A 144179-nucleotide genomic window follows, 5' to 3' on the forward strand; every position below is an offset into this window, starting at 1 on the left:
CACAGACTCCGTGGACAGACTCACATTCATAAAGATGAATGAGTCCTGGATCGGCGGTGACTTTCTGGCACCCGTCGTCGGTTCAGGGCGCTGAAGGGTCCCTTGCCATGCATTCCCTGATGAAGCCCCGGACCTGATGTATTTACAGTGCTGAATATAACTATTTCAACATCAGAGAAAATCAATGTTAATATTTGGTACAGTAGGCTTTCTTTGCAATTACAGCGGTCAAACATTTCTTGTAGTTTTACACCAGCTTTGCACACACTGGAGGAGGGATTTTGGCCCACTCCTCCACACAGATCTTCTCTACATCAGTCATGTTTCTGGGCTATCGCTGAGAAACACGGAGTTTGAGCTCCCTCCAAAGATTCTCTATTGGGTTTAGGTCTGGAGACTGGCTAGGCCACGCCAGAACCTTGATATGCTCCTTACAGAGCCAATCCTTGGTTATCCTGGCTGTGTGCTTTGGGTCATTCTCATGTTGGAAGACCCAGCCTCGACCCATCTTCAAAGCTCTAACTCAGGGAAGGAGGTTGTTGCCCAAAATCTTGCAATACATGGCCCCGGTCATCCTCTCCTTAATACAGTGCAGTCACCCTGTCCCATGTGCAGAAAAACACCACCAAAGCATGATGCTACCACCCCCATGCTTCACATTAGGGATGGCGTTCTTGGCATGGTACTCATCATTATTCTTCCTCCGAACACGGTTAGTGAAATTATGATCAAAAAATTATATTATAGTCTCATCTGACCACATGATTTTCTCCCATGACTCCTTTGGATCAGTCAAGACAATTATGTCAGCAGTTATTTCACACCCTATATACTCTTATTAAGACTGCTGTACATCATGGCAACTCCTGCCCATGTGATATGACTCTGTATCAACTACTACTGTTAATACTACTACTGCTGCTTCAGCTGCTGCTGCCGCCCAGTCAATACACCTATGTCAGCAGTTGTTTAACACTCTATATACTCTTATTCCTACTGCTGTTCATCATGGCACCTCCTGCCCATGTGATATGACTCTGTATCAACTACTACTGTTAATACTACTACTACTGCTGCTTCTGCTGCTGCTGCTGCTGCCGCCCAGTCAATACACCTATGTCAGCAGTTATTTCACACTCTATATACTCTTATTAAGACTGCTGTACATCATGGCAACTCCTGCCCATGTGATATGACTCTTTATCAACTACTACTGTTAATACTACTACTGCTGCTTCTGCTGCTGCTGCCGCCCAGTCAATACACCTATGTCAGCAGTTATTTCACACTCTATATACTCTTATTAAGACTGCTGTACATCATGGCAACTCCTGCCCATGTGATATGACTCTGTATCAACTACTACTGTTAATACTACTACTGCTGCTTCAGCTGCTGCTGCCGCCCAGTCAATACACCTATGTCAGCAGTTGTTTAACACTCTATATACTCTTATTCCTACTGCTGTTCATCATGGCACCTCCTGCCCATGTGATATGACTCTGTATCAACTACTACTGTTAATACTACTACTACTGCTGCTTCTGCTGCTGCTGCTGCCGCCCAGTCAATACACCTATGTCAGCAGTTATTTCACACTCTATATACTCTTATTAAGACTGCTGTACATCATGGCAACTCCTGCCCATGTGATATGACTCTGTATCAACTACTACTGTTAATACTACTACTGCTGCTTCTGCTGCTGCTGCCCAGTCAAGACACCTATGTCAGCAGTTATTTGACACTCTATATACTCCTATTCCTACTGCTGTTCATGATGGCACCTCCTGCCCATGTGATATGACTCTGTATCAACTACTACTGTTAATACTACTGCTGCTTCTGCTGCTGCTGCCCAGTCAAGACACCTATGTCAGCAGTTATTTGACACTCTATATACTCCTATTCCTACTGCTGTTCATGATGGCACCTCCTGCCCATGTGATATGACTCTGTATCAACTACTACTGTTAATACTACTGCTGCTGCTTCTGCTGCTGCTGCTGCCCAGTCAAGACACCTATGTCAGCAGTTATTTGACACTCTATATACTCCTATTCCTACTGCTGTTCATCATGGCACCTCCTGCCCATGTGATATGACTCTGTATCAACTACTACTGTTAATACTACTGCTGCTTCTGCTGCTGCTGCCCAGTCAAGACACCTATGTCAGCAGTTATTTGACACTCTATATACTCCTATTCCTACTGCTGTTCATCATGGCACCTCCTGCCCATGTGATATGACTCTGTATCAACTACTACTGTTAATACTACTACTGCTGCTTCTGCTGCCCAGTCAAGACACCTATGTCAGCAGTTATTTCACACCCTATATACTCTTATTAAGACTGCTGTTCATCATGGCACCTCTTGCCCGAGTGATTTGACACTGTATTGTCAATGTCTACTACTACTATTACAGCTCAGTCAAGACACCTGTGTCCCAATTTTTTGGTACACTATTGACTACTATGACCACTACTGATGCTGTAAAGTATTCCCCAAGTGTTTTTATGCTATGTATTACTATTACCACTACTGCTTGTAAATCATGCCTGTGTGATACTTAGTGGGAATGCTTTAATAAGCATTCCTAGTATGGATACCCGTAAATGTATTAATCTTAATTAGTGTGAATGCTTTAATAAACATTTCCAGTATTGATATCCGTAAATTTAGTAATCTTATTATTCCTTACGTTTTTTGGTTCTGCGTAACTTCGGCATACTTTCAGCTATTGAGACCATTCAACTGTAAAAATGTTCGTCTCGTTCAGCTAATGATGGGACTTCTTCAAGTTTTTTTCTACTTTTTACACTTTTATAAATTTTAAGCTTTTAGACCCTTTTTTTAAACATTGAAGTCAATGAGAACATCCTTTTCCCCTTTGAATTCACATGCCATGCCAAAAGTTTCAGCTACTTCATACTTTCACTTACAGACACTGAAAAAACTTTAAAGCGGTCACAAAATATTTAGCTATCCGGCTATGACTTTTCAGATCGTTATCGTTTACAATTTTTTGGTGAAAACGCAATTTACGTTTTGCGAATTTTTCACAAAAATGCAATAGGTTATAATGTAATCCTATGGAGGGGATTTAGAGTCTGTCATGTGACCTTAACATTGGAGATCTTTGTAATTAAAAATATCTTTACAAAAAGGGGAAACAAATTGGTCTCACGCCCACAAGATCTACTTTTCATACACAATTTTTATATCAAAACGTAGCTATGCTTGTCTGGTTTATGGCAATGTGACCAATTCTGCGATACGTATTTTAGTTTTAATTATTGGAGCAACAGCCAGAAATTATGTCTCATAGACTCTCATGTGAAATTATCTAAAAAATGTTGCTGCAGAACTCACAAAGACGCTCTTTTCTAAATCGCAGACATGGCCACATTTTTAAGTTTATCTACATAAATTTCATATCGATGCGTTTACAAGGGCCGTGTATTTCAAACGGTGTAGTCGTTGTATCAATTGCATGTACGTTTGAGGATTTATTAAGCTTTGTTTGGAGGCTTAAATCATGTATTAGATCTGTGAATTAAAAGCGTTTGTAATGTTATTTCTTTCCATAAATAACTTTCCTGACCTCAGTGCAATATTCCTCCTCACTGACCTGGGGGGGAGGGGAAACCTATTGAGGGGGGAGGGGCGACCAGGAAGTCAGCATACTCTATACTTTGCAGATAGAGAAAGAAGCTGTGTGTCCTAAAGATAGTGTAGTGGTTATGGTGAATGTCTTTGGCAAGGGGCTCACCAATTAAGCTATTCAGCATTCCCACTCGCATTTTCCTCAGGAAATGCATTGTCTAGTTATATTATATTTTAATACTCCTGCTGCTGCCTCCATGCTGAGTAAAGCTTCATGACCTTTCTGGCACAGCGGATCCACCAACAGCCTCCGCTACAAGCTACCAGACCGGACTACCAGACCGGATCTAAACAGCAAGTGTAACTATAACAATGAACCTTATGTTAAACCCTGTTTTGCGGCATTTATACTGCAACCATTGGGCTGACTGCAAGAGCTCATCTGCATTCTCTCTCTTTCTTGCTCTCCCTCTCTCTCTCTTTGTATATATATATATATATTGTTGCTTTTGTTATGTTCATTTTTCAACAGTTTATTTTGTGTTCGTCGTGTCTGTGTCGTGTGCTTTAGTTTGTCCTAGGTTAATGTTAAATAAAATAATAGTATAAAATGTTTTTGCTTATTATGAAGTTAAATGTGTTGATGTTGATTTGTTTGATGTGAAGTTAGATGTGTTGAAAAACCTACAACTCTATCTCAAAAAGAAATGAAACATTTCCAAAAAATAAGTTTTTTTAATACAAAAATAAATTTAAATATAGCTCTCAATCCGTTTCTGAATGCGGTGCATTTCCGCAATCTGACCCGATAGCTGCTGCTCTAGCAGAGCATTTTGTTGGGTGAGGTAGCTCATCTTCCGCTGGTTCTGAAGGATCTTCTGGTGCGTCTTTTCGATGAGTCTATTTTGCCTCCTCATATCTCTTGATGCTTTTAGGATATAATAAAAAAACATTTGGATTTCAAATAACGTTACCAAATAAATAAATATTTTTTTTTGCTTATTAATCAATCATTATCATGTGTATACACTTGTTATGTGTCTAACACATCCCGGGAGTGCAGAATTATTAGGCAAATGAGTATTTGGACCACATCATCCTCTTTATGCATGTTGTCTTACTCCAAGCTGTATAGGCTCGAAAGCCTACTACAGATTAGGCATATTAGGTAATGTACATCTCTGTAATGAGAAGGTGTGTGGTCTAATGACATCAACACTCTATATCAGGTGTGCATAATTATTAGTCAATTTCCTTTTCTTTGGCAAAATTGGCCAAAAGAAGGATTTGACAGACTCTGAAAAGTCCAAAATAGAGAGATATCTAGCAGAGGGATGCAGCACTCTTAAAGTTGCAAAGCTTCTGAAGCGTGATCATCAAACAAAAGAAGCGTGTGGAAAAACAAAGGTGCAAAATAACTGCCCATGAACTGAGAAAAGTTAAGCGTGCAGCTGCCAAGATGCCACTTGCCACAAGATTGGCCATATTTCAGAGCTGCAACATCACTGGGGTGCCCAAAAGCACAAGGTGTGCAATACCCAGAGACATGGCCAAGGTAAGAAAGGCTGAAAGACGATGACCACTGAACAAGACACACAAGCTGCAACGTCAAGACTGTGCCAATAAATATCTCAAGAAAGATTTTTCTAAGGTTTTATGGACTGCTGAAATGAGAGTGAGTCTTGATGGGCCAGATGGAAGAGCCCGTGGCTGGATTGGTAAAGGGCAGGGAGCTCCAGTCCAACTCAGACGCCAGCAAGGTGGTGGTGGAGTACTGGTTTGGGCTGGTATCATCAAAGATGAGCTTGTGGGGCCTTTTCGGATTAAGGATGGAGTCAAGCTCAACTCCCAGTCCTACTGCCAGATTATGGAAGAGACCTTCTTCAAGCAGTGGTACAGGAAAAAGTCACCATCCTTCAAGAAAAACATGATTTTCATGCAGGACAATGCTCCATCACACGTGTCAAAGTACTCCACAGCGTGGCTGGCAAGAAAGGGTATTAAATAAAAAAAAGTAATGACATGGCCTCCTTGTTCACCTGATCTGAACCCCATTGAGAACCTGTGGTCCATCATCAAATGTGGGATTTACAAGGAGGGAAAACAGTACACCTCTCTGAACAGTGTCTGGGAGGCTGTGGTTGCTGCTGCACGCAATGTTGATGGTGAACAGATCAAAACACTGACAGAATCCATGGATGTCAGGCTTTTGAGTGTCCTTGCAAAGAAAGGTGGCTATATTGGTCACTGATTTGTTTTTGTTTTGTTTTTAAATGTCAGAAATGTGTATTTGTGAATGTTGAGATGTTATATTGGTTTCACTGTTAAAAATAAATCATTGAAATGGCTATCTATTTATTTTTTGGTTAAGTTGCCTAATAATTCTGCACAGTAATAGTAGTCACCTGCACACACAGATATCCCCCGAAAATAACTAACACTAAAAACAAACTAAAAACTACTTCCAAAAAAATTCAGCTTTGATATTAATGAGTTTTTGGGGTTCATTGAGAACATGGTTGTTGTTCAATAATAAAATGAATGCTCAAAAAATACAACTTGCCTAATAATTATGCACTACCTGTATACTTCTAGCATCAATACCATATTATGGTTCTACAATCTGACAGGTGCGCTTTATATGTTGTCCATTTTTATATCTACATTTTGTTGTTGAAATGTTATTAATCATTGTGCACATATTTACCTTCCTGAATGAGGCTCACAGGACCGCTCTCTTCCTCCTGCTCTTCTGCTTGAGAAGTTGGGGTGGTGGGGGGGGGAAGCTCCTCAGCTTGCTCCTCAACAGGAGCTGGGGTTGGGGAGTGGGAGGGCCCTGGCTGCTCCTCCTCATGCATCTCCTCCTCTGCCGCATCCTCCTCTGCCGCATCCTCCTCCTCCTCCTCATCGGCCTGGCGCCTTCTGCGCTTGGCGCGGACAACTGGCATTGGAGCTCCTATAATAACACAATGTTCATATATTATAAAAATGTTTTCTAATGACGTATGCAAATTCTGTGTACTCTGCTGTATTGTATATGAATACAAATTGATTTATATAGACAGTTAACCAATGGGACAATGTTATATTAAAGGGTCTTGTGGGCACTACAGGGGACTGAGCGTGAGCTGGGATGCAACCATGTTAAAATGAGCTGTTTTTGTCTACTTTGTTTTGTTCAGACCATCTCATGTTAAAAAAAGGGCCTGATGGAGCACACGGGATTACTATAACAACCCCACTCCTAACACAGGAATTTAGTGGTAATCTATATATATAAAACTCAACGTGTGTGTTTGTGCATAAATGTATGTATGTATGTATGTATGTATGTATGTATGTATGTATGTTCCAGCATCACGTACAAACGGCTAAAGATATTTATATGAAACTTGGCACACAGGTTACTTATATGTCAGCCACAAACATAGGATAGGTGGTTTAAACCTTACCCACCCCCACTTGCCATGGTCGGGGTTTTTCTTTAAAGTCCCATGCAAAGCAATGGGAAAATTATGTTCCCACATAACTTCTGTGTTCCTGTCTGCTGTCCCATGTCTTTTTTCAACAGTACTATGAATACCTTGGCTGGTGGTGATATATGTTAGCACAACATGGCATCTTGGTTAACAACATCTGACCTTACATGAATTACATATGACCTTACATAACTGTCACCAAAGGAGCTGCGGTGGCTCCACACGATTGCCACTGCACTGACAAGTGATTCACCTCTGCAGCTAGGGGTTCGGATCCCGCTCTCGGCTACCTGTGAATTGAGTTTGGTGGTCTCAGCCCCGCCCCTGGTGGGTGTGCTATGCGAGGTTGGGTTGGGAGGACCCCCTCACACCCGCCATTGCCAACCGGGGCATGGAGAAAGGTGGCAGATTGCCTCTGGGGGAGGCCTCCCAACTCCTGCAGGCCGGCTCCTCTCTCTTTCGAGTTCACGCACAAAATACACTTTTTAAAAAAAAAACATAACTGTCAACAATAACTTACCTGGATGATATTTAGCCCGAAGACGTCTGACCTCATCCATTTGGCGCCTCTTCAGGTCAGACCACTTCTTCACAATTACATTGTGGTCGTGTTGGCCGCCAAAGTCAGCGATTAGGGCGCTGACCACAGCCCTTTTCTCTGGCTGCCTCCGCAGCTTATCGTATCCTGTTTCCAGGAACTTCTGCAAGATGAAGAACAAAGTATATTGTAATACTTCTGTTGACAGCCTTATGGATATATGACGTAAATGTATGCTATTCAACAATTGGAAGCATTCTCGCCTTATTAATCAATGACAGGGGTAACATGACAGATTTTATATCCTGCCATTTCGGTCGCCACCTTTTTTGCATAAATATAGCAGCCATTATCATTTGCATAATTATGAATATATTATTAACAACACAGGATACACGTATAGAGGAGATATGCGTTGCTAACTCTTTTCCCTGTCAGGAGCCTAACGCCCCGGGGGTCAGAGACGGGACCTTTTCGGAGGGCCACTGACGTATGTACCCGTCGCAGTTTTTTGTGATGTCACTCTTTAGGTGTGTGCACATTTTTCACTGCATCCGGGTGGAGTTTTTGGGTTGTGTTTTGCACGCCACAGGCTTTTCAACAGGAAAAAAACAGCTGGAGGCAGAATGGTTGCAAAACACTACGGGTTTGTTACCTAACTCTGGGTTTCAAGACCAGTCCACCTCCAGCTGTTGCAAAACTACTACTCCCATCAGCCACGGTCTGTCAGTGCATGCTAAGAATTTTACTTTTGCTGCATCTAGGGTGCCACAGTTTAGAGACCCGTGCATAAAGGCCTGAAAAACGGGGGCCTGCAGAACTTACAATACTAGAAGTGCCAGCATTCCCAGGCATGCTGGAAGTTGTAGTTCTGCAACATCTAAAGGGCAATATGTATTCGAACGTCCTTGGGCCTTGAGGACACTGAAGTCAGGACGTTCGCATACGTCCTATGTCCAAAAAAATGTTAAATTCATTATGCTAAATAACAAGGAAAAGTGCCTAAATACACATTTGCCAACCAGGGTGTCTGCAGCTGTCCAGGCATGCTGGGACTTGTAGTTTTGGAAAAGCAGGAGACACATTTTTTGTGAAATACTAATATCTGATCATATATACTAACTTTTAAACTAGACTGAAATGCAGTTGAAGATAATGAAATAACAGTGGTCGAAATACTTACACAAATCAGCAAATTTTCCTCAGATACAGTGAAATTACTTCCAACCATCTTGCTCTGCGATTGCGTTGCGATCAAAAAGTTGGAAACTGGCAAGGGTCCAGGAAATGGTCGCGTGTTGTTCGCGTGTTGATTGCGCTGCTTGGACCGAGATGGGTCCATATGGCTTCGGCTGTATGGACCACAGTAACTCTTTTCCCTGTCAGGAGCCTAACGCCCCGGGGGGTCAGAGACGGGACCTTTTCGGAGGATCACTGACGTATGCAACCGCCGCAGTTTTTTGTGATGTCAGTCTTTAGGTGTGTGCAAATTTTTTCTTGCACCGGGTGGAGTTTTTGGGTTGTGTTTTGCACGCCACAGGCTTTTCAACAGGAAAAAAACAGCTGGAGGCAGGATGGTTGCAAAACACTACGGGTTTGTTACCTAACTCTGGGTTTCAAGACCAGTCCACCTCCAGCTGTTGCAAAACTACTACTCCCATCAGCCACGGTCTGTCAGTGCATGCTAAGAATTTTACTTTTGCTGCATCTAGGGTGCCACAGTTTAGAGACCCGTGCATAAAGGCCTGAAAAACGGGGGCCTGCAGAACTTACAATACTAGAAGTGCCAGCATTCCCAGGCATGCTGGAAGTTGTAGTTCTGCAACATCTAAAGGGCAATATGTATTCGAACGTCCTTGGGCCTTGAGGACACTGAAGTCAGGACGTTCGCATACGTCCTATGTCCAAAAAAATGTTAAATTCATTATGCTAAATAACAAGGAAAAGTGCCTAAATACACATTTGCCAACCAGGGTGTCTGCAGCTGTCCAGGCATGCTGGGACTTGTAGTTTTGGAAAAGCAGGAGACACATTTTTTGTGAAATACTAATATCTGATCATATATACTAACTTTTAAACTAGACTGAAATGCAGTTGAAGATGATGAAATAACAGTGGTCAAAATACTTACACAAATCAGCAACTTTTCCTCAGACTTAGTGAAATTGCTTCCAACCATGTTGCTGTGTGATTGCGCTGCGATCATAAGTTGGAAACTGGCAAGGCTCCAGGAAATGGTCGCGTGTTGTTCGCGCAATTGCGCATGCGCGATCGAAAAATCGCAATCGCAATATGTTTTTTGGTTAAAATATCATACATATTCGATTTCAGAGTGCTGCTACAGCAGTTTTCGAAATATCTGCAATCAATTTCGCATTCGCATGTTGCGATATTTCGATAAAATATCAGGAATATTCTGAGCCAATCAGAGCGCTCCTCCAGCATATCTCGAAATTGCGCAATAAATATCGCATTCGCATGTTGCGATATTTCGATAAAATATCACGAATATTCTGAGCCAATCAGAGCGCTCCTCCAGCATATCTCGAAATTCCGCAATAAATATCGCATTCGCATGTTGCGATATTTCGATAAAATATCACGAATATTCTAAGCCAATCAGAGCGCTCCTACCGCAGTTATTAAAAAATCGCAATTATTTTCGCATTCGCAATAGCGAAAAATCGCAATCAATTAATTTCGATAAAATATCACGAATATTCGAATTTAGCGAATATATCTCGAATATTCGAATATATATTCGAGATATATCGCGAAATCGAATATGGCATATTCTGCTCAACACTACTTATGTATTGACTGGAAATGCAGCTTTTATCATTCTGTAACACATGTATACAGTTCACTAATACATTATTGGAAGTGACATATGTTTACTGATTTTTGTATGGCATTTATGTTATTGAAAGCTTGGTGGGCGGTGAGATGGATGGTTGCTCCCTGGGGCTTTTCTGTCTTTGCGGAAGAGAAGACTTTCTTTATTTCTCAGTATGTTCATCGGACTGTCTAAAGGAAAAAAATTGCAGTAAAGCGAAAGACTTATATGTAAAAAAATAAGTCATTAGTAACATAGATAGCCCTGTGGACAACAATATAACCTACCATATTGTAATGTACACAGTGCATTCTTAAAGAGGAACTGCAGTCTGCTCACATCATTTGTAATAAAAAAACATCTTTGCCATTCTAAAGAGTCCCTCCAACCACTTTGCATATTATTTTATATATACTGTGACTCTGTACTTGCCAAATATGCTGCAGAAATTTCCTTTCACTGAGTCTGGCTGCAGCCATTTTAACTGTGGGCAGGTGAAGCTGCTGCCTGTTTGCTTCCTGGATTTACACAGAGGCACACCTCCAGCTCTGCAGCTCTCATTGGTCCTCTTATGACTCATCCCCCCTCCCTTCCTGGCAAACTCTCACAAGAGTGAGAGAGAGAGATGTGCATGATGTCAAGCCTAGGCTAATGACCAGACAAGAAACATGACGTGGGCTGTAAAAGGTATTTACTGGCAGAAAATGTAATAGATGGAAAGTTGAAAAAATTACTGAAGTTCCGCTTTAAGTAAATAAAGCTGTAAGTAGAATTTAAATTAATTACATAAGGGAGACCCATTTACAGTTGCCATAAAAAGTATGTGAATCCTTTTGGAATGATATGGATTTGGGTTTGGAAGAAACACACAACATTATGTGTGGAGAAAAAGAGAAAAAGAGGCACAGCACACCAACATCAAAACCTCATCCCAACTGTGAAGTATGGTGGTGGGGCATCGTGGTTTGGGGCTGCTTTGCTGCGTCAGGGCCTGGACGGATTGCTATCATCGAAGGAAAAATGAATTCCCAAGTTTATCAAGACATTTTTGCAGGAGAACCTAACCACCCTGGCGGTATTCCCAAGTCTGGATCGGGGTGGAATTTCAGAACCAAAAGTGGTAACCCCCGAGCCAGACTTGGGATCGCCTCGCAGCATTCACAGGCAGGGAATTACTTACCTTGTTCCTGGATCCTGCAATGCCTCCCCGCTGTGTGATCGAGCTGTGTCCTCGCTCGATTCACACAGTGCCTGTGTGCTGCCGAGCTCCGTTCCCTGCGACGTTACGACGCATGGGGGCGGAGATCGGCGCCAAATTCAAAAAAGTAAATAAACACATTACATAGAGTATACTGTAATCTTATAGATTACAGTACTGTATGAAAAAAATACACACCCCCCTTGTCCCTAGTGGTCTGTCCAGTGTCCTTCATGCACTTTTATATAATAAAAACTGTTCTTTCTGCCTGGAAACTGGAGATTGTCCATAGCAACCAAAAGTGTCCCTTTATGTCAAAAGTGGTTTTAGACCAGCCAGAAAACAGCGATAATAAATTATAATCACTTGCAGAATTGAGCGATAGCGATTTGTGGGGAAATTCATCATCAAAAAATAAACGTAATGACAGGGACAATTCTGCAACTGAGCAAATTTCAGTGTTTTTGATTTGATTACATTATGGAATAATTTTTATTATGATTATATTATTTTTTGTTATAATGATTTATTTTATTATAATTTATGATTTTGTTTTTCAAACTTTATCATACCCGAGATGTCTACTAGACTCTTGTTTGGACAGATTTAAGTGAGTTATTCCTAAGAATTACAGGCCTACAATGTAAAACACCAAATTTCCATGCAAAATAATGGTACCGCTTTCAGCACCTAAAATCTGAAATAATCATACCGCCAGGGAGGTTAAGGCCATCTGTCCACCAGCTGAAGCTCAACAGAAGATGGGTGTTGCAACAGGACAACAACCCAAAGCATAGAAGTAAATCAACAACTGAATTGCTTAAACAGAAGAAAATACGCCTTCTGGAGTGGCCCAGTCCTCAACCCGATTGAGATGCTGTGGCATGACCTCAAGAAAACGATTCACACCAGACATCCCAAGAATATTGCTGAACTGAAACAGTTCTGTAAAGAGGAATGGTCAAGAATTACTCCTGACCGTTGTGCACGTCTGATCTGCAACTTCAGGAAACATTTGGTTGAAGTTATTGCTGCCAAATGAGGTTCAACCAGTTATTAAATCCAAGGGTTCACATACTTTTTCCACATGCAATGTGAATGTTTACATGGGGTGTTCGATAAAAACATTGTAACATTTAATTCTTTGTGTGTTATTACAGTAGTTTAAGCCGACTGTGATTGTCTATTGTTGTGACTCAGGCCTCGTACACATGACTGAGTTTCTCGGCAAAAACCAGCAAGAAACTTGCTGGGAGATATTTTTTTGCTGAGGAAACTGGTCGTGTGTACATTTTCGTCGAGGAAACTGTCGAGAAACTCGACGAGCCAAAAAGAGAGCAAGTTCTCTATTTCCACGACGGGAATGGAGAAAATTGGCTTGTCGAGTTCCTCGACAGCCTAACAAGGAACTCGACAAGGAAAACGATGTGTTTCGCCCGCCGAGTTCCTCGGTCGTGTGTACGAGGCTTCAGATGAAGATCAGATCACATTTTATGACCAATTGTGCAGAAATCCATATCATTCCACATACTTTTTATGGCAACTGTAATATAGTTTTCTGTAGCTTTGAAGTCATATTTACTGTCCATCAACATAAGATACACAAAAGCTATAAACGTTACACATGATCTAGCTGTAATAACTTAAATCGGAACTAAACCCTCCTATCTTTTACAGCCAAGGAAGCTGCTTCTGATTGGTGCTGCAAATGTGATCAGTAATGACTCCAGCCATTTGATGGTTCGACAGTTTGATTGATGACACAAGAAAATGTGACAATTAGCAATTCCGCTATTCCAGGAATGTAATTGTATTTTAAAATTGTTAAATCGATAGCTTTAGTCCTACTTTATGATTTACTGCTGTTCAGGGGCTCTGTGCTTCAGTAAAATGGCAGCCTCCAGCAAGAAGAAAAAGGAGGCAGTTTACAGCACACATTCATTTTGGTAGTAATAATTATTAATGTGGAAGTTCCACTTTAAATCAATGGGTTTAGTTCCTCTTTAAATGTAGCTTTGAGAGACAATATCATGCTCAGTGGGGTGTTTCGGCTTCTAAACTTTTAGGGAAGGAACAAAAACATCACATGCTCCGTCTAGAGGAAAAGGAATTTATAGCTGGATTCAGGTAAGGGCGCGCATCTTTGCGGCGGCGTATTTACACTACGCCGCCGTAAGTCAGAGAGGCAAGTACTGTATTCACAAAGTACTTGCCTCCTAAGTTACGGCGGCGTAGCGTGAATAGGCTGGCGTAAGCGCGCCTAATTCAAATGAGGATGTGGGGGGCGTGCTTTATGCATATTAACTGTGACCCGACGCATGCGCCGTCCGTGTACATATCCCAGTGTGCATTGCTCCAAAGTACGCCGCAAGGACGTATTGGTTTCGACGTGAACGTAAATTACGTCCAGCCCTATTCACGGACGACTTACGCAAACGACGTAAAATTTTCAAATTTCGACGTGGGAACGACGGCCATACTTAACATTGACTAGTCCTGCTATTTGATGGAATAACTTTACGCCTGAAAATGCCTTACGTAAACGGCGTATCTTTACTGCGACGGGCGCATGTACGTTCGTGAATAGGCGTATCTAGTGATTTCCATATTCTACGCCAAACTCAATGGAAGCGCCACCTAGCGGCCAGCCTAAATATTGCACCCTAAGATACGACGGCGCAGGCTGTCGTATCTTAGCTAGGTTTAAGTGTATCTCAGTTTGAGAATACACTTAAACTTAGGACGGTGCAGATTTAGGTCGGCGTATCTACTGATACGCCGGCCTAACTCTTCTGAATCCACCTATTAGCCTCCAAATTTGGAAAGGCTTCTTCATAATAAGAGCTGTGAATTGTGGAATAGGCTCTCTCTGGGACTTAATTTGACCAGCTCAGTAGATTGTGTTAAAAAGAGCTGGATGCATTCATAATTGCACAAAATATAAATGAACATTAACGTTTATAGATAATAACACCAGAGATTGTTGATCTAGGTAATATCTGATTGCCTCCTGGGGAATAAGGAAGGATTCCCCCCCCCCCCCACTATAGTAAATTGTTATTTTTCCTTCCTCTGGGTGAACTGTGGATATAGGATTCTGTAAAAGGGAGAGCTTATATTTATTTATTTATTTGTTTCTATTTGTTGAACTAAATTAAAGTACTCAGTTACCTGAAAAGCTATTGAGCAAGTTGTGGTACTATCTATTAATCACTTCCTGACCACCTGAAGAGCTGAAGAACGGGGAGAGGTGAGTGTAAACCAGGGGTGGGGAACCTGCGGCCCGCGGGCCGCTTGCGGCCCGCGAAATCATTCCATGCGGCCCCCCATGCGATCAGAAAAAAAGCGCCGCCGATTGTCACTATGGCGCGGAGTAAATGTATTGCTAAACACACTGACAATGAATGAATGATCATGGCGATCATTCATTCATTGTCCGTGTGTTTAGCAATACATTTACTCCGCTCCTGCGGCCCGCCCCTGTTAGCTGGCACCAGCCTCCAGCCAATAGCATTTACTCCGCCCGCCCCTGTTAGCCGGCGCCAGCCTCCAGCCATTGCACTGCAGCTGATGAGCTGCTCTCCTAGGCTTACAACCCCGCCCGTCGGCGGCGGCGTGACGTCACTCACGGCGGGCGGGGATTACATTCATGGCTTGCTGGAATGGCACTAGCTAGCGCCACCGACGAGGAACCATTTCCAGCAACAAGTAAGGCAGCCATAAATATGCTGACAGCATTAATGAAATACGGCGTATTTTTTTAATATGCAGCATAAAGGCGGGGGGAGGGGGGTAAATGTCCTGCACAGTGCACATGACATTAATACATAAGTTACCATGACCAGTGCAGGACATTTACCCCCCCCCCCACATGCTGCATATTAAAAAGATCATATTCACCATATTTACATTTAATAATTTTCAAATTGCATCAATGATATGATTCAATTTGAAAATTATTAAATGTAAATATGATGAATATAATCTTTTTAATATGCATCATGTCGGGGGGGGGGGGGGGGTAAATGTCCTGCACTGGTCATGGTAACTTATGTATTAATGTTCTGTGCACTGTGCAGGACATTTACCCCCTCCCCCCGCCGCTATGCTGCATATTAAAAAAATCACAGACAGTCATCAAAGTTAATAATCTTCAGACTGCATCATTCTGTATGCATTCTGAAGATTATTAACTGTGATGACGGTCTGTGATTTTTTTAATATGCAGCATAGCGGCGGGGGGAGGGGGTAAATGTCCTACCTACACAGTTGCACTGGTCATAGTAACTCATGTATTAATGTCCTGCACTGTGAGTTACCATGACCAGTGCAGGACATTTACTCCCTCCCCCCATGCTGCATATTAAAAAAAAAATCACAATGTCATTAGGGGAAAGTTCTTATCTTTATTCAGCAGTTCTGAGTCCCGACAATCTAATCTCCCCACCTCCTCTTCTATACAGATACCCTGGCTGAGTAATGTAATTGCCGAGAACCTCTGCACAAGGATTACTCCGCCTGAGCCCGAAAATCATCAAATAGTCCCTGCAGAGTAATCCTTGTGCTGCTGATCCCGGCAATTACATTACTCAGTGTATCTGTATAGAAGAGGACATTGGGGCTCAGATTAAATTGTCCGAACTGCTGTATAAGGATAAGAACTTTCCCCTATCAACTTTAACTACTAGTGTTCCTCCGCCAGCTAAGCCACAGTACAGTTTGAATCATGTGTCCGGGTAGAAGGCGGAAGGAGACCCGGACACATGATTCAAACCCCGTACTGTCCGGGTCAATCCCGTACAGGTGGCAACCCTAGGTAAATGTCCTGCACTGGTCAATGGTCATGGTAACTCATGTATTAATGTCCTGCACAGTGCAGGGTGCTGTGTAATGTAAAGGGGGCCAGTGATGCAGGGTGCTGTGTAATGTAAAGGGGTCCAGTGATGCAGGGTGCTGTGTAGTGTAAAGGGTCCAGTGATGCAGGGTGCTGTGTAATGTAAAGGGTCCAGAGGTACAGGGTGCTGTGTAATGTAAAGGGGTCCAGTGATACAGGGTGCTGTGTAATATAAAGGGGTGCAGTGATGCAGGGTGCTGTGTAATGTAAAGGGGTCCAGTGATGCATGGTGCTGTGTAATGTAAAGGGGTCCAGAGGTGCAAGGTGCTGTGTAATGTAAAGGGGTCCAGTGATACAGGGTGCTGTGTAATGTAAAGGGGTCCAGTGATGCAGGGTGCTGTGTAATGTAAAGGGGTCCAATGATGCAGGGTGCTGTGTAATGTAAAGGGGTCCAGAGGTGCAAGGTGCTGTGTAATGTAAAGGGGTCCAGTGTTGCAGGGTGCTGTGTAATGTAAAGGGGTCCAGAGGTGCAAGGTGCTGTGTAATGTAAAGGGGTCCAGTGATGCAGGGTGCTGTGTAATGTAAAGGGGTCCAGTGATGCAGGGTGCTGTGTAATGTAAAGGGGTCCAGTGATGCAGGGGGGGGGACACGTTTAATCCCCACTATAACAGGCTAATTTTTAAGTTGATCATTTTGTACGGCCCCCCAATGATGTTACAAAAATCCAAATGGCCCTTGGCAGAAAAAAGGTTCCCCACCCCTGGTGTAAACAAACCTTCCCCGTTCTTCTCTGTGGCTTGTCACTGATAATCTGTTCCCTGTCATAGGGAATGACGATCAGTGACATCACACATCCAGCCACACCCCCATACAGTAACATTTGCCCCCCCTTAAAATCTGAAGGACAGTAAACTGGCCCTTTCTTTAGAAAGTTTGGAGACCCCTGATCTAAACCAAAGAATAAATATTTGATAAAAATAAATAAATAAAATTATGCTCACCAGTACTTAGATGATGTGGGCCCATTTGTTTTATTTTTATACAGACTTATTGGACTCCACTTGCAGTCAGATCGCATGTGGTATTTAAGTGTCCAGACAAATTTTTCCTAAATATCGTGTGCAATCCTGCAACTGTCAATACACTATACAGATTTGCAGTATTTATCACAAAACGATGAAAACTGTCAGTAAATAAATGAAAAAGGGGTTAAAGTCAATTCACAGAAGGAAATAATTAAATGCATGCGGTAATGAAGTAGTGGTCCAGGCATGCGGTATTTACAGAATATAAAATTCTAATAAACAAAAAATGTAGCGCTAACAAACTATGACTTCAAAGATATATGATACCATGTGAGGCAACAACATTCATCTAGATGTGCATTTGGATGAACTACTGGTGTAGGTAGCTCAAATAATGCTAAATGTAAAAAGAAAAGTTAAAAGTCTGTATTTTGAAATTGAGTGAACATGGATTAGATAATTGGTGCAGGAAAACAGGTGTGCTGCTGTCCAGTGATTGGGATACAACAGGTGTACAAGTTGTCTGTAGAACTCTATGAAGATCTCAGTCACATCAAGGTATGGAGTGAATAAAACACACTTACCGGATGGGTTGGACTCTAGTACTGTACAGCAAAAGAGTCAGCCAGACTTTGTGGTCTTTGGGAACTGGGACCACTAAAACCAGGATGAGACCATAAGCGGGACTGGAACTCCAAATGACATGGACGACAGGAACCAGCTGTGCTTGAATGGTGTATTGGATCAATGCCAAAAGCTCTGAATACAATCCTTAGGCCATCAGTCAAGAGGTGCAGGTAAAGATGTTGCTCAGGCTCTCAAGAAATCATAGAGTGGATGATATAAAATGGAAAAAGGAACTCCAATAGTGCAGGTCAATTAAAACCAAAAAAGGTTTATTGATAAAAGTCATAAACAGAATATGACATGAGTAAAAGTGATCACGTACAAAAATAGCAATGTGGGGTGCTCAATACAGACTTTTAACTTTTCTTTTTACATTTAGCATTATTTGAGCTACCTACACCAGTAGTTCATCCAAATGCACATCTAGATGAATGTTGTTGCCTCACATGGTATCATATATCTTTGAAGTCATAGTTTGTTAGCGCTACATTTTTTGTTTATCATTTTCACTGGCTTTGTTTGTTTGTATGTAGCAGCTAGGCATTTTTCTTTTTTTTTAATTAGCGCAGTTTTTTCCTTTATTTTATAAAATTCTAATAGACAATTCTGAGTAGTTTCTACCTTTTTGAATCAGTTCTCTTAACAGTAATGCATAGAAACCTAGATATGGAAATATGGGGCCAGATCCACATAGAAATGGATAGACGCAGCGTATCAGAGATACGCTACGCCGCTGTAACTTTTCCGGCTTTGGTTAGAATCCTGAAAGATTGCGCCCTGAAAGTTACGGCGGCGTAGTGTATTTCTGGCAGCGGAATTCAAATCGGCGATTAGGGGGCGTGATTCATTTAAATGAAGCGCGTCCCCGCACCGATTGAACTGAGCATGCTCCGTAAAATTAGAAATTAGACGTGAGTTACGTCCATCCCTATTCACGGAACGACTTACGCAAAAAAAATAATTCAAATTTCGAAGCGGGAACGACGGCCATACTTAACATGGCAAGTCTATGTATACGGCGCAAAATACCAGCTTTAACTATACGCCGGAAAAAGTCGACTACAGACGACGTTAGAAAATGCGACGGCCGTGGATCGTCGTAAATCACTAATTTGCATACCCGATGCGAAAACGACGCAAACTCCACCCAGCGGGTGCCAAAGTATTGCACCTACGATCCGAAGGCGTACAAAGCCGTACGCCTGTCGGATCAAACCCAGAAGCCGTCGTATCTTGGTTTGAAGATTCAAACTAAAGATACGACGCAGGAAATTTTAAACTACGCCAGCGTATCAGTAGATACGCCGGCGTACTTGCTCTATGAATCTGGCCCATGGAAATCATTGGGGTTGATTTACTTAACCACTTCCATACAGGGCACTTACGTACCTTCCCGCCCAAGCCAATTTTCAGCTTTCAGCACTGTCGCACTTTGAATGGCAATTGCGCGGTCATGCTACAAATAATAAATAGAGCTTTCTTTTGGTGGTATTTGATCACCTCTGCGATTTTTTTTTTTTGCGCAACAACTAAAAAAAGACAAAAAATTTTGAAAAAAAAATACGTTTTTATTTTTTTCTGTTAATTTTTTTGTAAATAAGTAAGTTTTCTCTTTCAATTACGGGCACTGATATGGCGGCACTGATGAGATGGCACTGATGGACATCGATGAGGTAGTACTGACGGGCACAGATAAGGTGGCACTGATTGGCGGCGCTGGTATGCGGCACTGATGGGCACACATAGGCGGCACTGATGGGCACACATGGGCGGCACTGATGGGCACACATAGGCGGCACTGATGGGCACACATGGGCGGCACTGATGGGCACACATGGACGGCACTGATGGGCACACATGGGCGGCACTGGGCACTCATAGGCGGCACAGATGGGCACTCATGGGTGGCACTGATGGATACTTATGGGTGGCACAGATGGGCACTGAAAGGTGGGCACTGGGCATGGATGGGCACTGTGGGGTGGCACTGATGGACACTGTGGGGTGGCACTGATGGACACTGTGGGGCGGCACCTATGTTGCCAGTCAGTGCCCATTTGTGGGCACTGATTGGCATCTTTTATTTTTTTTATGGTTTTTTTTTTCCAGACTTTTTTTTTTAGCATTTTTTTTTTTGGGGCATTTTTTTCAGTTTGCCCTTCCCTGGTGGTCCAGGGTGCGCTTCCCTGGTGGTTCAGCGCGAACCCCCCCTGTCAGGAAAGCAGCCGTTCGACTCTCCTCTACTCGCGTCTGTCAGACGCGAGTGAGGAGTGTCAGACTGACACCCTGCAACAACGATCGCCGCGATGCGCGCCCCCGGGGGCGCGCAGCGGCTCAGAATCCTGAGGACGTCATATGACGTCCAGTCAGGATTCTACAACCACTTTGTCATTGGCGGGCGGCAAGTGTAAGGATTTTTTTCCCCGTTTTGGATAGAGTGGAGATAAATTAGAACACCTGTCAGGTTTTTATTGTTGTCTGTGCCTCCATTAGGTAGATTCACACTCTCTACATTTATACGGTTTACCTTTATCATTGAAGTAAAAGAAAATCCCAAATTTTTGGTTGTCCCCAGAAATGTATTACAGGGGAAATCTTCCATTGGGACACAGATGGCAAAAAAAAAAAAACTGACAGGGTTATAAGGTTGTTATGAAGTTGTTCCTATAGTTCTACTTTAAAGCAAATAGACTGTGAAATATGCAAGTTGTTCCATAGCTTAGTAAATTAGGTGAAGCTTCACTTTACAAAGAATATCCAATAACTTGCAAGAAAAAAAAAAAAAACATTTGCTTGCACATGATTGGATGATGGAAGTCAGCAGAGATCCCCGTCTTTTACTAAACTCTGGAGCAACTGCACTTGTAAAGTCATTGGTCTACTGTATGTGCCTTTAGTAAATCCACCCCGTCCCCATTACATGTAATGAATCTATTTTCTACAGTAATTTCACCATGTTTCTGGAGACTTTAAATACTGCATATTTCTATGCTATGAGCTATGTTATTGCAAATTTTAAAGTGGAAAATACCGCTTTGGTAATGCCCATTGTCCTTTATTTTCACTCGGTGATCATGCCAGTAACATTCTTTCTGTCCTGGGGTGACAACACATACTCACTGTACTGTATCTATAGAAGGGCAGTATTGTCACAGTTGGTTGCTTGCACCTAATTCATACTAGAGATTTTTTCACAAAAAAATAAATAAATGAAAATGCATTAAATGTTCCTCGCAGGAGGAAAACGGCAATAAAATTGCAACAAAATGTCTAAATTATTCTTGCTCTATCCATAACTAAAACAACAAGTTTTGGCTGAATTTGGACTATAGTAACATTCCCAATTTACATTTTTTTTATTAAAAATCTGAATTTGTTTCTGCTTTCTGATTTTCAATGCTTTTGAGAACTGTCTGATTTTCATTGCCAAATCTATTTTTATAATTTTTTTGTTCTATGTACAAAGGGATTCAAATACAATTTTGACTTTTTTACAAGGTAAATTTTTGGGTATTTTTAAGATTCCTTTTTTTCAATGGTGGAACGCTGTAGAAGTAATTTTTTTATAAATATTGCACCACATTTAGGCAGCATTATCCTACTGGACATCCTTTTTTTTTTTTTTAATCAAATATTCTTTATTTATTTTTTTCTAACATAATAAAACCATACATTCATTTTCTTTTTTATATGCAACAATTCATTTATCAAATATCAAACAAATTGAAAATTCTACTATTTTTTAGCAGACACGCTAGGGAATAACATGGCGGTCATTGCAACTTTTTTTCTCGCACGGTATTTGCGCAATAATTTTTCAAACACCTTTTTTTTCATGAATTTCATGAATTAAAAAATAACAAAACAGTAAAGTTAGCCCAAATTTTGTATAGTGTGAAAGATGATGTTACGCCGAGTAAATAGATACCTAACATGTCACGCTTTAAAATTGCGCACACTCATGGAATGGCGCCAAACATTTTTTACAGGTTACGATTTGAGTTACAGAGGAGGTCTAGTGCTAGAATTGTTGCACATGCTCTAACGCACGCGACGATACCTCACATGTGGGGTTTGAAAGGCTTACAAGCATGAAATTGGTGAAAAAAAATCACTGATCACATGTCGACAGCTGCGATTGCGGCTTTGTTTACTTCCGGGTACCGAGCGTGACGTCATAACGTCGCGCCCGGGCCTCCGATGGTAATAGAGATGACTGGTGACCATCTGGTCACCAGTCATCTCTATGCTTTCCAGGCAGCGCCGACCGATTCGCTCTCCGGGCCCCCGATGGCACGGGAGAGCCCAGAGAAGCACCGGATGGCGGCGGGAGGGGGGGACGTCCCCTCCCGCTGCCTATAAGAACGATCAAGCGGTGGAACCGCCGCTTTGATCATTCTTATCGTGCACAGAATCGGCGACTGCAGGCATCATTCAGATATCACCGCACAAAGTCGAGGACATCATATGATGTCCTCCGGTGGACAAGTGGTTAAAGTAACGTTTGTTAAGATTCCTCAATGTTTAAATGGAGACACTGTAATTATAAATACACCAGTTGTATAAGCTTTTGGGAACTTTCACAAAAAATTCTTCACAAGTGATACTTCACCCCCACCCACATTGCCAAATTTTCCCCCTCTGCAAGGAATTTATGCTGGAGGTAGTTCACAGGAGGAAACACTATATCACATTGTATGGAATTGCCCGCATATTAAAAGCTATTGAAATTCGATTTTTGGATGAACTTTATTGCTAACAGGTTTCATTTTAAGGCCTAGTGCCGCTATTAAACATAGATATGCCCAACCTACCCCCTGTGCTCAGATCTCTGGCCATGCATATCTTCTTTGTTGGAAGATTGATCATTCTTAGGAAGTGGAGAGGCAATATAGCCCCAAATGTTTCTGACGTTATAAAGCAACTCGATTTGACCGAACAGTATGAGCAACATCTGGCATATCGTATGAAGAGACAGACTGCTGAATGGGAAATCTGGTTAAAACATTGAGACCCTCCTTATATCACTTAGTAACTTATGTGTGATAATTTAATCCCTGAGGTTGTAATCATCCTACCTCAACAGATCTGTTAGTTTTTGTTTCTTTCTAGGCATACAGTATCTGAATTTTTGTATCACTGTGATTTGTTGTTTTCCTGTGAAGCTTTGGATGCCCTACTGACTGCCTACTCGTTAACTCACTGGTTGGATATAAATGACCTTATACTGAGAGCTGGCATTTACTTAAAGGGTTTGTAAAGGATTTTTTTTTTTATCTTAATAGCTTCCTTTACCTTAATGCAGTGCTGTTTTCATGTCCTCATTGTTCGTTTTTGCTCTCAAGTTGCTGTAATTCTTCTCTGATCTCCACACTTCCTGGTTGTCTGTTTCCTGATAACCACAGTACTGGGAGGTTTCTCTCTGTGGTCACTAATCAAGGAGGTGTGATTACTGTGTGTCTAAAACCCCTCAGCACCAATCCAGTTTCGTTTTCCAAACCATCACTGCCCTGTATTGGCTCTGTGGCTTTGTACAGCAGAGAAGCAGGAAATATGCAAAAATGAAACTAGAAACTACAGGTACATTATATGATTGATTTTTATCTATTTTTAGTAGTTTTTAAAAGGAATCAGTTAACTGTTATGTCTCTATACCCTGTAAACAGTCATTTCAGCAAAAACAAAAATGTTTATTTACAACTCTTTTAAATCAGAGCTGAAGTTTGATACTGTGTTATAAATTAATGGCTTTTGGTTATGAAACAGTTTATGATACTTTTTTGCATATAAAGGTGCTTCCTAATTTTCAATGTGTTTTTTTTTTTAAACTCAATAAAAATGTATGCTTTAAAAAATGACCACAGTTATGGTAATCTAGCAATTCTTTGTTATAAAATGTTGTTAATCTTTTTTAGTCTGTGGACCAGTTTAACACCAGTTAACAATCATTAACTTTCACCATAGTGCTTTTAAAATAACATAAATGTTTGCCTTAAAAAACGAGAATGTTTGAAAAAAAGCAAACTGTGTAAATGTGTGAAATCAGAATTTTTCTTTCCTTTTTGTTTTTAATAGAACCATTGGCATAGGCATAGTTGCAACACTTTCAGCCTCAATTTTGGCAATCTAAATACTTTTAAGTGCAAAGGAAGATTTGGGGTCACCACCTATTACTATCACAAGGGATGTTTACATTCCTTGTGACAGCAATAAAAGTGATCAGAATTATTATTTATTTTTTAAAGGGACAATGTAAAAAAAAATGTAAGCGTCCCTGTCCCCGCGCGCTCCACAGCAAAGTAAACGCATACGTAAGTCAGGCTCGCAAATGTAAACAGTGTTCAAATCACACATGTGAGGTATCGCCATGATTGTCAGAGTGAGAACAATATTTCTAGCAAAGGACGTCTTCTGTGACTCTAACCTGGTAACTGTTAATTTTTTTTTAGAAAATTTTCTATGGAGATTTTTAGGTACCGTAGCTTGTTGCCATTCCACAAGTGTGCGAAATTTCAAAGTATGACATGTTAGGTATCTATTTACTGTTAGCGTAACATCATCTTTCACATTATGCAAAAAATTGGGCAAACTTTACTGTTTAGTTTTCTTTTTAATTCATGAGTGTCTTTTTTTCCCCCCAAAATTACGTTTTGAAAGACTGCTGCGCAAATACCATGTGACATAAAATATTACAATGATCGCCATTTTATTTTTTAGGGTCCTTGTTAAAAAAATATATATAATGTTGGAGCGATCTAAGTAATTTTCAAGCAAATAATATATATATATATTTCAACTTGTAAGCAACAAATGTCAGAAATAGGCTTAGCCATTAAAGTGTTAACCACTTCTCACCGACCTGGTGCATATATGAGTCCCTAGGTAAAGACTTTTCCGTGCTGAGAGTGAGGTCCCAGCACAGTGACAAACAGGTACCGGAAAGCTCCCGATGCATACTTGTGATAGTGAGCTTTCCAATTATGTGACCACTGTGACTGCCAATCACAATGGTCACATGATGGGAAGGCCGCCTCTGCCTCCTGGCATTTAGATCTGTTTAAAGGTCCAAAGGCGGTGGAGGGAAGGGGGTTAACAGTTGTTGACATAAGCTGCCAGCAGCCACATAGGTACTGCATTGTTTTCAATGAGTCAGCTGGCTCGTGTGTAGATACCGCGTACACACGATCGTAATTTCCCATGAAAAAAGTCAGATAGACTTTTTTCATCGGAATTCCGATCATGTGTGGGCCCCATCAGACTTTTTTCCGTCTGTGTTTAGAAATAGAACATGTTTTATTTGTTTCTGATAGAAAAAAATGATAGGAAATTGCTATCGTCTGTGTGCAACTCCGACGGAGAAAAAACCCACGCATGCTCAGAATCAAGTTGACGCATGCTCGAAGCATTGAACTTCATTTTTCTCGGTTCGTCGTAGTGTTTTACATTACCGTGTTTTGGACAGTTGGAATTTAGTCTGACATTGTGTATTCAAGACTGATGGAAGTCAGCTTCATCGGAATTCCGACGGAAAAATCCATCGGAAATTCCGATCATGTGTACGCGGCATTAGATGCATTGTGAGAAGGAGAAGCACAGTACAACCAAAGTGTAGCACTGCAAAGCAGGAAAAAGGGCCTGTTTATCTAACGCATTTGGCATGTTATGCTTGATGAAGGGTCCTTGGGGGGCCCTGAAACATTTTCTTTCTTTGTGATCATACAATATAGAAGAGCTTTGAACTCTGAAACAAACCTATCAGCATGCTGATGACATATCTTGTCTATGGTATACATCGTGACCAGCCAGGAGTTGCACCCTCTTAAAGGGTAACTCCACTTTTGGGTGGAAAAAAATAGCAAATAAAGAAAAAATAATATAGCACATATAATTGTGACACTAATCATATTGTAATTGAATTTTATTAAAAATCACCTTTCCTTTTCAATCTGCAAATTTTCTGAGAATACATTGCAATATGGCTACCTGAAGTTGTTCTGTACACAGAATGTGTACTGACCACTCCCCAGGAACATAATTTCCTGCTTGTGTGATTGGCTCACCAATTTTCCCAGAAGTCTGCCTAAAATACAAGTCAGATATCAGGCATTCCCTGCAGCAAAAATGTCATTTTTGGAGAGATACTTTTAATAGTCTAAAGTCTAAAGGAATAGTCTAATAGTCTAAAGGGATAGTCTAAAGCAGGAATATGCAATTAGCGGACCTCCAGCTGTTGCAAAACTACAAGTCCCATCATGCTTCTGCCTCTGGGTGTCATGCTTGTGGCTGTCAGAGTCTTGCTAAGCCTCATGGGACTTGTAGTTCTGCAACAGCTGGAGGTCCGCTAATTGCATATCCCTGGTCTAAAGGGATAGTCTAAAGGGATAGTCTAATAGTCTAAAGGGATAGTCTAATAGGATAGTCTAATAGTCTAAAGGGATGCAGACCCAGCAGTTTTCCTCATCAGTGCTCTGCAGCTGCACAACTAACAGTTAATTATGAAACCACTCCCATTAGACCCTCTCAGTACAGAGGCACAGAGAAACGCACACGTATTTCTTCAGAATAACAAAAAGGTAGGAATCTGCAACAAAGGTTGTTATAATCTTTGCAATGTACATACAGCAGATCACCCAGAGGGAAATAATTTTTTCTCAACAAAAGTGGAGTTACGCTTTAACTATATGGTTGATTCCACTATGGTGTGCGAAAGCAATACACTCCATGTTTTCCCTTCTATGTTGTACTGTGAGTACAGGGCATTGTTTTCCCAACCCCCAGAGGCAGGCCCATGTAAAGGAAATGGGTGGAATGAGGATGGGTATTATTTAACTGAGAAGAGACCTACTACCGGATCTCGAAATGTAGAGTCTGCAAGGGACAACGCTGGACTGGCAGAAAATATTGCAGTGTGAGACGCTTTTTTTTTAAATTGCTGTGACACTAATAAAAAAATTTAATTGGACTTTAAAACAAAAACGCATGTTGGCAAAGTCTTTTACAGCAGACTGGTCCCATTTACGTTTATACCTAAAAAATTGTAACTACTACACGTTCCCTTTAATCAGTAAAAGGTGTATAATACATACATTTTTGGGCTTTACTCTTTTTATGGTTTACTTATTAATTCTTACTTATTATTTATTTACTTATTATTTACTTATTAATCCAACCTGGAGGCTAGATTCACTTTTAAAGAGAAGACAGGAACACAACATGCACTTTGACTTAAATAATTGCGGTATAAGGACATGGAAAAGGTACGCACAGTGGTCAAAAACCGATATTTTATTCTGCACAAATGAACTAACACATTAATTCACTCTTTAAATTGAATCTGAACCTCAAATAAGCTTCATAATTCTTAATTCCCTGGCATTGTTATGTAAAGTAACCCTTTAAAAAAATTACACCATATGAACCCACCTGCTGAATCTCTATATATTATATATGATAAACTATTATTGGGCTAAGTAATTGGCTAAGGGGAAGATTAGAGCTGGGCTGCCTACAGCAAAGAACGTTCCCTATGTGTAAGTGGCAGTGCATCTAATTATAGTAATCTGGAAATGGTACCAGTAATGTTGTTTGAATGAATTTTAACTTCTCATGAAGGATAAAAAGTCTGCCAGTTCTTAAGCAGCTATGCATTACGTGTGTCGCGGTACATTTTTCTTGTACCCCTCTGAGGATTTTTATCTTCTTTTATCCATTGTTACTTATCCTTTTCATCTGGTTCACACAGTTTAATCTTCGGCAATCTTCTGTTCTCTGGGATGTAGTAAAGTGTTTAACTGATCTACTTGTAACTGTGACATCCAGTAGAATATAAGAATCCACAACTCTCCCTGAGATGCCTCTGGCTTTCATGCTGTATTCACTTCACAGCTCAGAAAATACATTCTCGTAATAAAGAAGCACTTTTAATTAAAGTGGAACTATCATTAAAAGCCACGCATTTCATGAATAAGTAGACACATGCATTTGTTTCCAAATTGCATTATTATTTTGGGAAAAAAAAAATCTTTTGTGCAATGGAAAAAAGATGCAGTACCTAAGCTCCCTGTTGTAATCCAAACCCTAGGCTAACATCACATGGCTTTTGCATTTCAGAAGCACTGGTAGTGTTTCAAATGATTAGAGAGCTCATATAATCTATTGCTATTAGATAAGAGAATAAATAAGGCGCACACATGGTGCAGCACTACTAAACATGAAGAAGATACTGCAAATTTAATCTGCAAATTGCTTCCCCGTGTACAAATTTAAAGCAGAGTTCCACCCAAGCTCCGCTTGTCTGCCTCCCCCCCATCTGCCTCCCTCCATCTCTTCCCCATTTGGCACCTTTCGGGGGGAAGAGGGGAGCCGGTACCTGGTTTTGACAGGTACCCGCTCCTAGTTCCTTCTCAGTTTGCTGTGGTGAACTTAGCCAAAAGTTCCACTCCCCTTCCCTTGCAGCCTTCTGAAACACTTCACAGGTCACAGAAGACTGCGGCCCATTCACAAAGCACAGCAGGAAACCCACTGTGAAGCAGCAAGACTTCAGTGCTGGTTTGTAGGAAAGATGATCCGCACTCTGGTTGTTGCTCTTAAAAAATCTTCATTTTATTTAAAGCCACAGTGTAAACGCAGATAAGATCAGTTGTCGCGTTTCAACCTATAAGGTCTTAGTCATATGATTGAGGCTTAAGTAAAAAGTGAAATTATGTGCAGCGCTCAAAACATGGAAAGACATATGTATACAAACTAATGTACACTTTGCAATGACCACAAAAACTAATAATAATGAAAATAAGAAGTGAAATTCATACCCAAACTAAAGTCCATGTGCTATTATACAAAGTTGTTTTAAAACATAAACATAGCAGTCTTTAAATAAACGGTGAAAACAAATTATGTGACTAGAAGTGGGATTCATCAATGTGACATCAATGTTGAGGTGAGGCTTACCGGAGTGAGAGGACTCAAATGGGCATATGCTCAGTGAGTCAACAAGGCTTATGTTGCAACCACCAAAATATGGGACCTCCACGTTTGGGTTCCAGATCAAGTTGTAAGGCAATCCAATTGGTCACCAAGAAATGGTCTTCAGAAGCAGCAAACTTGTCAGACAGAATCCACTCAAGTGTTCAAAATAGCATGACCAAAAAAGAAAATACTCCACATAGTGTGAATCCATATAAACGTAAAATTTATTAAAATTTAAGAAAATGAAAAAAACACTTACATTTAGAAAGTGAATCAAGCGCCTAAAATTGAAGTTTGTGGGTAACGCAATGACATCAGCAGGGCTCGTCCCCACACATTTTGTCTAAAGAGACATCATCCTATGATTAAGGCTTTATAGGCTGAAACGCATCAACTGATCTTATTTGCATTTACACCGTGGCTTTTCACTAAAATGAAGATTTTTTTAAGAGCAGCGGATCATCTCTCCTACATTAGGCTGCATTCACACCTGAGCGTCGGTCGTTTTTTCCGGCGTTTTTTTCCGCCGTTTTGTCGCGCGTATTCATGCTTATTTGCGAGTTTGCATACAGCGTTGTCCGACGTTTTTGTACTTCGACGTTTTTTTTTTTAGCCAATAGGAAAAATGATCATCTTTTCATCACTTGTTGCTATGTTGGTAGATTTTTTTAATCTTCTGCCTGGGTGAAAAGTTCTATTGATTAAAGCGACGAAACGCCCGTAGCAAACGCTCGTTGTCGCGCTAGTCGCTTGAATCTAGCGTTTCCATTACTTTCTATGGGAAATGGAAACGCTCAAAAACGACCAAACCGCCCAATACGGGCGACAAAAAAGGGTCCGGCACTTGTTTGAGCTTCAGTCGTTCGGCGTCAGGCGTCTTGGCGTGGAGATGTGAACCATCTCCATAGGGAATAATGTATTTTTTCCCCTCTAGCGCATTTGAGCGTCGCGCTTCAGGCGACAAAACGCTCAGGTGTGAATGCAGCCTTACTCTACTCAGCCCGCAACTTTGGATCGAGCACCGGGAGCTCTGCTATCTATGTGTCATATGGAGAGTAGCACTGATTTTTCTGTTTTCACTTCAGTGCTGGTTTCCTTAAGTCAAGATGGTGGTGCCAGCACCCGATAGCCTATTGAAGAATTGAAGATGAGGACACCACTGGATCCCTGGACAGGTAAGTGCCCTAAAATTAAAAGTCAACAGTTACAGTATTTGTAGCAACTGACTTTTATTTTTTTCTGAAGGAGCCTGAACAGTATATTTTTAAAGGCATTATAAACCTCCTTACTTGTATCTTGTGTTTTTTAACTGCATAAGATATGCATTGATCATGTAGGTTCATGATGTCATTTTTGCCCTTTACACACAGCCTAAATTACAATAAATCTTCACATTCCTTTGTCAGCAATTTCTGTTTGTGTTCAAATAAGAGGCAGGCTATATGGCACTGCAAAGGTTAATGCATGCCTGTAGTCTAAGAACTGATAGTTCCTGTGAAGAAACTATATATCCCACAATCCCTGGGTCTATCAGGCTAGTGCTCTGCAGGTGGAAGCCTAACAGTAATTCAATCTTACAGAACCACAAGCAGGCAGAGCAATGAAGGGAAGAGATGTCTGCAATCACATTTCCTAAAAACCACAGAGGAAATTTGCTCCGTGTATGGCCGGCCTTACTCTGGATCATGTGGTGTTGCCTTGTGGGTATTTAACATTGTTAGAAACTACAGATAGTCTATTGTTTTCAATCAGACAGGCATTTTCTGTAATAAGATGATCAGCAGGAAGCAAAGCTACTTTATGTAATGAGTGAACATGGCTAAACCCATGGACAAATATATTTACAAACTGTACAAGGAGAAAATGTAGCCAAATTAGCCAGTAAAGGGTATCACTTCACGCCAACACTCTACTACAAACTTAACATAAAAACAGGGTTTTTAAAATGTTAACACACAAAAAAAAAAACACACACACCGGTGACATGTCTTTTAAGGTTATGTCAGGGAGCTACCATCCTTATTTTAATATTTTTTTAGGTTTTATTCCAGGACAAGCATACAGCCAAATGGCTCTGGTCAGTGACTTACCATTAAGGAACAGTGGAGTGATTATATTGGGGAGTGTATTTATTATTATTACAGGAATTTATATAGCGTCTTTGGAGTGTCTAAGGAAAATAGAATATCTGGAGGAAACCCACAGGGAGTGTCGTGGGTGGGATTCAAACCAGCAACCCTAGTGAAGATGGGCAGAAGTGCTAACCACATAGCTGCTGTGCTGTCCGTTTATGGCTGTTTGGGCAATTTCATGTGTTGTTCTTGGTATTTGATTTTTGCATTTGGAAATATTTTGTTAAAAAACTTGCCATGTACATTGATCACCCAAAGAGAATTTCTTTCAGTTCAAATCAACCATAAAGCAATCATATATGTGTTTTTCAGTTTAATGCGTGACAATTCTTTTAACAATAAAAGCACCAAACTCCGAACTGGCTAAAAACATATTTGCGAAAAATGTAAATGTAAATGTAAATGTATAGAAACTGACATTTAATAAAGTGGATGTTTTCTAAGACATATGGAAATCACATACTGCCTGCCATTTTGGGAAGCCCCCTCATACATCTTCTAGACTAGAGTACACATCACAATACAAGCACTGCAGATCAAAATATTAAGGCCCCCTTCAGACTATGCTGTTCTGTTGCGGTACGCTATTGCATACAAGTTAACGTGTGTTATATTGCATTAAGTATGGGCTGCCAAAGTATGGCAATGAAAAAAAAACAGACTTGCTTGGATTTGTGCTGGTAAACAACTAAAACGAATGGAAAATCCTAAATCCAAAATATAACACGTCACCAGAACAAAAGCCGAAGAAAATCTTTCAGTGAGGACTATTGTTCTGGTGATAACTGTCTTATGCCGCGTACACAAGACCGTTTTTCATGACGAGAAAAATGCAATTTTTTAAATTGGTCATTAAAAACGATCGTGTGTAGGCTCCAGAGCATTTTCTCGACGAGAAAAATGGGCATTAAAAATTTAGAACATGCTCTATTTTTTCTTGTCGTTTTTCATGGCGTTGTTTTTCTCGTCGTGAAAAATGGACGTGTGTATGCTTTAACGACGGGAAAAAAAAGGGAAATTTGCATAATCAGCCCAAAGGGTGCCGCCATTTGAATGGAACTTCTCCTTTATAGTGCGTGTTGTACGTCACCGCGCTTTGCTTGAGCATTTTTTTTTATGATCGTGTGTATGTAAGGCAGGCTTGAAAAGAATCACGCTGAGAAAAACGTAGTTTTTTTCCATGACTTTAAAAACGGTCGTGTATACACGGCATTAGAAGGGAAATATACTCACTTTTTAAAAATGTACTCTCATTCTTTTGTATCCCCAGGACAGGAAGTAAAAGAGATCTCTCCAATTCGGACAAAAACAGCTAAATAAATTCAACTAAATGAATGAAAAAAGCACTGGCTTATACAGTTGTACTCATAAGTTTACATACCCTGGCAGACTTTATGATTTCTTGGCCATTTTTCAGAGAATATAAATGATAACACACAAACATTTATTTTAGTCATAATTAGTGTTTGGCTGAAGCTATTTATTATGAATTAATTGTGTTAACTCTTTTCAAATCATAATCACAACAGAAACTACCCAGATGACCCTGATCAAAAGTTTACATACCCTTGTGATTTTGGCCTGATAACATGCACACAAGTTGAATCAAAGGGGTTTGAATGGCTATTAAAGGTAACCATCCTCACCTGTGATATGTTTGCTTGTAATTAGTGTATGTGTATAAAAGTCAATAAGTTCCTGTACTCCTGATAGACCCTTGCATCTTTCATCCAGTGCTGCACTGACGTTTCTGGATTCTGAGTCATGGGGAAAGCAAAAGAATTGTCAAAGGATCTGCGGGAAAATGTAGTTTACCGGTATAAAACTGAAAAGGGATATAACAAGATATCCAAGGAATTGAGAATGCCATTCAGCAGTGTTCAAACTCTAATCAAGAAGTGGAAAATGAGGGGTTCTGTTAAAAAAAAAACCACGGTCAGGTAGACCAACTAAAATTTCAGCCACAACTGCCAGGAAATTTGTTTGGGATTAAAAGAAAAACCCACAAATAACTTCAGGTGAAATACAGGACTCTTTGAAAACATGTGGTGTGACTGTTTCAAGATGCACAATAAGGAGGCACTTGAAGAAAGATGGGCTGCATGGTCGAGTCACCAGAAGAAAGCAATTACTACGCAAATGCCACAAAGTATCCCACTTACAACACGCCAAACAGCACAGAGACAAGCCTCAAACCTTCTGGCACAAAGTCATTTGGAGGTATTAGACCAAAATTGAGCTTTTTGGCCACAACCATAAATACAACATTTGGAGAGGATGTCAACAAGGCCTATGATGAAAGGTACACCATTCCTACTGTGAAACACGGAGGTGGATTGATGATGTTTTGGGGATGTGTGAGCTACAAAGGCGCAGGAAAGATGAATACAGTATGTTACCAAAAAATACTGGAGGAACATTTGCATTCATCAGCCAGGAAGCTGCGGATGGGATGTACTTGGACATTCCAACATGACAATGATCAAAAAAAGGCCAAGTCGACCTGTCATTGGCTACAGCAGAATAAAGTGAAGGTTCTGGAGTGGTCATCCCAGTCTCCTGACCTCAATATCATTGAGCCACTCTGGGGAGATCTCCAATGTGCAATTCATGCGAGACAGCCCAAGAATTTACAGGAACTGGAGGCTTTTTGCTAAGAGGAATGGGCAGCTTTACCATCTGAGAAGATAAAGAGCGACATCCACAAATACCACAAAAGACTTCAAACTGTCATTCATGTTAAAGGGGGCAATACATGGTATTAAGGACTGGGGTGTATAAACTTTTGATCAGGGTCATTTGGGTAGTTTCTGTTGCCATTATGATTTAAAAAAGTGTAAACACAGTTGATTGATAATAAATGGCGTCAGTCAAACACTAACCATGAGTGAAAGAAACGTTTTTGTGTTATCATTTATATTCTCTGAAAAATTGCCAAGAAATCATAAATTCTGCCAGGGTATGTAAACTTATGAGCACAACTGTATGTTACTGCATTAAAAAAATAATAATAAACGATAGATAGTTTGGTCAAAGGTAACAATATACTCTTGGTCTAGCTAGAGTTAACGTCCCTAAGTAAACATATTGTTTCATACCCTAGCAGAAATTCTATTTTTATGCACAGCTGAACTTTACTAAGTTAGCACAGTGCTATTTAATCAATATGATCAAACATTTCAACTTTTTTAAATGATAACAAATCTATCTTCGTACAAAAAGGTTACATGCAAAATAAATATTAAAAACAAAAACAGGAAAAAACATATTTATTTCCAGTAGAAGCGAAGTGCCACTAAGCAGCCTTGCTATCATTTAAAATGTTGGTTACAAGCCAAATTCAACTTTGTATTCTCATTGTTTTGCTCCCTCATTAACATATGTATTAATTAAACTCTGCAGGCAACAGTTTAAATTACTATTAAACATAAATATTTCACCAATGGGATGTTACATTATCCTAATTTATGTGCTTTAGCAATCTAGAGATATTAGTCTGGTCTTGAGCGAAATGTTTTTTAATTAAAATATGTTTTAAGCAAAGCAGGAATTGTAATTCTGGCAAAATGAGTCTACCTATACACTGAAGAAAATCACACAGGGCAAATTTGTTTTTTGGGGACACAATGTCATGTGTAATACTTTGCGGGGAAAAAAAAATAGAGAAAAAATGTCCTGTCTATTTTCTCTTGGGCGCAGTCTTTAGACGAGTATACTTAATCCCAGCGTTCTCTCCATTTTACCCCTTCTGCCAGTCACCATTTCTAATTAGCTCTCCCTATGGAAGAAGAAGAAGATGGATTATATTTTAATATACAGAGACTAAAATTAGTTTATATTTTAGCGAGTTAGCAATTCTGCGCCGCTGATTTACTTGGGAGGCTACAAATTCTGCAAGCTTGCAATTAATCACGCCGCGGTCATTTTCGTAAAGAAAAAAAGTGTTTCGGTTTGGCTGTCGGAATGATAATAGGCAAAAACATGAAATTTATGTAGTTTAGAAATTAAGACTCGATGTTTAACAATGTCATAATATATTTTTAGTCATTTCTCTTTTTTTTTTAAACAGAGTTTAATTTCAAAGGAATTTATTTAAGCAGACTTCAAGTTGCTTTAAAATCAAGGTCTCATTCACGAACTGAAATAATGCATTGTTCTAATGCAGCCTTTTGTATCAACTTTGATCATGAAGTGTATACTTCCTTCATGGCTTTTGTAGATTATTGCAGAACGGTATCATAGACCAAGGGAAATGTATCATTTTCATGTGAAAATTGTACATTGAAGAACAGTAGCAGAGAGGTTAGAATTGCTGCCCTGCAGAACTCCCGATGTTGCCATGGCTAGACTGGCAATGTGCTAAATATGACATTGCCTAGAATGGCTGGCTGTCTTAGAGTATTTGGGGCAGATTCACATACCTCGGCGCATATTTGCGTTGGGCGTAGCGTATCTAAGATACACTATGCCGCCGTAACTTACTTTTTTTTTCGAATCCTCAAAGAAATTGCGCCGTAAGTTACGGCGGCGTAGTGTATCTTTGGCGGCGTAAGGGTTGCGGAATACAAATGGATGTAATGGGGGCGTGTTTTATGTAAATACGTCGTGACCCGACGTAAACACATTTTTTTTTTTTAACGGCGCATGCGCCGTCCGTGGGGGTATCCCAGTGAGCATGCTCGAAATGAAACCGGAACAAGCCAATGTTTAAGACGGTGACGTCATTCTACGCAAATCCCTCTTCGCGAACGACTTACGCAAATGACGTAAAAATGAAAAATTCAAAAGGCGATGCGGGAACGACGGCCATACTTAACATTGAGTACGCCTCATAATAGCAGGGGTAACTATACGCCGGAAAAAGCCGAACGCAAACGACGTAAAAAAATGCCCCGGCCGGACGTACGTTCGTGGATCGCCGTAACTAGCTAATTTGCATACTCGACGCGGGATTCAACGGAAACGCCACCTAGCGGCCGCCGAAAAAATGCACCTAAGATCCGACGGTGTACTAAGACGTACGCCTGTCGGATCGATCCCAGAGGCAGTGGTATCTTGTTTTGTGGATACAAAACAAAGATACGACGCGGGAAATTTTAAATTGCGCGGCGTATCAATAGATACACCGGTGTAATTCTTTTGTGGATCTACCCCTTTATCTTTAAACCTGAAGTTTCCTTTAAAATACTGTAATATCTGATGACTGCCATGTAGCTTATTACTGAGGCTACAAGTGACTTTTACAACACCCATTTCAAAGGTATGGGTCAGCGTTCTTACTATCAACAGCAAAGAGATGTAGGGGGACCTTTGAAGGGGGCTGTGTGCTATTTTGTTTAAGTTGCCAATAAAATGTAATTTACTGGCAATTTAAACTGTATAATTTTTCTCATTTTTCCTTTGAGTCTGGTATGGATTGTAAGGGGACACTAATGCAAAAAAAAAAAAAGATACGGGGAGAAAATGTGTGAAAGCCCACTAAAAATCCATACCAGATCTTTAATCTAAGCATGCCACCTGGCTTGGCAGAAAAGGGGAAAGGGAGAGTGATGAGCATCAATTGACCTCAACATGGGGGGTCGCCATGCCAGGGGGGATTTTTGTGTATTGCCATCTGTGAGAACTCCCTTCACTTCCTGTCCCAGAATCACTTCCTGTCCCAGAAACACAACAGGAAGTTGGGGAAATCGCTCACTTCTTAGGCAGTTGTCACCAGAACAGGTGTCCCTTTTTGCCCCCCTTTTTATTTTTGGGGGGACAACTCTAAATGATGAGTTGATAATGACTACCAGGACAAAAATAGGGAATGAATCTGCCCGCCTAGATACCTTTTTAAAGTTAGAGGGAGCCATGGGATCCTGCTGCTGTCGTCACAGACAGTGAGCCAATGAGGACAGAGAGAGGGGGGGGGGCGAGCCACAGCTCTGTGTGTGAATGGATATTCAGATCAGCTGTTGGGGAGTAAGCTGCTTGCTGTGGGGGCACTGGTAGGTGGGAGGGGCCTGGAGCACCAGTGGGGGACTTGAGAAGATTAGGATTGTGGCTGCTCTGTGCAAAACTATATATATTACCAAAAGTATTGGGACGACTGCTTTTACGCGCACATGAACTTTAATGGCATCCCAGTCTTGGTTCGTAGGGTTCAGTATTGAGTTGGCCCACACTTTGCAGCTATAACAGCTTAAACTCTTTTGGGAAGGCTGTCCACAAGGTCTAGGAGTGTGTCTATGGGAATATTTGACCATTCTTCCGGAAGTATATTTGTGAGGTGAGGCACTGATATGGATGAGAAGACTGCAAGTCTCTGCTCTAATTAATCCCAAACGTGTTCTATCAAGTTGAGGTCAGGACAAGTTCCTCCACCCCAAACTCACTCATCCATGTCTTTATGGACCTTGCTTTGTGCACTAGTCCAGATCATTTGGTGGAGAAGGTATTATGGTGTGGGGTTGTTTTTCAGGGGTTGGGCTTGGCCCCTTAGTTCCATTTTTTTAAAATAATAAATTCTTTATTGTTTTCATCCATATAAAAAATCTATTTGGAATACATGCATTTCTATAAAAAAATACACATTACATAAAAATATTTAAAGTGCACATTGTACCCCCTTCATCCTCTTATTTGTGCCTCACACACAGACTACTACAGTATAAACTTTTTTCTTCCAAGTGGATTTATTCCTTTTATCTTTAATATTCGGCTCTCACTCTCTATCTACTCCTTTCCTCTGTCATCTTGCTAATCTCCGTCTTCCGTCTAGCTTCTTCTCCCCTCACTAGGGTGGACACCCCATTTTACTCAATCAAGGCTCCCACAGTGTCTTAAATTTGTTGAAGTTTCCACGCCTAGTTAATACTACTTTTTCTTTCCACATTGTCGTGTTTATGGCCCCTTAGTTCCAGTAAAGAGAACTCTTAGGGCGTCAGCATACTAAGACATTTTAAATAATTTCATGCTCCCAACTTTGTGGGAACAGTTTGGGGATGGCTCCTTCCTGTTCCAACATGACTGCGCACCAGTGCACAAAGCAAGGTCCATAAAGACATGGATGAGAGAGTTTGGGGTGGAGGAACTTGACTGGCCTGCATAGAGTCCTGGCCTCAACCCAATAAAACAACTTTGGGATGAATTAGAGTGGAGACTGAGAGCCAGGCCTTCTCGTCCAACATCAGTTCCTGACCTCACAAATGCGCTTCTGGAAAAATGGTCAAAAATTCCTATAGACACTCCTAAACCTTGTGGACGGCCTTCCCAGCAAAGACTTTAAGCTGTTATAGCTGCAAAGGGTGGGCCAACTCAATATTGTACCCTACAGACTATAATATATATATATATATATATATATATATATATATATATATATATATATATATATATATATATATATATATATATATACACAGAGCTCTTTTTCTCAGAAAATAGGTGCAGGAACTCAACCACGACCCCGTTCAGATTTCACAAACAGTAAAAGGGTATTAAAGGGGCATTAAATACCAGGATTGCATTACATACAGGGTGCAGAGTTCAGGGGGGTTACACACAGAGTGCAGAGCTGTTACTTGTAAACACAGAAACCAGACTTCTGTGTTTACAAGTGATTGTGGTGAGCAGGCACCAAAGGGTCTGAGCCAAAGGTGGTGGAACCGAGTTCCCCCAAGTTCCCCCTGAAAAAAAGCCCTGTATATATATATACACACAGACACACACACAGTATCTCGCAAAAGTGAGTACACCCCTCACACTTTTGTAAATATTCTATTATATCTTTTCATGTGATAACAATGAAGAAATGACACTTTGCTACAATGTAAAATAGTGAGTGTCCAGCTTGTATAACAGTGTAAATTTTCTGTTCCCTCAAAATAACTCAACACACAGCCATTAATGTCTAAACTGCTGGCAACAAAAGTGAGTATACCCCTAAGTGAAAATGTCCAAATTGGGCCCAAAGTATTTTGTGTTGCCACCATTATTTTCCAGCACTGCTTTAACTGTTTTGGGCATGGAGTTCACCAGAGCTTCACAGGTTGCCACAGGAGTCCTCTTCCTCTCCTCCATGACGACATCATGGAGTTGGTGGATGTTAGAGACCTTGCGCTCCTCCACCTTCTGGTTGAGGATGCCCCACAGATGCTCAATAGGGTTTAGGTCTGGAGACATGCTTGGCCAGTCCATCCCCTTTACCCTCAGCTTCTTTAGCAAGACAGTGGTCATCTTGGAGGCGTGTTTGGGGTTGTTACCATGTTGGAATACTCCTAAGGGAGGGGATCATGCTCTGCTTCAGTATGTCACAGTACATGTTGGCATTCATGGTTCCCTCAATGAACTGTAGCTCACAGGGGCGGACTGACCATTGAGTCACTCGGGCACTGCCCGAGGGCCCCATGCCACTAGGGGGCCCCATCAGGGTTGCCAGGCTCAGTAAAACCAGGGACAGTATGTAAAAATGTGTGTGTTTTTTTAGATCTGTCCCTGATATGTCCGAAACTGACATGCTTTTAATGTGAATATCCCAAGATTTTAGCTGCCCTGCCTCTGCACTGCCTCCTGGCGTGGTGGCCATCTGTAAGCCAGAGGGGCCCCATAATCTTCTATTGCCCGGGGGCCCCATGAGTTGTCAGTCCGCCCCTGGTAGCTCACCAGTGCCGGCAGCACTCATGTAGCCCCAGATCATGACACTCCCACCACCATGCTTGACTGTAGGCAAGACACACTTGTCTTTGTACTCCTCACCTGGTTGCCCCCACACACACACTTGACACCATCTGAACCAAATTTATTTAAGAGTTTATCTTGGTCTCATCAGAGCACAGGACATGGTTCCAGTAATCCATGTCCTTAGTCTGCTTGTTTTCAGCAAACTGTTTGCAGGCTTTCTTGTGCATCATATTTAGAAGAGGCTTCCTTCTGGGATGACAGCCATTCAGACCAATTTGTTGCAGTGTGCGGCGTATGCTCTGAGCACTGACATGCTGACCCCCCACCCCTTCAACCTCTGAAGCAATGTTGGCAGCACTCATACATCTATTTCCCGAAGACAACCTCTGGATATGACACTGAGCACGTGCACTCAGCTTTTTTGGTCAAAAATGGCGAAGTCTGTTCTGTGTGGAGCCTGTCCTGTTAAACCACTGTATGGTCTTGGCCAACGTGCTGCAGCTCAGTTTCAGGGTCCTGGCAATGTTCTTATATTCTAGGCCATCTTTATGTAGAGCAACAATTATATTTTTCAGATCCTCAGAGAGTTCTTTGCCACCAGGTGCCTTGTTGAACTTCCAGTGACCAGAATGAGAGAGTTAGAGCAATAACACCAAATTTAGCACACCTGCTCCCCATTCACACCTGAGACCTTGTAGCACTAACGATTCACATAAAGTTAGGGATGGAAAATTTCACTTAGGGGTGTACTCACTTTTGTTGCCAGCGGTTTAGACATTAATGGCTGTGTGTTGAGCTATTTTGAGAGGACAGCAAATTGACACTGTTAAACAAGCTGTACACTCACTACTTTACATTGTAGCAAAGTGTAATTTCGTAAAAGTATAATAAAATATTTACAGAAAATGTGAGGGGTGTACTCACTTTTGTGAGATTTTTTTTTTTTTTTCACAATCAAAAGAGATTTTTTTTTTTAACAAAACGACTTATATACATTTCAGCCAATTGATAGAGGGATCAGCCTCTAATGCTGCGTACACATGCTCGGAATTTCCGACAACAAATGTTCGATGGGAGCCTTTGATCAGAAATTCCGACCATGTGTAGTGCCCATCGAACATTTTCTGTCAAAATTTCCGACAACAAAAATTTGAGAGCTGGTTCTCAAATTTTCCGACAACAAAATCCGTTAGTTGTAAATTCTGATCATTTGTAGACAATTCCGATGCACAAAATTCCACGCATGCTTTGAATCACACTGTGAAGATTCACGCCTCTATTCATCTACGCTGTGAAGATTCGCCCCTCTATTCATCCTTGGCGATTACTGTCACCAAGACAAAAAGTGGTGGAAAATCTGGAATCTCCGATTTGTCACCAGAGCAAGAGATAAGGGTAAATCATCCAATGAGGACAAGTGTTTTTGTGACCAATGTCTAATGCCCTGTACACGCGATCGGTCCATCCGATGAAAATGGTCTAATGGACACTTTTCATTAGTTAACCGATGAAGCTGACTGATTGTCAGTCGTGCCTACACACCATCAGTTAAAAAAACGATCGTGTCAGAACGCGGTGACGTAAAAACACAACGACGTGCTGAAAAAAGCGAAGTTCAATGCTTCCAAGCATGCGTCGACTTGATTCTGAGCATGCATGGATTTTAAACCGATGGACGTGCCTACAAACGATCGTTTTTTTTTTTTCCTATATGTTAGGTATCCATCGGTTAAATTTAAAACAAGATTGAATTTTTTTACCGATGGATAAATAACCGATGGGGCCCACACACGATCGGTCTGGTCTGATGAAAACGGTCCATCAGATCGTTCTCATCGGTTTGACCGATCGTGTGTACACGGCATAAGGCAGGCCATAAATGATACTTTTTTTATGTTCAACCAGTGGGTTAAACAAAAAAATTAACAGACTCCCCCATCCACACATTCAATGTGGATGGGGAATCACTCCCGCCGATCTATTGTATTCTGCTGATGAGGAGCCTTTCCCACTGGCAGAATACAGTGATCAGTGTTGCCAACTATAGCTCTGATCATATGGGCTAATTTTTTCACAAATTGATTTATATATCGACCAGTGTACAACAAGCCAGCCCATGCATGGATCGAAAATTCAACCGGTCCCTTTTGAACTGGCTGAATTTCAATCCATGTATGGCCATCTTAACAGGGGTTTTCCTTTTATTTCTTGTAGTTTATGCAGGACAGGAAGTAAAGGGAATTTAATTTAAAGCGGGGGTTCACCCTATATAAAAAAAAAAAAAAAAAAAAAATTTCCCTCTAGCATTAAATTCGGCATAGTAGCGCGAGCTACAGTATGCCTGTCTGTATTTTTTTATCGCCGTACTCACTGTTATATCGTACATAGAAGATTCCGGGGAATGGGCGTTCCTATGGAGAGGGAAGGTGATTGACGGACGGCCCTGGCACGTCACGCTTCTCCGGAAATAGCCGAAATAGGCTTGGCTCTTCACGGCGCCTGCGCATAGCCTGTGCGCAGGCGCCGTGAAGAGCCGAGACCTACTCCGGCTGTCTTCGGGGAGCGTGACGTGCCAGAGCCGGCCGTCAATCACCCTCCCTCTTGCTAGGAACGCCCATTCCCCGCGGCAGACGGAATCGTCTATGTACGATATAACAGTGAGTACGGGGATAACAAATTTAAGACCGGCATACTGTAGCTCGCGCTACTATGCCGGATTTTATGCTGAAATGTTGTTCTGCAGGGTGAACCACCGCTTTAAAGAGGAACTTCCCTCCCCACACCCCTGTTTTTCCCCTTTTTTATCTGTTATCTAGCATTGTCCACAGTTCACATACTATCCTACCCAGCGGATCAAACATTGTCCTGCTGTGCTCCTCCATACATTTTTTCCCTGATGTCACCAGGTGCTGGCTACCTCTTCCTGGTTCAGCCAGCTGGACCCCTGGTGACATGTGCCAGGCCTGCCCTCCTTCAGCTGCTGTGAACAGGTCATAAAGCATACTTGGATATGTAACGTATACATCCCAGGAGACTTCAGAGCGGTGGAGATGTCATTTTTACCTAGATGAGAATGGCAGCCGGGGGGAGGGTGGACAAAAAAAGAAAACAACATTAAACAAAGGAAATAAAAATTGCTGCTTTGGGTTGCAAAGGAGAGAGAAGAGCAATGACACCTAGTGCATCCAGAGGAGGAAGGTCCACTTTAAAGGCCATTTTTTTAAGATCACAATGAAAAAGTATGTGGGCAGATTTTTTTAGAAGGTATTATAAATGGTGTTTTTCCTTTGTTCCTTATATGCCAACCAAAACAGTTTTTTTTTTTTTTTTATGAACACAGAACCACATGTGTGAGAGCTCCAAAAAAGGAATCTGATGCCGCGTACACACGATCATTTTTCGGCATGAAAAAAAACCCGATGTTTTTTAGCATGTAGAAAAAATGAAGTTTTTCCAACTTCATCATTAAAACAACGTTGCCCACACACCATAGTTTTTTTTAAAATGCTCTAGCAAAGCGTGGTGACGTACAACGCATACGACGGCACTATAAAGGGGAAGTTCCATGCGGATGACGCCACCCTTTGGGCTGCTTTAGCTGATTCCGTGTTAGTAAAAGACGATTTCTGTCTGTCTGTTACAGCGTGATGAATGTGCTTACTCCATTATGAACGGTAGTTTTACCAGAACGAGCGCTCCCGAGCGCGGGTTTTTAACGGCGTTTTAGCCCACACACGATCATTTTTTACAACCCGAAAAACGACAGCGTTTAAAACGTCCTTAAAAAATGCAGCATGCTTGAAAAGCCGAAAAATTATGTGAAGCCCACACACGATCATTTTAAATTACATTTTTTAAAAACTACGTTTTTTTCATGCCGAAAAATGATTGTGTGTACGTGGCATAAGACCCGACTATATATCTTAGTTTGATATTAAAAAATCTTAAGAAAATCAATGTGTGTTTGTCTACCTAACATTAGACCACTGAGGAGAGGACATAACACTCATATACCATATGGAGTTCTGGGGCCAGGGATTGTGTCATAATTCTAATTTATGGAAATTAAGTCTTTCCTATAATTCTGCTGTCATTGTAAATTGAGTTGTCACAAACCCTTGATATTTTTAAAACTGAGGAGAGGTCATCCCTATGGCTTGCACTGATTAGTGTGCTAAATGCAAATACAGTGCCAGACAGGGTTATGGCACTTGTCAGAGTCTGGGTCAGCCCTCATGGTTGACATATATGCATCCACCAAATATACCATGTATACATAAGTCTCTGCTTATAGATTATATGTTAAATATAGCAGCAACAATCTGATGTTTGATTCATTTTGGGAAATCTGTTTATTTAGGTAAAGTTTTAACAAACCTAGTCACAGAGTGAATATATGAAAAATAGATAGATAGATAGATAGATAGATAGATAGATAGATAGATAGATAGATAGATAGATAGATAGATAGATAGATAGATAGATAGATAGATAGATAGATAGACTTTATTGTCATTGTTTACATACAACAAAATGTTCAGTAGATTTACAGATACAGACAAATTAAGTTGTTTGCAAATCTCACCTGTTCCTTAAAGTTGAGCTTAGCCTTTACCTAATGTGCAAATGGACACCAACGAACAGTGCATGTGTTGTTTTGATGACAACCTTACAAAGAAGTGTATCAGAATAGGGTACTTACCAAGGCCAAGATGCCGAGAGCAGTTCGCTGTTGCAACAAAGCGCAGTCCGCCCCCTGGAGGTGGTACAGGGGGGGATGGCACAAGAGGCACAAGCTACCAGCAGGCAGGGTAGAGCTTGCGTGAAAGTCCTGTAGAACTGGAGCAGGGACCGATGGGTATCAGGGTCCAGCAGAAGAAGACAGGTAGAAAGTCCAAAGCAGGCTGAGGCTCAAACACAGGTAAGCAGACAATCCAGGTCACAGACTGGGGGTCAAGGCACTGGAGACAGGAGGCAAAACTGGGTCACAAGCAGAAGGTCAAAGCACAGGAGACTGAAGGTGAATCCGGGTCACAGTCAGAGGGTGAAACACAGAAAGCAGGAACAAAGTCCATAAAACAAGCCAAGGTCGGGTCCAGGAGAAGATCAGAGTAGGTCAGGGTCAATCTGTGTCACAGCAGGTAATCAATCAACAGGAAACAGGAACTCAGGTACAGGAAGCTGAAGACAACCCAGCAATTTCCTTTGAGCATCTGCTCAGCTTTATAGGCAGCCAGGAAGTCATGTGGAAGTCATGTGGTGCGTGTCATGTGACAGCCAGTCTGCAGCTGAAGGTTTCTTTGACAGCTCCCACTGACAACTTTGCTGCCATCTAGTGTTCAGAATCTAATATGTTTCTCTGACAAAGTGCCACTATTGGCATCGTCATTTCTTCTGCAGCTCCTGGTTGAGATAAGTAACCACAGACCACCAGTGTATGAAGGTCCATACATTGGTGGTCAGCAGTGACATCAAAATCTGTCTGGTGAGATTTTGGGAATGCTGAGTTTCCCAAATCCTGTCAATAGACACTTCATCCTAGTGCAGGAGAATCCTCTCGAGAGATTTTAGTCATTGCTCCCAGTATCGTGGGACCAATGCAAAAAAAAGGGGTGTTGACCAACCTTTCCTCAAATTCCATGCCAGACGCCCTGGCAAAGCACCGTGTCCCCATATTCATGGAGAGAAGTGCCTCTTACCCACAAACCTGGCCTGGTGGTTGTAGGGGTCTGAGGATGGAGCGCTTGTTAGATTGCCCTCCTTAACATTAAGTCTGCCCACATACTGTATCCCAGCCTCCCCCATGTTGCCATTTAGGTCAGTGGTGTCACACTATCCCTAGCAACCTTTGACCGATAGGAAGCTGTCATAGATAGGAGTGAAAAGAAATATGGCTAAGCCAAATATACCTGATTTCGGTTCAAGGCAGGTTCCTCGAATATTACAGAATTTTGGTTGTTGAAGTTGAACCCCATTGAAGTTATGGGAGTCAAAGATTAAAAATCAGTTCTGGTAATTTTATAGGTTAAGAGGCAAGGAATTGTCAAACAAATGGCATGGGGGCTGGGCACTGCCCTGGGGAACACATATCAAAGCAAAAAAAAATACATTTGGCAATTTTTTTTAATAATGCTTAGGTGAAATATCCCTAGCAACAATTGACAGATGGGAAGCCATCATAGATAGTAGTGATCGGCAATATGGCTAAGCCAAATGTACCTGAGTTTAGTTAAAGGCAGGTTCTGCGAATATTACAGAATTTTGGTTGTCAAAGTTGAACCCCATTGAAGTTATGAGAGCCAAAGTTTAAAAATCAGTTCTGGTCATTTCATAGGTTAAGCGGCAAGGGATTGTCAAAAAAAATGGCATGGGGGCTGGGTACTGCCCTGGGGAACATGTTTTAAAGCAAAAAAATATACATTTGGCAGGAAATTTTAATAATGCCTAGGTGAAATATAAAAAATACTAAATTCCTTTAAATAAAATGACTAGGGATTGCCCTTAACCTGTCTATAAAGTGGGGCATCTGTACAATGTATGAAACTAGAGTGCTACCCCCACAGGAACGGCTAGTTAGGATGGGTTCTCAGTTCTTTGCATTGACCCCCATAGTAACATCTACCCTTCTGACACACCAGGTTGAGTGTGCAAAGCATGCAATATCACAGAAAATCTATTAAATACTTGGTGCCCAGTAGTAGTACTATATCAAAGAGACAGGCACTGAACCAATTAATAAAAGCAAACATAATATATTGTCACCTGATATGGTTGGCAAGCATAAACATGGGTTAACAATAGTAATAAAACAATTTAGCATGCAGGGTAATTAGTTGTGAGGGATAGGTATAAGACGACACTTATAGTAGTGAGCAATAATAAAGCTTGATTTACCCAACATAGGAAATATACTGCCAAAGTGCATTAATGGAGACTATGCTAGGCCTAGGTCGACAAGATGTTCACTGTCCAAAGAACTGAAGGAAAGGGGAGAAGGGAACAAAGATAACTCGAAGGAAGGTTTTACGAGAGGGGCAGTTCTCCAAGCTGTTCTTCTACCTGTTACTGTTGGGGCCCTTTGAAAACTGCAGTTTCAATAAACTAGCATGCAGTATAGGTGCATTATTCATAATGATTTGCCTCCAGTACTTCAGTTCCTGCTTGCAGTGTGAACAAGAGTAAGAACCTAGTTGGACAGTCTCGCAAAAGTACCTCCACTGCTCCTCCTTGCCCTGGTGTCTCTTGGGAATTATAGTGCAAAGTGACCATAAACCTCACAATATGGTTTACTTCCTGGACTTCAAATCCCTTGATGCCCAGCGTTGATTGGAGGTGGATCGTGCAAAACAACATTCAGCAAAGTGAAAGTAAACTGATTGTAATGAGCCAAATTTCTACACAACAAACATTTACAAAGAAAATAAAGTGCAGTTTAAACTGTCAGCAAATGGACAGCTTTAGGGGCTTCCCTAAGCAGTTGGGGATTTCCCTTAATCCATACCAGACTCCTATCCTTTAGATTAGAGATTTATTGGATAAATTCTGGTGTCTCTTCCACAGACTTTGGAGATAAAAGTAACAGGTGTAGAAAAATTAGTCTTTGGGTGTCGATGGTGCCTTCACACCGTAACCCTATAAGAGGCACTCTTAAAGAAAGAAAGAATTGGTTTTGCTGTCAAAATTTAAATAATATGCACCTGTCAAACCGGTGGAAAAAAAATTGGTCTTTGGTTGTCGGTGGTGCCTTCACACCTTAACCCTTTAGAGGTACGCTTGATGAAAGCAAGAAATGGCCTTGCTGTCAAAAATTTAAATGATATGCACCTGTCAAACAGGTATGGAACATAAAAATTGGTGAAATCAACACCCACAATGCTAGGCATCCTAGAAGTCCTGCAGTGATTCCACATCCCAAAAACATCCCAAAAACACTTAATCAGCGACATCTGTATCAAGGGCTTCAAAGCTTCTGGCAATCCAGGACTGATTTATTTTGATAAATGTCGCATTCTAGTATCAGTAACAAAACCTCCAGCAGCATTGAATGCCCATTCGAAAATCACGCTGGATGCAGGGCAGCCCAGCAGCTCAATTGCATACTGGGCAAGTTCTGGCCAGTGGTCTATTCTCATGACCCAGTAAGCCAGACAGTGGATCTATATATAGGAAAGAAGGGCCAAGGGGGTACCACATCCATGTAAGAGCTATAAATGAAGAGTTAGGACTTTTGGAGTGGACTTTACAGGTACCAGAAAAGGAATACAATATAATACTTGAAAAAAATGTAATTTGTTAAATATTGATAAAACTCTATCTTTGAGAGATATACATGTACCTGCTGTCCATATGTGAAATATGATATTTTCCTCTTTCTTCACACAGAATCCCTTCAGGAATGTAGGTCCTGAGGAAGCGAAAGCGAAACGTCGACCCCCTACTTGCCTAAGCAATAAAATGTTCACAAATCTGTTGCGCTAAATCCACAAAAAATAAAATAAAATAAAAGCAGCTGCTGACACTATATTGCTGGGTACAATGAACAGTAATGGAAAAAAAAGGGTGTAGCACTAAAATTAAATATACCCCAAAAAATTATAATGATAAATTATAAAAGTTCATAAGTAGTAGACTGATGGAACGATCGAACTACTGGTAAATTTCACGTCTTAGAAATCCTTCATATAGGTAAGGAAAGAGACTATCACCCGATAATACTGACTCTTACCATCAGTGTATAGGGTATACACATTAATAGTATAAGATAGTAACACCACCGATCCCTCCTGCACAAACAGATCCACTTCACATTAGGTTAGTTAGATCCTCTAGACCGATTCTCTTCCCAAAAGGTATACAACAGATCACTTCCACTCGTTAGGACTTATATTAAAAATACTCTGATATCTACATGTATATAAAAAGAGGAAGGAGCGCTCATTGCGCAGGCATTTAGGCAAAACAATTTATTTAAATACAAAATACATATACATTTACATTTAGTAGAGCATTGGCAAGCATAAAATAAATGACCAGCGTTTCTAACCAACAAGATGACCGCCACGTCTCCGCCCCACCTCCTACGTCACACGTCACTCCAAGATTCTGATGGGAACAGAAGCCAGTATTCTGAACCCCTAACTCAGTCCAAGTTACCTCTGGCACTTATATCCCAAAAGCACACACAGTCACCAGGAATGAATTCAGGGCCATTAATCACAAATCCCAAGGACAGCTGCACACCTTCCAGTTTCCTCTAGACATGGTCCAGTGACAGAGACAGTCCTTCTCCAGACCCAATCATTTATGGTGAAGTCCCACAGCCAGCTCCTCAGAAGATTGCTCCAGGCCCTCTGCCATGACACCATTGAGGCCTCAAGAACAGCTACACAGTCCACAGGCTACCTCAGAGGGGCAGCAGTCCTCCCACCATAATTTAATTACCTAGGGAGACATAACAATTTCTCCAGGGTTTCAGACTATCCCGTCCGCAGCCACTTTATGGATACTCCTCTCCAGGGCTTGGCCAGGTCATAATAAATATTCAGGCCCAGATTGTCAAAGGAGATACGACGGCGTATCTCCAGATACGCCGTCGTATCTCTGAGTCTGAGCCGTCGTATCTATGCGCCTGATTCTTAGAATCAGTTACGCATAGATTTGTATTAGATCCGACCGGCGTAAGTCTCTTACGCCGTCGGATCTTAACTGCATATTTACGCTTGCCGCTAGGGGCGTGTACGCTGATTTATGCCTAGAAATATGTAAATCAGCTAGATACGCGAATTCACGAACGTACGCCCGGCCGATGCAGTACAGTTACGCCGTTTACGCTAGGCTTTTCCCGGCGTAAAGTTCCCCCTGCTATATGAGGCGTACATGCGGCGTACCAATGTTAAGTATGGCCGTCGTTCCCGCGACGAAATTTGAAAATTTTACGTTGTTTGCGTAAGTCGTCCGTGAATGGGGCTGGACGTAATTTACGTTCACGTCGAAACCAATATGTCCTTGCGGCGTACTTTGGAGCAATGCACACTGGGATATGTCCACGGACGGCGCATGCGCCGTTCGTAAAAACGTCAATCACGTCGGGTCATGGTTAATTTACATAACACACGCCCACCTTTTCACAATTTGAATTAGGCGGGCTTACGCCGGCCTATTTACGCTACGCCGCCGCAACTTTCTTTTGAGAATACGGCACTTGCCTGTAAAAGTTTCGGAGGCGTAACGTAAATAGGATACGTTACGCCCGCACAAAGATACGCCATTCTACGTGAATCCGGGCCTCAGACTGGTCATTTGACTCTCCCAGAACCATATTCTGGAAACTTCTTTCAGAGGCAGGGGGAAGCAAACAAACTCCCAATCTGTGAAACTCTGAACAGACCAGAACAATCACTTCAAAAACAAATTTATCAACCTACAACAGGGTGGTGCTACATCAACAATGCAGCATGCCAGCACAGGACCCGGATGCTAGTGGAGATTAGTAGTAGTAGTAGTAGTGCCTACTAAAGTGATTTCCACTATAGAAGGATCTCACAGGTATGGTGTACACACAATAACATTATGTTCAAGCTGCACCAATATAACTATGTAAATATATCCATTCCTGGAATTCTTCTTTAAAATTTCAACAAAAGAATCTCCAAAAGATGTTCTGCTGTCGAGCACCTGAAATATCACTGTTGAGTTGGCTGGCCCTTTTATATAGTAATAAATAATATCCTGAAAGCTTAATCCATTAAATGGATATTAAACAGGTACTCATGCTTTGTTAGGTGGTTTGCAAAAAAAATGCATGGAATGTTGGTAACACAATGGAGCACAAGTATTCTACGTATCAGGCTGAATTACACAGGCATTCATATCCGGTAAGGTGAATCTTTCCCTGTCTGGTTTCTGAAAGAATCATTCCTTATGCAGTATTTGGCACTGGGGTCCAGGGTGGAGGTGGATTGGCCCACCCAGCCTTTCCCTCTCATTAATCATACGGCCTCTCCTCAGCTTCTTCTTAAAGAGGCGCTCTCTCTTCATTCAGCGCGACAAGCCTCTGGATTAAACCGAGCCAGCTAAATGTCAAACCAAATCTGAGTCTTGATGCAGATAATCATTTCAATAATATTTCTCCATTTGTGCCCAAACACCAGGGGAATAAAGCTTTTCTGCTGTCAGGTGCTGTAAGGCAGCAGTTGGTGTAAATGCTTGACATGGAGCCAGATGGGCTTAGCCGTGTCTCAAACATATGTTCGACAAGCAGGCTCGCACACGCTGGAATTTTATTATTTTGAACTGGAAAGACATACATATTTATTTACTTGACCTCGGCAGTGTCACTGTTGGTATTAGGAGGATCTGATAGAAGGCTTTGCCAGGGACTTTAAAAAACTTCACCGTCGATTGTCTCCAGAGTAAATCACTAGCTGTCTTAAGTAAAGTGTCATACAGAGCCCAAGTCCTCAGAAGATTGGAAGGTAAAAAGTGAGGTTATATTTTTAAATATATATATATATATACATACACACATACACACATGTATGTACTATATATATGTGTATATATACTGTATATATATATTAGGGCTGTTACTGATTAAAAATTTTGTGTTTGATTAATCGTTTGTTTTTTTAATCGATTAATCGACTAATTTCGATTAATTATAACGCATATACAGATCCAACTACTTTTAGCTTATCTCCTTGCAGGCTGATTCCCAGTGCAGCTACCAACCACTGAAAAAATGTATAGCAGGATACAAAAAACACACAAAGGCAGCGCTCGATGGTAATAGCGTTAAAACTTTATGTTGATGTAGCTACATAAACTGTAAAAATGGTGCGAGTAATACCAAACGGTAGCAAAAGCAGTCATAAAAACATGTAGCTAAGTATGATACTGGCATAAAAATGTGTACAATGATACCACTGCTGAATCCAGATGAGGAGGGGTTCACATCAGTCCGTCGGCATGTAGATGTCTCGTGAAGGGAACTATGACAACTCCCAGTGGATAGCTGTAGAATTCCAGGTTGATAGAGGGAAGTTATAGAGGGAAGTGTAACAGCCCTTGCGTGTGGCAGATAGTAAGGTCCCGCCGGCATGCAGATATGAAGGCACAGCAAAGGAGCCCTTAAGATGGACACGGTAAGCCCCGCCGGTGTCCGTGACGTTACTGGATCTCCAACAAAACTCCCTGAAGGCCCGGAAGCCGGCGGAGAGGTGAGTACCAATCAAAATTATTTTGATCGATCAAAAAAATTAAAGATTAATCGATCAATTAATAGTTAATTTCCACAGCCCTAATATATATATATATATATATATATATATATATATATATATATATATATATATATATATATATACACACACACACAGTATCTCACATAAGTGAGTACACCACTGACATTTTTGTTAATATTTTATTATATCTTTTCATGTGACAACACTAAAGAAATTACACTTTGCTACAATGTAAAGTAGTGAGTGTACAGTTTGTATAACAGTGTAAATTTGCTGCCCCCCTCAAAATAACTCAACACATGGCCATGTCTAAACCGCTGGCAACAAATGTGAGTACACCCCTAAGAGAAAATTTACAAATTGGGTCCAATTAACCATTTTTCCTCCCCAGTGTCATGTGGCTCGTTAGTGTTACAAGGTCTAAGGGGTGAATGGGGAGCAAGTGTGTTAAATTTGGTGTTATCACTCTCACTCTCTCATACTAATCTTAATTGTTCTTCTCAAGACCTCCTGCTCTCTAGCTCCTCCCATGCTTGTCTCCTGAACTTTTCCAGAGCCTCTCCAAGCTTATGGAACTCCTTACCCCAATCTCTCCGTCTATCTCCCACTCTATTAGCTTTTAGACGATCCCTGAAAACCCTTCTCTTCAGAGAAGCCTATCCTACCCACACCTAACAACTGTATTTTAATTTTGTCCATCTAATCATCCCCCACAGCTATTACGTTTTGTTCCACTTGACCCTCCCTTCGAGATTGTAAGCTCTAAAGAGTAGGGCCGTCTGATCTCTTCTGTATTAAATTGTATTGTACTGTCTGCCCTGATGTTGTAAAGAGCTGCACAAACTGTTGGCACTATATAAATCCTGTATTATAATAATAATAATAATAATAATTACAAAAATGTGAGGGGTGTACACACTTTTGTGAGATGCTGATATATATCTATATATATATAGATATATATAGATATATATTACATGAAATGCACATTATCAGTTACCATAACTAAAAAGCACATGAATCTCAAACACTTTGGGCCCATTCACACCTATGTATTTTAAGACACGTTTTAACACTTCAGCACTTGTACAGTGCCTGCCCATCATTTTAAAGCGTTAATAAACTCTAATTTTAAACGTGTACCTATAGGTAAGGTTACAATTAGTCTTCCCTATAGGTATCATGAATATAATCTAATGCCATGTACACACGGTCTGACTTTTGACCGGCCAAAATCACATCGGATTTCCGACAGAATTCCATCAGAGTATAAAAGAACATGTTCTCTATCTAAACTCCGACAGAATTCCTTAGAATTTCTGATGAAAAAAATCAGATGGGGCATACACACGGTCGGAATTTCCAAAGGAAAAAAATCAGTCAGACTTTTTCAATCGGAAAGTCCGATCATGCGTACAAGGCATTAGGGTAATCAGCAATTGTCTTCTGCTGGCAGGGTTGCGGGGTCAGGCAGGGGAAGCCATTTCTGCCGGGAGAAGACAGTGATAATTGCTAGCAGGTATAGCAGCCACTAGCTATAATCACAAGAGAATCCATCAGGCTGGTTGTACCCAAGTTAATTGATCGATCAACTTGGTACATTCAGCCTGCCCATTAACGCTTTGAATCTTGTTTTGAACCATGTATGGCCGGCCTAAGAGCCTGTTCACACTAAACCGCAGTGGTTTAAATGTCTGGCAGCTGTCGGTCCAGGCTGCAGTGAGCTGGCAGTAGGGGGCGATGTGATGCACCACTCAGTGAATCACATAGCTCCCCCCCTTTTTTTTAACAAACTTTATTGAAGTGAACTAACATGACACTTCATACATGTCACTGTACAGCAGTGCGATGCAGCTTCCAGCGTGTGGCTCCTCCCCTCCTCCTAGGTGTCCATGCATCCTGAAAGAGGCCGAACGCATGGATAGATAGAGGCGGTGATGGATAGGGGGTGTTGCTAGTGCGCTCTTAATCGATGGGCCGCCCCTGATTAGGGGGTTAAATAATTCCAGTCTCTGAGCTCAGCTGCGCTAAAAACAATAATGTGGGGTTACTCCCTCTCCTGCCCATGTCTCTATGTTTTATTTTGTTGAGAAATCACTTTAAAAAACAAAAACACCCCTTGCATTTTTACCCATGACCATTGTGAGTAAGGGCAAATGATTTGTGTAACATTTACTTTCAGGAATACCCTCTGTCCTTAGTTCTGGCATGCAGGCTTAGCACACCTCCTCCAGATTAAATAAGAAAAAAATGCCCATAAAAACTTCTGGAATGTACTTTATGACACAGGGACGTGCGGTGAGGTCAGTGGATGGTGATGCACTGGCTAGTATCAGAGCCAAATACACACAGGTTACATATTCACAAGTTACGTATTCAATTCTCATTATGTAGGCGATTGCAGTTCTACTAGTTATTTATAGCACCTTCATTAGTTCTCATAGTTTACTAATTTAACCAGCATAAGGATTTGTTTTAGCACATGTAAACGGTGTTCAACCACACATGTGAGGTATCGCCGCGAACGTTAGAGCGAAAGCAATAATTCTAGCACAAGACCTCCTCTGTAACTTTAAACATGTAACCTGTAAAAAAGCATCGCCTATGGAGATTTTTGAGCACTGAAGTTTTGCGCAATTTCAGAAGCGTGCGCAATTTTAAAGTGTGACATGTTAGGTATTTATTTACTCAGCGTAACATCTTTCACATTTTACAAAAAAATCTGGCTAACTTTAGTGTTTTTCTTTTTTTATTCATGATTTTTTTTTCCAAATAAAACACGTTTGCGCAAATACCACAGGACATAAAAAGTTGCAACAACCACCATTTTATTCCCTAGGGTGTCTGCTAATATATATATATATATATATATATATATATATATATATATATATATATATAAAATATTATTATATATTATTATATATTGGGCCAGATCCACAAAAACCCGGCGCAACGTAACTTTTTCAATTTAAGTTACACCGCCGGAAAATTTCTACCTAAGTGCCCGATCCACAAAGCACTTACCTAGAAAATTTCGGCTGTGTAACTTAAATTAGTCCGGCGCAAGGCGTTCCTAATTTAATGGGGCGAGTCCCATTTAAATTAGGCGCGCTCCCGCGCTGGACGTACTGCGCATGCTCCCGACGTCATTTTCCCGACGTGCTTTGCGCGGTTTTACGTTGCGCCGGGTTTTGAGAATCGCGACGGGCGTAAAAAAAAAATACGAGTTGCGGCGAAAAAAAAAAAAAAAAACAGCGACGCGGGATAGAAGGGTCTACTTTTACAAGGCCTAAACAGTTTAGGCCTTGTAAAAGTAGCCCTAATATTGCGACGGCAATCTAATACTTACGGAGAAAAAACGAAGCGTAAAAGCTTTGTGGATCTCCGTAAGTGCTAATTTGCATACCCGAAGCGGCATTTAGACGAGAAATGCCCCCAGCGGCGGCTGCGGTACTGCATCCTAAGATCCGACAGTGTAAGTCCCTTACACATGTCGGATCTTCTGTGTATCTATGAGAAACTGATTCTGTGGATCAGTTCCATAGATAGAAACAGGGATACGACGGCGTATCAGTAGATACACCGGCGTATCCCTTTTGAGGATCTGGCCCATTGTTTTTAAGGTAATTTACTGTGTTTTTCAAAAACTATACTTAAGTGGGTGGCTTAATGAACAAATTACTGAAGTTTAAAGTTTTAACTTCAAACCGGTAATTTCACAGTAAATAGAAAAATAAATTAATATGTTATAACATCTATAGCATAATAACATATGATTTAGCTTGATTAAAAAACAACTTTTCAGCAGCAGAAAATTCTCCTTTTAAACTGTGTGAGAAAAACATTGGATTATGAGTAAAGCTTATACCCATAAACCTATGTTTTTTCCTTGTAGTTAAGATGGCTGGGCTGGAAGGGAGCATGTTTCCTTTTGACACATGCCCCCTTCTATGACACTGCAGTGAGAGCACAGCCTCCACTGCAGCATTTTTATTGGACAGCTTGGATAAATGATACTTTACCATTGGTCCAAGGCTCCAAGCTGTCCATTAAGCTCAGTACCTCTGACAAAAAGTGAGAGGCACTGTGAGCTCATCCTCTCAGTCTGCTGCAAACAGCGTATGACAACTTGTATTTAAACTGGCTACGCTGTATGTAGCTTCTGACAGGCTGCACAAGGAGCCCCATACCCCTGGAATCATAGGGTCCCTCGAAACTCTGCCTCACCTGCCTCCCCTGACTGCACGTCCCTGGTATGACATAATTTTGGCCTAGGTCAAAAACCAAGAAGCAGCTTTATATATATATATATATATATATATATATATATATATAGATAGATAAATGTCAAGCCTCCTATATTGAACTGTATTGTAACTGTACTGTCTGCCATGATGTTGTAAAGCTATAAAACTGTTGGCGCTATATAAATTCTGTATAATAATAATAAAAAAAATACATCATATTACTATAAACCGATAATACAAATAACTGTAACTCAGCCATACAGCTTGAGTTAGTACCAACACTTACAAGAAAATACTGTCTCCTTTCAGAGGAGAGGGAGGAAGACCACATAACGAGGAGGGAGGGTGGGTGGAACGCTCAGTTCATTTTGATGTCCTCCACTAAATGACAGCTTACTACACATTTTCTTTTCTTTTACAGTTACCTGTTTGTGCCAGGACCCTTATCTTTAACATGTAATCCATTCAAGTCCAATCACAGGTAAGACACGTTTCACACTAGCACGGCTTTGAAGCCGACATCTGTGTGCGACTTTGTCACGGCTTGCATACAATTTCTTTAACAGAGGTCAATGCAAGTTGTGTTAAGGTCACCCCAAAATAGTGCAGGAACCTTTTTCTGAGCCGCACAGATTAATATGGTTCCTTTTCCGTTAATGGGGTGCGAATTGTCACGCAACTTTGAACTCTCAAGTCGCAGAACAAGCCGCGGCAGTGTAAACCGGGGCTAAGTTTGCAATTTCATACCTCCCAATATTGTGAGATGGAAATGAGGGACACTTACTAGCAAACATATGCAGGGCCGATCCGCCCTATAGGCTCACTATGCAAGCCGCTTAGGGCCCTGCAAAGCTGCGGAGGGCCCCCCAAATTACTAGAGGCCCCACCTGGTGAGAAGTACCTCACCCCACTTCTCAACTCACTGGCTGCATGGGAGAAGAGGTAAGAAGTCAGCACCCCCCGCTTTGCACTTTAATGTAAGATGTAATTTCCGACAGCAGAACACCCTCTCCCCCTGCTTCTCAACATTAATCTTTAATGTGACACCCCCCGCTTCTCAACTTTAATGTGATATGTAATTTTCGGCAGCTCCCCCCCCCCCCCCCCTGCTTCTCAACTTTAATGTAACATGTAATTTTGCTTAGGGCCCCAGGGAGGTCAGGATCGGCACTGAACGTATGTAGGCATAGGACACACCCCCTGCCACAGCCCCTTAAAGAAGAATTGACCCCAAAAAAGGATAATTAAATCCACAAGGGCATTTTTTTACCACTACTATTGCTTTATATTGGCTTTTACATTTTACAAATGCTGCAATTTAGAATTTGGATGAAAGGTTTAGCACTGGGAAACACTTTTTTGAAAGATAAAATATACATTTTATATACAACTATATACAGGTGATATGCGAAAAAGGAGGGCGCTAAAAAGTGATTATAAGAAACACTCATAAATATAAAATATACTAAAGTGAGAAAAATACAAATCATAAAATTCTCCCAAGTGGATAAACCAGTGATATACAATTAGTGGTAATAAATCTTTAAAATAAATCACCAAAAAGTATTGCACAGATAATATAAGTCCATAAGGCCCCTTTCAGACTGGGGCGGGAGCTGCGGTGGCGGTATAACGCCGCTAAAAATAGCGGCGCTATACCGCCGGAATTGCCGCGGGTATCAGCCGCTAGCGGTGCGGTATTAACCCCTGCTAGCAGCCGATAAAGAGTTAATACCGCCCGCAATGCGCCTCTATAGAGGCGCATTGCGGGCGGTATTGCCGCGGTTTCCCATTGTTTTCAATGGGAAGGAGCGGTGAAGGAGCGGTATACATGCCGCTCCTCTCACCGCTCCAAAGATGCTGCTGACAGGAGATTTTTTTGTCTCCCTCCAGCGCATCGCCTCAGTGTGAAAGCCCTCGGGCTTTCACATTGAGTCTGCAGTGAAGGAGTTTTTCAGGCGCGATAGCAGCGCTATTTTTATCGGTGTACCGCCTGAAAAACTCCTCAATGTGAAAGGGGCCTAAAGAAAGTGTTTGACTCTTTCTAAGGAAAAATATACAAAGCAAAAAAGATAAAAAAGTGTCCCAATTGAAAAAAACAAACAAATAATGTGATTAATTTCCAAAATCCATCCACCAACAAAAAACAAAATCTTGCTGGATTGTTGTCCAGACAGTGCAAACTTGTTCCTTCACCATACGCAAGGATAAGACACCCAAAGTGCACAGAAGGGGAATGTGCTAACCAGACTCAATGGATCTTTTTGATTAGAAAAAGATCTCATGCGCTTAGCAGGAGCATGCCTGCACACTTGGCCATAAACGGGAGATGTGGGTATTGGTTCAAGATCTCCATTGCAGAGATGGAACATTTAATGAAAAAGCCAAAACTTCCATAGTGCAAACCATTTAATAAAAATTACTGAAAATATGTAGAATACATATTGGCCTAAACTGAGGAAGAAATTATTTTTTGATATATATTTTTGGGGGATATTTATTATAGCAAAAAGTAAAAAATATTGCTTTTTTTTTTTTAAATTGTCGTTTTTTTTTGTTTATAGCGCAAAAAATTATTTTGTTTGACAGCGACGGTGATCAAATACCACCAAAAGAAAGCTCTATTTGCGGAGGGGAAAAAAACGTCAATTTTGTTTGGGAGCTGTTAAAGCGACGCAGTGCCGAATCGCAAAAAGTGGCCCGGTCATTTGGCAGCCAAATGGTCTGGGGCTGAAGTGGTTAAAAATAATCACAACTTACATGCAGTAAAGAACATTCCCCATAAATAAAGAGTTCTCAATTTCCACCTAACAAAAAAATGGGCCCCTACAGTTAAACGTGTATAAGATATCCTGCAATCTAACCTATAACCACAATGCACTTTAGCTGCTGGCAGATGAGAATCATAGCCAACTGCTTTTGCATCCTATATTTTCAACTTTATCATGAAAGTCCCAACTCCTAATTCAAGGCTTATACCTCTGTTCTATGCCGATAAATAGAAATTACCGCAACAATCTTTTGCTGACAGAGCACATCCAATTAAATCAGTTTATGCAGGAAGCACAAGGTTTCTGTCCTTGCCAGCATACCTGGGCTAACTAAGTCCTATTTGTTAGTTAATTAAGCGATGATCAGTGATGTGCACAGGCGGTGGTGTAGCCTTTGATCTCGATTTCTTTGCAGTCGAGCTAAAAAAGACTTTTTCTGTCTTGCCTTGTACCTCCCTGACATTCCAGCATTTAATGGGAGACTTGTTATCCCTCCCCTACGCGCAGCTAATATGACCTATATTTTCTGTCTATCTGCCATGGGAATACATATAGCACAGGTCAACGCCACAAGAACGCATATACCACAGGTTTACGCCACCGAAATTAAACAGAATGCTATTTATTTCGAGGTCTTACAATGAGGAATGAATAGTAATGTTCAGCTGGTCATCTCCATATTCCAGATGGGCCTTCTGGAGAGAATCGCGCCATAAAAAAAAGCCAAATGACGCATCGCTTTGATCAGGTGGGTTCTGCCGCTGACCTTTGAGAACTTGAAAAAAAAAAAAAGCAACAGCTATGCACAAAGCAATGTCCAGAGCCTTCTAACCATAGAAAAGCAAAGTGAATCACCGATCGGTGCTCAGGCCTTCACCCCTGATTAGCTGTGACTCATTTTTTCAGCCTCTCCAAATTATTGCATTCTTGCTTTCTCTCTTAAAATAAAGCAGGAGCCATAGTTCAAGATTTACGCTTGTTTCTAATTTCTTTGGAGGACATTGCTGGCATTGAGAACAAGTTAGTCAGCTCCGGGGTCGTGATTGAAGCCATGTTTGTGTGTATTCACCCACTGAGTGCTTTACTTTTAATGGATGTGAATGTGGAGTAGGAGGCAGGGAAAGCATGGCATGGCCATTTATAAAGTCAGTAATGTGTACAGCACTGCAACGCTGCTAAATAACTGAAAAGTGATGTAATAGGTAGAAAAACAGTTGTACGTATTAATGAGAGTAACTGCGCTCTACACATTAGAAGAAGTCAAAGTTGGTATTGCAAAGATCTGTAAAGCATAAATCTTATTATTCATATTTATTCATCCCTACTTATCCGTCGTCTGTTGCGTCTCTCCCACTGGTCTTGATAACAGCAACATTTGTGTCTGCTTATATGGTGATTTGTGAGCTGTGTTACGTCAGTGGTGGATCTGATATTAAAGTCAGCTCATTGGTCATACGTAAAGTCCTATCGGTGATGTAAGAGAGGTCACATCTACAATCACAGACATTTTTTAAGCCTGTTGTAATGTGTTTCTCCTTTTACTTATAATAAGCTTATAATAATGTCAGAGATTGTGATCTAATAAAATAAACGTTTTACTGCATTTTCATATTTGACAATTTAACCTCTTTCAGTTTTACTTTCAAGAGATTTTAATTTTGAATTGCAGAAAAAAACAGATTAGAATATCAGCACGACATTATCATATATCAAGAAATGTGAGATTGTATTGGGAAGGATGTGACAGACCTAGCCTGGACAGAGGCTTTTGGAGGGGACTGAATGCCAGCCTCTTGCATAACGATCATGGGCCCTGGCATTTGGGAAAATGGTGCTCTTTGGGAGCTGTATGCCTGGGGACCCCTGAGGTGGTGTTACTTTGGATTTAGGTCCATGTCCCCCCCAAGACACACAGATTCTGGGAACCCTGTATTTGTCATATTAGAAATAGTGACTGATTCATAATGTTGGGACACATACTGTTAGAAGATGCTGATGTCAACTCCAGCCACCTGTTTGTCTGTTGTCTAGTATGGCTTCTAAGAGTCTTTCACCCATTGTTGGTTGTGCTAATTAACCCTGCAATTGTATGAAGGAGTTCTGTGTTGATATGTAAGATAATGTGTATTGTAGTTAGCGAGTCACATCAGCTGCTTTAAGGGATTAGTTAATTAGCTCATGTTAATTTATGTTTCTGATTACAGGTGTATTGTTAGAGTAATATGAGCAGGAAGGGGTACCTCCTATTTAACGGTATATTAGACTTGTATTCTAGTTCTAATAAAGTGTCTGATGTTTTACCCTACACTGAGCTACGACTAGTGAATAGGAAAGCTAAGGGGTCTTGGATTGTGTGGTAACGGACAGAGGAAGCATTTATGATGGACAGACTCATCTTGAGTATGGAGATCTGTCACAGGGGATGTGTTACAAAGCAACAGCAACAAGGTCTTATAAGGTATTTCGAGGTTCCTATGGGGGCGGAGCGAAAGACAACTGAGTTATTTCCCTTGGCATGTCGGTATTAAGCTTTCGACATGGGGGTTGAGGGGACTGTTGGGTGAGGGTGTCATCCCTGACCTGTGCACCCCTTATGGGACCGATCTGTGCCCAGAGTTGGCTTCCCCCCCACCACCACATACCCACCCCGAAGCCCACTAATGAACAAACAGGCACTGCAGGTGTTGGTTTCAGGGAACCTCCGTCACTTTACAAGGAAGGAGCCCCTTTCAGTTTTAGGACCCATCCACATTGGGTCCCATGTGTACTAGGTTTTACCTTCCTTTTTCACATGCTGTATATTCAGGCTGGTCATACGACAAGCAGTGTCCATTTCCCAGTGGTGATCCTTGATGACGTAGTTTGTCTTGTCACCAGGGCTGCTGTTAGAAATCACAGAGCCCCGTACAGCCTACCTGATTGGGCCCCTACTAAGGTTGCCACCTCTTCCCGTTAAAACCGAACAAATATTAAAGCTGAGTTCTAGTTCTGAGTCCAAAAATGGAACTTCTGCTTATTTGGTTCCTCCTTCCCCTCCGGTGTCACATTTGGCACCTTTCAGGGGGAGTAGATACCTGTCTAATACCAGTATTTGCTCCCACTTTCGGCAAAAGATCGCCATGATCTACGCCATGTCCGGCCCCTCCTAGATCCCCAGCTGTCTTCTGGGAGACACACAAGTCCCAGAAGTCAGCAGGGACCAGTCATAACGCACAGCGCGACTTTCACATGCGCAATAGGGAACCAGGCTGTGAAGCCGCAAGGCTTCACTTCCTGATACCCTTACTGAAGGTGGCGGCGCCTGCACTCAGAGCCGAGAGACGAGTCAGTTTTGGGGAAGGACATCGCGGGCGCCCTGGATAGGTAAGTGTCCTTATTTTAAAAGTCAGCAGCTGCAGTATTTTTAACTGCTGACTGTAAAAAAAAATTGGCAGAACTCCGCTTTAATTACCCAGGTTCTGAGGCTGCTTAAATGCAGATAAGGCACCAAGTGAATTTAATTGCCACCTTAATCAGCCACAGAACTAATATGAGTTCGGTTTTTACTAAAAATACACAAAAATCATTATTAGCGGACATAAGCATAATAGAGAACCTGTGTGAATTATCCCTTTTGTATATATATATTTTACATTTTTTTATGTTAATTTTTTTTTAAAATGTTTACATTTTTACAATTATTTTATACTTACTTATTATAATGTTTAAACAATATTTTTTTACAATTCATTTTTTTACAGGACAGGGAAGCTGGCAGTGCCACGTGGTGGGGGAGGGGGGGAGTGCAGCACAGTGACAGGGGGGCATATGAGGGGGATCAGAAGTAGGCAGAACAAGGAGGGGGATCCGTGCGGGGGAAGCATTTACAGGAATGATGCCCTGTGTCTGTGTCTCTTCTTGCAGCAGCTGAAAGCCGGTGGGAGAGAGAGAAAGCAATTTTCAGCAGCTGCAAAGAGCCACACCGGGCATCTTTCTGTAATTGCACTTCTGCCCGACCATAGCCATTCCTCCTGCTGTTTTGGCCCCCCTTGTGTGCCGGGCCCCCTACAGGAGGACTGGTGGTCCCCCCCTATCAGCGGCCCTGCTTGTCCCTCCTTCTTTCTGTGACTGGAAAAATGAAAAGAGAAGCAGCTGACAGATGAACTCAACTCTCAGCTGTCTCCTACTATCAGTATGTTCCTTGTCAGCACCTGAACAGACTAGCTCCTTGTGCTGCTTCCTCTACCTATTCCAGTTTGAGCTCTGCTGTACAGAGACTGCAGGAGGCTGATACTAAGTCAAAATCAGGTCCTTACATAGTTTGCACAAAAAAAAAAAAAAAAAAAACATACGTTGAATTACGTATTAATGAATACAGATCTGCATCAATGTGTGTCTTTGCTTTCTACCTGTAGTTTAGCTATAAAGCTCAGTAACAATTACAGGCCTCGTCCCTTCCCCCAGTCTGTTACTGGAAAGTGAAAAGAGAAACAGCAGATTGTTGAGCTCATGTCAATATGCTCTCTCCTCCTATCAGCATGCTCCTTGCCCTGCAGCACCAATGACTGTGCTGCTTTATGCTCTCCTGGTCTGAGCTCTGCTATACAGGGACTGAAAGAGACTGATACAAAGCCAAATTTAGGTGTTTACGCTTCCTGCCTTTCAAAAATCATACCTCCCAACATTTCAAAAATCCACTGCGGGACATTCTTAAGCGGGGGGGGATCAAAGTTGTTAAGCGAGGTTGTTGAGCTGGGGGGGGGGGGCTGTGATTGCCGCAGATCGGGATCAAGGTTGTTGAGCGGCGGGGGGGTTGCCGCGGGAAAATTAACCCCTTCGCGGGACTGCGGGAACATGCAGTCTGTGCGGGAAGTTCCCGCAGAATTCAGGCGGGTTGGGAGGTATGCAAAAATGTAATTCAAGGCCCATGCATGCATAGGACTATACTGGGCAGTCTTGTCCAACATAGTCCCAACACATAGACAAGTAGGTCATATAGTGCACAGTACTGCTTTATAACCAGCTGCAGTAAATAAAGATGCAATGGAATATCATTTTGTGACATTTCAACAAAGTATTGGGATGGGAGTTATACAAATATTAGTAGAGAGCTGGTCTATTCACAGCACAGCACTGCAAGTCTCTGTTTATGTGGAGGGTGTGTGTGTGCCTTTCCTCCAATCAGCTGTCTCACAGTACATAGCAAGAATCCACAACCACGGGAAGAGAAAATTCTAACAGGTTGTGCCCTTTCTAAACAGTATATAAAGCTGAAGACAGAAGATATGCATGTAGAACTTATGTAGGGAGATTTGTTTCATCTCTGTGTATCATCTGAGGCTGTTCACTTAGCTGGGTATATGTAAGGGTTTACATCCACTTCATGCACCAGTGCCCCCATAGCAAGCGGCTTGCTATCGGGGGCACTAGTTGAGATGGAGGAGTCAGGAGCGCGGGGGACCCGAGAAGCAGAGGTTAAGGGATGCTCTGTGCAAAACCATTACACAGCAGGTAAGTATGATAAGTTTGTTATTTTTCGTTAAAAAAACAAACCTTTAATAACACTTTAAAGGGGAACAGCAGTCTGCTCACATAATTTGTAATACAAACATTCTGAAGCTTCCCTCCAACCACTTTGCATACTGTTTTATATATACTGTGATTCTGTACTTGCCAAAGATCCTGCAGAAATCTCCCTCCACTTCCTGTATTTACACAGACACACAGAGGCACACCTCCAGCTCAGCAGCTCTCATTGGCGTCTTATGACTCATCCCCCCTCCCTTCCTGGCAAACTCTCACAAGAGTGAGAGAGAGAGCTTTGCATGATGTCATAACCAGACAGGAAGTGGGCTATATAAGGTATTTACTGGCAGAAAAAATTATGTTTTACTATCCAAATTTAAAACAAGAGCAGAAGATTTAATAGGTGGAAAAATGAAAAAATGACTGAAGGTCCACTTCAGCTCCGGAAGAATTTACTCCCTTCCCAACCAGAGCACTTTGCGATGCTATACCCGAACAAAATTTATGCCCTTTTTTTCCCACAAAAAGAGCTTTCTTTTGGTGGTATTTGATCACCTCTGCGGTTATTATTTTTTGTGCTATAAATGAAAAAATAGCGTCAATTTAAAAAAAAAATGCAATATTTTTTACATTTTGCTATACTAAATATCCCCAAAAGATATATAAATAAACTCATTTCTTTCTCAGTTTAGATACGTATTCTTCTACATATATTTGGTAAACTGCATTACTTTATCTGAAAATTGTCATCACACAAATAAAATTGATGTCCCTTTTTCCCCACAAATAGAGCTTTCTTTGTATTTGTGGTAATTGATCACCTCTGCGGTTTTTATTCTTTGTGCTATAAACATAAACAGACCGACAATTTTGGAAAAAAAAACTATATTTTTTACTTTTTGCTATAAAACATATCCAAAAATAAAACGTAAAAAAACGTATTTCTTCTTCAATTTAGGCCAATATGGATTCTGCTACATATTTTTGGTAACAATCGCAATAAGCGTATATATTGACTGGTTTGCGCAAAAATTATAGCGTTTACAAAATAGGGAATGATTTTATGGCATTTTTATTATAATTTTTTTATTATTAGTAATGGTGACGATTAGCGATTTTTATCGTGACTGCGACATTATGGCGGACACATCAGACACTTTTGACACTATTTTGGAACCATTGTCATTTAAACAGCAATCAGTGCTATACAAATGCACTGATTACTGTGTAAATGACACTGGCAGGGAAGGGGTTAACCATTAGGGGGCGATAAAGGGGTTGTAAAGGTTTGTTTTTTATTTTCTAAATAGGTTCCTTTAAGCTAGTGCATTGTTGGTTCACTTACCTTTTCCTTCAATTTCCCTTCTAAATGTTTTTTTTCTTTGTTTTCTTTGTCTGAATTTCTCACTTCCTGTTCCTCCTCAGTAAGCTGTTCAGTAAGCTGTTCTAAATGACTTTCCACCGCTCGGATGATGATGGTGGAAAGCTTACTGAGGAGAATCAGGAAGTGAGAAATTCAAATAAAGAAAAAAAACATTTAGAAGGAAAATCGAAGGAAAAGGTAAGTGAACCAACAATGCACTAGCTTAAAGGAACCAATTTAGAAAATAAAAGACGAACCTTTACAACCCCTTTAAGTGTGTCCTAGGGAGTAATTCTAACTGTGTGGGGGCTGGGCTACAAGTGACACAACATAGATCACTGCTCACGATGACAGGGAGCAGTAGATCTCTGTCATGTTGCTAGGCAGAACAGGGAAATGTCTTATTTACATAGGCAACTCCCCATTCTGCTGCTCCGTCACACGATCGCGGGCACGTGGCGGACATTGAGTCCGCGAGACTCACGGTCACACTCACAGAGCATGCAGTGACCACTATGCCGCGATTTAAAGGGGACGTACAGGTATGTCCCTTTGCGCAGCTGTGCTATTCTGCCGATGTAAATAGTCATGCAGCGGTTGGCAAGCGGTTAAACAACGCAAGTTTAGGAGATAGCTACAGGTAAGACTTACTATAAGCTTACTTTTAGGTACAAATTATAATTGTGAGTTAGCGCTTGAATGAATCTAGAGCTACACATACAGTACAGACCAAAAGTTTGGGCACACCTTCTCATTCAAAGAGTTTTCTTTATTTTCATGGCCATTAAAATTGTAGATTCACACTGAAGGCATCAAAACTATGAAGTAACACATGTGGAATTATACATAAAAAGTGTGAAACAACTGAAAATATATTTCATATTCTAGGTTCTTCAGCCACCTTTTGCAGCAGACACATCTCTAGAACTGATAAGAGGAGACTGTGTGAATCAGGCCTTCATGGTAGAATATCTGCTAGGAAACCACTGCTAAAGAAAGGCAACAAGCAGAAGAGACTTGTTTGGGATAAAGAACACAAGGAATGGACATTAGACCAGTGGAAATCTGTGCTTTGGTCTGATGAGTCCAAACTTGAGATCTTTGGTTCCAACCCCCGTGTCTTTGTGCGACGCAGAAAAGGTGAACGGATGGACTCTACATGCCTGGTTCCCACCGTGAAGCATGGAGGAGGAGGTGTGATGGTGTGGGGGTGCTTTGCTGGTGACACTGTTGGGGGTTTATTCAAAATTGAAGGCATACTGAACCAGCATGGCTACCACAGCATCTTGCAGCGGCATGCTATTCCATTCGGTTTGCGTTTAGTTGGACCATCATTTATTTTTCAACAGGACAATGACCCCAAACACACCTCCAGGCTGTGTAAGGGCTATTTGACCAAGAAGGAGAGTGGTGGGGTGCTGCGCCAGGTGACTACCTCTTGAAGCTCATCAAGAGAATGCCAAGAGTGTGCCAAGCAGTAATCAAAGCAAAAGGTGGCTACTTTGAAGAACCTAGAATATGAAATATATTTTCAGTTGTTTCACACTTTATTGTTATGTATACCGTATTTATCGGCGTATACCGCGCACTTTTTTGCCCTAAAAAACTGGGCAAAATCGTGGGTGCGCGATATACGCCGATACCTGCTTACCGCGCCAAGTTTGAACCACTGCGTCGGCATATACCGAGCGCAGTACACTCGGGTATAGTCGGGCAGGCTCAGCTCCTCTCGCGGTCGACGTACAGGACGCACATGACGTGACCGCGAGAGGAGCCGAGCCTGCCCGACTATACCCGAGTGTACTGCGCTCGGTATATGACGGCGCAGTGGTTCAAACTCGGCGCGGGAAGCTGGGATCGAGCGGCGGAGGACACCACGATGGCAGCAGAGGGACGCTGGACCCGACGAGGAGGACACCACCGAAGCCGCAGACGGACGCCGGACCCGACGAGGCCGTCAATGGACGCCGCGCAAGACACCAAAACTGTAAGTACTAAAATGTTTTTTTTTACAGGAATGCGGGTCCACATTAGGGGAGCGCGCTATACGCCGGAGCGCGCAATACCCCGATAAATACGGTAATTCCACATGTGTTAATTCATAGTTCAGCCTTCAGTGTAAATCTACAATTTTCATAGTCATGAAAATAAAGAAAACTCTTTGAATGAGAAGGTGTGTCCATACTTTTGGTCTGTACTGTACGTGTCTCTTTTATATACGTGAGATTTAGTGAGCTTCGAGTTTTATAACCGGTCTTCTACCAACTTTTTTTTATCGAAATCCTTCGTTTTTTTGCAAAGGACGTCAGCAGTAAGCCGACATGCAGCACTGTAGACATACTCATGCTGCAGTGTTTTCATATGTAACACACTGTACACAAGAATTAAATGTCACTGCCTGTCTCCGTACTGATGAATGAATGTTTTCTAAATCCGAATGTCTATAAATGCTTGACCAGTTCTGAGTGATGGAAAGGGGACTCTGTTTGACATTAAATCCAAGTGAAGCTGGCCACAAGTTCCGCCACTAGTTCAGTCTATTAAAGTCCCCGCTGATGACCTCATAAACCTTCGTTATTTACTTGTCTACGGCGCACATGCTTGAATCATATGAAGGAGCAGGTAATAAAATGAATGTTACCACCCAGAAGACATTAACCTCTCCTCTTCCAGATGGGACTGTGACGCCAGGCTCGGTGATAATGGTTCATTGCTTGCCGGTGTGCCAGAATGTTCACGAATACCGAGCAAGAATGCAATTCCGGTGTTTAAACTTCTCATTCTTTTCATATCCTTTTATTTTATTTTCCTTCCAGGAAAAAAAAAAATTGTGAAAAGGGAATTCGCTTTAACCCATCTGTGAGCAGAGATTACTGGTGCCTAGATGCTTAAAGGGGTGTTCCAGTCATTTTTAATGTTTATTAAAAGTCAGCAGTTACAAAAAGTGTAGCTGCTGGCTTTTAATAAACATACACTCACCTGCTCCACGTTCCAGCGACGCGCCGGCCGGGGCTGCGCACCTCTCCCCCCCTCTCCGGCTGGCGTCTTCATTCTAAGTTTGGGCATCCGGCCGTGACAGCTTTCAGCTTCAGCGGCGCTGCGCCATCCGATTGGACAAGCCAACCCCATGCGACCTGTCACGTGTCCCAGGCGATCGCTTACAGGGAGGGGCTGCCAAAAGGCAATATGACTATTCGCCTTAGCAGCCCCTCGGCGGAAAGAGGAAGTGGGACAGGAAGTTGCCAATGAGATTTGGGTTTGACACCTAGAAACCAGGCAAAGTGTTGGCTGCTAGCTGTCAAAGTACTGATGTTTTTAAACATATCGTTTGCACAGGACATGGTATGGAGAGATGTTTATATACAGATTGTGACTGGGAAGGGGCTAAATATATACTCCAGTCTAATATAAAATGTTGCCTTGAAATCCACCAATAGGAAACAACCTACATGATAAATAGCTCCAATTTGTTACGCCCAGGGTTTTTTTTCTTAGAGAATAGGTGCAGGAACTTCATGAGTCACCTCTTTTCTCCGCCCCTATCCACCTACGAGCACCATTCCTTGGTTTCACCCCTTACCCACCTCCCAGTACTGTAATTTGTATGGAATTGGCATGGAATTTGGTAATGATAACAAGAAAAGCACTAAAATAGATAACCTGCAGCCAGTAACAATAGAGTCCCCCCCCCCCCAGCAACAATGGACCAGCCGCAACAAAATTCCCCCCCAAGTAACAATAGACTCCTGGCATCAACAACACATCTCTCACAGCCAGCATCAATAGGCTTTACGGCAGCCAGAAAAATTAGACCCCCTCCCTCAACAGTAGATCTCTCCCAACAACTGACCCCAGCAGTATAAGACCCATCCCCAGCAACAATAGACCTCCTCAACAAAAATAGACCCTTAGTGCTGGAGGTGCCACTACTGCGTTCTCCCGCGTTCCCGCTGAAAAAAAGCCCTGGTTACGCCAGTGTACACCTTGTATAGGTGATTGTCCTGCTCCCTTTCTTTGCCAGTATCCTTATTTCCATATATCCATATCCACAGTGGCTCAGTGGTTAGCACTTCTGCCTAGCAGCACTGGGGTCTTTAATTAAAATCCTGCCCAGCACACTATCTGCATGGAGTTTGAATGTTCTTCCTGTACTTGTGTTGGTATCTTATGGGTAGTCCAGTATCTTCTCACACTCCAAAGACATGCTGGTAGATTAACTGCCTCCAAGTAAATTGGCTGTTGTGTATGTATGTGAGATAGGGACCTTAGATTGTAAGCCCCTTGAGACTGATGTGTGTGTACACATGTAAAGCGCTATGTAAATTGATGGCGCTCTATAAGTACCTATAATAAATAAAAGAAATGTGCTTACTAACCTTGAATACGGACCGGCTTAAAAGCAAGACTGAAGGTTTACTAGTTGTCAATACTGGATCAATAATTTCCCATGCAATAGTTGGGGATTAGAGGATTTGTGCAAGAAAATGTATGCATTTGCTATAGGCAGAGTAATATAGTTGTCATTACTATTATACCTTTCACTGTGGTGCTGTAATTATAAAGGCCCAGATTCTCGTAGATGGGCGTAAAAACTGTGGCGGCGTAACGTATGTCATTTACGTTACGCTGCCGCAAGTTTTATAGGCAAGTGCTTTATTCACAAAGCACTTGCCTGTAAAGTTGCGGAGGCGTAGCGTAAATCACCCAGCGCAAGCCCGCCTAATTCAAATTAGGCGGGTAGGGGGCGTATAGCATTTAAATTAAGCGCTTTCCCGCACCAAACGTAATGCGCATGCGCCCTCCCTAAAATATCCCGACGTGCATTGCGCTAAATGACGTCGCAAGGACGTCATTGGTTTCGACGTGAACGTAAATGGCGTCCAGCCCCATTCACTGACGACTTACGCAAACATCGTAAATTTTTAAATTTCGATGCGGGAACGACGGCAATACTTAACATTGGTTGCCCCTCATATAGCAGGGGCAACTTTACGCGTCGCAAATCTAACGTAAACGTCGTAACTTCACTGCGTCGACCGCGAGTACGTTTGGGAATTCGCGTATTTTGCTAATTTGCATACTCGACGGGGAAAACGATGGAGGCGACACCTAGCGGCAAAAAAAAAAATTGCATTTAAGATCCGACAGCGTAAGAGCCTTACGCCTGTCGGATCTAATGGATATCTATGCGTAACTGATTCTAAGAATCAGTCGCATAGATACGACGGCCCAGATTAGGACTTACGACGGCGTACATTGCGTTGAGCCGTCGTAAGCCCTTTGAGAATCTGGGCCTAAATTCATATTTTTTTATTATTGTGTTAAACCTAAATGCAAACATTTGTTATATTGCAGCTTACCAATTCTTAGCTGTGGTGACTGCATTTGTTTCCTTTTTTAGGCTTTTTTTCTTCTATGTTTATCATGTGATCCAAAAGAACAAGCTCTCCAGCAGAATGTTTTAGATTACATGGATGAGACAAACCACCTAACACTAGCAGAGGTGCTTACAACGATCAGCTTTTATTTATTCATATAAAAACATTTCCCTCATGTAGCGCCTGGCTACTTTCAGAGCTGGTGCTATATTAAATTTAGGGGAAGGATTCAGAGAAATAGTTAGCTCTGAGTTCATCTGATTGTTTAAATGTGGGTCTCTGCTCTAGCTTGGCTGTACTGAGGGCTGGCTTTTTGTCCGGGGACTCCCGTCACCCTCAGACCTCAGGTGGCAGGAGTGTGGTCAAGTGCTCTGAGTGCCACTCCTTAGCGGCCAGTCGGGGGTTGGCTGCCTCGCTGTGCATGCTGGGGAGGGGTACAAAGGGGGCAGACGCCATTACCTCAAGGTTCTTCCTCGTGTGGCGCCCACCATTGGGGTAGCCATTCCACGACACCCCCGCATATGGCCCTCCTGGCCGGGGTGTGCGTGGGCAGCAGTGTTCCTGGTTCCCAGGACTACGTTGGCCCGGAGCGATTGATCCACTGTGTGGGCCCAGTAGTCGACTGGGTCCCCAATCTGGAGGGGTCCCGAGCTGTCCATCCAATTGGAGGAAGCTGACCGATGAGGAGTCTGTCCTGGGAATACCAAGCACGAGGTAGGCAGGTGTTTCAGGTGGAGCCTGTCCATTCATCGAGGGACCACCTGAGTTCTGATAGGCTGGATGTTGGTCGCCTGTTAGCTACTGACTGTGCAAAACTACCTGAAGGAGATCCAGGTGCTGAATCTACTAGAGAGGATTCCGGACCATAATTGTCTCCAATCTTATAGGAGGGAATGTGGCAGAGACTTAAACCTAAGTTCGAGTGACACTGCCAGGCTGGTAAGAGAGGCCTGTCCAGGTGCACTATACCCACTCCGGCTGGAATGGCGAAGCAAAGTGTCGTTGGAAGCAGGACTGTTTCCCGTGTTCAGTTATACCTGGATCTACTGTCTTCTATTTGCTATCCCTTCACCTCTCTACTGTTTAACTGTTTTTACCCGGCTGGGTAATAAAAGCACAGAAAAGACACCTGTTCTGAGTGGACATTCCATTTACTACAATTCTCATCAAGTACCCTAGACGGCAGAGATACAGAGGTAACGTGGCACCCAAACCAAACCAGCAGCTCCTTCGGGGGTAGTGCTACACTCAAAAGGAGAAACACAGTTTGCTGTTACTGATTATAAAGAGTGATCTGGCGTTTTGGCTTCAATTTATTTTTTAATTTAAATCTACTAATACATTTAAAGTGATTGTAAAGGATCGTTTAAAAAAATAAATAAAATAACAAACATGTCATACTTACCTCCACTGTGCAGCTCGTTTTGCACAGAGTGGCCCCAAACACCGACTTCTGGGGTCCCCCGGTGGCTCTCGTGGCTCCTCCTCACTTCAGATAACCCCCAAGGAGAAGTGCTCTCCCGGAGGGTTACCTTGCGGGCGCGCTCCTGAGTCCAGCATTCTGCATCTATAGACACAAATGCTGGACTCGGCCCGCCCCCCAGCACCTGTGTAATTGGATTTGATTGACAGCAGCAGGAGCCAATGACAACCATCCAGGGAAAGGCATCCAGCAAGATGCCACACCTGCATGTGTAGGAATACTGTCTCCTATGGTAACAGTCTGTAACAGTTCCATCGCTTCCACTACAATCACTTCTTGTAGTTCTTCAGCCCACTGAGCTCCCAGTCTCTGACTAGGCTAGTTGATTCACTGCCACTGAATCCCGTGAGCTCCTCCAATCTTCACGGTAGTATCTTCCTCAAGCGTCACCCCCGCCTCTCTGCTGGGTTCCTAGCTTGGCACTCAAGATACCTCTCAAGCTTCACCCCACTGGCCTGTTCGGTTCCTGGCTTGACACACAAGACTTCTCTGCAAGCGTCACCTCTGCTGGCTGGTTCCCTGGCTTGATACCTGCTGAAGTTTTTCTGGTTCTTCACCATCCCCAGTTGGTGAGAATGCTGCTCCGGTATTTGCTTCAGCTACTCACTGTGGTCCCTAGTAAATAGGCAGTTGGTCCCTTAGTGGCGACAGCTTCCCCTCTACCTCCGACCACGACAGGTTCTCCGGCCGGCAAAACCGCCACTTCTGGTTGGACTGTAAGACACAATCCCAACCCTGCGCTGCTCTCTTGCTCCTGGATAGGCCCTCAGACAGTCCAGCAGCCAGATGTGCCCGGGATAGGCCCAATCTCTGACCTAGAAGCCCAGGCAATACAACACACGTCCACCCAGACAGCCGTCCAGGTGGCACAGAACCGCATTCACCTGACTACACCCAAATATACAGGCTGTCCCAGTAGGCCAAGGAATTAAAAAAAAAACTGCCTATTGGCTGAGACACCCCATATACCCATAACCTGACCTTGCATTGCCCTTCTCATATCTAATGCCACCAGGTACCCGACCACCTAGCGGCAGAAGAGAAAAGTGCAGCAATGCCAGAAATCAATTGATCCCTAACAATTAGCCAAGGTAGCTACTCCTGGCAGGTAAATTTAGGAGCAACCCTGCCTAAACTGCAGGGTTCTACATCCTCCCTCTGCCTACAAAACTATGTCTCGGAGTTTGCAAAAAAATAAAAAAAATAATATAACAGTTCCTTCCCTTCCACTACAATCACTTCTTGCAGTTCTTCAGCCCACTGAGCTCCCAGTCTCTCACTAGACTAGTTGATTCACTGCCATTGAATCCCTTGAGCACCTCCAATCTTCACCAAGTACCTTCCTCAAGCATCACCCAACTTTCCTGCTTGGTCCCTGGTCATTTTCAGAAGTGATTCATACTCATAGCAGAGGAACAAAGCAGCAGACAGAAATCATAATTAGTGCTCCTAAAGTGGTTGTAAACCCTTACAACACACTTTTTGCTACAGGTAAGTCTATAATAAGGCTTACCTGTAGTTACATTGGATATCTCCTAAACTCCTAAACCTGAAAGGTAACCTGTAACCCGGCATGTGCCGATGTCATTGGCACATGCAGACTAAAACAAACTGAAGCAATGGCACGTATGTGCTGTTACTGGCACGTGCTGTTACCGGCGGCTCCCGCGTTTCCGGCCAATCACAGCGCCGGAGCCGTGATACCCGGAAGTAACCGCTGGGAGAGATGTCGCCGGCCGGAGGGGGGTACGAGTACCGCTGTGGGGGCTTCAAACTAAGGTAATTCATAATGAGCTAGTATGCTATGCATTATGCCTGTGTCTTTGTCTTTTTTTTTGCTAGGGTTTACAACCACTTTAAAGCAGACCACTTTAAAGCCTTTAAACTACTTTAACGTCTGGGTGAAATAAAATTAAAAGTCAGCAGCTACAAATACTGTAGCTGCTGACCTTTAATATAAGGACATTTACCTGCCCACATAGCCCACATTCTTACTAAGGAAAACAGGAAGTGAAGCCTTGTGGCTTCACAGCCAGTTTCCTACTGCGCATGCGGAAGTTATGCAGCGCTTTTTGAATGGTCCCGTCGTCTTCTGGGACACAGGGGGGGGGGGTGTGGGTGTATGTTTTAAAACGAGTTACATTTTTGCCTGGAACCTTACTTTAATTGAGACAAGTACACACTATAGGGGGATATGCTCTGTTCATATTTTATGTCTAATGCCTTGTACACACGATCGGAATTTCTGATGGAAAGAGTCCGACTGACTTTTTCCATTGGACATTCCGATCGTGTGTAGCCCTATCTAAAAATTTTCATCAGAAATTCCAATGAATTCTTTTAGAGTTTAGATATAGAACATGTTTTATTTTTCTCCGATGGAATTCCGTCGGAATTCCGATATGATTTGGCCGGATAAAAGCCTGATCGTGTGTATGCGGCATAAGGTTTACAACCACTTTAAAGTGGTATTAAAACAATATAAAATATTGCAGCTTGTCAATCTCTAAATGTGGTCACTGGAATAGTTTTATTTATTTTTCTTTCTTTTTTTCTTTTGCTGGACAGCTTGGTCTGTTAACCCCCCTGGCGGTATTCCCGAGTCTGACTCGGGGTTAGATTTTTGTGCTAGGATCGGTAACCCCGAGTCAGACTCGGGCTCGCCTCGCTGGATCCACAGGCTTAGTTTACTTACCTTGTCCCTGGATCCAGCGATGCCACCACGCTGTGTGAGCAAAAGGGACCTCGCTCGATTCACACAGCGCCCTCCTGTGCCGCCGATCTCCGTTCCCTGCGACGTTACGACGCACGGGAGCGGAGAATGGCGCCAAATTCAAAAACGAAAACATACACATTATATACAGTATAATGTAATCTTATAGATTACAGTACTGTATGTAAAAATTACACACCCCCCTTGTCCCTAATGGTCTGCCCAGTGTCCTACATGTACTTTTATATAATAAAAACTGTTCTTTCTGCCTGCAAACTGTAGATTGTCCATAGCAACCAAAAGTGTCTTTTTATGTCAAAAATGGTTTTAGAGCAGCTAGAAAACAGCGATAATAAATTATAATCACTTGCAGAATTGTGCGATAGCGATTTGTGGGGAAATTCGTCATAAAAAAATAAAAGTAATGACAGCAACAATTTTTATTATAATTACATTATTATTTGTTATAATTATTTATAATTATTTATTATATTATAATTTATCATTTTGTTTTAAAAAAAAAATCATACCCGGGATGCCTACTAGACTCTTGTTTGGTCAGATTTAAGTGAGTTATTCCTAAGAATTACAGGCCTACAGTACAAATCACAAAAATTCCTTGCAAATAATGGTACCGCTTTCAGCATCTTTTTTCTGAAAGAATCATACCGCCAGGGAGGTTAAAGGAAGTTAAAAAATAACAGATGTACTGGCCGGATCACCAGGTGAAAATAAAGGGAAAAAAAAAAAAAACGAATGCTGCCACCACATCTAAGCATTGGAAAGCTGCATTATAATATATATTTTTGTTGTTTGGTTTATTATCTCTTTATAGAATTAACAGGTACCTGTTTTATAGAAGAAGCTCACAATGTGCACTTTGTTGTTTTCATATCTCTTTAAAAAAGTCTATAAACTTTATCCAGTTGATAAAACACTGCGTACAAGAAAACACTGCCAGGTATTAATTACTGGTCTTCATTCCTTTTTCCCCCCATCACCATATGTCAATCCCAGTCGGCTCAATGTAATTGTCATCTCCAGGCCAAGCAGCTAGGCTAGTGACTGAAAGACACCACAAATCCTCTGCGCTGACAGCCTGAAGATTCTCTCGGCTGGAGTCCGGCACCCAGAGTGCGCGGTCAATCTCATTATTAATTATTTGCAGCTTTGTGTCTGTGTGAGTTTTAACATGCGCAGGCCAACAAGATGGGCTGGATGGCTGCTATTGATTTCTCTTAATTGTCCTCTTCCTTTGCACTAAGAAGGTGCTGCATTTTTTATGATTCCTTAAGTAACGAAAAAATACAGGCGACTGTAGCGAGGATATTTTTACGGTTCCCGCTGTGCGTGCCTCTCACAACTTTTCTAAAGGAAGACGATGGATAAAATAACTGTAGATATTAATGAATATAAATCTGTAAGCTTTAATCATTTTTGTAGCATAACTGCTTTACACAACTGAACGTGTGGTCTGAAAAAATTCAATATCAGTAAAATAAAAAAAGAATAATATTAAAAAAGAAGTAAACCCTGATGGGTCATTCAAACCATTTTGGTACAATAGCACATGTGAATTAATGTAATATTGTGCATTAACCTCTTCAGCTCCGGAAAGGTTTACCCTCTTCATGACTAGGCCATTTTTTTTGCGATACAGCAAACTGACAATTGAGTGGTTGTGTAACACAGAACACAAAGAATATTGATGTACCCTTTCCCCCACAAATAGAGCTTTTCTTTGTATTTGATCAGTTTTAATTTTTTGTGCAATAAACATAAACAGACCGACAATTCTGAAGGAAAGAAAAGCAATATTTTTTACTCTTTGCTATTGTAGCGCTCACCCCCGAAGGAGCCGCTGAATTATCGGGTCTTCTGTCTCACCTCTGTGACACACCACAAACAATGAATCCACAGCACACCAGCACACCTTGTGAAGTTTTATAACAGATTTAATGACTGTGGGATAGAGCAAAAGCCCTTAATGTCTCCCCACTCTAATATAATACAACTAATAACAGAATGAGATAATACGTTTAGATTGAATGCGATGAACAGTAATATATCTATATACTTAGCAGTATCGACCCCACCCTAAACTACTGGCCAGTAGTACTGTCCTAGGCTAGCCAACGTTGGGGCCCTGGATGTATGACAGATGTAGGAAATACACTTGTTGCAATGGCCAAAGGCCGCTCACCACTTTCAGTGTCTCTTAGGAAAGGAGGATGGCTGTCTGCGGAAGCGAGTGTCCCTCTCAACTCAGACCGACGTCTGTGAAATGGATGCAGTCTTTTAAAGCCTCTGGCAGGACATCTCAGATCGTCTAGGGGCCGTCTGGGGAATCTGGCAATAACCTCCGTCAGCTGTACTCACTCAGTTGGGCAGGCTGGATTACTCCGGTGGCTGGATCGGCCCTGCGACCAGGCCTCAGTTCGATCGCTCAAAACACAGTCTCTCTCTGTTTCAGTAGACGAACATCAGTCTCTCCAAGAACTATTGCATAGAGCCTGTGTCTCAGTGGCAAACACACAGCTCTGACACAAGCTGTATTAAATCACTCTGTGATGCAGATCTGTGTTCCCTGGTCACTGTTCCAGACTCCCTCTCCTCACTACTTCCTCCTGACTCCCCTCTCTCCTGGAACTTCCTGTCTCACAGCCTCCTGGGAAATGCAGTTTTCCAAATCTGTGCTCTCTGGCTCCACCTGCTGCAATATATATATATATATATATATATATATATATATATATATATATATATATATATATATATCTACATCCTCTTAAATGGCTGAAAATCACAACAGGGCTACATTCTCCCCCTACTTAAAGTCTTTGGGGTCCCCCCCAAAGGGTAAACTGTATTTGTAAGTTCTACAGACAATATATACAGTATGAAAGGCACATATAAAGTTTATACTAGACCATCTGAATACCTTTACTGCGCATAGATAGATGCAGTCTATGACAACGTCTAGCAAGTGGAGGGGGCAGAGGAACACTCCACCAAGGTGTGCTGATGGTCGGGATTGGACACAAGTCCTTCGATACCTCTGTGGTTAGGGTGGACACTTTGAGTGATCTGCGTACAGTTGTGATAGCTTCCTCTGTGCTGTTCCCTGGTGAGTCATAAGTGAGTCTCTGAGGAGGTCGCACCAGTCGTTTGGACCTTGATTCTAAAAACCCGGATGGGCCTTCATCTGCTGAGTCCTCTTCTACTTGCTGTGTTAACTGAGGGAATTCAGTTTCCTTTTCAACTGGCTGAACAGGGGCATCTTCTAGCACTGAGGTTTCCGGCAAGAGACTTTCCACTTGAGAGGGTACAGAATTATCCTCGTTTGCTTGAGGCACAAATTCAGGGGCATCTGGTCTCAAATTGCTCAAATCCGGCTCAGGAGTCATAATAGTTGGATGAACATCCATAGGTTCAGATGGCCACATCCAACTCGGACACACATCTTCCTCATAGCTGTCGTCCTCACTTTCTCTTGTAGAAGGTGGCTGTTGGGACCGAGTAACAGGTGCTTGACGGGAAGTGGATGGAATGGGTGAAGGAGACTCATCTCTATCTGGTACCCGCACAGCTTCATTCAGAGGTAGGAGATGATTCCGATGCCAATTCTTCAGTGGCCCGGTCTTTCCCTCTGGTCGAATCTGGTACACTGGCAGGCCAGGCAATTGTTTACAGACGATATAGATCTGAGAGCTCCATCTATCAGCTAGTTTGTGCCTGGCCGAAGCACCCAAATTTCTCAATAGAACTCGATCACCTGGCTGTAAATCCTGTACCCGAACCCTCAAGTCATAGTTCCGTTTGTTTCTTTGTTCTCTACTCCCGGATGTCAAACGGGCCTTCTCAAATGCAGAAGCCAGGTTTCTCCTCAGTCTATCCACATAACCCTGGTGAGAGGCAATAGACGTCTGGTCAAGGGAGAGGCCAAAAGCTAAATCTACTGGTAATCGGGCTTCTCTTCCAAACATGAGGCGGTACGGTGAGTATCCTGTAACATCACTTTCTGTGCTATTGTAAGCATGCACAATGGTAGAGATATGCCGACTCCAGTGCTGTTTCTCCCTGATCGACAGTGTTCCCAACATATTGAGTAGAGTCCGATTGAATCTCTCCGGTTGTGCATCACCCTGGGGGTGATAGGGGGAGGTTCTTGACTTCTGAATCCCCAATAGATCCAAGAGCTGCCTGATGAGTCGACTTTCAAAGTCTCTGCCTTGGTCAGAATGGATCCTCTGAGGTAGACCATAATGAACAAAGAACTTTTCTACTAGGACTTTGGCTACAGTAGGAGCACGTTGATCTTTGGTTGGAAAAGCTTGAGCATAACGGGTAAAGTGGTCTGTCACCACTAGGATATTTTCCTGTCCACTAGTGTCAGGCTCTAAGCACAGGAAGTCAATACACACCAGGTCCATAGGCCCTTGACTCTGCAGATGGCTCATTGGAGCAGTCCTAGAAGGTAAAGTTTTCCTCTGGATACATCTTAGACAGGAATGGCAGTAGCTTTCAACTTCGGATCTCATGCAGGGCCAATAGAATCTGTCTCGGACCAGTTTAAAAGTTCTCTCTGCTCCTAAGTGACCATGGTCATCATGCAAAGCTTTCAGCACATTTTCTCTATGCTTCTCTGGGAGGAACAACTGCTGCTTTTCTTCTAAGTCATCCGAGGGGCCCCTTCGGTAGACCACCCCGTCTAGCAGTTTCAACCGTTCCCACTCTTTGTGGACCAGACGAGCCTCTTTTGGTGAATCGGTTAGTAGGAGCCCTCTTTGACCCGCTTTCATTGCTCTCAGAGTTAACCCGATCAAAGGATCTTCAGCCTGATCTACTCTCAGGTCCTTCTTCGTGAAAGTAGGCAGGCCCTCACTCCTCAGCTGTGTAGGGTTACAATACATTTTAGGGACACCGGCAGCCATGACTCCTATGGCCTCTGCTCCAATCATTCCTTTGGTTCGGCACTCCACCCCTTGGCATAGGGCTTGAACTCCATCTGGAGTCAAATGAGTCCACTCTGTTTCTGGGACCCCTGTGCTATAGGGTCTCCTGGATAAGGCATCCGCGTCTTGGTTATTGACCCCAGGGCGATATTTGAGGCTGAAGCGGAATCCTGACAGGGCAGCCAACCACCGGTGCCCAGTGGCATCCAGTTTGGCCGTAGTGAGAATGTAAGTGAGTGGGTTGTTGTCAGTTCTGACCACGAAATTGGCCCCGTACAGGTAGTCTTTTAGTTTGTCCACCACTGTCCACTTCAAGGCCAGGAACTCCAACTTGTGAGTGGGGTAATTCTTCTCAGAAGGGGTGAGACCCCGACTCACATATGCCACCGGTCTCAGGAGGCCATCATATTCCTGGTATAGTACTCCTCCTAGCCCTTCTCTGCTAGCATCCACATGTAGTTCATAAGGCTTGGCAGGATCAGCGTAGGCAAGGACAGGAGCCTGTGTTAGACTTCCTTTCAATTGGAGGAAAGCTCTTTCACATTGGTCGGTCCATTCCTCCTGGATTGATTCACGAGGCTTCCTAGTTCCGTGGGCTGATGAACCCGGCTCAAAGGGCATTGATTCCTCTTCTGCTCCTTCCATTCTTAGAAGCGTGTTCAGAGGCTGAGCTATCTTGGCAAACCCCTCTACGAACCTCCTATAGTATGAGCAGAATCCTAGGAAGGACCGGAGTTCAGTAATATTACGAGGTCTCGGCCATGAAGCCACAGCTTCCAACTTCTTAGGGTCAGTTGATATGCCTTCTGCTGAAACAACATGTCCCAGGTACGTGACTGAAGGCAGACAGAACTGACACTTCTCTAAGGAAAGTTTCAATCCTTCTTCATGCAGACGCTTCAAGACCTTTTCCAACCGCTGCTCATGTTCTTCCAGTGTTCTTCCGAAGACTATTAGGTCATCCAGATACACTAGTACCTCGATCAGGTGCATGTCTCCCACCGTCTTTTCCATTAGTCGTTGGAAAGTTGCTGGGGCTCCTGTGAGGCCTTGGGGCATTCTATTAAACTCAAAGAATCCCAGTGGACAGATGAAAGCAGTCTTCTCTTTATCTTCAGGATGCATGGGTATCTGGTGATATCCACTTCGCAGGTCAAGTACACTAAACCACTTTGCTCCGGACAGACACTGTAAGGCATCTTCTATTCGAGGAGTAGTGTATTGGTCGGGAATGGTTCTTTGTTCGAGTGTGCGGTAGTCTATGCACAAACGGATGGAACCGTTTTTCTTGCGAACTACCACGATGGGTGAGGCATAAGGACTCCTGGATTCTTGGATTATCCTGGTCCTTTTCAATTCAGCCAGCTGTTCCCTTAGGTCATCTAGATCTCCCAATGGGACTCGCCGTGACCTTTCTCGAAAGGGCTTGTCATCTTGGAGGCGAACGCGGTGCTGAGTGCTCCTAGCACACCCCACATCAAACTCATCCTTGGAGAATAAATCTTGCCACTTGAGGAGCTGAGACTGAATTCGCTTCTTCCACTCAGGCGAGACAGGGGCATCTTTAGGATAGAATCGTTCAGCTGGGATCTCTCTGTCTACTCCATCTATCAATTCAGTGGGTGAGAGGGGTGTGGCAGTGGCCACTTGTCCAATCGGCATCCGTGCCTTCAAGGTCACTGGGGAGTCTGACACATTGCATACACTTACAGAGACTCTCCCACGGGCCCGCTGTAGAGCTCTGGTGGATATTATCTCAGGCACCAATTCCACTCCAGATCTCTTCATATTTCTGGGATCAGTTTCCAGGACCACATAGGGGCCTGGTTGTGACCAATTCAACTTGACTGAGGCCCGGAAACTAGTCATTTCTCCTGGCTGTAAGACCTTCTCTGCTCTTTCTAATCTCCAAAGCCGTCCCACTTCTGCAGGGGCCCTCTGTTCTTGAATAATCCGCTGGTAGATTGGCCGCAACATCGGGTGCATCTCCTCTGAAGTAGAACTCTCTTCCGTCACTAATGGAGTTATAAGGCGTCTCACCAAGTCAGTATTTGTTCCCACAATCATAGAACTTCGATTAGCTCCTGGTGGGCGGGGACATACAATGGCTAAGGCGTCACAGACCCCTGGTTGTCCAACAGTTGCCGAACTGAACTCCAGCTTCACTTGTAGACATCCATCATATGGAAGCTTCTGAGTCCCAATACCCCAGATTTCGAGATCCTCTAACTCCATCAGGGGTAGATGCTTCAAATGCTTCTGGTAGAAGTCCCGGTAAATCAGTGTTACTTGAGCACCTGAATCGAGGAGAGCCTTTGTGTAAACCCCTTCTACTTGAACTGGGATAATGGGTGAAGGGCCTATCAACTGGTCAGGGAACTTCTTCGGAGTAGTAGAAGGCATAGACCCAGTCGGCTGCACTCTAGCCCTCTTCCTCGCTTGTGGTGGTTGTTTTCTTCCCCCTTTTGGGTGTTTAGGTTGTGGGTGTGCCTTGCCTCCCTCTGACACAGGACCAGACGCCAGGGGAGGGGATCTTTTTGTCGTAGCAGGTGAGGCTCTGGGTAAAGACTTGGGCATCTTATTGGTATCCTGGGAATCAGAGCAGTCTTCAGTAGTTGGGCACCCAGTTTGCTCCCTCACTGGGGCCCTCTGTAGTTTCCCTGACGGTCGATAACTTCCTCTTGCATTCGATGGGCTCGGACAGGTATTTTGGTAATGACCCACTCCTCCGCAATTATAGCAGATGTTTGACGGTTTCTTGATAGGCACCACCTGAGTAGTAGATTCAGGAACTGGTTCTGAAGTGACTTTTTCAAGGGGCGACTTGACACCTGCAGACAATAGGGTTAGCATTTGCATCAGCTGGGAAACTTGAGCCTTTAATTGCTCCACTTCTGAATTCCCATTTGACACATTGAGCGTTCGAACCTCAGCAGCAAATGAAAATCCTGAGCCCTTCTTTTTCTCCTCTAGGATAGCCTCTTCCTCCCTTACCATCTTAATGAGATCAGAGTATTGCAAAGAGGTACCCCCTTGTAAGGTCTTCAACTGGATCCAGATGGGATCGGAACTCAGAGCGCCTCTCAGGATCTGTTTCATTCTAACTTGATCCATATCCCTGGCTTCTATTCCTTTCTTTAGTACAATCTGGTATAGCATTTTGTTTAGTCGTCGAATATACTCGGAAAGCTGCTCATTTTCCCGTTGAAACATGTGTTCAAATAGGAAGATTAGATCTGTAGCTTTCTCTGTGCGCCCAAACTCATCTTGTAGCATGCGAAGATAGTCATATGCTGTACAAGACTCCTGACTGAATTTCAAATTTCGGATGGCTTCTGCTGCAACGCCTTTCAGACTTTCAGTAATGCGTTGTTTCTTTTGAGCCTCTGGAACATCCCATTCTTCCAGTGCTTGCATAGCCTGTTCCATCCAGGTTTCATACTCTTCTTCTCCAGGAGGTACAGGCTGCACTCCAGAAAAAAATTCTCAACTTCCTGTAGCCATAGTTCACAGATGGCGAGGACATTTTTCTAACGCTCTCTACCAGTTTTCCTATGTCCATGAAGAAGGAAGCTGGGGGGTAGTTAGTGGTTGGTACAGAAGTGGTAGTTACTTCCACTGTGTCTGACATGGCCTGGCTTGGTCCCTCCAGACAACTTGCTGAGGTGAGTAGAGGGAATAACCGTGCTTTAACTTCTCCGGCTAGCTGGATGCTATCACCCTGGAAGCAGGTTGGGACTCCTTTCTTCCATTCTAGTAGGGCATAGGTATGGGAGACTTTTTGATCTATTTTCGTGTCTATTACAAACACTTTCTGGTCAGGTGCTAGTGTAGTTACTGCTTGACGGATCTGTTCCTCTGTCCATTTGTCAGCAGGAATGTCCATTACTATACTCAGCCCTAATTGGCCATTTTGTTCTTTGCACCACTCTGCTGCGGTGTTTGGATCCATTGCTGGCTCGTTTGTGCGGTTATCACTTTGCGAGAGGTATCAGAAGAAATCCCGGACGAGCCCCCACGTGTAGCGCTCACCCCCGAAGGAGCCGCTGAATTATCGGGTCTTCTGTCTCACCTCTGTGACACACCACAAACAATGAATCCACAGCACACCAGCACACCTTGTGAAGTTTTATAACAGATTTAATGACTGTGGGATAGAGCAAAAGCCCTTAATGTCTCCCCACTCTAATATAATACAACTAATAACAGAATGAGATAATACGTTTAGATTGAATGCGATGAACAGTAATATATCTATATACTTAGCAGTATCGACCCCACCCTAAACTACTGGCCAGTAGTACTGTCCTAGGCTAGCCAACGTTGGGGCCCTGGATGTATGACAGATGTAGGAAATACACTTGTTGCAATGGCCAAAGGCCGCTCACCACTTTCAGTGTCTCTTAGGAAAGGAGGATGGCTGTCTGCGGAAGCGAGTGTCCCTCTCAACTCAGACCGACGTCTGTGAAATGGATGCAGTCTTTTAAAGCCTCTGGCAGGACATCTCAGATCGTCTAGGGGCCGTCTGGGGAATCTGGCAATAACCTCCGTCAGCTGTACTCACTCAGTTGGGCAGGCTGGATTACTCCGGTGGCTGGATCGGCCCTGCGACCAGGCCTCAGTTCGATCGCTCAAAACACAGTCTCTCTCTGTTTCAGTAGACGAACATCAGTCTCTCCAAGAACTATTGCATAGAGCCTGTGTCTCAGTGGCAAACACACAGCTCTGACACAAGCTGTATTAAATCACTCTGTGATGCAGATCTGTGTTCCCTGGTCACTGTTCCAGACTCCCTCTCCTCACTACTTCCTCCTGACTCCCCTCTCTCCTGGAACTTCCTGTCTCACAGCCTCCTGGGAAATGCAGTTTTCCAAATCTGTGCTCTCTGGCTCCACCTGCTGCAATATATATATATATATATATATATATATATATATATATATATATATATATATCTACATCCTCTTAAATGGCTGAAAATCACAACAGGGCTACACTATAAAACATAAAAAATCTATTTTCTTCTTCAATTTAGAAATGGTGTAAATGAATCCGCGCAATGAAAACATATATTGCCTGTGAGTGAGTTTTTGGGGTTTTGTCACCCTTATTGGTTAGTTAATTAATTAAGCAGCTGCCCCTACTTTATTTATTTCACCTAAGTGAGATAATGGGGCAGATCCACAGTGAGAGTACACCGGCGTATCTACTGATACGCCGGTGTACTTTCAAATTTCCCGCGTCGTATCTTTAGTTTGAATCCTCAAACCAAGATACGACGGCATCTGGGTTTGATCCGACAGGCGTATGGCTTCGTACGCCTTCTGATCGTAGATGCAATTCTTCGGTGTCCGCTGGGTGCAGTTCGCGTCGTTTTCCGCCTCGGGTATACTAATTAGCTATTTCCGACGATCCACGAACGTACGCGCGGCCGTCGCATTCTCTTACGTCGTCTCTAGTTGGCTTTTTCCGGCGTATAGTTAAAGCTGCTATTTTGCGGCGTATAGATAGATTTGCTATGTTAAGTATGGCCGTCGTTCCCGCGTCAAAATTTGAAATTCTTTTTTCTTGCGTAAGTCTTCCGTGAATAGGGATGGACGTAATTCACGTCTAAGTTTAAGAAATGACGTTGTTGCAACGTCATTGCGCGCAATGCACGGTGGGAAATTTCGAAACGGAGCATGCGCAGTTCTTTCTGCGCGGGGACGCACTTCATTTAAATGAATCACGCCCCCTACCCGCCTATTTGAATTACGCGCCAAGAGATACACTACGCCGCCGTAACTTACGGCGCAAATTCTTTGTGGATTCAAAGAATTCAAAAGTAAGTTACAGCGACGTAGCGTATCTCTGATACGCCGCGCCTATCTAAATGTATGTGGATCTGGCCCAATGATTTGAGTGAGGGATGGAGGTAGAAATTGTGCTAGCTTAATTAATACATAAATATAAAGTGCAGTGCTGATGTTGTGAGTAAAAAAATTGTCCTATTTGTATAAAAAGCACCTATACTTAATGTGTGAAAAACACAGAGAAAATTATCAAATACAGGAAAAATAGTGCACATTAATAAAGTCCTTGTGCTTCAAATAAATTACTGGTGATATTCAATCCAAACATGTGCATAAATTAAACTGACAAAGAAAAAAATATGTGAGAATAAAATAATAATGATAAATGAAAACAAATAAATAAAAAATAAAAATAAATGTATAAATATATATATATATATGATGAGAAAGTGCTTTGTGCTGTTGTGAACGTCTAGTTCTATAATTCACACAGTGATCCACTCAAACTGTGCTCCTATGTGGACCGCACTCACCGGATTTTCACCCCCCCTTGGGGTCTACAGCGTTCACAGTATATGCCACTGTGCAGCACTCTGGCAATGGTACGTCCTGCTGTGATCCAGATGACGCCAGGTCGACGAAACCGGTCGAGCGATCCGATAGAACGCCACAACACTTCTGTAGATATGCTCTGTTGAAACAACTAAAGTGTGAGTACTCAATTGATTTAATAATAAAAGCTGAATTTTAAAATAGTACTACACTATTTGGGACCCCTTTTTTCTCCTTCATATGGGATAACCACTGGAAGCACCACCAGGATCACAGCAGGACGTACCATTGTCAGAGTGCTGCACAGTGGCATATACTGTGAACGCTATAGACCCCAAGAGGGGGTGAAAATCCGGTGAGTGCACAGTGCTAGGGGAAGCTCAAGCTCAGTAAAGTATTAGGGAGGGGCTACTGCGCAGAGAGGGGTTTTAAAAAAAACTTGAGCCCCTACAACCACCTTAACTTGTGTTGCATTAATTTCAATTAACTGACTAATGTACCAAAACGCACCAAAGAAGGTACCATTTTTAATGGTTCACTGCACTGCACTGCAACACACATCCGTCAGCAGGCTGCATTGGGGTGTCAATAAAAATGAATGGCACCACATCACACCTTCCCATACAATGTGCTTTGCATTGTAGTAACACGTGCATTATCACAATACAGTACTGTAGTTTAAATAGGCCCTGAATTTACTCTGCAGTGTGTTTGGTATCATGCCACACAGTGTGTAGTTCTCTTCTGTAAATCTGTTGCAAAGTTTGTTTCCTGCCAGTCAAAGCACTTCTTGTTGCAGGCTGACAACTCTAAACCACTACCTCCAGATTAGTAGCAGTTTTCAGCCTGTGAACTCCTTCAAATGGTTGTTGAGCTATCTATATGATAGGCCATATAAGCAGTCCAGTGGCCAAGTAGCAGAGCACATATGTCAGGCTGACAATTGTAAAGCATCTACTTAGGGTTGTCAGCCTGCAACAGGAAGTGCCATTACTGGCAGATTCTCTGGGTAAGAAATTTCTCAAAATATAATTTGCTTAAAAGCAAGCTACACCTTTCAGAACAAGTTTCATGTTGCCCCCATGTTTAGGGCGTAACATGAAACATGGTGAGAGTCCACAGCCACCTACTCTCAAACTGCTTCAAAATAATAGCCAGCTCATAATGTTAAATAATATTATTATTATGCTTTTATGCTGTCCTGGGCCGCAACTTTGCAACATGACAGCTCTAAGGGCCATGTCTATTTCTCCTGTCCCTGGCTGCAATTCTTCAGAGAAAGGATTACTAGGTGAGCAGAGAGAGCACTCAACTGTTCCTGCAGCGTTGTTACCATGTTGGCCAATCCCATCGGGGTATCGATGTGTCTCTGCACCCAGATTGTGCAGCATTTTGGCCCATAAGGGTGTGTCCTGTTGCTGGCGAATTAACCACCAGTGACCAGGTCACTAGTGTAATATCAAGCTAATACTTGGATTTGTTGCTTATGCAGTCCATTCTCTGCTACCACCAATATATACAAGTACAGATCAATGCCTCTGCAATCCTGAAATAAACCTCTCATGTTGTACTGCTGCTACTGCTGCCATCTGTGCACTCACTCTGTCATCTCTTCCCCTGGGGCCTGCCCAAAACACCTCTTGAGTGTGGTCATTGGCCAACATAAGCCATTCAAAGGCAGAAGGGAAATCAGCTCCCTAATGTCCACACAACGCTTGCTGCTTAATTGGGCACCCAATGTCCTCTATATTCATCCCATAAAATAAAGGAATGTGTATAACAGCACCACAACACTCACAAAAAAAAAAAAAAATCCCAAACTAAACCAGACAGCTACCCTAATTTTTATGAAATATATTAATAATAATCGTATGCTGCTACCAAAAACAAAATATAATGAATAAGTAGTGTTGAACAAAAACTATAAGTGAACTACTACCTGCTGTGATTAGCTATGATACATATAAATATAACAGAATTAAATATTAAAGTATTGCTACCAAAATACAACAAATAAACAGTGTGGTGCAAACCACTACGTGCCGTGACTGACCATGATTCATGTAATTGTGACAAAATCAAGAAGGACCATGACCATCTAATAGGATAAGAAAAAAGAAAATAAAATAAAAATGAAAAAAAAAAAGAAATATAAAAATGAAAAATCAAAAAATATCTTTAAATCTAAACAAAGATATTAATGAAGATCCATGAAACAGTCCCAAATATATGGAGATATTTATGAAGAGTGAACTCCAAAAGTCTTCTTATAGTGGGAAATATATGAAAATGGCTCCTTACCAGACGTGCTGACCACAATACGGCGGTCAGGCTTAGCACAGGGTATTTTAAGTCACCCAAACGACTATATGCTGAGGCTGGCTTGGATCAGATGTAATCAGTTGATGGATGTCTCAAATACAAAAAAGAGAAAGGGGCCCATAGTGCAGATTTGCAATGCAATTTTTTAATGTAAAATAAATTATTGCACTTACAGGAATTCTGTGAAAGCACAGCCCGATATGATGCACCATGTGCAGTTTGTAAACAGGATCTCGGCGTCCTCTTAGATTCCTTTTCCTAGGTCCGTTCGTATGAAAGGGCGTGATGACGTCAGGACGCAGGACACACCTACGCGTTTCGTCATATGTTGACGTTGTCTGGGATTGGCTGCACCACACTGTTTATTTGTTGTATTTTGGTAGCAATACTTTAATATTTAATTCTGTTATATTTATATGTATCATAGCCAATCACGGCAGGTAGTAGTCCACTTATAGTGTTTGTTCAACACTACTTATTCATTTTATTTTGTTTTTGGTAGCAGCACCTGAATTTTCACATGTATTGGCTTTGCGCTGTACCTTACTTTTCACCATAATTTTCCAATATATGTATCTATATTTTTTTGGTACCAGCAGCATTTCCACAGTCTCTAGTTTAGCGCAGTGTTATACAATTTTTTTCCAATAATAATCGTATATAGAGAAAGTCAGCACTTCTCCAACCCCTCATAATCCATACACCCCCTCACACACACACATACACAAATTTGAATGTAAATATGTAATAACAATCTCAAAATAATTGTGCAAACATACCACATATATATAAAGTGCTAGAGATATGATGTGCCATAAAATGTAAAGTAAACTTATTGCAAATGAGAAACATTTGAAGAAAAAAGTCTGTGTTGTTCCTAATTATAAAGTCCCAACAAAATCCACATAGCCTGCTGCGTGTAAACATGATAAATCTTTATAGAAATGTTGCTCATGCCACTGGGTTTATCCAAAGTGAACCTCCATCGTCCACACTAAATGAACTCACCAGAAATACTGGCTGGTAAAATTATAAACCAACAAGTGCGTATAAAAACAGATTCCTCTCCAGTCCAGACTATATAATGATAATTCCTCTCACATAGCCTATCATACACAAAAGCTGGATAAAGACAAGGAAGCTCCCATAGTGTAAGATCGTTAAAAAACAGGCTTATTTATTAAAACATATAATATTCGACTCACAAATACATAGTGTCCACCAGACACTAGGGTAAGAACCCTCGTTAGTATTACCTTGTCAGGAATTATGAAACAGACAGAGACAGAAAATTCTGTAAAAATCACACCTTTTAATAAAATGGTAAAAATGGTACAACTGGTAAACATAGTCAAAACTTAGTCAGGGTTTGGTATCCAAATCAGGTAGTCAGAACAAGACAGTAAATCAGGAAGCCAGGGATCAGCATAGTCAGAGGCAGCAGACATGATTAGGAACCAGAAGGGATGTCAGTCAGGCAAGTCTTCAACAGGAACACAGCAGAGAATCTCTTGATATGTTGACCAAGGCAAATATATTGAAGAAATTAACCAGGCTGTTTAAATAGCCAGAAGGGGCTGGCTGTGGGCTTCACTGACAAACAGGAGATGATCAACAGGCGTGCCACTGTGGAATGAGGAGTACTGGCAATTAACCAACAGCTGAGCAACCTGAGCACAGAGAAGGAAGGACTGAGAGCCCAGTCCTGACAGTACCCCCTCTACAGTGACCCCTCCCCCTCAGAGGACCACCAGGTTTGAGGGGAAAATGACTATGGAAAGCATGGAGGAGGACAGGAGCATGTACGTCTGAGGATGAGACCCAAGAGCATTCCTCCGGACCGTAACCTTTCCAATGAACCAGGTACTGTATGGGCCCACGGAACCTACGGGAGTCAATGATCGATTGTATCTCATACTCCCCATGGTTCTCAATCTGCACCGGGCAAGGACATGTTAACTAGGTGGTGAAGCAGTTGCCCACCAAAGGTTTTAATAAGGACACATGAAAAACATTTGAAATATGCATGTTAGACAGAAGGTCTAATGCATAAGCCACTGTGTTGATCCTACGGAGTATACGAAAAGGCCCAATAAATCATGGTGCCAATTTCAGTGAGGGAACACGGAGTCAAAGGTTATGAGATGACAGCCAGACCCTCTCCCCAACCTGGTAGGAAGTCACAGGTAGGCATGGACTCTGTACCTCTCACTGCAAGTTGCAAGGGCTCTTGGGCCTGCACCCAAGTGGAACAAAGACCACAGAGATGCTCCTTTAACGCAGGTAACATGGATGGTTAAAAGCCATAATTTGCCATAAATGTAGACAATCGGGAAGCAATATTGACTGCACTATTGTGAGAAAACTCTGCCCAAGATATGACCAGTTGTTATGGTGATCAGAAATATAACAGCATAGAAACTGCTCCAAGGCTTGGTTTGCTCATTTTGCAGCCCCATTGGACTGCAGGTGATATGCATGAGAGAAGGATAGCTGAATTCCTAACTGTGCACAAAACGCTCAAAAAAACCTGGAGACAAACTGGCTACTCTTGTCAAAGATGATTACTTTAGGTAACCCATGTAACTAAAAAATGGATGCCAGTTCTTTATGTGTGGGCAACCTCTTTAGTGGTCAACATCAACAACCATAGGAACAGGGCTCAAGTCCCTACACTTTTTTCACAGCAGGAACGCAGTTCCCTTTGCAGGACTAGAGCAGCCGAGAGCAGCCAACCCGCCCGAGCCAATCCTTCACTAAGCGGCGATGCCCAGCTCAAGTCACTGTCAGGGGCAGGCGAACCTTAGTAATCCTTTATGTTACTGGCCGCTTCCTGTATATGGATTCATTGGGTAGTGTGCGGGTATTCCACTTCCACGTCACTTCCTCGATGCCGCAATGTCTCCTGGGAGCTTTTGTCATTGTTCCCAGGCGACATTGCGGAGATCTGCCGCGAGTTATCGCGGGATTTAGAAAGAACTTGCTTAAAAAAAACACGCGGTTTAGTAATTATGCATATGAGCGTATAATTTTTTTTTTTTTTTTTGGTGGGGGAGTGGATCTTGGGTGGGAGTTCCCGCACTTTTTTCCCCATGACTTGACCCCTGCATAGGAATAACTGTGTTGCCCTGGGAATTGGGTAACTCCACAATAAAATCCATAGACAGGTGGGTCCAGGGCCTCTCTTCATTGTGTATGGGTTGTAGGAGGCCCACTGGAGGGTGTCATGTTTACTTACTCTGTGCACACACGGAACAAGTGGCTACAAAGCCTGTTACATCAGCGTGGAGACTTGGTTATTAGCTCACTAGTGTATTTCTTGATTTATGTTTGATGCATATATGACACATTGTTTTTGAGTATGACTGTTAGACAGCACACTATTTATTTTTCACAATTATTTTGGATACTAGTATTCCAGGGATTTTTTGTGCAGCAGTCCTTAGATCTGAGAGGCTGAGCACAACCTTGAATAACTAATACATATTTATATATTATTTTAGGGGATAAGGATTATGGAGGGTTGACGTAGCCCTACCTTTTTCTATACATGATTCAGCCAATAAAATGTACTACACATAGGAAGTTATCAGCTCGCAAGTTTTCTGACATGATCAACAGGTATTTTTTTTATCATTGTCAGTAGATATAACAAAACACTTTCAATGGTATATTTAACAGACCAAAATGTAGCAAATATGAGTTTACATACGCTTTAAATAACTTTAGTATAATAAACCAAATTTTCCTCAGACCATCTAACCTTAGTTTAAAAAGTTGGGCTGTTCACGGAAAAGTTTAGTTTTTACCAAGTTGCCGTGGTTCCTGTTCCTCCAGGACTTGGCCAGCTGTATGACACAGACTGGCAATGAAACCAAAGCTGTTCGCTGTGTATTATTGAATTAAAACTGTTGTTCACATTAGGCAGAAAGTGAAATAAACATATGGAAAAGCTTCTGGGATTTTCGGGTGTAGCCGACTTTGAATAACATACATATACTAGAGTTGCATTGTAGATTAATCTAACAAAGCGCAATGAACAGGGCAGACAAAGTTCACTGAGCTGGTATCTGTCATGACCTAGACTGCTAAATGTATTTAAAGATACAGTCCCATTGCCGATGAAATATAAAGTCTATCCCTGGGCAAAAATGAACACAAAGGCCACTGTTCCATCATACTGACAAATACCAGTTAAGGTGGTGCGGGTATCCTAAATGGATGCTCCTTGGAAGTTATACTATTCCCAAGCATAGATGAGCCATACACATCTGGGTTCGGTTCTGTGAGGTTCAACTGAACATATGAAAAGTTTGGATGACGAACCTGAACCTTACTGAAGCAAATGGGAGTCAAATCTGTCAATTTTGTTGCCATTTTTAAGGCTAACAGCCAAGGTATTGTCATAAAAAGTGCTGGGGTGGGCACTGACCCAGGGGACATGTAACAATGCAAAAAAAAAAATTTTTGTAGGAACCAGGGAATGCCTAATGTGCAATACTTCAAATGCATTATCCCTTTTAAAAAAAAAAAACCTCCTTGGGGGGCAACTTTATCTGCATGTAAACAGTAGTATAGCATAAGTGACATTTACAAAGGGAAACATGTGAACAATGAAGTTAATTAACATTTCCCTGCAAGCTTACTTTACTTTGTAAATAATGCAATGGGACCCCCCCCCCAAAAAAAATACATACCAAACCCTCATCAAGGGAGATGAAGATCTACTGTGTATTTTGGGGGTGTCTGTACTACATTATTAAAAAAGGAAGCTTGCAGGGAAAAGTGAATTACAGTACTTATTTTTTCTATATGTCTGTACATGAAAAAAAAAAACCTTTGGATCTGGTATTGCTTTTCAAGGGGGAACCTTTCAGCAAAAAAATTAGTGCCACGGGTCCCCCAAAATTCACACAAGACCCTCAATCCGAGTCTGCAGCTGGGCAAGCTGTTTGAGCCAAGTCCTGTTGAACCAAAAAATTATGGTGTAGGGTCCCCCGCCCCTACATCCATACAAGATACTTAATCTGAGCATGTAGCCTGGCAAGCTGCATGAACCAAACCCTCCAGAACCATACCAGACCATATGCCATCAACATGGAGGCCATCAAGTTGATTAGTACAAGGGTCTCTTCCACACAACCCTGGCCTGTTGATTGTGAGGGTTTGTGGGGACTTATGGGAATCTGGAAGCCCCTTCAAGTTTAGGGGCCCTGCGATATACAGTCTTAATCACAATGAATGTCACCTGGAAATCATCAAAAGATAAATGTGGCAATATGCTGACCCTCCAAAGGTAGCAAAATAAAGACCTGCATAGAAAGCCGTGGGGCAAAGATTCTAGTGCTGACGTCACTTTGCTGCATAATCAGAGGTCAGCAGCAGCTTTCTATGTGAGTTTTGACTGGATTTACTGTTCTGAACTGTATTTTGTTTTTTACATGTTTGGTAAAAAAAACTACCACACTATTGCAATCTTCTTCAGGCTCCTGGTGAGCTTTATTAGCCCTTAGTTAGAAGCACTAGGGGCTATTGGAGGATGCCATTGGAATTAACATACCGCAGTGGTTCCTATGAGACTTCCATGTCTGCTTGGGTGCATATGCTTCTGTACTGGTAGCCATTCACTCTGGTGAGTTTCGAAATCACTTAATGTTGGTGGCTGGTCACTGGAGCACCTTCTGAGAAGCATCTTAATGGGCACTGATGTTGCTACGTATAATGTTTTTCTCACCAATCACACACATTGTGGGACTTTATTTTGCTATCTTAGGACTTATTGTTTTTTCATTTTTGCACTATTAACCTATACGCCTTATAAAGTTTTCTCTTGTATTATAATACATTCATTGTATATTTGGGCACTACACTACTGCTTTCATATTTGTTTTTAAGTTTTTTTTTATACTAACTATTGTGTTAGCAGCCTCCCTTTATATTTAAGTTATATGTCACAGTGATACTACCAACTACACCATATTACCAGTAGTAATACATCTAATACAAAAGGTGTAAATGTTGGAGTCTTCATTCAAATGTGTAAACAGCCAAGGCTTGGTCCGAACCTGTGTTTGGATTGACCTTAAACTCATTCTTATCCCCAGATTCCATACCCAGAAGACAATGAAGGGAAATGTTCCTGACAGAGATTTAAAGCCAGGCTAGACAATAGTTTAGACGGATCCAATGAGCTTTCTGCTGTTTTGACCTACACATGAATAAAACCCAACTCCAGGTCAGCCAAATAAATAAAATCCTTTGTCCGCCACTCAACCAACTATTAAACATATAATGCTTGTTTTGTCCAGGGGGGCTTCAATAGGGATATATGAGGTATACCACACTTTCTTACCAAGAGTATCAGACTGGCCCCAAAAAGTTCTTTCTTCTTTTCCCTTTGTCTTCTCCCATCTTGCTGATGTCACCATGTACAGTGCAAGGTTTTGCTGGTCCTGCATTGGATTCAGTGATTTCAAGGGCCTAACCCATCTCTCTATTACACCCCCCTACACTAAACAAGCATTGTATTGTTCATATAAGGGGGTAAGGGACACATATTTCATATATTAGACAAGGGATCTCCTAAATTTCTAAACAAAGCGCCAGTTTACTACCCTTTAGACATTGTAGGGGCTGGACAGTGACTGTGGCCAAAATATCCTAGAATCAGTGGGAGTAAGCAATGTCCCATCTTTGGTGTCAGTGAGAGGATTTGTGCTCCATTGTTTGTGTCATTGGGAGGAATTGTGCTCCATCATTGGTGTCTTCGGGTCCCATTGTTGGTGTCATTGGGAAGAACTGTGCCCTTCACTGGTAGGAATTATGCCTCATCATCGGTGTCATTCAGAGGAATTGTGGCCCTTCATTGGTGTCAGTGAATGAAATAGTGCCCTAAAGGCCAGATAAATGCAAGAAAAGGGCCACCTCTGGCTACGGTCGGAGACCACTGTATTAGACCAAAACAAAGTTCAATTAGTGATGTATACATTTTTTGATAGAAACTTGAGATTATAACTAAACATAATTCAGTTCCTTGTATTACTCAGACAGTTAAAAAAGAAGGATTAATCCCAAATGGCCCAGTTTGTGACAAATTTGATAGTGAGTGACAACATAGTGTCATAATTAAAGGGCAAAGTCTGTCCAAAACTCAAAAAATAAAATAAAAAAATATAGAGATACCTTACCACTTGCTAACTCTATCACAAAGGACTATAGACAACACTGTGACAAGGAACTATTGCAGCAAATGATCCGCATGTGCTTTTGATCCATAGTAGAGACAGTCACTCTAAATGCAACCTGCTTAACCCTCTTAAAGAGTACAAAGTGATGGCCTTGACATTTGGTGGAGTGATATTATCATGAAGCGTCAAGTGCATCAGAACCTATAATACCACAGAACAGAGGAGCGACTTCTTGACCTCGCTCAAGCTGTCATTATGCAACTGCAGAATACAAAGAGACAAGAAGCACTTATACTAACAGGCTTCTTCGCACAAGTGGCCGCATGAATGGCTATTAACTAACATTAATGGCTGCTTACACCTTGGTGAATAAGCACCTCAGTTTAGTGTTTTAACTTGATGTAAGAGTATGTTGAATTTGTTGCAGATTTCCCTTTTTAACAGGCAAGCTATTTTTCTGTGATGTTCGATATATGGAAAGTAAAACTAAACTCTTAGAAAAGGGTACTTTGGGGAATTTAGTAAAGCCTTAAAGGGGTTGTAAACCTATGTTCTTTTTCACCTTAATGCATCCTATGCATTAAGGTGAAAAAACACCTTGCAGTGTCCGGCCCCCAGGTCCCCCCGTTTCACTTACCTGAGCCCTGCCGTCCTTCTCTCCACAGAGTCTCTATGACCTCAAACTAACAGAAGGAAAGTTTAAAACAAATTCTAGAAAGTAATCTTTTACTGAAAAGGTAGTTGATTATTGGAATAAACAACCAACAGAGGTAGTGGGACAGTCTACTGTAAATGGCTTCAAACATGCTTGGGATAAACATAGATCTATAGTCAGACAAAGTTAACAAAAAAAAAAAAAATGGTAGACTTGATGGACTACTCAGTCTTTTTCTGCCGTCACTTTTTTATGTTTCTATGGTCAAATACCACCAAAAGAAAGCTGTATTTGTGGGGAAAAAGACATATATTTAATTTGGGTACATCGTTGCATGACGCGCAATTGTCAGTGGAGTTAAAGCAGTGCAGTATCGCAAAAACTGGCCTGATCACAAAGAGAGGTAAATGTTCTGGAGGTCAAGTAGTTAAGAACGTTTGTTTAACTTTCTAATCATTAGTTGGTAAATTTATGCTATTTTTCGACCATAGTGACAAGAAAATTTGAAGGAGCAGGATCTTTCATACAAATCCATAGTGGAGAAGGATCTGGGGGTTTTAGTAGATCTTATGCCGTGTACACACGATCATTTTTAGGTATGAAAAAAAACTACGTTTTTAAAAACGTCATTTAAAATGATCGTGTGTGGGCTTTACATTGTTTTTCGGCTTCTGAAAAGCGAAAAAAAAAATCGAACATGCTGCATTTTTTAACGCTGTTTTAAAAAATGTTGTTTTTCGGGTTGTAAAAAATGATCGTGTGTGGGCTAAAACGACGTTTTAAACCCGCGCATGCTCAGAAGCAAGTTATAAGACGGGAGCGCTCATTCAGGTAAAACTACCGTTCATAATGGAGTAAGCACATTCATCACGCTGTAACAGACAGAAAAGCGGGAATCGTCTTTTACTAACACGGAATCAGCTAAAGCAGCCCAAAGGCGAATAGAACTTCCCCTTTAGAGTGCCGTCGTATGTGTTGTACATCACCGCGCTTTTTTCATCATTTTTTAAAAACGATGGTGTGTGGGCAACGTCGTTTTTAATGATGAAGTTGGAAAAACTTTATTTTTTGGAGATGCTGAAAAACAACGTTTTTTTTTCATGCTGAAAAATGATCGTGTGTATACAGCATTAAGCTCAATAATAACATGCAATGCCAAGCTGCGGTTTCCAAAGCGAGCAAAGTCCTTTCTTGATAAGAGAGGTATGGACTCCAGAGAGAAAGATATAATTTTGCCCCTGTACAAATCATTAGTAAGACCTTATCTGGAATATGCAGTTCAGTTTTGGGCTTTAGTTCTCAAAAAGGATATCAGGGAACTGGAGAAAGTGCAGAGAAGGGCAACCAAACTGATAAGAGGTATGGAGGAGATCAGCTATTATGAAAGATTAGAGGAACTGAATTTATTCACTCTTGAAAATAAGAGATTAAGGGGGGATATGATCAACATGTACAATATATATAAGGGGTCCATATAGTGAACTGGTAGGCAGATTCAGAGAGAGTTACGCCGGCGTATCAGTAGATACGCCGTCGTAACTCTGAATCTGCGCCGTCGTAAATTTAAGCATATGCTCAAACTGAGATACGCTTAAATGTTGCTAAGATACGACCGGCGTAAGTCTCCTATGCCGTCGTATCTTAACTGCATATTTACGCTGGCCGCTAGGGGCGTGTACGCTGATTTACGCCTAGAATATGAAAAAATCAGCGAGATACGCCTATTCACGAACGTATGCCCGGCCGTCGCAGTAAAGATACGCCATTTACGTAAGCCGTTTTCAGGCCTAAAGATATTCCACCAAAAAGATGGCGCAGCCAATGTTAAGTATGGACGTCGGACCCGCGTCGAATTTTAAAAATGTTATGTCGTTTGCGTAAGTCGTCTGTGAATAGGGCTGGGCGTAATTTATGTTCACGTTGAAACCAATAAGTCTTTGCGGCGTAATTTGGAGCATGCGCACTGGGATATGTCCACGGACGGCGCATGCACCGTTCGTAAAACATGTCAATCACGTCGGGTCACGATTCATTAGCATAAAACACGCCCACCTCTTCACAATTTGAATTAGGCGCGCTTAGGCCGGCACATTTACGCTACGCCGCCGTAACTTAGGACGCAAGTGCTTTGTGAATACAGCACTTGCCTCTCTAACTTACGGCGGCGTAGCGTATATGCGATACGCTACGCCTGCCTAATGTTAGGCTCTCCTACCTGAATCCAGCTATTGGTGTTGAGTTATTCACTTTACCGTCAACACAAAGGACAAGGGAGCGCTCTTTACGTCTAGAGGAAAAGAGATTTCATCTCCAAATACAGAAAGGTTTCTTCACAGTAAGAGCTGTGAAAATGTGGAATAGACTCCCTCCAGAGGTGGTTCTGGCCAGCTCAGTGGATTGCTTTAAGAAAGGCCTGGATTCTTTCCGAAATGTACATAATATAACTGGGTACTAACATTTATAGGTAAAGTTGATCCGGGGAAAATCCGATTGCCTGTCGGGGGATCAGGAAATATTTTTTTCCCCTGCTGTAGCAAATTGGATCATGCTCTGCTGGGGTGTTTTCACCTTCCTCTGGATCAACTGTGGGTATATGGGATTGTATGATTTTATATATTTTTGTTTATTTTTATTTTTTTATGGTTGAACTGGATGGTCTTTTTTCAACCTGACTATGTAACTATGTAACTGTTTGTTCAAGAATCTACTAGTGTATGGCCAGCATTGGGAATCTGGTTGATTATATTGACGCCCGACATTCTGACTTCAAAATGGAATTGGAACGTTGCAGATCTACACGCTGCCTGGCATTGCTTTCCAAAATTCATTTCTTGCAAGTTGCTCTCTGCTTTTATCATCCCAATACACAATATTACAAAAGCAGATATATAACAATGGAACGCTAGACACAGGAAAGCTTCTAAAATATACAAAATAAATACAGTTTAATCCTTACAATCCCAATGCTTTCTATTCTGAATCAACCCCATGGATTATTATTCTCAACTAGGATAAGGAAAAAAACATTTCCTATAACCAAAGCTTACTCCGTTTTTATGAGATGAAAACTTGTAATAAGCAATAAATAGTGACGGTGATTAAAAAAAAAAAAAAAAAAGGTAAAAGATCTTTTTCTGAAATCTTTATTCCCATTTCCCCGTTTTTTATACTTTTCATAAGCCCAGCTGCTTCTGGCTTGCCCTGTAATAATACTCATCGTAAGGCTGCCTTTCCTAGTATAACTCTATGCAAACAGAAAGCGGAGAGAGTCTTATTTAGATTCATCCTCTAGAGATGCTGATTTTCAGCGTGTGCTTATTTACTTGTGTTAGTAATATTCAGATCACAATATGCAATAGAAAAGAACAGGCAGTGATTATATAGAAATCCTGTGTCGCTTAAATGTAGCTCAAATACAAGTCCTTTTTCATAGATAGTCCTCATCTCAACCAAAAGGATAAGGGTGTCACTAATGTCACATAAGATATATTTATTTTCTAAATGCAATTTTTGATTTTCATTTTTTTCCCAGTAGTGAGATAGTTTGTTTGGTTACAGCAATTCCTATACTTAGTTGTCAGTGTTAGAAAAAATCCCAAGGACACTAATGCTGAGTCTATGAATATAAACTAATATTGTGTGATATTGCGGTGAAGAGCACAGAACAGTATAGAATAGATTATATTGCTTTCTCTGAATTGGTTTATAAAATGTATTTTTGTGTAGATTAAAAAAAAAGTGCACAAAAAAGCTAAACAGTGGTAAGGTGTAAATAAGGACATAGAGACTTTCCATCATATACAGGCATACCCCACTTTGAAGTACACAATGGGGTTTATTTACTAAATCTGGGGGGTGCAAAATCAGGCTCACTTCTGTATAGAAACCAATGAGCTTCTAACCCCAGCTTGTTCAATTAGGCAGCGTATTGGTTTCTATGCAGAAGTGAGCCTGATTTTGCACTTTCCAGCTCTAGTAAAAAAAAACATTGTGTACTTAAAAGTGGGGTATGCCTGTAATTAGTTTACCACTTAAAGTGGTTGTAAACCCTTTACAACCACTTTTACCTACAGGTAAGCCTAGATTAAGGCTTACCTGTAGCAGTTTGAAATATCTCCTAAACCTCCACGGTTTACGAGATATTTACAAAAATGTCGGGCGCGATGTCTAGACAATGGCTCAGGTGCACTTTGGCAACCACGATCATGCCGTTCCTTAAAAAAAAAGGTCGTTCTGTGACTGCCAGCTCCCACACACATGAGTGACATCATCCCGGCTCCAGTCAATCACAGCGCCAGAGCTGAAAAGTAACCCCGGGGAAAGATGTCGACCGCCCGAGCAGTGTACAAGGACGGCTGCGGGGGCTTCAATCTGAGGTGAGTATTACATAATGAGCTAGTATGCTATGCGTACTAGCTCATTATGCCTTTGTCTTGCAGGTGGTGTTTTTTTTAAGGTGGGTTTACTTCCTTTTTAAGGACCAAGCCTCTTTCTAATGGGCCGTACACACGACCGAACATGTCTGCTGAAACTGGTCCGCGGACCAGTTTCAGCAGACATGTTCGGTCGTGTGTAGGCCAGAGCGGACAGGATTCCAGCATACATTTGCCCGCCGGGCCTTTATCCAGCGGGCAAATATTTCTGGACTTGTTTTAAAACAGCCCGCTGAAATCCTGCCGGCTCGGACATGTTCGGTCGTCTGTACAGACCTACCGTACATGTCCGAGCGCCCGCCATCCCTCGCATGCGTCGAATGACTTTGACGCATGCATGGAAGCATTGAACTGGCAGGGACGCCCACGTCGCCGCGTCATCGTCGCGGCGATGGCGCGGACACGCCCCGCGTATTGTTTACGCGCGGATTTCTGTATGATGGTGAGTACAGCCACCATACAGAAATTCCCGGGCAGACATGTACGGTGAAAACGGTCCGTCGGACCGGTTTCATCGTACATGTATGCTCGTCTGTACGCGGCCTGAGATTTGGTGTCTACAAGTTAAAATATTTTTTTTGCTAGAAAATTACATAGATCCCCAAACTATATATATATATATATATATATATATATATATATATATATATATATATATATATATATATATATATATTTTTTTTTTCTAACACCCTAGAGAATTAAATGGTGGTCATTGCAATACTTTCTGTCACACCGTATTTGTGCAGCGATCTTACAAGCGCATTTTTTTTGGAAAAAAATACACTTTTTTTGCATTGAAAAATAAGACAACAGTTTTTTTTATAATGTGAAAGGTATTGTTACGTCAAGTAAATTGATACCCAACATGTCACACTTCAAACATGCGCCCGCTCGTGGAATGGCGACAAACTTTTAACCTTAAAAATCTCCATAGGCGACGTTTAAAAATTTCTACAGGTTGCATGTTTTGAGTTACAGAGGAGGTCTAGGGCTAGAATTATTGCTCTCGCTCCAAAATCGTGGTTATACCTCACATGTGTGGTTTGAACATTGTTTTCATATATGGGTGTAACTCACATATGCACACAAGCTCGACGGGACGGGGCACATTAAAAAAAACATTTTTATTTAAACTTTTTTTATTTACTTGTTCTTTTAAAAAAAACTGTTACTTTTATTCCTACAGTATATAATGTAAACATCCCTTGTAATAGAAAAAAGCATGACAGGTCCTCTTAAATATGAGATCTGGGGTCAAAAAGACCTTAGATCTCATATTTACACAAAAATGCAATACATTTTATTTTTTTTCGTTTGAAAAAATAAAATAAAAACATGTCCCTTTAAGGACTATGGGTGGAAGTGATGTTTTGATGTCGCTTCCACCCTGTAATGGTATGGAGACAGGTGGGGACCATCTTCCCCTCACTCATCCCAATACCTAACAGAAAGAAGGATTCGATTGCCTCCGCCGCTGCCGGCGCCTCCGGTAAGCGGCGGAGGGCACCGGAGAGCGGCAGGAGGGGGGCCCTATCCCACCACCGATTAAAGAGATCACACGGCGAATCCACCCCAGAGACCACTTTTATCCGAAACTGGATCGCTCACTGAATAAGTGGATACTGGGTTTATAGTAGGGTTTATAGTAGCAAGCTGCTGCCATAACAACGATATCCCTCTTCAAATTGCCAACGTATATCGGCATAGTAGTGGTTAAAGAGTTCCACAAAAAAATGTACTTTAAAAAAGTTGATGTAAACCCGAATTTTTTTTATTTTTTTTTATTTCACAATGTACAGTATAAGATTTCCTATCATCTGTGCCCAGTCTTGCCACCCAGAGTTAATCTAGCTCTGAGCAATCCTCTTTCATTGTTCAGTGAAATAAAATGGACTTACAGAGAAAAACCTTAGTCTGTTCCGCCCCCTTGCTGTGAGTGACAGGCTATTTACATATCTCATGCACTAGCCTGAGACAGGCATTATTTTTTAATTCCCACCCCCACTCCTTTTCTGAAGTCATGTGGTTACTTTTCTGGATTTTGACTGGATGTTAGTGATCATAGCAGAATTCAGTGCAAGAAATACACAGGAAAAATGCATGTTGACAAGGGGAGTGTAGAGGTGGGCGGAGAGTCTACTGACATCACAACTCCACCCACAGAGCTCCAGACAACAGACCCACCCACAGAATCTGAAGCTTTTCAGGTCTCATAACAGACGTAGGGGAGACATTTGACAGGTAAGGATACATGCAGGAGGCATCTATATCCTTATAGATCAGCACTATAGCAGTAGTTTAGAAAGGATGAGAGTGGGTTTACATCCACTTTAAGTGTAGGTGACTCCCTGACATACCACATTTACCCAAACAAAATTGGCTTCCTTTTTTTCCCACAAATAGAGCTTTCTTTTGGTGGTATTTGATCACCTCTGCGGTTTTTATTTTTTGCGCTATAAACAAAAATAGATCGACATTTTTGAAAAAAAATGCAATATTTTTTACTTTTTGTTATAATAAATATCCCCCAAAAATATGAAAAAAACATTTTTTTTCCTCAGTTTAGGCTACCTATTTCTTCTACCTATTTTTGGTAAAAAAAAAAATCGCAATAAGCGTTTATCGGTTGGTTTGCGCAAAATTTATAGCGTTTACAAAATAGGGGATATATTTATTGCATTTTTATTAATTTTTCTTTTTTACTACTAATGGCGGCGATCAGCGATTTTTTTCGTGACTGCGACATTATGGCGGACACTTCGGACAATTTTGACACATTTTTGGGACCATTGTCATTTTCACAGCAAAACATTTATTTAAAATGCATTGTTTACTGTGAAAATGACAATTGCAGTTTGGGAGTTAACCACAAGGGGGCGCTGCAGGGGTTATCTATGACCTCATGTCTGTTTCTAACTGTAGGGGGGTGTGGCTGTAGATGTGACATCATTGATTGTGTATCCCTATAAAAGGGATCACACGATCGATGCCGCCGCCACAGTGAAGAACGGGGAAGCTGTGTTTACATACAGCTCTCACCGTTCTTCAGCTTCGGGGACCGATTGCGGGGACTCCAGTGGAGATCGGGTCAGGCGGTCACGGTCACGGAGCTTCGGACCGGGACCGCGGCTGGGTACTAGCACAGGACGCACCTGTACGTGCATGTGCCCAGCCGTGCCATTCTGCCGACGTAAATGTGCAGGAGGCGGTCCTTAAGTGGTTAAGGACGTTTAGGACTTAGTACAACTATATATATTTTTTCTTTTTTTTTCTATTTTTTCTTGTTTTATTTTCTTGTTTTTAATAAAGGGCCCAGAGATCCCCAGGGACCCGGAGGTCCACAGGGCCCCGGATGGCAAATTTTTTATTTCTTTTATATATTTTTTTCTTTCTTTTTTTATGTTTTTAATTTTTTTATATATTTTTTTGTTTTTATTAAAGGGACCAGAGGTCCCCAGGGCCCTGGATGGCAACCCCCCTTTTTTTTATGAAAACATTTTTTTTAAAAAAATTATTTATTTTTTCTTCTTTTTATTAAAGGGCCCAGAGGTCCCCAGGGCCCCGGATGGCAACCCCCCTTTTTTTTTTATAAAAAAAAATGTATTTTTTTTTAAATATTTTTTTTTTTTTTTTTTTTTATTAACCACTTGCCGTCGCTGCACCGCCGAAATACGTCCACAAGGTGGCTCTCCTAGGCGAGACCACGTAAATGGACGTCCTGCCTATTAGCCGCCACTAGGGGCGCACGCGCGCCGCCGGAGGCGCGCGCGCGCGCCCCCCGCTCGCCCCCGACTCCCGTGCGTGTGCCCGGCGGGCGCGATCGCCGCCGGGCACACGCGATCGCTCGGTACAGAGCGGGGAACGGGAGCTGTGTGTGTAAACACACAGCTCTCGTTCCTGTCAGCAGGGGAAATGCTGATTTTCTGTTCATACAATGTATGAACAGAAAATCAGTGTTTCCCCTAGTGAGGCCACCCCCCCCCCCCCACAGTAAGAACACACCCAGGCATACTTAACCCCTTCCCCGCCCCCTAGTGTTAACCCCTTCACTGCCAGTGGCATTTTTATAGTAATCTAATGCATTTTTATAGCACTGATCGCTATAAAAATGCCAATGGTCCCAAAAATGTGTCAAAAATGTCCGAAGTGTCCGCCATAATATCGCAATACCGAAAAAAAAATCGCTGATCGCCGCCATTACTAGTAAAAAAAATATTAATAAAAATGCCATAAAAATACCCCCTATTTTGTAAACGCTATAACTTTTGCGCAAACCAATTAATAAACGCTTATTGCGATTTTTTTTTACGAAAAATATGTAGAAGAATACGTATCGGCCTAAACTGAGGAAAAAAAATGTTTTTCTATATATTTTTGGGGGATATTTATTACAGCAAAAAGTAAAAAATATTCATTTTTTTCAAAATTGTCGTTCTATTTTTGTTTATAGCGCAAAAAATAAAAAACGCAGAGGTGATCAAATACCACCAAAAGAAAGCTCTATTTGTGGGAAAAAAAGGACGCCAATTTTGTTTGGGAGCCACGTCGCACGACCGCGCAATTGTCTGTTAAAGCGACGCAGTCCCGAATCGCAAAAAGTACTCTGGTCTTTGGGCAGCAATATGGTCCGGGGGGTAAGTGGTTAAAGGGCCCAGAGGTCCCCAGGGCCCTGGGTGGCAACCCCTCCCCCTTTTTTTTATACATTTTTTCTATATATTTATTTTATTTTATTTATTTATTTTATTTGTGAGGGGCCCAGAGGTCTACAGGGCAACCCCCCAATTTGTGGCACCCCCCTTCCGCTTCTCAATTCACAGCAGCCCCCTGTTCTCTCCAGGGGGCCCATGCCTGAAGTTGTGTAAGGGGCCCCATAATTCCTGATAACAGGGTTTGCAACCCCTTTAAGTCAAGATAACCAACTGCTCTGTCCAAAAATAGACCACGTACATCGCTATAAATAAATAAATAAATTCTATACAAAGTGGGAGGAGAAGAGTGTCACAGATGAGCTCTATGCATTTTGCAGGCCAAGAGGGGGAGAAACACTCTCAAAACCATGCTCCATCCCCAAAGCGAGACCACTAGACATATTAGGACAGACTGGGCCATCACCTTGACAATAGACATGTAAAATTTGTTAAGTTCTAAAATATTTTTTTTAACAAATTTAGACTAATAAGTTCATTCGGAATTATCCAAATTTTTCCGAATATTCAGAAATTCAAAAATTTCAGAAATTCGGAAAATGGAAACTCGCAGTGCAAAAATACTGAATTCGGAAATCCAAAAATAAGACTGAAGATTCAAAAGAATGAAAATCCGGAAATAAGAACGAAAATCCGAAAATTCTAAAACCCGAAAATTTGAAAATCAGAAACAATAACTAACAAATAATAACTTAACTATTACTAACTATTAAATTATAGGTATTGGAATTTCCTTTCACATTTGGCTGTTAGTGAATGTAACGAATTCGAAGTTGCGAATTATCTGTAATAACGAATGCCATATCGAAACAAATGGAACGTAACAAATTAATAATAATAATAAATACCAATAATAATATTAATAACAACGTATTATTATTTATTATTATTTAGTTTGGTTCCATTTGTTTAGATGTGGCATTCCTTATTTCGGATAATTCGTAACTTCAGATAACATCATATTCGTTACATTCACTAATTTAGCCAAATTTGAAAATAAAATTCTGATACCTATAATACCTATAATACCAATACCTATAATTGAATAGTTAGTTATTATTAGTTAGTTAGTTATTTCGAATTTTGGGATTTTTGTTCTTTCTTCTTTTCGGATTTTACAAATTTTAAAAATTTACTAATTTTTGAATTAGCAAATTTTCCGAATGTACGAATTTACGAATTACTAATTTTTGAATCTTCGAATTTATGAATTTTAGAATTTACGAATTTCGAATTTTCAAATTTCCGAATTTTTCAAATTTAGAAATGTTTCAAATTTACACATTTTTCAAATTTACGATTTTTCAAATTTACGTTAACAACAAAATACTAATGAAACAAAAACAAACACAAACAAATTATTCGGCAGTGCACATGTCTACTTGACAAGACCAACTGTGATAACAGAAGTACTACTCGATTTTCAAAACAAAACAAAAAAAATGTTCACCTCCAACTGGCAGAGGAGATTAAAAATGGCCCAACTGTCATTCACAGAATTGGTAGTATTGCTCATTATTATATAACAGTTTATGGTCAATCTATATTTAAAAAGTTGTTGGGAGGAGTCAGATCAGGGACGGATTCAGAGTTTCGGGAGGGGCACTGCCAGAAAATACGTGTTTTTGTGGTCAATTTAATCAGGCAAATGGCCGGTGTTGGCGCTTCAATCATCCTGGCACCATGGTTGTTATGGTGTCAGGATGATTGAGGCACTTCTACTATTACATTTATATAAAATGAAATAGTTCAACTCACCATAATGCAGAATCAGTGGGAGCTCTGAGCGTGTCACTTGCCACCGTCGCCTGCCACACTTTGGAGATTGTCCCTTGCCACGTCACCTGCTACACATTGCTGATTGTCACTTGCCACGTCACCTGTCACACTTTTCAGATTGTCCCTTGCCACATCACCTGCCACAAGTTATGGATTGCCCCTTGCCATGTTGCCTGTCACAAGATGCAGATTGTCCCTTGCCACGTCACCTGCCACAAGTTGCGGATTGTCACTTGCCACATCGCCTGCCACAATTTGCAGATTTTCACTTGCCACGTTGCCTGCCACACATTGCAGATTGTCCCTTGCCACATCACCTGCCACAAGTTGCGGATTGTCACTTGCCAGGTCATCTGCCACATGTTGCAGATTGTCACTTGCCACGTCGCCTGCCACATGTTGCGGATTTTCACTTGCCACGTATTGCAGATTGTCCCTTGCCCCATCACCTGCCACAAGTTATGGATTGCCACTTGCCATGTCGCCTATCACAAGATGCAGATTGTCCCTTGCCACGTCACCTGCCACAAGTTGCGGATTGTCACTTGCAACATCGCCTGCCACAAGTTGCAGATTTTCACTTGCCACGTTGCCTGCCACACATTGCAGATTGTCCCTTGCCACATCACCTGCCACGAGTTGCGGATTGTCACTTGCCAGGTCATCTACCACATGTTGCGGATTTTCACTTGCCACGTATTGCAGATTGTCCCTTGCCACATCACCTGCCACACGTTGCAGATTGTCACTTGCCTGCTACAATTGTCACTTGCTGTGTCACTTTTCTGCTAAGGAGGGGATTGTGTCTCAGAGTGAAGACAGGCACCAGAGAGATTATGTCATCTCTCTGCTCCCCCGTCTGCCGGCCCCCTGATTGCTTAGCCGCCCGCTCACCCATTGAGCCGCCTGCACTTTAACCCCTTCGACGAGCTGCCCACACGCCAAGCTGCTCGCTCACTCACCCGCAACAAATTGCCACATTGCCCCCCTTGGATCTGCCCCTGAGTCTGATGCTGACTTCCGAATCATTATCATCATTATGAAACTAGATATAAATGGTACATGAATATATATGTAGGTATGTATATGAAATCCAAACTACACCTACAGTATGCATTGAGATAACATGAGCAGGGGTCATCTTCTGTGAAAACCATAGAATAACCAGCAGATTTGGAGACAGGGGTAGCTGGAAAGGTTTTTGAAAATTCTGACTTTTGCTGTCCTCATTGACCAATCAGGAAGCTCAGGAGGTACTAACACCTAGCCCAACTTTTCCTGAAATATTTGAGCATTTGCTATATCTCTGGATCTACTAATTGTTCCGACACGTGGCTTTCACTGACGGTGACCTCTGGTTAGCTGGCATTTATTTTGTCATATGCTCAGCTTGATTTGTCCAGGTTTGTGACGGGGTTCGTTTAAGTAATATAACAAAGCTCCTGACATAATGGGCATTTTAATCACAGTGTCACTCCATGTGCTGCTTTGCTTGTAGAGAGAGAATTTTAATACCAAAGAACACAACAAGCAAAATGCCAGCTTCTTAGATTTCATGGTAAAGCAATATTGGAAAGTAAATAAGGGGCGAATATCAACAACCACTCAAACTAGAGTTCAGCTAGAAAATAAATCCAAATTCCAGGATAGAATGAGGAGTAAGAGACATGAACAAGGTAGAGAGATGGGGAATGAGACATTAAGGAAGGAATCCAAGCAAACAGAAAAACTTCAGCTGAATATGTATGTTTAATCTGCATAGTGTGAGCTTTACTAGGTTATGAAATGGGAATGTACTGTATGGGAACGCAATGGCAGGTAAAGTCAAACCACAGTCATATATAAAAAACAGAAATTATTGTAGCTCTGTAGGTATAAATATATATTTTAATGCATTTTTAACCACTTAAAGACCAGCCGCCGCAGTTGTACTGTGGCAGGTTGGCTCTCCTGGGCGAATCAGCGCCATTGTACGTCGGCCCCTTTAAGATCACTAGGGGGCGTGAGCGCACCGACGGCGTGACTCCGGAGCCGGTGTGCGTGGTCGGCGGCCGTGATGTCCACTGGCCATCCGAGATCGATCGCTCCTGAGAGAGACAAAACTTCTGTCTGTTCTGTCAGGAGAGGATAGACATATCTGCTGTTCATAGTGATCATAAACAGCGATCTCTCTCCTCCTCCAGTCACTACACTGCCCCCACAGTTAGAAACACCTCCCTAGGGAACACTTAACCCCTTGATTGCCCCCTAGTGTTAACCCATTTCCTGCCAGTGACATTTATACAGTAATCAGTGGGTATTTACGCTATTGTGGTCGTGGGGTCGTACAGGCACCGGAAGTGACGTCGGCGAGTTCGCTGCTCGTTTTTTTGTTTTAAACTGTTTATGTAATGAAGTCTTTTTACTGCAATAAATTAATTTAAACTTACTACACCATTGAGTACCCCTCCCTTCTTCTAACCTCTACACCCCGAATACCTACCTACTGAGGTCACACTGATACTGGCCACAACTGGCAGCGTGTTTTAGCTTCCAAAGACAGATACACGCTACCATACCCAAAACGCCAGATCAGGAGGTTGGTGAACAGTGGTGGCTGATGCTCAAAAAATTTGGGGAGCGCAAACAAACGAAAATTTCTGAAAAAAAACTCCATCAATTGCAGCCTCACTGTGCCCATCAAACGCAGCCACTGTACCAAACGCAGCCACTGTGCCCATCAAACGCAGCCACTTTGCCCATTAAACATTGCGACTGTGCCCCAAATGCTGCCACTGTGCCCAAACGCTGCCACTGTGCCACAAATGTTGTCAGTGTGCCCAAATGCTGCCACTGTGCCCCAAATGCTGCCACTGTGCCCATCAAACGCAGCCACTTTGCCCATTAAATGTTGCCACTGTGCCCAAATGCTGCCACTGTGCCCCAAATGCTGCCACTGTGCCCCAAACACTGCCACTGTGCCCCGTCTGCCTGGCACTTACCTTGTCTCGGTTGGGCATTGGGTGATGGCGGCAGACGAGCGGTGTCCGGTGTCCTCCATTTCTTCCCCGATCTGATGTCTACTCCTGCCCATTCCTCCTCTCGTCCTCTGCTGTGATTGGACGCCTTAGGCGTCCAATCACAGCGTCTGTCATTTCAGCCAATCAGGTGACAGGTAACACAGACCCGGTGCACCTGATTGGCTGAAAAGGGGTTCAAAGCAATTTCCTTCATTTTGCTAACATACAGCTGAGTGAGAAGCGAACGCCCAGCGTTGCGCCCACTTCTCACATTTTCGAACACCTATTAGAGCCAATGACTCTAATCAGGTGCTTTAAAAAAACACCCCCACCGCTGTAATTCAGGTGCCAGGTGACCGAAAAGGGGCCGGACACCTGAATAGTGGGTGTCAGCAGAGACCTTAGATAGATTCATGCAATGCATGAATCTATCTACAGGGATTAGAGCGGTGCAGGAGAGGGGGGGCGGCGCTCCTGCGGGTTACATACCTGTGCTTGTATTTCACACTGGAAAAAAATTGTAGGCACTGTTCACTTCTGTCTTGTTCACATTTTTGGCAGTCAAGCCCTGATAAAGAGGGCGATGGCACCCCCGAAACGCATTGGCTAAATTTTTTGGAATGTACCCCTAACTTTTAATGGAATAAAGCTGTATCTGGACCTATTAGCAATGGTGTGGCACATCCATTTCAATTGCAGGATTGCCTTTTATTGTTCACATTAGGATTGTCTTCACAATTAGATGAGATTAAAGATTAGATTAGATTGGATTGGATTAGATTAATTTCATTAGATAAAATTGTGATCAATTAGAGTGTAATTCTAAGCAAAAACGTATTTTTTTAACTCTAGGACAGAGTGGGGAAGGGTTAGACCCTCTGTTAATTTTTTATAATTTTTTTTGCTATCTGTTTCTCCATTAGGAAATGTGCCCTCTCTATTTTGTACTGATGACTATTATCACCAAGAAGGAAAGTGAAGAGTTGTCCCCAGAACAGAAGGTTTAGAAGAACCTTCCAACGAGGACACCTGTTGTGGAGACAATTGTCAAAGAGAGGAATTCCCCTAACTTTAGAAGATTTCTTTGAACATTCTGTTGAATCTTTGGGACAGGAAGTGAAGGAACATTTCAGCAATGGAACACAGACTGCAAAAAAGGGAGTTTAACTCTCTTTAATCTCACAGAAAAAAAGAAAAAAAAAACAATGGTTACACGTACACTTTAACACAGCTGCACAAATGCATCGAAAAATTTCTTTACATCTATCACTGAAAGGGCAGTATGACATACCAGCTGTACATCACTACTTATGAGGAAGCAGAACCTATGTGTTTTACCCCCTACCGCCCTGACCAATGATAATATAATGGCCGAGTGGAAGCACCGTTATCCTGGGAGGAGGTCATATGAGGATCGCACCTTGTGCTCACCCTATGGGCCCTGCTCTGGCGCTATCTGTCACCCACCGTGTTTACCAGACATAGACGATGACAGATCACTGTACTGGCCCGCTGCTGGCAACATGTGATCGCTGTGGCCAGTCACAGAAGATTACATGACAGCTGTACTGTACATAATAAATGGCTTTGATTCATGCCTTTCATCGTGTACTATTGTGATAAGCTCTGATTGGTCACAGTGATCACATGGTACAGGCAGGGCCAATCACAGCCATCTGTACCATGTGATTAGCTGTGACAAATCACAGCTAAACACAATAGTAAACACTTGAATATATAGTTTTCATTAATTAAAACAGAGTAGTACACTGTTTCGCACTGGTCACTGTACCTAAATATTTTTTTTTAAACTGAAAACAAATATTATTATTTTTATTATTCTTTTTACATAATGTCACCAGTCAGTGTCCCTGATCACCGCCACATCAGTTATATGATGATGTTGTACTGCACTGATGACAGTATTTAAAAATGCTTTAAAATTGTGAAAAAATATATTTTTTTAATTCTTAATTTTCCAAGAAATTGTGACAAAAAATTACAACTTCAAAAAACTTGCCATGCCTCTTACTAAATACGTTGGACTGTCTATCTTCCCAAAGGGGTCATTTGGGGGATTTTTGTCCTGGCATTTCAGGCCTCAAGAAATTAGATCAGTACATCAGGACTTATCGATTTTCACACATATATATATATATATATATATATATATATATATATATATATATATATATATACACCTGTAATCTGTATATTCTGCTTTTCAGTGAACTATTGTGATTTGCTCCTTGTGTGATCTTTCTTTGACCTCTACCCTGCATGTGTCCTTTAATCCTTGCACTTTGTGAGGTCATCACTAGGGGGTGTTGTTGGTGGGTGGGGCTTTGGGTTTATAAGTCTGTTCACTTCCATGTTGTAGCGTCTTGAGAAAGATGGACTGAGCTTCATCGAAACATTGACAATAAAAACACTGTTGTTTTTGATCTCCCCCCTCTGCAAGACCCGAGAGTGCCTCTAAACAGTTTTGGATTTATATACACCATATTACAAAAAGTATTGGGATGCCTGCTTTTACACGCACATGAACTTTAATAGACAGTTTTAGTCTATAGAGTTCAATATTGAGTAGGCTCACCCTTTACAGCTATAACAGCTTCAACTCTTCCGGGAAGGATGTCCACAAGGTTTAGGAGTGTGTCTATGAGAATGTTTGACCCTTCTTCCAAAAGCACATTTGTGAAGTGGGGCACTGATGTGGGCGAGAACATCTGGCTCGCAATCTCTGCTCTAATTCATCCCAAAGGTGTTCTATTGGGTTGAGGTCAGGACTCTGTGCAGGTCAATGAAGTTCCTCCATCCCAAACTCACTCATCTATCTCTTCATGGACCTTGCTTTGTGCACTGGTGCCCAGTCATGTTGGAACAGAAAGGACCAACCCCAAACTGTTCCCACAAAGTTAGGAACATGAAAATGTTTATAATGTCTTGGTATGCTGACTCCTTAAGAGTTCCCTTCACTGGAACTAAGTGGCCATCCCAACCCCTGAAAAACAGCCCGCACCATAATCCCCCCCCCCCCACCAAATGATTTGGACAGTGCACAAAGCAAGGTTCATAAAGACATGTATTAGCGGGTTTGGGGTGGAGGAATTTGACTGGCCTGAGCAGAGTCCTGACCTCAACCCGATAGAGCACCACATCAGTGCCTGTCCTCACAAATAAGCTTCTAGAAGAATGGTCAAACATTCACATAGACACAATACTAAACCTTGTGGACAGCCTTCCCAGAAGAGCTGGTTGAATATTGAAAGTGTAAAAGAAAAATCTTTTTAGACACCAATTAAATAAAGGTAAACAATTTTATTATGAATTTAATAAAAAATATAATTTTAAAATGATATATTTTTTTTATAAAATTCATAATACAATTTTTTACCTTTATGTAAGTGGTGCCTAAAAAGTCAATTTTATTCACTTTCAATATTCAACCAACTAATGTTTAGGACGCGGCACTACGTTACTTTAGGCACCCTCAGTTCCATCCTGTGTTGGTGCTCTGATAACTTTTAGATTCCCAGAAGAGCTGTCCAACCTTCCCCCATGCCAGCACCACCCCAACACACTGTAGCAGGCACTCAGATGGTCTTAGCCAAGCGTCATAGCCATATTTCTTACTGGCAAACTTTTCCTGTTACTGTCATTTATTGGCAGGAGAAAAGTACCCATTTTTTACTGGCTACCAGTAAAGATACAGACGGTTGGCAACACTGGAACTAGCAGTGATAATAACACAATTTAGCATACAAAGTGATTAACAGTAAGAACTGGGTAGAAGATGACATTTAGTTTCCAGATGAACATAAAGAGTAGCAAGGCCACCTCAAGTGCAGCAGCGAGAAGTAGTAAAGTTTAATCTGGAACTATACTGCCAGACTGCATTTATGTCTGTGATTCCTAAAACGACTGGGTATGCACTGTCCAAAAGAAAAGAAGGATGGTAGTGGAGGCAGCAGGGTAACAAAAGGGGCTTGCAGAATAATTATTATGGGGGGGCAGTCCTTTAAGATATTCTTCTGTCGGCTATTGTTGGGGCCCTTTAAGAGCGTCTTTGCACTTAACGACAGTCCCAGTTAACCTGCATGCAGTATTGGTACAGTATGTCGCACTCTCCAATTCCCATAATTTAACCACTTAAGCCCCGGACCTTTAGGCAGTTAAATGCCCAGGCCAGGTTTTGCGATTCGGCACTGCGTTGCTTTAACAGACAATTGCACGGTCGTGCGACGTGGCTCCCAAACAAAATTGGCGTCTTTTTTTCCCCACAAATAGAGCTTTCTTTTGGTGGTATTTGATCATCTCTGCGGTTTTTATTTTTTGCGCTATAAACAAAAATAGAGCGACAATTTTGAAAAAAATGCAATATTTTTTACTTTTTGCTATAATAAATATCCCCCAAAAACATATATACATTTTTTTTTTCCTCAGTTTAGGCCGATACGTATTCTTCTACCTATTTTTGGTAAAAAAAATCACAATAAGCGTTTATCGATTGGTTTGCGCAACATTTATAGCGTTTACAAATAGGGGATAGTTTTATTGCATTTTTATAAAAAAAATTTTTTTACTACTAATGGCGGCGATCAGCGTTTTTTTCGTGACTGCGACATTATGGCGGACACTTCGGACAATTTTGACACATTTTTGGGACCATTGTCATTTTCACAGCAAAAAATGCAATTAAATTGCATTGTTTATTGTGAAAATGACAGTTGCAGTTTGGGAGTTAACCACAGGGGGCGCTGTAGGAGTTAGGGTTCACCTAGTGTGTGTTTAAAACTGTAGGGGGTGTGGCTGTAGGACTGACGTCATCGATCGAGTCTCCCTTATAAAAGGGATCACTCGATCGATACGCCGCCACAGTGAAGCACGGGGAAGCCGTGTTTACATACGGCTCTCCCCGTTCTTCAGCTCCGGGGAGCGATCGCGACGGAGCGGCTATAAACGAATAGCCGCACCGTCGTCCCGGATCGCTCCCCGAGGGAATCCGCCCACCGCACGCAGCGGGGGGGTTCCGATCGGACCCCCCACCCGCTAGAAGGCAAGGACGTATATATACGCCCTTCTGCCTGTCCGTGCCATTTTGCGGACGTATATAGTCGTGCGGCGGGCGTTAAGGGGTTAAATAAGTGTAATTTCTGTCTGTTCTTCTGCTATCTGCATGAGTCACTAATAAGTTTCCTGACACCAAGAGAAAAAAAGGTGACAGGAGAGGGAGCTGCAGCACACAGCCTGTGATTGACAACCTCTGTTCCTGTGTGCTGTGTAAAGAGGGGGGACCCTTTCCTCCAATCAGCTTTCAGCAAAAAGTAGTACAGAAACTACTTTTTGAAATCGGTGCAGTGCCGCAGATGCGGCATTCCGCGGATTAGCCACTTGGCTCCCCTGCGCGAGAGCACGTAATATAACGTCGGCTCTCGCGCAGGCTTGCCCCTGACCCCGTGCGCGTGCCAGGCGGGCGTGATCGCTGTCGGGCACCCACGATTGCTTGTTACAGAGCGGGGACCGGGAGCTGTGTGTGTAAACACACAGCTCCCGGTCCTGTCAGGGAGAGAAATGCTGATCAATCATTTCCCCATGTCAGTCCATCCCCCCCTACAGTTAGAACACACCCAGGGAACATACTTAACCCCTTTCCCGCCCCCTAGTGTTAACCTCTTCACTGCCAGTGGCATTTTTATAGTAATTCAATGCATTTTTATAGCACTGATCGCTATAAAAATGGCAATGGTCCCAAAAATGTGTCAAAAGTGTCCGCCATAATGTCGCAGTACCGAAAAAAAATCGCTGATCGCCACCATTACTAGTAAAAAAAAAATATTAATAAAAATGCCATAAAACTACCCCCTATTTTGTAAACACTATAACTTTTGCGCAAACCAATCAAAAAAAGCTTATTGGAATTTTTTTTACGAAAAATATGTAGAAGAATACGTATCGGCCTAAACTGAGGAAAAAAAATGTATATTTTGCGGGGTATTTTTTATAGCAAAAAGTAAAAAATATTATTTTTTTTCAAAATTGTTGCTCTATTTTTGTTCATAGCGCAAAAACTAAAAACCACAGAGGTGATCAAATACCACCAAAAGAAAGCTCTATTTGTGGGGAAAAAAGGACACCAATTTTGTTTGGGAGCCACATCACATGACCGCGCAATTGTCATTAAAAAGGGCCGCAGTGCCGAATCGCAAAAAGTGCTCTGGTCTTTGACCAGCAATATGGTCCGGAGTTAAGTGGTTAGGACAGTGCCACTGCTGGCAATTGCACCAGTGTGAGCCAGGGCTTAGGCTCGGTTCACACCTAAAACTGGCCACGGATCGCACAGGAACGCTGTCCGTCCCTGTTCTCCTTTTCAGGGACGAATCAGGGCAGAATCTTTGCCTGAAATGTCTGTCTGTGCATTGCGCGCTGCAGCCGCCCCAGAGACATGTGAACCAGCTCCATAGAGAGTCAGTCACATGCCCCTGCTATGCGAATCGGATGTGAAGAAACTGCATCCAATTTGCATAGTCAGGTTGGCATGACTTTAGACAGTGCTTGTGGAGAGGCTGTAAAGAAGCCAGAAACACATGAGCACTCAGCAGCATTAAGATGTAAAAAAATCTTTCCCTCCCCCATCCCCAAATTCCCCAAGGTGCACCACATTTTGCTACTTAAACCTCATTCAATGAATAGTTTACATCTACTTAAAGCGCCCAGTGGCTACAAGCCCTGCTCTAATCTGTCCCTGTGCACTTTATTAGCAGCAGTTCCCATCTAGCTGAGCACATTCTAAATATGGCTGCTAGGAAAACTGCATTTTTATAGTGAGAAGCTGGCACATAATAAAGCCCCAATTATTGGCCATTCTAAGCCTTCGGACCTCCCTTCTGAGACCAAGTACATTATTGGTAGTTGGATATATGGTGGTGGATTGCCACATTAGTTCGCTGTGTCTGCATTGGGATGGGCTGGTCCCGAATTAAACCTTGACCTAAACTCGAAGCTCATCCCTACTCCTTATTGCTCTTATTTGCTCCTTTATGACATCTCTCTAGCAATCCCTAGATAGCAGCTGTGAAAACATTGTGCAAAACATCACCTTTACCTTCAGAAATCTGATGTTCATGAAATCTGCCAAGATACAAAAACATCATCGCTCCTTTTCTTGATTGGCTGAAAATATTTAGCTGGATTCACGTAGGGCGGCGTATTTTTGAGCCGGCGTAGCGTATCGTATTTACGCTATGCCGCCGTAAGTCAGAGAGGCAAGTGCTGTATTCACAAAGCACTTGCCTCCTAAGTTACGGCGGCGTAGCGGAAAAGGGCCGGCGTAAGCGCGCCTAATTCAAATTGTGAAGAGGTGGGCGTGTTTTATGTAAATAAACCATGAGCCGACGTGATTGACGTTTTTAACGAACGGCGCATGACATATCCCAGTGTGCATTGCTCCAAAGTACGCCGCAAGGACTTATTGGTTTTGGCGTGAACGTAAATTACGTCCAGCCCCATTCACGGACGACTTACGTAAACAACGTAAAATTTTCTAAATTCGACGCGGGAACGACGTCCATACTTAACATTGGCTAGGCCAGCTATTTGTTCGACTAACTTTACGCCTGAAAACGCCTTACGTAAACGGTGTATCTTTACTGCGACGGGCAATCGTACGTTCGTTAATAGGCGTATCTCGCTAATTTACGCATTCTAGGCGTAAATCAGCGTTTACGCCCCTAGCGGCCGGCGAAACTAGACAGCTAAGATACGAGGGCGCAGGAAGTCGTATCTTAGCTACATTTAAGTGTATCTCAATTTGAGAATACACTTAATTGTACGACGGCTTAGATTCAGAGTTACGACGGCGTATCTACTGATACGCCGGCTTAACTCTTTATTGAATCTAGCTAATAATTTTTATTGGCTTTGCAGTCAAACAGAATGGAATTGGACTAGTAAAAAAGAATCATTGTATGGTTGGTACATGTTGATGGGGGGTGGTTACTAAAACTGTAACACTCAGAATCTGGCGCACCTGCGCATGGTAGCCAATCAGCTTCTAACTTCAGTTTGTTCAATTAAGCTTTGATAATAAAACCTGAAAGCTGATTGGTTTATATGCTGAGCTGCACCAGATTTTGTACTCTCCAGATTTAGTAAATCAACCCCAGGGTGTGTTTCTGCAGCAAATAATGTAATTATTGTCTGAGTTCATGTACTGTTCACAAGAAGAAAGAGGAAATGAAGAAGGAAAGACAATTTTACTTTCAGGCTGGGTTCACACATGTCTGGCTGTGGTTTGCAGTCCGGAGTTCGGTACGGTTTTGTTCACCGGTTCAGGTGAAAATGTTCACTTGCATTTGCATCTAATCTGGACTCAAAATCACACAGGAACCTTTTTAGAAACAGACCGTGGCTCACTTGGACATAAAACGGCTCCATTGAAAGCTGGACAAATTTATACATTATGTGAATCGGATTCGGTGAAAACTGCATCCGATTCGCATATATGTGAACCAAGCCTCAAAGAAACATAAAACAGAATGCCAGAGTAACACCAGATAAGCATATTTACCTTAGTTTTTAGATTTTGTGTTTAGTTGCCCTTTAATGAGAAATGTATTTGTTTGTGTGTGTGTGTGTGTGATTTTGTGCGAACACATATATGTACACCTAATGAGCCTAATAAATGTGAGAGTATTCACTTATCTTCCAAAAACAATCAATTTCACATTAGCGCCTGTGATTGAATTGTCAGTGTAGTTAAAATCCACCATACGCAACAATAGTAAACAAACAACGACATAAATCATCCCAACCCCGTGCCGGTAAACCGCTAAATGATAAACGCTACCAAAAAAGAATCAATATACAAATAACTTGTTATGGGGGAGAAAGGCAGGATTACATGAAGTTTTATTATATTGCAAAATGTAATACAGATAATTACATCTTGGTATACGAAGGAACAGCAATTAGATAAATATCCAATACAGTTAAAAAATGACAGCAAAAATACATCATTACATAGAGAAAAAGTCATTGGAAAGGCATTATGGAAGAAAAAATTGAGGCTAAAAAGGCAAAGGCAATGCAACAAGGGAAATGTTTTAAACATTATAATCTTTCTTTTTTTTCATTTGCTTTCCTTTTCTTTCTTTTTTTCTTTCTTTCTTTCTTTCTTACTTTCTTTTCTTTCTTCCTGCCTTTCTTTCTTTCTTTCTTCTTGCTTGTTTTTCTTTCTTTCTTTCTTTCTTTCTTTCTTTCTTTCTTTCTTTCTTTCCTTTCTTCCTGCCTTTCTTTTTCTTTCTTTTTGCTTGCTTGTTTTTCTTTCTTTTCTTCCTTTCTTTCTTTCTTTCTTTCTTTTTGTTTGTTTTTCTCTTTCTTTCTTTCTTTCTTTCTTTCTTTCTTTCTTTCTTTCTTTCTTTCTTTCTTTCTTTCTTTTTGTTTGTTTTTCTCTTTCTTTCTTTCTTTCTTTCTTTCTTTCTTTCTTTCTTTCTTTCTTTCTTGTCTTTCTTCCTGCCTTTCTTTCTTTCTTTCTTCTTGCTTGTTTTTCTTTCTTTCTTATCTTTCTTCCTGCCTTTCTTTTTCGTTCTTTTTGCTTGCTTGTTTTTCTTTCTTTTCTTCCTTTCTTTCTTTCTTTCTCTTTCTTTCTTTCTTTCTTTCTTTCTTTCTTTCTTTCTTTCTTTCTTTCTTTCTTTCTTTCTTTCTTTCTTTCTTTCTTTCTTTCCCTTCCTTTCTTTCTTTCTTTCTTTCTTTCTTTCTTTCTTTCTTTCTTTCCTATTTTCTTTACCTCACCTTTCCTTCCTTCCCCCCCCTTCCTTCTTTTTCATTTGCCTTCCTTTTTTCCTTCACTTTCTCATTTCATTTTCTGACTTTCTTCATCTTTCTCTCCCGTATACTCCTATTTTCTCTTTCATTTTCCTTCTATCTTGTTCTCTCTTTTTTCTTTGTCCTTTTTTTTTTTTAAATATGCTTGATCTCTTATTCTCTCTCATTTTGCCTCTGACTCTCCTTTTTTATTCCCTCCCTCGCTGTTTTGTTCTTTCTCATTCCTTCACTCACATTTTCTTTTTCTCTCTGTTTTATTCTGTATCTTTTTTTCTCTCCTTCTTTGTTGTTTTCTCTCTCTCTTTCTGTTTTTCCTATTCTCGTCAATTCTTTTTTTTCTTCTCCTGCAAAAAAAAATCACAAGAAGCAAAGCCTTTTCTTTCACACAGGAAAGGAAAAAAAGGAAAAAAGAAAAGAGATTTCAGTTTTGCAGATCTGATAATGAGCCAGTTAATGACATAAATGATACCTCAAGAATCTCACTAAACCATTCAGGTCCTACAATTTAATCTGTAATAAATACTCCTGCATCATTGCGAGATGGCTGCTCATAATGGCAAATGAAATATGCTGGTATGATAGGTACCATAAATCTGGATTTTCCTATGGTTCCCTCAGGCTAGAACAATATGTAACCACAGTGCGCACTGTCAGGATGAGCAGATCTCAGAGCCATCATAAAATCTAAATGGGGACTAATTAGGAAGCCCTTCCCTTCCAGAGTTACTATTTCTATTGACATTTCTCATGCATGAGCCCCTCCATAACACCATAAGTCACCAAGATAAGAACTCCCTAGATTATAGGGGGAAAGACTTTAATGGAGAAGTTGAACTCAAAGGCAATGCATAAATTTTCCTTCTGATGCTACAGGAAGTCTTTGTTCGTTACTTTCTTTACAAACTTTTATTCTGGACATTAAGAGCCTTTTTCTTTTTTCTTTTTTTTTTAGAAATCTCTGTATTTTCATTTGGACGTTTATTGAAGAAGCAGAATAGCTTGTGTAAGAGAGCGGAACAGAGTTCCTATCACCCTAATTCAAGGCTCCCATGTAGCTTGTTTTCCCTTTTTTTGTTCCAACTGCGAATCTGCTGATAGATTCATGATACTCTATATGTATGTGTGTGTATATATATATATATATATATATATATATATATATATATATATATATATATATATATATAATTTTTTTCCTTTTTTTTTAACTACTGGTCATGTTGTGGAATTTAACTAATGTCTTATGAAGGAATAGAAATTACGTTTATTGGAACATATGCAGGAACTCTGCAATATATGGAGAGTTCTATTTTCCATCTCTTTTTATACATTTTATAAACAATTTGTACAATACAAATACATTCATATACTTTGTAACTATACATATTATCCTGTATATGGAGAGTTCTGAAAATATACATGTAAAAAAAAAAGGGGAGGACCTCTACCCGTGCCTCATCCAAATATTATCCTAGTCACTACAAAATTTGCAGGAACCAGTCCTGCTGATAATGAACTTTATTGGCACCCACATGAGACAGAATGCAAATTATTAAAAATAATTTACAATATTCTTAAAATAACGCCATCTCATTAATAAGCTACTTTGAAATCAACAATGTCACAATTTGTTATATGATTCAAAAGTCCAAATTGGGAACACTGTACAGACACCTCTTTCATTTAGAGTTATACTCAGGAGTTAGGAGTGGAGGTGTGTGTATTTGTATCCACTGGTCAACGCGTTTTGCTAATATAGTGTGAGTAACCTCTGCGCCAAACAAATAAAATTATAAATTAAATACAAATTTGAATAGTATGAAAAAAGCTGCTCCCCTTGCAAAGTGATGTTTCACCTGAATATAAGTAGAGTGGGATAGGGGGCGCTACTTGATTATATCACAATAGTGAGTAAAGTGAACTTTGATGAATCAATGACTTAAATCTAATGCAAAACAAATGTGAAAATATCCTTAGTTGATACCAATAAAGTCCCAACAGAATATCATAAAGTTAGTTAAAATCCAAATGACAGAAATCCAGTGGTATGACCGTCCCAACAGATAATGGTAGTTCATAAAGATCCAGTGACAGAAGAAATCTTGCTGTGTGATAATGATTGCTCCACCAAAGATAAATATTCCTTCACCAAATAACTTGAGAAATTACACTTAACCACTTCCTGCCCGGTCAATAGTGAATTGACGTCCGGGAAGTGGTTCTGAAATCCTGACTGGACGTCTATTGACGTCCAGCAGGATAACATGCCGGCGCGCGCGGCGATCGGTGATGCGGGGTGTCAGTCTGACACCCTTCATCTCCGATCTCGGTGAAGAGCCTCTGGCGGAGGCTCTTTACCACGTGATCAGCCGTGTCCAATCACGGGTGATCACGATGTAAACAGGAAGAGCCGTTGATCGGCTCTTCCTCACTCGCGTCTGACAGACGTGAGTAGAGGAAAGCCGATCAGCGGCTCTCCTGACAGGGGGGGTTTGCGCTGATTGTTTATCAGTGCAGCCCCCCTCGGATACCAACACTGGACCACCAGGGAAGCCCACACTGGACCACCAGGGAAGGGAGCAATAATAAAAAAAACAATAAAAAAATAACAATAGATGCCAATCAGTGCCCACAAATGGGCACTGACTGGCAACATGGGCACTGACTGACACAATATGGGATCAACAAGTGATGCCCAGCAATGCCATCAGTGCCACCCCTCAGTGTCCATCAGTGCCACCCCTCAGTGTCCATCAGTGCCACCCCTCAGTGTCCATCAGTGCCACCCCTCAGTGCCCATCCATGCCCAGTGCCCACATATCAGTGCCCATCTGTGCCACCCATAAGTACCCATCAGTGCCACCCATAAGTGCCACCCATGAGTGCCCATCAGTGCCGCCTATGAGTGCCCATCAGTGCCGCATATCAGCGCCACCTATCAGTGCCCATCAGTGCCGCCTTTCAGTGTCCATCAGTGCCACCTCATCGGTGCAGTGGACAATGTCAGTAGTTTTTTTATTTATTTTTTTACAAATTTATTTATTTTTACATTTTTTACCAGTCTTGTTGGGGGGCTTTGGTGAAATATCAGGGGACTAAACAGACCCCTGATAGCTCACTTTTGAAAAATAGAAAGGGACTGAGTGTGAATTCTCCAGTTCATTTCTCTGAAGCATAATAAACATAGTAAATTGGAACAAATATACTCTCTGTGTACCAAACTTTTCCTGATTCCCTCAATCTCTGTGACTGGTCCCCTGCAGCTTCTGTGAAAGTTGTGACAGGCTGTGGTAGCACTCCATCTTCCTCATTGTACCATACAGGGTTAAAGGGTCACTAAAGATTTTTTTTTTTCTAAATAGCTTCCTTTACCTTACTGCAGTCCTGGTTTCATGTCCTCATTGTTCGTTTTTGCTTTGATGTTGCTGTAATTCCTCTCTGTTCTGGACACTTCCTGGTTGTCTGTTTCCTGATAACCACAGTACTGGGAGATTTCTCACTGTGGTCACTACTCAAGGAGGTGTGATTACTGTGTGTCTAAAACCCCTCAGCACCAATCCAGTTTAGTTTTACAACCCATCACTGACCTCTATTGGCTCTCTGGCTCTGTACATCAGAGAACCAGGAAACAACAGCAAAAACGAAACAAAACTGCAGGTTTAACTATTATGTCTCTATACCTTGTAAACAGTCATTTCAGCTAAAAAAAATGTTTTCCTTTAGTGACCCTTTAATGTTCCTGTATGGTATGCAATGATGCTGAGGCTTTGGGTTGAGGAGGAGAGCAGTGCGGCTGGCTGGAACATGGAAACATAGAAGTAAAATTGGTAATTTCCCCCCAGCAGTGCAAGGGTGGACTTTTCCCTTTCCTGGAGGTGGGCTGTATTCTGTATGTCTCTTTATACTCATGACAATGTCAGGAATATTCTGGGACTTTTCAGGTTTTACATAGAAAGTATTCCACATTAATAAAAATAATAATTTTTAATAAGATATGGTGTGTGAGTGTGGAATGCATCCATGTGGAGCCTGAAAAGTGCAGTCCACTCTGACTTCCAGGGGGGGGGGCAATTGACCCCCCTTGCCCTATGGAGCGGACGCCCATGGCTGTGAGAGATGAACTGATGAAGAAAATAAAAATACAGTTGGGATGGCACACTAAACATAAACAGCAGGGCCAGGTACAGGGCAACCTTTGACATATGCAATTGCCTTATTACCAGTTGTCCATGACCATAAAACATTCTCAGTAGTTTGCCCAGCAGATCATTAATGGTTCCATGACACAGAAAGAACCATGATTAGCTTAGCTATTCGTGGCTATCATAGTCTAGAAATGTATATTTTTTCAGGTTCAGATCGTTGTCAGACACCAAAAAAAATACTAATGTAAAATGTTTTTAAAAATGTTTTAATATGTCCAAGATTGGACACTAACTTCTTGATTATTATTATTTGAATTCTATGTTTATTACTTATTGGTAGTGAAATTGGATTAATAATACTTGTATATGTAACTTGAAATTTCATAAAATAAGACAGATTATAAAAAAAATGCCAATGTGGGAAGATACCATGCTAGTTACGGGGTTCCGCCTCACTGCCCCAGAGCTGCTATGAAAACGAGCATATTGCAGCTTAAAGCGGGGGTTCACCCTAAAAAACGATTTTCTAACATGACATCCAGCTCACTCTCTACATTGACAGTATGCTGTTATTTTTTTTTTTTTTTTGCTGTACATACCTTTGTACAGCTATTTTCTTCCCCGGCTTCAGGGTAGGGCCTCCCGCGGGATTGGGTGTTCCTATCCAGCAGGTGATTGACGTGATGACAAAAACGACCTCCACCCGTCGCATAAGGAGGGTCACGGGTTGCCGAAAGAAGCCCAACGTCGGTGCGCAGGCGCCGTATAGCGCCGACTCGCCGCTCGGCTTCGTTCGGCAACTCGTGACGCTCCTTATGCGACGGGTGGAGGTCGTTTTTGTCATCACGTCAGTCACCTGCTGGATAGGAACGCCCACTCCCGCGGGAGGCCCTGAAGCCGGGGAAGAAAATAGCTGTACAAAGGTATGTACAGCAAAAAAAATGTAATAACAGCATACTGTCAATGTAGAGAGTGAGTTGGATGTCATGTTAGAAAATCGTTTTTAGGGTGAACCCCCGCTTTAAATCTGAGGCTTCACATACTTCTGCTTAGTTGTGTATCCAATTTATTTTATAATATAGAATATTTCTTTATATCAAAGCCAATTAGATATAGCAGACAATCAGTATTCTTTGATTGCTCAGACTTATTAAAGGGGGACTTTTATTATCGCATTGGTTACAATGGGTAAATAAAGTGAAACTTGAAAAAGAAAAGACACATATTGAGAGGAAATGGTGCTGCTCACCCCGGATGTGTGCGATATGGGAAAGTTCCCCCGGTGGGGTTTTTAGGCAAGCAAAAATTCAATAATTATAATGTATAATATGCAAGAAATATAAAGTACATAGTTACCAGTTAACTGTGTATAAAAGGACCTTCAAGGCTTTTTAATGGAAACTCTGGTCCAAGAAGGGTCCTTTTTTAACACAGTTAACTGGTAACTATGTACTTTATATGTCTTGCCGTTTTGGAATGTACCTGGGCAGGATTTGAAAACTCATTATGTAATCTTACAGCAAACCAAAAACCTCTGAAGAAGACCCCTATGGGGTTGAAACACGTCAGGTTTGTATATGCACAGATACATGTAATATGTCAAGTTGTATAACAATTTGGGTTTTGAACCATTGTGTATGGATTTTTATGATTCTTCTTTTTACCAGAGTTTATATAAAAAATGTCATGATTCATACCACATGTTTACATCAAATAAAATCTTTTAAACCTAAGAATGCATATTATACATTATAATTATTGAATTTTTGCTTGCCTAAAAACCCCACCGGGGGAACTTTCCCTTATCAAAATAAAGTGAAACTTTACCCATAAAAACTTGATAAAAAATAATATTCTTTAGCAAGGAACATACATTCCACATTAATAATTATGCCTTCAAAATTAGTGTGTTCTTCTTGCTGAAGGTTGCCATTTTGCTGAAGCCCAGAGCCCCTGAGCACCAATAAATCTTTTTCTTTGTGCTGCTTTCAGCAGATCGGCCTCTAGTGGCTCTGATTTTTAGCACAATGCCAAAAATGGAGAGCAACTGAGCATGTGCAGAGCAGGGTGAGACCGTATATTACTGGATTTTAAACTGTATAGGCACTTATGTTTAATGTTTAATGGCTATACTTGTAAAGGACCCAAAAGTCTTCTTTGTTTCTTGTATACATGGGTTCAAAGATGGAGAAGCATTCAACCCAGCATATGAGTAGTTTTCTTAAACAGTCTTACAAAGAACCTTCAATCATCTTTAGATTAAATCCTGACCAAGTTGATTTATGAAGGAATAATCTGTGGACGTGGTCTGAAATGGAGGTTAAAAGTGAATCTATGATTGTGTAAAGATATAATTATGAGTTGAATGTTGGGTAAACTATAAGCCTTGGGCTGGCAGCCTTGTGATCACCATTGGCATCTGGTACAAGTCTGGGACTGTGCAATAAACAAAAAAGAATTATAGATTTTTGCGGTTTAGATTTGAGCAAAAGTGCAGCAGACTCTGCAGACTATTAAACTGATCAGTTAAGGTGATGATGATGATAAATACGAATTTAATTAACTGCCAATTCCACAGCAAACCACCCTGGGCATGATATGATGCAGCAAGGCAAGGGAAATGACACAACCTGCCAACCATGTCAACAGGAGAGCTTTGCCAGGAATTAAAGATGACAAAAAGACAAAAATTATACAACTTACTGGAAACAAATTTAACATAAGATTTGAATGTAATATAAAAACATAAAAAGGCAATGCATTTCAGGTGTCATCGTGGCTATAAAACACAAATATAGATCAAAATCAAAAAACTCAAAACCTAAGCACATAAGGGAATATAAAATAATGCAGACAGTAAAATTCAAAGTGTGTGTTTGCAATGTATACAATTATAATTATGAATAACACAGTGGCACAATAATAAAAAATAGTATGTAATATTCACTTAGACAAAATATAGGGTCAGAAAAAACTGTTAACAATATACATTAAATACTGTTATTATTTGATGGCCATAGATGCCCCTAAAATATACACTAGATTACCTAAAGTATTGGGACACCTGCCTTTACACGCACATGAATTTAATGGCATCCCAGTCTTAGTTCATAGGGTTCAATATTGAGTTGGTTCACCCTTTGCAGCTATAACAGCTTCAACTCTTTGGGGAAGGCTGTCCACAAGGTTTAGGAGTGTGTCTATGGGAATGTTTGACTATTCTTCCAAAAGCACATTTGTGAGGTACAACACTGATGATGGATGTGAAGGCCTTGCTTCGCTGTCTCCGCTCTAATTCATCCCAAAGGTTTTCTATCTGGTTGAAGTCAAGACTCTGTGCAGGCCAGTCAAGTTCCTCCATCCCAAACTCGCTCATCCATGTCTTTATGACCTTGTTTTTTAACCTCTTAGCCACCGCCCGCCGTCAAATGACGGCGGGAGACAGACCCTATTGTTCTGGGTGGACGTCATATGACGTTGCGCCCTTTTATTCCACTGGGGGGCGCGCGCACCCGCCGCGTCACTGGGGAACGATGGCCGCCGGTCACCCGCGATTGCCTAGTAACTGAGCAGGACCTGCTCCACGTCCTGTCAGGGAGAGGGGACCGATGGTGTGTCCCTTGTACATAGGGACAACCATCGGTCACCTCCCCCAGTCACTCCCCTCCCCCACAGTATAAATCACCTCCTAGGGAATACATTAACCCCTTGATCGCCCCCTAGTATTAACCCCTTCCCTGCCAGTCACATTTATACAGTAATCAATGCATTTTTATAGCAGGGATCGCTGTATAAATGTGAATGGTCCCAAAAATGTGTCAAAAGTGTCCGATGTGTCGGCCACAATTATCGCAGCCACGATAAAAATCGCTGATCGCTGCCATTACTAGTAAAAAAAATAATAATAAAAATGCTATAAATCTATCCCCTATTTTGTAGACTCTATAACTTTTGCGCAAACCAATCAATATACGGTTATCAGCCTAAACTGAGAAAAAAATTGTTAACAAAAAAAAATGGATATTGATTATAGCAAAAAGTAAAAAATATTGTGTTTTTTTTTCAAACTTGCCCCTCTTTTTTTGTTAATAGCGCAAGAAATAAAAACCGCAGAGGTTATCAAATACCACCAAAAGAAAGCTCTATTTGTGGGGAAAAAACTATAAACATGTCATTTGGGTACAGTGTTGCATGACCCGCAATTGTCATTCAAAGTGTGACAGCGCTGAAAGCTAAAAAAAATGGCCTGGGCAGGAAGGGGGTGAAAGTGCCCGGTAGGCAAGTGGTTAAAGATTCTGTATCTCAGTGCCAGTACCAATTTCTTCGATATTTCCAAATTTATGGGATCTGGCACATATGTATCATTATTGGTATCCACTTTGTGGTGATACCTTAAAAATTCTTCTATTTCAATTTACTAGCCAGACTACAGGGGAAATATTATGCTGTGATGGTGGAGAAGATTATTAGGAATCATTTAAGGGTTAAAAAAACTAAACTTTTCAGACAAATTTGACCTCTCACCTGTCATTTAAGACCTCAGAGGACAGAAGCTATCATCTACCGTATCCCAACAATCACTCAACTGCAGGAGGTACAAGATGGAGCTCACAAGCAAACTCAACTGGAGTCTTGCCCCTGCAATGCCCCCTACTGGCAGAAATGCATATTTATTTTGCTTTAGAAATGCATTGAGAAATATAGTGTTACTTGAACTGTATTCCAGGATTTGAATGTCTTCAGCTGAGAGAACTTGATAACTGGAAGAGGAAAATATGTTTCTGGATCAGCATTGTCAGTAACTAATAATGCATATTGGCAGGACACTTTTAAAGTATTATGAGGAAAGAGGGGTGGTTACTTGTTCTTATGTGTAGTTGAAATGTTCTTACATATACATACCTTGTACCTTACACAGTCCTTGTCATTCCATTTGTAATGAAAACATTTTTTTACAAAGCCAGCTTAGTTTATTTACTGAATATGCTGCACTTTTGTTTCAAGCATTTTTATACACTACATTTCACCTTCCCAGTGTAACGAAATTACTTTCGATTTGTAAAACTTTACACCTAGACTGCATTCACACTACAGTGTTTTGAATTGCGGGCAGATTTGCCGTGGATCTGCCCACGATTTGAAAGCGCCGAGATGTGAATGACAATACGCGGAAGTCACATTTGAGATGCCATTCATTTGAATGACACCTCAAATCGCGGTCGCACGATAAAACTTGATAACATGTTACATCTCCAGTTAGGCTAGCCTTAACTTTTGCTGAGAAAGACAAGATTTGCACATAAGTGTAATTTAGATAATACTTTTAATAATAGAAGTAGAGGTCATAATTAGGACTATCCTGTGGCAGGATAAATCTGCTTTTCCTTAGAGTATATGTGTATGTATATGCAAAACTTTTTTGGGGTTTCTGAGTAGAGATGAAATCTTTCAGTGGGGATACCTGCCCTGGTTGTAGCTGTCTACTAGGTGAATTCTTCTCACTTTTGGAGATTTTCACTTCCTTTCTGTTGTAACTCTGGAGTAAGAGGTGAAGGAAAACATAAACTGACAGGAGTTTAATCCTCCCTTATGCTATCCAAAACTACAAAAAGAAGGCTAGACTTACTTTAGTTCGTATAGTAGATCTGTTTACCTCCATACTGGAAAACAGCCAGTCCTTTACTACAACTGTTGAAATGGATAGATATAAACAGAAAGAAAAATACAAACTAGAGGTAAAATGAGTAAAGTAGTAATACGGTGCCCAGCCAGTTAAAAAAAAACTTCCGACATTCAGCCCGTGTATATGTCAGTCTGTCCATTTGGCCGGCTTCTGTTGGACAAGCATGCTGGAAAACCAGCAGCCGAATGACTCCCGATCAGCACTCTCAGCCAATGGCGAAGAGCACTGATCAGAGTGTTCTGGTGGGGGATTGGGGGGTGATGTGCCCCTGTCAGAACAGCTCAGGGGGGGAGATCGCTAGGGAGCTGCCACTAATGCTGCATACATGGACTTTATAGAATTTTAGTTGTGTTATTAGTGTTTCGGTACCCTCTCGTACGCCATTCTGTTTTTGTATTTAAAGCGGAAGTCCGCCTAAATAAAAATTATTAAAAGCCAGCAGCTACAAATACTGCAGCTGCTTTTAATAAATGGACACTTACCTGTCCAGGGTGCCCGCGATGTCGGCAGCCGAAGCCGATCAATCGCTCGGCTCTCGGCTGGCCCCACCGCCATCTTCGGTGAGGGAATCAGGAAATGAAGCCTTGCGACTTCACTTCTCGGTTCCCTACTGCGCATGCGCGAGTCGCGCTGCACATCCTCACTGGTCACCGCTATCTTCTGGGACCTGTGTGTTTCCCAGAAGATAGCTGGGGGAGGACAGTGTAGGCGCCGGAAATAAAGTAGGTCACCGCGATCACCGCTGTGATCTATGCCAGGAAGTGGGAGCAAATTTTGCAGAAAAACACACACTCCTGCGCACAAGTGAGTACCGGATGGAGTAAAGCTTGTAGTGGATAATGTCACAAGCCTTGCTGCCCTCAAGGATAGGGGTATCCTTACCGTCAAACGAAAAAAGAAAAGAAAGAGGGCGCACCACCCTTGGATTGTTTGATTCAAGTAAAATAAAACTACTGACAAGCAAATAGTAAAAGCTTGCTATACAGGTGATCTCCAGAAGACAAAAATCTATCTTGGGACAACAGACTCCAGATAGTAATGGAGGATATTCAAAGGGCCACTTCCGCCTGACGTGTTTCGAAGGGATACCTTCTTCCTCAGAGCCCAGCAGTGTTGCCTCCTTCAACTATACATGTATATATAAAAATAGGAACACACAGGCACCAGCATGCATTCAGGAGGCCCCTCCCAAGGGGAGGTGTATGGGGAGGGGGTGGCACAAAGAGGTGTTTTTTAAGGGGAGGGGACGGTCCGGTGTCCACCCATTAGGTAGACCATGGACACCACCTGTACCTATTACACAGATATCTGCTCCCCCCTCCCCCCTGAAAGGTGCCAAATGTGACACCGGAGGGGGGGGGGAGGAATCCAAAAAAGTGGAAGTTCCATTTTTGGGTGGAACTTTACTTTAAGTATTAATCTAACCAGAAAATTGCATATAGGAGGCCGATTGGTTGATAACAGAATTGTCACAATAATTATAACAAATCAGCTTCCTGTTAACAAAGTCAAGACTAGCAAAGGCATTTTGTTATTGGGGAAGGGTTAATGTCTGTATGAAGCTTCATTGAGTGTACTGACTAGACAATGTCTGGAACACACATGCTAAACACACTAAATGATGTGTTTATTATGAAGTTCTCCTCTATTAATAGACCATTTTGAAATTACAGTGTATTTCGCATGTACAATAGACATTTTCCTCTCTTGTGAGGTTTACTTGTCATTACACACTTTACGTGCATATTTATGCTCCCGTTTCTTTTTAGTACAAATCCATTTAATGAGATCTATTTTAAAAGTGATCTATTATACAGTGTGCTTAGCATCACTTTGCTGGTACAACAGCTGCTTACCTTAATCAGGCTGAATTTATCAAATTAACTGTGTTTCTTCCTGGGAACAAAACGCCATTATTCCTCTTTACTGACTGTGCCACTGACACTGCCCCCTATCCTTGTTCCCTCTGGTTTGCTAAATTAATGCTGTCCAAGGGTACCAGTAAAAGGATACCAAAAGGAAATATCTATTGAAATAAGCCCTGGTTCACAATGAGATGCGGGAACCAGCGCCATTCCAGTGCCGGTTTCCGCATTGAATCTCCCTCGCAGGCAGTTCACACTGACCTCTGCGAACCGCTATGGGTGGCAATACAAATTTATTGACGCCCCCAAATCGGTTCGCTGATCACAGTGTGAACTGTGAATTCGGACAGGAATCGCATGGGTGTTCACACCCATGCGATCCGATTCCAGTGTGGGAAAAAAAGTTTCCTGCACTATTTTCGTGCAAATCCAATGCAAGTTCAGCCATACAACTGTATGTCTGAACTCGCATTACACAGACATCACATTTGATCGGCACAGTAATGTGGTATGAATCACATGCGGTGTCTGACATTGCATATGGATGAACCCAGGCTAAAGGTCCAATTTTGTTGTACAAAAATAATAATAATAATTTACAGAGTTCGATCTGTGAGAGGGTCCTGTAGGGCCTCATACTTAAAGATGATGGTAGTAGGCACCACCATACCTCCCAATTTTTTGAGATGGGAACAAGGGACCTATTAGCAAAAGTATGTAGGCATAGGACACACCCCCTGCCTTGCCCCCTTAAAGGAGAATTATACAAAAAAAGATTGTTAAAGCCACAAGTGTTTTTTTTTTTATCACTACATTTTCATTTATACCGACTTTTGAAATTTACAAATGCAGCAATTTAGAAATTGGATGAAAGGTTTAGAAAGGTTTAACACTGGAAAACACGTTTGAAAGATAAAACGTGCATTTTATAGACAACTATATAGATCAGACCACAATGAGGGACAAATGAGGAGGACAGAAGGACATTGTTCCAAATCAGGGCACAGTTCCTCTAAATCAGGGACAGTTGGGAGCTATAGCAGCACTACTACATTGATCTCCACTAGCTTCCGGGTCCCATGCTGACAGCATGGGCGCCATTCAGGAAACACTGTTTTCAAAATAAGCATTCTTTGATTGGATGAGATGGAGAGGTGGGGAGATATCCACCACATCCGATTATAGGACACTTTGCTTTCATTGAAAATGTTCTATGAATGGCACCTATACTATACGGGCAGCTTCCTGTGTTCAGGGTGAGGTGGAGATCTCTAATTGACTGAGGTGAATATTGCCCCGCCTCTCCACCTCATTCAGTAGGAGAGCACTTTGCAATAATTGAGAATATGGAAAGCATTCTATGAATGGCATCTGTGCCATGCAGGCAACTTCTTGTGTTCAGTAAGCAGCATGGCAGCCCCTTGGTACAGGACCCGGAAGCTAGAGGTGATACCTACGCCCGGGAGCTCTAATGGCCGCACCACTTCTCTGCCGGAATCTATTAGCTGTCAACCCAATCCGCCCATGCTCCACACTCGCCCTCCCCTAATTTCCACTCACCAAATGCGAGCAGACTAAAGCCCCATACACACGATCAGTTTTCCTGACAGTTTTCTCTTCAGGTTTACCAAAACCATCTAATATGAGGTAAAACCTCAAGAGTTTCAATTTGTATGCAATCAGGCAGGCCCTTGCACTACATGGTTTTGGTAAACCTGAAGAGAAAACTGACAGGAAAACTGATAGTGTGTATGGGGCTTAATGCAAGTCTGTTGGTTGGCCCAATTTGCGCCCTCTGTGGCTGGTTTCATATTAGCCTTTAAAGTGGATGGAAACAAAATCGGTTAAACTGTTCCTCAGAAGAGTTGCATTTAAGGCATGTTGTGAATGATAACTGTCACAGTTGCTTGTGCTCCCGACCAAACTGTCAAATCAATCGAATGGATGGAGTCAGAACTGATCGCATGTGCAGCAGCATGACAACTTCAGAACAAGCAGAGGCTAGGATGGTAGCTTCCTTGGCTGTAAAGGATAGGAGAGCTTAGTTCCGCTTTAAATTAAATTTCAAGTTTGCACAGCAACAGCTGCTAGCCCAGAACAAAAATGGAAAATGTCAAATATCTAATTTTTAGTGCAGGTGTGCTCAGAAATATAATAATCTGCAAAATGGGGTAATTTTTGAATCCAGAAGCTTCAGTAACCATTCAGAAGAGCAAGGGAGATACATATAAATAAATACTTACACTGCTGCCATGGTGCCATGTAAAATTTGTACTTCTAAATTACACACCACCTTCTGTTCAAGCACAGCTCTCCACAGTCCTTGAGACTGAACTTTCTCTGGAAATCCTCTGGGCTTATAAATAAGAAGTGTCTGCAGTTAAAGCAATAGTCTCTCTGAATAATGAAAACACACTAAATGGCAGCACTTGATGTCTTCACTGTGAATTCCTTCACTGTTTGGATATTACATTTAACAAAGTGGATGTATGAACTTTGTTTCATGTTGAGGGATACCGTCTCCATCTAATTCATTTAGCTGCCAATTACAGCTGAGATATTGATGCCGACCTTTGGCTTCAGAGCAGAAGATGAAAAGACAGCGCTGGGCTCCAGTATGAGCAGTGCATACCAGGAGGGGGTCTTGGGCCGGTATCCAGGGCTGCACGATATTAGATAAGTACACTTAAAGCGGAGCTCCACCAAAAAGGGAGGGAGGGGGGAGTGGGTATCTGCTTTTGACGGGTACCCGCTATTCACTTCCATGGCAATCTGCGTCATGTCCGGCCCCTCCTCCTTCCTCCTGCTGCCATCTGGGACCTGGGCGTGTCTTTCTGAAATCTTACGCTTCAAAAATGGCGACAAACTTTTACCCTTAAAAATCTCCATAGGCGACGATTAAAAAATTCTACAGGTTGCATGTTTTGAGTTACAGAGGAGGTCTAGTACTAGAATTATTGCTCTCATTCTAATGATTGCGGCGATACCTCACATGTGAGGTTTGAACACCGTTTTCATATGCAGGTGCTGCTCATGACAGGACAGGGCGCTTTAAAAAATAAATAACAAAATGTAATATTTATTAAACTTTTTTTTTTACAGTTTTTAAAAAAAAATGGGTCACTTTTATTCCTATTACAAGGAATGTAAATATCCCTTGTAAGAGAAAAAAACATGACATGTCCTCTTATATATGAGATCTGGGGTCAAAAAGACCTCAGATCTCATATTTTTACTAAAATGCCATAAAAAAAAAAATGTATATCATTCTAAAAAAAAAATTGATTTAAGAGCTATGGGCAGAAGTGACGTTTTGACGTCACTTCCGGCCTGCAGTGATATGGAGATGGGCGGGGGCCATCTTCCCCTTACTCGTCTCCATGCCAAGCAAGAGAACAGATCTGTTCGCCTCCGCCGCTGCCGACAGTTCCGGTAATTGCCAGAGGGCCCCTGGAGAGCGGCCCCCTCGCTCGCCGCTGATAAAAGTGATCTTGCGGCGTGTCCGCCGCAGAGACCACTTTTATCTTGTAGCGGACCGCCCACTGAAGAAGAGAAAACCAGGGTTATGGCAGCTAGCTGCTACCATAACAACAGTATTCCTCTTCAAACAGCCAATGTATTCCTGCAGTGGGCGGTCCATAAGTGGTTAATGTAATTTCAAAAGTAATTTTCAACATTTTCATCTAAAAAATACCTAAGATCCTGCCATGAACATCTCTGTTCAGATATTTCCTGTTATAGAGTGACAACGCTTTTTCCCTCTGTCAGTTGTGATCCTGTGTTGCCCCCCTTTCATACGGCATACAGGCTTCTGATGAAGACTGCAATGGTCCATTTTAACAAAGATTAGACAGTTTTTATCCAATAAGGAAACCCACCCTGAGAAATGCCATATAGCCATCTCTGGAGTACATGTTGACCATCATAACTTTACCCATAACAACTAGATAATCTTCTTTAGCAAGGTAGACTCAAGTTGTGCAATATTCTGTATTTAGCTATTTTGTATTTTATTGAAAAGTTTTCGGCAGGTGTAAAGAAATGCTGTAAAGTAAAAATGCTTTCAAAAATATATATTTTAATAGTTTATTTTTATCAATTTACAAAATGCAAAGTGAGCGAACAGAAGAAAAATCCAAATTCAATCAATATTTGGTGTGACCACCCTTTGGCTTGAAACCAGCATCAATTCTCTATGCAAGTGTACAAAGTGTGCAAGTGTAGGTGTCAGGTGTATGATTAAAGGATCACTAAAGGATCAACAAAACATCTGGGGTGCCAAAGTTTGCCATCGCTGCTATATGTTCTCAAGCAATGTCAGGTTAGAATAGATGAAATAGGGGGTAGAACAAAGGAAAAAATTCAAGGATTAAAGGATCACTAAAGGATTTTTTTTTTTTTTAGCTAAATAGCTTCCTTTACCTTACTGCAGTCCTGGTTTCATGTCCTCATTGCTCGTTTTTGCTTTGAAGTTGCTGTAATTCTGCTGTGATCTCCACACTTCCTGCTTGTCTGGCTCCTTATGAACAATCTCATGGCAGCTTTTCACTGTGGTCCAAGCTGTGTGTCTAAAACTCCTCAGAACCAATCAGATTCATTTTAAAAACAAAACACTGCCCTGGATTTGTTTTTTTTTTTAGTTCTGTGGGTCTCTTTACTTCACAGAAACATGAAACCAGTTTAAAAACGAAAGTGAAACTGCATGCACATTATATGATTGAATTTAATCTATTTTTAATCATTTTTAAAAGGAATCAGTTAACTTTTATGTCTCTATACCCTGTAAACAGTCATTTCAGCAAAAAAATGTCTTTCCTTTAGTGACCCTTTAACCAATTATAGCAAACAGGTGCTAATAATCATCAATTTCTTATATAGGTTGAAACAAAACTCTACAAGACAAAGATTTGAAAGCAGAATGGGTTTTGAGATGTACTGTTTAAGCTCTTTTGAAGAAGCACAAAAAAATGGGCGACGTTAGGGACCATAGCCGCAGTGGTTGGCCAAGGAAACTTAATGGAGCAGATGAAAACAGCATCAAGCTTTTTCCCCTTCGACATCAGAAGATGTCCAGCAGTGCCATCAGCACAAAACTGGTGGAAACCAGTGTGACCCTGGTACACCAACCTACTGTCCAGAGAAGTCTGGCAAGAAGTGGTCTTCATGGAAGAATTGCGACCAAAAACTATACCTCTGACGTGGAAACAAGGCTAAGCAACTCAACTGTGCATAAAAACATAGGAACTGGGGTGCAGAAAAATGGTGATTCTGGACTGACAAGTCACAATTTGAAATATTTGGCTGTAGCAGGAGGCAGTTTTTTCACCCAAGGGCTGTAAAGTGGTACAATGACGAGTATCTGCAGGCAACAGTGAAACATGGTGGAGGTTCCTTGCAAGTTTTGGGCATTATTTGTGCAAATGGAGTTGTATATTTGATCAGAATCAACGGTGTGCTGAGAAATACAGGCAGATATCTATCCATCATGCTATACCATCAGGGAGGTGTGTGATTGAACCCAAATTTATTCTGCAGCAGGACAATGACCCCAAACATACAGCGAATATCATTAACCCCTTTGAGCTGGTACCTTCAGGCCCTTTAAGAGATGCTGAAAGGCGGGACAGGGTTTATGATCATGTGACTGCCTTGATTGGCTGTCATGTTTAGAAAGCTTTCCATTAGCCACCGGTAACCGTGCCGGGAGCATGCTCTCGGCATAGCTGCATCTGCTAATTGGTACACAAATATGCGGCCTCTTGGCGCCAAGGCCCACCCACTGAGAGGCTGCATATTTTCATACTGTTGGTGCCTAGGGGGTTAAGAACTATCTCCAGCGTAAAGAAGAAGAAGGATTCCTGGAAGTGATGGGTTGGTCCCCACAGAGCCCTGATCTCAACATCAATGAGCCTGTCTGAGATTACATAAAGAGACAGAAGGATTTGAGGCAGCCCACATCCACAGATCTGTGGTCAGTTCTTCAAGGAATGTTTGAACAACCTACCTGCCGAGTTCCTTCAAAAACTGTGTGCAAGTGTACCTAGAAGAATTTATGCTGTTTTGAAGGCAAAGGGTGGCCACAGCAAATATTGATTTGATTTGGATTTTTTTCTTCTGTTTATTATTATTATTATTATTATTATACAGGATATATAAAGTGGCAATAATTTGTCAGACAGTACAATTACAATACAATTTTGTTAACTGATAAAAATAAACTATTAGCACTTCTATTTCTGAAAGCATTTACTCACATCAGCCTAAAACATTTGCACAGCAGTGTATATATATATATATATATTCAATAGAATTTCTTCCTATTTGCACTGAACAAAAAAATAAAGATAGGTGACATATTAGGCAAGCATGTATGAACACATGTCAGGTAGAGGGACCATAAAGTGACACTTCACCAGTTTAGTGCACAGGTCATTGGTGTTCAGATGAGGAACCAGCCAGGTCAAATGGTTATATTGACTGACAATTATCAAGAGATTAAACTTAATGCAGCCATTTCATGGGGTAAATCAGATCCTTATGGTACATAATACTAAAGGATGATATAGATTACAGAGGACTATACCTTAACATTTATTTTATTAAGGCAGAACCATCAGCGCTATGCATTATAATCACTCTGTCTATTTGTCAACTTGATCTGGGTATTGCAAAATTCTTAAAGCTGAACTTAAAGCTAAATACAAAGGTGAAATATTTAAATGTGAACTGTTTTACCTGCCAGTAGATTTATAATTATTATTTTTTTTTTTTTAAATCAAAACAACTTTTATTTTGCATAGAGAATACATGAACAGACGGGTGATAAGTGCAACATGCACTAGACGTGCGAATCAATCCATTTGACATACATAGAGACACGCAAAAAAAAAAGGGAAAAATGAGACGGGAAAGTGCTTACATGGTATGGGCTGCAGAGCACCAAAGCAACAGGGGGTCAGAGGGGGAGATAAGGGGGAGGTCTATGATAGGAGCGTGTGTTTGCCGGGCGGGACCACATCCTCAACAGTACACGTGGAGGAATCTTCTAGCCACATATCCCAAATCTTATTGTACTTCTTTGGGCAGCCCCTGCGGATATATATTACTTTTGTGTAGGGGAGAGTGGTGTTGACAGCTCTAATCCATTGCTGTAGAGTGGGGGGAGCCCCCCTCATCCACATCCTGGCGACCTGCATCCTGGCAAGGAATAGTGTTTCTTGCAAAAATATATTTAAGTACTTTTCGCCCCAACACACATTGACGGGGGCAGAGGGACGGGGGGAGCCCATGCGGTCATGGAGGAACCGGACAACCTGGGTCCAGAACCCTTGTATGGGACAGGCAAGTCCAGAGTAGGTGGTAGAAGGAGGCGTTAGGGTGGCCGCAGCTGGGGCAGTTGGGGTTGTGGCCTCGTCTCTATTTAGAGTCACGGTAGGGCGTCAGGTACGACCTGTGGAGGATTTATAATTCATTTTAATCAGTCTTGTAAGTGAGGAACCCGGTCTACACAGTGCAGCCATGTGCTGGACCTGCAATGCAAATGCAGCAGCACATTTTATTTAAAGAGAAAGAAAATAAATGGTGCAGCCATGCTCGTTGTCTGCCTGTGTCTGACTTATGTACTTTTTAACCTCCCTGGCGGTATGATTATGTCAGATTTTAGGTGCTGAAAGTGGTACTATTATTTTGCATGGAAATTTGGCATTTTATTTTGTAGGCCTGCAATTCTTAGGAATAACTCACTTAAATCTGACCAAACAAGAGTCTAGTAGACATCCCAGGTATGATAAAGTTTGAAACACAAAATCATAAATTATAATATAATAAATAACTATAAATAATTATAACAAATAATAATATAATTATAATAAAAATGAATCAATAATGTAATCAAATCAAAAACACAGAAATTTGCTCAGTTGCAGAATTGTCGCTGTCATTACTTTCAGTGTTTGATGACGAATTTCCCCACAAATCGCTATCGCTCAATTCTGCAAGTCAGGCCCCGTACACACGGCCGAGGAACTCGACGTGCCAAACACATCGAGTTCCTCGGCCAGTTCAGCACTGAAGCCGCCGAGGAGCTCGGCGGGGCGAGAGCTCCCATAGAACAACGAGGAAATAGAGAACATGTTCTCTATTTCCTCGCCGAGCTCCTCGTCGGCTTCCTCGGCCGAAAGTGTACACACGGCCGGGTTTCTCGGCAGAATTCAGCCAGAAACTCGGTCGGAAGCTGAATTCTGCCGAGGAAACTGGTCGTGTGTACGGGGCCTGATTCTAACACTATTTCTAGCTGCTCTAAAACCACTTTGACATAAAGGGACACTTTTTGGTTGCTATGGACAATCTCCAGTTTGCAGGCATAAAAAAATGCATTTATTATATAAAAGTGCATACAGGACACTGGACAGACCACTAGGGACAAAGGGGGTTTATTTTATACAGTACTGTAATCTGTAAGATTACAGTATACTGTATGGGTATTGTGTTTTTATTGTTTTGAATTTGGCGCCGATCTCCACCCCGTGCGCTGTAACGTCGCAGGGAACAGAGTTCGGCGGCACTCGAGACACTGTGTCAATCGAGCGAGGAGACAGCTTGCTCACACAGCGGGGACACATCGCAGGATCCAGGGGACAAGGTAAGTAAACTCTGCCTGGATACTGCGATGCGATTCTGAGTCTGGCTCGTGGATACCGCTAATGGTACTGGATTTCCACCCTGAGCCAGACTCGGGATTCCCACCAGGGAGGTTAATTAAAGACCCAAAACAGGCTGTAAGTTAGTGTCAAAATTCCTTCAGATGGATACTATCATCTTGATAGTTGGACAAAGAAGGGGCACCATCACAGTAACACATTATCATGTTGCTTTGACAATTCAAATCCTGGCCAGTTCAGCACAACCATATATGGAACCATGTATGGGCAAGCTGATTGTACCAAGTTGATCGATTGATCAGCTTGGGTACAACCAGCCTGTCGGATTTTACATGCAATTATCACTGGTAAAGCCGCAAGCAATAATCACTAAAAATAAAAATATGTGGTGCTTACTTAAAGAGGAAATAAACCCTGATGGGTTTACTTCCTCTTTGTTTCCGTGCAAAGGTAAAGCATAATGGGCTACTATGCATCGCATAGTAGCCCATTATGTGTCACTTACCTGGAACCGAATCCTGCGATGTCCCCGATTTCCTCGCCGGCTGGAAGTGTCCATCTTCCTGCTGGGGTCACGCGCATGGGAGCCGACAGTCACTGGATGACCTTTACTCAGGATGGCACGATGTGAGCTTTCTACAGTTTGCATGCACCAAATACGTTGGCACATGCGCAGAAGAAATGCTCGTACAGGGAATTGTAATTATCTCCTAAACCATGTAGGTTTAGGAGATAATTACAGCACCTACAGGTAAGCCTTAATCTAGGCTTACCTGTAGGTGAAAATTTGTTGTAAGGGTTTACAACCACTTATATGCAATAAACGTATCTTCAAACACAGTGTAAAGTGCAAAAATGCAAAGGTGACAGTGCAAAATGATATGGTAAATGACTTTTCTTCACACACAATACATTTTGACGTTGCTGCTAGAGGACGGCTAGTGGCCCCCACTGTTTGTATAGGTTTCAATTGTGCCCGTGAAATGGTATCTCCCATCAAGAGATACCTCCTACGATGTGCACTTGCTCCCTGGTCACGTTACTCCAGCTGATCGGCAACTCAGCTGGAGTGCAGCTCTGTCTTGCGCATGAGCGGGCACTATTCGATGGGGGGCACTTCTCGACAGAACACCGGCGGTAATCAGTGGGGCACCAAAGGCATGCTTGTGTGCTCTCTACCCGGAAGTGTCAGATCACATACTAGGTACGTGATCTAGCAGAGCGAGCCGCCTTGCCAACGTACACAGGCATACCCCACTTTTAAGTACACAATGGGGTTTATTTACTAAAGCTGGAAAGTGCAAAATCAGGCTTACTTCTGCATAGAAGCCAACAAGCATCTAACCCCAGCTTGTTCAATTAAGCCTGGTAATAAAACCTATGGATGCTCATTGGTTTCTATGCAGTAGTGAGCCTGATTTTGCACTTTCCAGCTTTAGTAAATAAACCCCATTGTCTACTTAAAAGTGGGGTATGCCTGTATCTAGGTTATACAGTCGGCAAGTGGTTAAAGTGTGCATCGCATAAAGGAAAATTGGGGCCTGCAATTGTTGGCCTACTGGTGAGAATGTTAGTTGTCTTGCTGTGCCTGGCTTCAAAATAGGGACAGTCCCTCCAAATCAGAGACAGTTGGGATTTTATGCAGAAAGCTAGTATAGTGTTCACAAATCACAACCGCAAGCATTTGCAGGCTGAAGGTGAGTTGAACATGGTTCTGCATCAGGCTATGTACCACCCTCTATAAACCTACCCCTCTTACCCTCCTCCAACATGTGAAACATTTATTATACAATCGGTGGAACTGTAGAATTTTTTTATTGCTGGTCTCACAAAGGTATTCATTTATTGTTTTGTGGCCCATTGTCTGTCAAGTGTTACTTGGATCAAGTGCTTAAAGTGTTACTAAACCCACAACAGTAAAATCAGTCTGTATATGCAGTAAAGTATGCTTGTTATACTCACTGTGGAACCTAAGGGGTTTATCCTTTGCATTGTGTATAAAGGCTGCTTGTCTCTCTGATCCTCCTCTTCTTCTACAGTCTCCAAAAAATAACCTGATATTTACAGAGCCAGGGGACAGGCTGCACATGCTCAGTTTGGTGTGTATTGCTATAGATCAGCACAGGGGCAATCAGAACTGTCCAGACAGAGGACCAGGCGAGAATGAAAACTCCTCCTACAAGCTTTACTAGGACCTGATATAAGTCACAAGGCTACTATATACTGCTGATGAGAAAAGGTATTTATCAGTTTATATTTACTAAAGTAATTGCATTTACATGTCCTGTGTACTGTGGAAGACCAAATATAGTGAATGCATGGTCCTGGGTTTAGTAACACTTTAAAGGATAACTGGATATTGACTCTATGTATTAATTCAAACATTCTTTATGTAAAAGCTGCCCATTGAGAGCTTGCTGCAGGAATAAAGCACAAAAAAGAAATTAAGATTCTTAATCTGTTCCAATACTTCAACAAAATGAAAGAAAAAACATCCTAAAATGCAATAATAAAAAAAAGCACTGGGCACTTTCATGTAGATTATATCTGTCAATTAAGAAACACAAAGGAATTATTATGAGACTACTATATTAATAAAATAAGTATTGCAAATGCTTTAATTAAAAGGCTGAATAGAGGAAAGTAGGCCGGAAGCCTATAGCATTGTTGTTCTTCTGCATTACATGCATTGCTAATTAATCAATCTGTCAGTCATTAGTTTGGAGGAGATGAAGGGGGATTTATTATATGACTTCCGTACATGATTGGATTCTTTAATTTTTTTTTTTTTGGTGTTTGTCTTACACCTCTACTCATTTCCTTAGTGGAGTGTTTTTTTTTTTTTTTTCATTAAGTTCTCTACATTTGAAGTGCTCATTAATCTCCATCCTTCTCTTAGCTCATTGACGTTGAACAGTGTACATGGGCACTGCTCTTACTACTCTGTTACCGTAGGAACGAGAGATCTGAGTAAATAAGATTATGAAAAAGAAATCACTTCTAATTAA

The sequence above is a fragment of the Rana temporaria genome, chromosome 6 (genome assembly GCF_905171775.1).
Source record: "Rana temporaria chromosome 6, aRanTem1.1, whole genome shotgun sequence".
In the NCBI taxonomy this organism is placed as follows: domain Eukaryota; kingdom Metazoa; phylum Chordata; class Amphibia; order Anura; family Ranidae; genus Rana; species Rana temporaria.